The 121,925-nt window shown below is 42.4% G+C and overlaps 6 protein-coding genes across 12 annotated transcripts in view; 2 read left to right on the forward strand and 4 right to left on the reverse strand.

Annotated features, from left to right (window-relative positions):
• LOC107387846 (disks large homolog 5) overlaps nt 1–22,281 on the reverse strand; it is a 95,210-nt gene extending 72,929 nt beyond the window's left edge. For all 3 annotated transcript variants that reach the window (XM_054749219.2, XM_070545657.1, XM_070545656.1), the window contains exons 1-4: nt 21,806–22,281; nt 3,420–3,488; nt 2,573–2,741; nt 163–306 (exon numbers count right to left, since the gene is read on the reverse strand). In XM_054749219.2, the coding sequence (XP_054605194.2) occupies nt 163–306; nt 2,573–2,741; nt 3,420–3,488; nt 21,806–22,103 (680 nt within the window). In that variant the 5' untranslated portion in view covers nt 22,104–22,281. The remainder of the gene's footprint in view (nt 1–162; nt 307–2,572; nt 2,742–3,419; nt 3,489–21,805) is intronic.
• Nucleotides 22,282–26,503: 4,222 nt separating this feature from the next.
• anxa11b (annexin A11b) lies at nt 26,504–35,605 on the reverse strand. 2 transcript variants are annotated; one of them, XM_015963058.3, is made up of 15 exons: nt 35,467–35,605; nt 32,137–32,512; nt 32,026–32,063; nt 31,720–31,863; nt 31,553–31,640; nt 31,337–31,431; nt 31,124–31,237; nt 29,509–29,599; nt 29,276–29,355; nt 29,086–29,142; nt 28,902–28,995; nt 28,663–28,758; nt 28,170–28,228; nt 27,949–28,071; nt 26,504–27,482 (listed from the first exon to the last, which is right to left on the reverse strand). In XM_015963058.3, the coding sequence occupies exons 2-15, from the start codon at nt 32,501–32,503 to the stop codon at nt 27,423–27,425; spliced, it is 1,506 nt and encodes a 501-aa protein (XP_015818544.1). In that variant the 5' UTR covers nt 32,504–32,512; nt 35,467–35,605; the 3' UTR covers nt 26,504–27,422. The 2 variants fall into 2 exon arrangements, with proteins under 2 accessions (XP_015818544.1, XP_015818546.1); XM_015963060.3 differs by lacking the exon at nt 35,467–35,605 and adding an exon at nt 34,478–34,632.
• A 1,767-nt stretch (nt 35,606–37,372) lies between these two features.
• LOC107387844 (zinc finger CCHC domain-containing protein 24) lies at nt 37,373–53,815 on the forward strand. Its single transcript, XM_015963062.3, has 4 exons — nt 37,373–37,719; nt 41,532–41,732; nt 50,812–50,976; nt 53,487–53,815. The coding sequence occupies exons 1-4, from the start codon at nt 37,519–37,521 to the stop codon at nt 53,598–53,600; spliced, it is 681 nt and encodes a 226-aa protein (XP_015818548.3). The 5' UTR covers nt 37,373–37,518; the 3' UTR covers nt 53,601–53,815.
• Nucleotides 53,816–54,526: 711 nt separating this feature from the next.
• ppifb (peptidylprolyl isomerase Fb) lies at nt 54,527–57,880 on the reverse strand. The gene is made up of 6 exons (XM_015963063.3): nt 57,617–57,880; nt 57,444–57,474; nt 56,831–56,919; nt 56,609–56,705; nt 55,451–55,526; nt 54,527–55,193 (listed from the first exon to the last, which is right to left on the reverse strand). Exons 1-6 carry the CDS (start codon nt 57,764–57,766, stop codon nt 55,049–55,051), a joined length of 588 nt encoding a protein of 195 aa, XP_015818549.3. The 5' UTR covers nt 57,767–57,880; the 3' UTR covers nt 54,527–55,048.
• A 10,704-nt stretch (nt 57,881–68,584) lies between these two features.
• Nucleotides 68,585–89,584, reverse strand: LOC107387842 (zinc finger protein ZFP2). 2 transcript variants are annotated; one of them, XM_015963056.3, is made up of 4 exons: nt 89,353–89,584; nt 87,573–87,824; nt 84,198–85,379; nt 68,585–69,799 (listed from the first exon to the last, which is right to left on the reverse strand). In XM_015963056.3, the coding sequence occupies exons 1-4, from the start codon at nt 89,387–89,389 to the stop codon at nt 68,766–68,768; spliced, it is 2,505 nt and encodes an 834-aa protein (XP_015818542.3). In that variant the 5' UTR covers nt 89,390–89,584; the 3' UTR covers nt 68,585–68,765. The 2 variants fall into 2 exon arrangements, with proteins under 2 accessions (XP_015818542.3, XP_015818540.3); XM_015963054.3 differs by lacking the exons at nt 84,198–85,379; nt 87,573–87,824; nt 89,353–89,584 and adding exons at nt 77,382–77,633; nt 79,885–80,070 and having other exon boundaries at nt 68,585–70,312.
• Nucleotides 89,585–92,593: 3,009 nt separating this feature from the next.
• LOC139063531 (zinc finger protein OZF-like) lies at nt 92,594–115,196 on the forward strand. 3 transcript variants are annotated; one of them, XM_070545672.1, is made up of 3 exons: nt 92,594–92,780; nt 92,868–93,063; nt 113,861–115,196. In XM_070545672.1, exons 2-3 carry the CDS (start codon nt 92,868–92,870, stop codon nt 115,048–115,050), a joined length of 1,386 nt encoding a protein of 461 aa, XP_070401773.1. In that variant the 5' UTR covers nt 92,594–92,780; the 3' UTR covers nt 115,051–115,196. The 3 variants fall into 3 exon arrangements, with proteins under 3 accessions (XP_070401773.1, XP_070401772.1, XP_070401774.1); XM_070545673.1 differs by lacking the exon at nt 92,594–92,780 and adding an exon at nt 93,136–93,172 and having other exon boundaries at nt 92,885–93,063; XM_070545671.1 differs by having other exon boundaries at nt 92,663–93,063.
• The last annotated feature ends 6,729 nt before the right edge of the window (nt 115,197–121,925 follow it).

A 121,925-nucleotide genomic window follows, 5' to 3' on the forward strand; every position in this document is an offset into this window, starting at 1 on the left:
AAGCTTCATCTCCTATTACTGTTGCAAAAATAAAATCCGTTTATGCAATCTGCTGTGAACCTCAGATAAAGCCATGTAGACAAAGGATGAATAAACACAGCTCAAGTGCAATGGCTGTTAAAAATTTGACCAAAGCCTACATTTAGTGGAATTTCCACTCACCGATAAAAGTCTGCTTTCTTCACAGCCTCCTCGCACCTCTTCAGGGTGGTGCTATGCTGGTTCTGCAGGGACTGCAGGTCTGCCATTGCCTTCATGCACTGCAGCTTCAGATGCTCATAATCATGACCCGTTTTTGAGTTTAATCTGTTTCAGAAAGAAGGAAAAGGGCAAAAAAATGAATAGAAATTTGTGTTATGCGAAAGCACTAAGGAGACTGACATCAGGACAAAAGCACACAAAAACTTTTGCAAAAAAAGTTATGTTCTTGACATTTAAAAGGATTTTTATGGCCACTCTGAAGTGCGTTTCTGTCTGAAATGTCTCACCAGTTGAAAATAGAGTGCTGAACAGCCTTGGTTTGAAAAACAGATAAGCTCAGCCAAAACAAGGTGGACTACAGTCATCTTTTAGACAGCTCAAGTATCCATTACATCAGTGTTTTAGTAGAAATATTTAAACTTTCTTTTTGAACTCGACAACTTGATGCAACAGAGGTGCTGCTGGTGGAATCTATGCCTGTAAATCACTACTGAATTCAAAGTAAACAATGACAATGCAAATGTAACTGTAGTGAAACGTTTTGTTAAACAGTATAGCATCTGGCTGCACTCCAACAGCCAGTCAAGCCATCCTATACGCTCACTGCCGCTTGAGGAAGTAAATGACTAGAACTACGAGCAACGAGGCTGCTTTTAAACACAATGGTAACATTAACACGTTTCTTATTCGTGTGTCCTGAAAAGGTCATGGTTTTTTAGCAGACAAATGAGAGAAATTATTGTTTATAACAGGTTTTATTTGAACAAGTTTAAGACAATTTTTTTAAAGACAGTGTCAGGATTATGTTCTCTGCTCCCTGGTTCCTAATAAGTCATATTCCTGCTTTTTAATCCAACAGTATAACAGTTTAAGCCTATCTAAATGTTTATGAGCATCTCTGTTTATTCTCAAGAGCAGAACTGGGTTATTTATATTAGGTCTGTAGGCCCGTGAAAACTCACAATACTGCAGGTTAATGCAAAAACATTACTTCAATTAAGTAGGTGGACTTCGCCAAAATATGCATTTAAAGACACTAAGTTGAATGTCTGATAACTCACATAATAAATAAATTAAACAAACCATTGTTTTTGATTTAAGCAGTGTAGAATAGACTTTGTGCTCCCCAAGAGAAAATCTAAAAGTTCTTATGTGAAAATCTACTGACTAATCTGCATCAATAAATTATATACAGTTTAATATGGCCATCCCCATCTTCGTTTCGCTCTGTCACAGTAACTTCCTGCCCACCAAATCGATGGAGCTCTATGAATGGCCCACCAAAATGATAGTACTGTGATTGGCAAGCCACCAGACTGGCCGGAGCTGCGGCGGTTCCAATGAAGCGTGGCTAGACCAACATGCAAAGTTCTTTTGCTTCTGCTACTTTAACCCTGGATTGTCATGTCAGTTCTCTTGTTTGCTCTTCCTTCTTCCATCTCAGGAACATTGCTAAGCTGAGTTCCATTCTGTCCCACTCTGAACTTGTTATCCACACCTTCATCTCCTCACGCTTAGACTACTGTAACGCTCTTTTCACGTGTCTGAGCAAAACCTCCCTGAACCATCTACAGGTGGTTCAGAATGCCTGCGCTTGACTTCAGACCAAGTCCTCCAAACACACCCACATCACCCCGCTTCTCCTCCAGCTTCATTGGCTGCCAGTCAACTTCAGGGTTCATTTCTAGATCCTGGTTCTGGTCTATAGGGCCTTACATGGACAAGCACCATCATACATTGGTGATCTTCTTAGTCCCTACACCCCCAGCAGGTCCTTGAGGTTCAGTGACCAAAGCCTACTGGTTGTGCAGCACACCAGGCTAAAGACCAAAGGTGACAGATCATTTGCTGCTGTGGCCTCCAGACTCTGGACCTCTCTCCCCCGAGATCAGTGGACTCCTTTAAAAAGCAGCTGAAAACTCATCTGTTCAAGCTGGCTTTTGCGTTACCTTCATCACCACCCTCTCCTTATTCTGCTCTGTCTACCTATTCTGCCTTTCCCGGGATCCACCAATTTCCCTCTTTCATTTTCTCTCTCCCTTTCCTTACATTTTAATCACAATTTATTTTTCTCATAGTAAAAATATTTTCAATCATTTTTAGAAATCTTTTATATATTTAAATAAAAAAATTTTGTGAAGATTTTTATCTTGAGAGGCACTTTATAAAAGTTTTTTTTTCTTTCTTTCTTTTAAGTGTAAATGTCTAGGCTACTCTGACTAGCTATGATCTTAGCAGTCCAGTAGGATGCAACCACGTTTCACCAAACTGTGGCTATTCAGAAAGTTAGCTATGAGTAAAGTAATGTTTAATTATACGTTTTTGGCATAAACACACTTCTAATTGACTGGATTGTTCCTTTGGTAAAGACCTGCATTCGTCAAAAGAGGTTCCAGGAGAAGAGAGTGGTAAACGTTTGAGCAGTTCATCTCTTTCACGAGTCACTTGTCTCAGCTGGAACAGCACAGTCTCCATCTTCTCGTTTACCCGGTGGCTGTCCACATTTGCAGGGAGGGGTGAAGAGGCTTGACCAGATGTACCTGAGAAATTCTACATGTTATTGAAGGAAAGGTACAGATGACGGGGCTAATGAGGCTCAGTTTCTTTAAAATAATCATCAAAATGAACTTTTAGGAAATACTTTACACAGAGTTAATATAGCACATACACACAATGGATTTTAAAAACAGCTAAAACATTGAAACGTATAATGCTATAAAAGTAGTTGTTTATATATGTTTTATGGAAGGGGGAAATTCCCTGTTGAATGGATCTTCCTTTGAGCAGAAATTCTCACAAATTCTCCAAACTTAGATGAACTGAAACAAATAAATCCTTTTTAATTTCAAAGCAATAACTTCAATTTCAACTATTCCAATTTATGGTTCATGTATACGTCATTGTTGATTGAAATAATCTCAGCAGGAATGCAAATGTGAGAAAAATAATCCTGCTAATTAAGATTCTGTTAGATTTTTATAATATTATGTGTCAGTTCATTGTTCCTTAGCCTAAATGATTCACGCCTGTGTGTGTGCATGCAACTGAGTGTGTGTTGTTTTCTTCCTAATCACTTGCATGTGGTCAGAATCTGCCACTGGGTGCTTTTTCTTCTGAAACTACAGCACCCTCCTCTCAACATGTGGTGATTTATCATTTTTTGGACTTTCCTTCCTTCAACTTTGAGCCTTGTCCCTCATCACGAGTGCCACACTCACCTAAGCTGCTGAGCGAGCTGCTACTTTCTGAGTCTGATGGCATGGTGGACAAGACGCTGTAAGTGGACCCTGTGAGGGGAACAAAAACATTAAAGTCAGCTCAGAGTATTTGATCGTTTCTGCATTGTATTCGGATCATTATCTCCTGCATTGTGTGGCACATCAAGGTTCTGCAGGTTAGGTTACGTTTGGGATCTTTTAGTTAAAAAAAACAGCTGGGGAAATAAAAGCTGGGACTTTCCCCAACTCTGATGACGAGCCTGTGGGCTGACAGCAGGGTGTAGCTAATTATCAGTTGGGCAGGGAGCTTGAATACTTACTAACCAGGGCCCCAAAGAGACTGCAGTCTTAGAGCTTCTCCTTTCATCTCCTCTGACAACAACACACAGTCCCCCCAGAGAAAGCCCAGTCTTTTATTTCCTACTGGCTTATAATTAACCTTATAGAGAACACCAAACACTGAAGAAGCGTTCATCATCACATCAAAACCACCAATTCGGATTTTGAATGTGTGATAGGCAGCTCTGGTTAAAGCTGCAATGATAAATTTAGAAAACAAATTAGCTTAAAATATTTTTCATGCCTCTTAACATAGTAACATAGCAATAATTATATTATAGTGGAGTTTAAAAAAAGAAAAAAAGATAAAGTGTTCTCTCACATTTGTCTAAAAACCACCATTGACACTTTGCAAACTGAAAGAAACTATTGGGGGAGGGGGGGGGGGGGGGGGTCCACAAAAATAAACAATGATGAACAAGAGTCTGCTTCTAGATCTTCAGAAAGAGAAGAAAAAAAAGACAGAAAGGGACACACAACAATACAACTAGAGCAAGCCATCACTGCATCAACCTGATGAGGACATTTAAAAAAATCAATATCGTTTTGCTGAGCAATCACACGATAACTCACAGTGCATTTAGTGCCAACCACAACCTTAAGACATCTGTTGAAAATGGATACTTATGAGAGCACCATGTGAGCACCTCTGTGCGTTCACACGCTTGTATATGTAAGGTTTCCCTATAGGAGCGTCCAATAGAGTGGCCACAAATCTGCCCCCAAAAGATGTGTAGGACACATGTGTCAGGCACAAGACCGCCCGCGAAGCATTTTTATGTGGCCCGCGAGATAAATATCAAAAATATATTACAACTGACCCGCTGGCCGAATTTACCGCAAAGACTACATTTCCCATGATGCTTTGCGGCGTTAGCGCAGAGCTAAAACGCCTCCTCCTTTGAGTTTTTTCCAGCGTCTGCAGCCAGCGTCTGCAGCCAGTGTTTGCAGCTCCGCTGTCTCAAACAAACTAAACACTCCTCTCACTCAGCGCCGAGTTTACGCAGCTATTTGTTGACGTTTAAGCCCAGAAACTGAGATTTTAACCGCTCAGGTATGTGTTCACGACTGAAAGAGAAAGTTTTATCCTGCCAAAGGAATTTGGTAATTGAGGAGTCCAGACATCTAAACAGTCAGCTGGTGGTTTGTTTGGGATCATTGAAAATAAGTAATTTATTCTGGGTAAGTCCATCATTTTAATTGCAGCAACTCTCCCCATGAGTGATATCGGTAAGGATTTCCATCTTGCAAGATCATCTTCCACTTTCTTTAAAAGTGAGATGTTGTTTAGTTTGGTTAGATCTGCTAGCTTGGGAGAGACATTAATTCCCAGGTATGTGATATTCCCTGACTCTAATTGTGTATTAAGTAAATTGACAAAAGAGACATTAATTGGTAGAACTGTGGATTTTAACCAGTTTATAGTGTAACCTGAAACTTTTGAAAAAGAGTTTATCAGTTCTATTGAATGAGAGAGAGAGGATTGAGAATTCCGGAGAAAGAGTAAAACATCATCTGCATAAAGACTGATCTTGTGTTCTATTTTCTTACACTTTATCCCTTTAATACCTATTGTTTGCCTAATTGCTGCTGCTAGTGGTTCAATAAAGATAGCAAACAGTGAGGGGGAGAGTGGGCATCCCTGCCTGGTCCCCCTCTGAAGACAGAAGTGTCTGTCTTCAGAGGGGGACTCCACGAATTAGCTTAAAAATGCTTCAGAAGACCAAAGACAGAGGAGGACTGGATCTACCCAAACTTTTATTATTATTTCTTAGCCAATAGGCTGCAATATATACTAAGATGGTTGCAAGATAACCCAATAGATGAGTCTCGGTTAGACATAAAACAGACACTTTGCAATACGATAGAGCTTTCAGACTTACCATTTATTAGCTCAAGCATGAGAAAACATGAAGGCTTCAAAAGTATTACCCATTTTTTCCACCGGATCCGTCAGCAGCACGTTACTGCAGCAGCACATCTTACTCGCATGAAGCTGCTGCTTGGCCCTTCCCACGAGATGCGAAGCAGAAGGGGAGCAGCCGTCACCGACAGAGCACGAAGTCACACGAGTGACTTTGTCAGTAAACACAACAACAAGCAGGAGAAAACTACAACATGGCTCCAAAAGGTTTGTGTTATATGGTCTGTCCATTTTATAATCGCCAATACGGACCTGAAAAACAAAGGAGACCGCTAGCTAGGTGATAATTTCTCACGAGGCCGCACAGTTAGTTACTTTTTTAAAGTAAAGCAACCGGAAGGCAGTACGTTTCTTTATTCTGAAAATCTCGGGAAGCTTCGCTCCATTTCCCCATCCGATTTCCTGTCTTTCCTTCCCCAAAAATGTCTAACTTGGCCCGTTTCAGAGGCGTAGCGCGTAGAAAATAGAACCGGCGGGTAAGGGCCGTGACATGCTGCTCCTGAGATGCGGCCGACTCGCACTGCTGACGGCTCTGGTGGAAAAGGTTCTGTTAACCACAGCGGTTCCTATCAGCAGCTATGACGTGCTGCTGCAGTAACGTGCTGCTGACGGCTCCGGTGGAAAGAAGGGGTTAGTATCAGCACCTCTCTGACAGCAAGGTGGGAGTATTTAAAAATGACAGAGTCTTCATTAATACCATGCAGACGCACACCTATCTGGAATAATCCTGATATTTTGCAGAATAGTAAAATGATGAACCTTCCGGACTGGAAAAAGAAAGGAATCCTATACCTGGAACACATATATGAAGGATTGGACTTCATCCCATTTAATAGAATAGTCTCCCAATTTGGAATAGATAAGAATAGCTTTTTAAATACCACCAAATTAAATCTGTATTCAAACAAAAATTTAAGCTCAATAAAATAGAATTACAAACATCACCAAGGGTATTAGACTTCTATAATCTCAAACCCCCCAAACTACTGTCTAAAGTATATAAGACACTGTCCAAAATAGACAATAGAATAGCAATCCCTATTGAAAAATGGGAGGTGGATCTATCAGTCAGCTTCGACCAGAACTTCTGGTCCCAAACTTGTTTAAAAACTTTTAAAATGATCAGACACTCCAATTTACAATTAATTCAGTACAAAATTCTACACAGAGTACACTATACAGGTCATTGGATGTTCAAGATGGGGTTTGTGTCATCTGACACCTGTACACACTGCAAAAACAACATTCCTGACAATTACGTTCATGCACTGTGGTCCTGTCCACCTGTCCAGGAATTTTGGGGTAGAGTGTGTGAAGACCTGTCAAAGTGTCTGAAATGTCATATTCCAACTGCCTCCTCTCTTTGTTTACTGGGAAACCTGGACGATGTCCTGATTGAAACATCTTTGGCTCACGTGGTTCTGACTGCCATATGCATCGCTAAGAAAACTATCCTCTTGAATTGGAAAAATAGAGATACTCTTTGCATCAAACATAATAGAAATCTTTTGTTAGATCCTATTACACTTGATATAGCCTCTGCTTCCACTTCAAATCAATCTCTCTGGGCTCCTTTGATCGGTTCCATCACATAGCGATGACGGGGGACCATTGATATTGTCCTGTGGGATGATGTGGGTGAGGGGTGGAGGGTCTGAGTTTGGAGTATCTGGACGTTCCTTGGAGGTGGGTTCACTGGGGGTGTCTGGGACTGGACGGCCGTTGCCCCCCTCTGGAGGTGCTAGGGTTGCCTCGGGGGGTGGACTACTGGCGGTTGTGAGTGGGGCCCCTTGGAGGTCTTGGCGGTGGCCATGGGTTACTGCCCAGTGGCTGCATTGCCCCTGGGTGGGTCTGGGTGGGGGCCTGGGGGCTCGGGGTGTGGGGGTGGCCGGCCCCGTGGGGGGATCTGGGCATGTCCTGGAGGTCGGGTCCTGACCTGTAAGCTGCCAGGGAGAAGGCAGGAACATGCAGCAGTGCCTGACTCGGGTTCAGGGGCCTCAGGTAGACCTTGGCTCCTCTGCTGTCCCATCACAGGGGAGGGGGAAGTCCAGGAGGGAGAGGTCCCAACCTTACCTGGATGTCCTACATCTTTTATAGTCCGGAAGTTGTGCAAATGCAGGGATGGGCGTAGATATTCTGCTGGGGTGGGGCTGGGTCGGTGCCCTCGGACTCCGTGAGGCTCTGTGATGCTGCTGCTTTGGGCCCTGACAGGATGGGCTTGGGTATCCATGCTGTTTTGACAACAGAGGTGCCTATTGGGGCCAGTGGGGGAGCTGGCTCCCTGGAGGGCTAACCGCCAGTAGTCCACCCCCCCGAGCTAAGCCCAACCAGCCATTCCTCCCCATCCCCACACATTTCTCTCCTCCTGCTCCCTCACATCATCACACAAACATGCACATAGGACCTTGGGGGGTGGACAAGTCAGGGAGTGCAGGTATGGACCCCATTTCCGCATTCCTGTGGCAACCTGCCCCCCAATTTTATCTGCACCTTTAACACTTCCACCAACGACATTCCACGCAAATACACACTTTGGGCCTTGGGAGTGAGCACATCCAACGGCATTTGGCAGGGGGATTTCTCAGCCTCACCCCAAGTGCCAGTGCCCACTTCCAATTTTAAACTGCACTTAGACACTGAGGGCTGTGGGTGCAAGTGGGGTGGTGTGGTGGCATCAGCTGGCATAGGCCAGACGATGCCCACACTGCCCGCTCGCCACAGCCATGGAATACACCTCATCAACACTCACTAACTCCAGATTGGAGCAAGCGGAGGGAGACCAGGGGTCTTGGCACACCTGTTGTCGCTTGGCTTCCTGGGGCTGGAGGCTAGGAGGGAGATCTGGCCGTCTGGTTGGGGTCTTGGGTGGTGGATTGCTGTGCTCAGCATTGGGCGGGGGAGCCTGCTCATTAGCACCCCAGCAGAAAGGGTCGAACTCTTGGAACCGGTAAGTGTTGTACCCCATGTGCAGCAGTACCGGGACCAAAGTGAATAGGGTGTGTATGGGGAGCACGAGTGGGTGTCCGGCATGCATTTTTGTAAGTCTTTGGTTGTATGTGTATGTGTGAACATGAGGGAGGGAGTGTGTGACTGTGTTTGTGTATGACTGTATGTCAGCTGGGGCCTTTGACTCCTCCCTTCTCCTGGGACTTCTTTTGGTGATATAGATCTTCGTCTCCCCTCTCCCTGCCACACCTGGTGTGGAGTGCGGTGCCTTGGTCTGCCTGGGTCGTGGCTCCCGGGTCAGGGAGTTTAGGGTTTTTGGCATCTGCCTGACCAATCCCGGTGGCTGCCTGGTGGGGTCTGGGTCCCTGGGTTCTGCTGGGTCCCCAGCGGGGGTGGTCACCTCTGGGTCCCGGGCTCGACTGGCTAGGGGGTGGGAGGCTGCGGGCAGGCCTGTGGGCTTGCCGCTGATATCTCGCGGGACTCTGCCGGCAGCTGGTTGTATCGTTGGTGTCCCATTTTTTTGTTGTTGCTTTTTTTCTTCTCTCTTTCTGCAAGTCTAGAAGCAGATTCTTGTTCATTATTGTTTAATTTTGTGGATTCACTCTGGTCCCGGTACTGCTGCACAAAGAGTACAACCATCACCGGTTCCCAGAGTTCGCCCCTTTCTGCTGGGGTGATGATGAGCAGGCAGCCCTGCCCAACGCTGAGCAAAGCAACCCACCACCCCAGACCCCAACCAGACGGCCATCTCCCCCTCCAGGTTCACTTGCACAATCAACCGCCCATCTCTTAAAGCAGCAGTAACAACATCAGTCTACAATCACAATACACCCCAACAGATCATTACTATATTTATTTTTTAATTCATGTTTTATGGTGCTTAGCGCTCTCTGGTTTCCTCTGGAAATAAGGGTTTCTGGTCCCAGCAAAAGCATCTCAGGTAGTCTGTGTTCTGTGAGCATGTTTACGATCAAAACCTACCGGTAGCTTGTTTGCAGATTTGCCATAACAGCTTTAAGCAGATACCTAAAGAATGCTTCTAACAGAATTTCTTTACATCCATTTAACTCATAAAATTTCCTTTTAGGTCAAATAAATTCCTCATTAAACAGTGTTACAGGACACTGGAATCTAACTGAAGCTTGAGAGGTTTAAAAAAGCTGTCTTGATCAATCAGCCAGCAGCAAACACCGACGTCCTATTTGGCTGAGGGACGAACAGCTTATAGTTCAGTTAAATCAGCATCGTCCATCCCCAACATGAAAGCATGTAGAGCAGACTGAGCAGGCAGAACCAAGACAAACATTTCTGTTTACCCACATCCCATTACTCTAAATCATTTCCCTGGCTGGCCAAGTTCCCACTAACCAAAGGACACTATGAGTCAAGACTTTGAGGAGCTGAGCTAATAATATAGGTCTTCTCTCTTTTCTCCCACCACAGCACTAAAAGACGAGGGTAAAAAGATGGATGTGCCTCAGGAATCGCAGCATTCCATGGATCAAGCTCTTTGTTCTAACTTGAGTTTCCCATGACTCCAAGGAGAAAGTCTATCAATGAACAAGGTGCCCTATGTTACAGCTCACTCACTTTTTTAAAGTGGAAGTCATATGACTTTCACCAAACAGTGCTGTGACACTCATGACTAACAGGCTTTATTTAGATTTATCCACTTAGTGTTCTTTGGCCATCCTGGCCTACCCACAAGGCTTCACAAACCAAACAAAGCATTGTGCAAACATTAGAGCCACGCCTCCCCTTTAATACTTTAACTGGAAGGAAACAGGCTTCCTTGTCATTTTTAAAGAGGCCAAGAGCAACTGTTATCCAAAATGATTTTTCAAAAACAGGTGAATGATCAGCTGAAGAATGGCACATGTGTCTAGGGATGGGAACCTTTGACATCTGAATCGATACTGTGCCAATTCCCGGTACCTACGAATCAATACCGGTACTTAACGGTACCAATTTTTGATACTTTTGAGTGTTTAATAATTATTTAAATCACCTTTTTTCATTACATATATATTATTTTTCCAATATATAACCATATTTGATAAATATGATAATAACATACAACTGTTTGTATTTTTTCATCGTAGTGGTGTATAAAATTCTTCATTATGAAAACCTTTACAACTGTTTCTAAATTATGCAAAAACAAACCCAGCTCCATGTACTCCTAATCCTCTTCTATGCCCTCTGGAATAACTCTGATGAGGAGACCATTTATTATAAACTACAAATGAAACTAAAGCAAACGTCGATACCGTACAACAGTTTGTATTATAATACTGTGGTGTTCCACAAACTAAACCCAGCTCCATGTACTCTTTTCCTCTCCTTTCTCATCTGGACAAACTGTGATGGTGGGTCCTTGTAGTTTTATAAACTACAAATTACACTGACGCAAACATCTTTGCTGTGAACTAAATTTACTGTGTATCTTCGTTCCTTTTGCCGTTCATTTTCAAACTGTTTATTTTTCCTACTCTGAAGTTGGAATTTCCGAGGAGAAAGTGAACACACCATTAGCCATGTAAAACAAAAACTAAACTGTCCAGCTAATATTATCTTAAACAGTTTCTTTAGCTGCTGGAGCAGATTAAGATGCCTCATCCTCAGATCTTTATTGCTGGTTTCTTCATCACCCATCATAGCCCATTGTATTTAGTGAAGTGGGCCCAAACTTCAGAACGCTTCCTCTCTTTGTTTACAGCTCGCCCACAGCGACTGACGACGTTACGCTCTTGCGCATGGCACAAGTACCGAAACAAGGCACCGTTTCATATGACATGAATCGGTACTCAGTCGGTACTATGGAATTCGGTCGGTGCCTTAAAAAGTACTGAATTCGGTACTCATCCCTACATGAGTCAGAAGTTTGTTAGAATTTTTCTTCCCAGATTTTAAAGGACATACATTAAGACTTTGTGCCGTAAAGTGCCAACTTAACATTTGGGACATTGATCTTTCAGTAGAAGTGAACGTTTGCATGACTAGGCGTGTACATTTTGGTAACCATCTGTCAATAATATATAGATCATATACATTGCGATTAGGGTTGTCACCGTGTGAAAATTTAACCTCACGGTTATTGTGACCAAAATGATCACGGTTTTCGGTATTATCGTGGTATTTTTTTAAACGTGTTACATTTTCAGACAACTAAACCCTGTATATCAGGAAAACATTGTCCTCAGTTTGTGTCTAAATTTTACCTAAAATTTGTTATTTTGTAATTATGTTGTTTATTTGTTTACATTTTTTCCATTTAGTCTTTAAAATACCAATATCTGCCCATAACTTCTTATTTTTTGTCTGTTTGATGTCATCATTTTAAAAATATTAGATCAGATGATACTCAGTACTCAAGTAACCTTCTAATCAGATACTTTTTTTTACCCTTACTTGAGTAATAAACCTTATATGAGGAAAATATTGTCTTCAGTTTGTGTCCTTCCAGTGAGCTTTGCAGATTTGGGAAAATGTCATCAGGCAGTAATCATTGTTAAATTCATAATTATTCTCAGAGAGAGACCAACTCTTATCTGCCCCTGGGAGCCCTGTAATGCATAGCGTCATTTCAACATGGGGGTGTCCGCGACACGGTTTATATGCAGGTGGCGGCGCTGCAGCTACTTTATATAGCGACTCGTTGCACTCTCCCTCAACCCAAATCCTCGGATCACGCATTTTAGCTAAAACGCTAATGTTAACTTGCCTTGCGTTGACTGTAGAGATGTGGGTGATGGTCATGCAGATGTGTCATGAGATTTGAAGCGTTGCTGCCTTTCACAGACACTTTTCCCTGCACATGCTGCAAACAGGATAGCCGTCTTCTATCAACTGTCCCTCGGCATTCTTCAAATATCCAAAAAATACCCACCTCCGCGTTAGCTTTGGGTTAGCTTCAGGTTAGCTTGTAGCTAGTTCGACCGGGTGTCGTCAGTTGATCCCAGCCTTACAGCCCCACCCTCAGCTCCACCTCTCTTCCCTTTTGTGGAATTGTCTGGGCTTGATGGAACCTGTGACACGGTCAAAATGGCGGTGGTGGCCACCTCCCATTTGGCCTCAAAAACGTGTTATTGGAGCCTATGGAAACCCATTGTCCAATATTTATATGTCGATGGGTTTAACCCCCTCAACCCAACCCCTTAAGCCAAGTGTCAAGGAGGGAGACATTGGGTCCCAATTTTGAAGTCTTAGGTATGACCCAACCAGGATTTGAACCCTGATCTCCCAGTCCCAGACACTCTACCACTAAGCCACTGAGCTGTGTGTAAATTTTCAACACAGAAAAAAAAATAAAAAAATAAATGTTGGTTTTAAGTATCGATTCAATGTCGTTAAACAAAATATCACAATATTTCAGTGTATTGATATCAGGGGCGGCGTTAGGCCCGGCTACTTGGGCTCAAGCCCCGAATGTTTCATGAAAAGACTAGTGCGTGTTACGTGCGCACGCGTGTGTTAAGCCCCGGATCTTCTTCAGTCCTAAATCCGCCCCTGATTGATGTTGTTCCACCCTTATTCATGACTGCGATTTTTTCTTGTTCTGATCTAAGATTACAAATCTGTAAAGGCAGAAACAACTCTCCTTTAAGGAGATATTTTAATCCTCAGATTGAGCAACTTCAAGTTATTGATTGTTCCCTTTTGTGCAATATCTCGAATTCTCGTCTGACTATTTTCTGTTATCAGATGACACACAAACTCCCTGCTAGCAAGTTAAAAACAAACAGGGTTTAAGTTGTCTAAAGCAGTTATTTGCACAACCTTTCACCTGCGCAAAATTGATGTTTGTGTTTTGAAGGTAAAAACTGCCGATTAGACTCTAAATAAATGATGTATGAGAGAGAAAAACTACGTTTATTGTAGCAGATAGTTTAGTTTAATTTACACAACTGAACCATAGAGCAATTATTTATTTTTGTTGAACCAAATTTCATAAATAAATAAAAAACTAAAAGGCATGTAGAGGACTGGGTTATTTTTAATTGGCTGGGTTACAGTTACAAATAAGACTTCTGAATAAATTAGAAACCTCTCAGTGAGGTTTTGGTGAGACACATTGCTGTTAAAAAGGAGATGAACAGGCCGTCACTGAAAGAAATGTCTAAATTAATAGATAAATAGCAATTGCATACAAACTGCTATCTATTGAAATAATTTAAAAAAAGTATAACTCACTTGTTTAAAACTGAAAACAATATTGGCAATTATCAAAAAATGTTATTTCTACCGTTACGGAAAGCCAAGTTTAACAGGTTATTGAATGATGACCCACTACTATGTTACACACCCTAATCATCTGCTGCCGCCATGTTATTGTTCCTTAAGAATAGATGAGAACAATGTGTTAACAAAGTGCTTTCGACCTTAAGCCCTAAAGCTACAGTTATATAAAACCAGCGAATCTTTGTTTATTAAAACAAACAGGACCTTGTGGAAGCACACTAAATGCATCATAAACACATGTGACTTTTACACCTCAAACATTTAAATAGTTGATATTTGAACATTTACCAACAAATATGTAGATGTCTCTCACTGAAAAAACATGTTATTTTTAAGAGTTGAGAGCTTTTCAACCAGGCTGAACATGAAATTATTCTCCTACACCTATCTCCTGCATTAGCTTCTGATAGAAAATAGACGGTGAAACGCTAGGATTAGAAAAACCTGACAGACCTACGTCACACTGTTGCTTAACATTCATGGACGCACCCATCTTGACTCGAAATAGGAAAGGCTGTTGTTGGTTTAGCGTCCAGGAAACAGCAGAGAATGTCTTGGCTAGTATAAGCTAACTGTTAGCATTAGCAACTCCACTACACAGCAAAAGCTCCTTCGGGCTTGTGTTATTTGTGGAGATAAAACATCAATGTTGCAGAACAGAGTCAGAAGTAGTATAGCTTTGCTGTTATCCAATCAGAGGTGAGCGAAGACAAATATTTGCTTAGTTAAATCTAGATGAGACTTTTTGGGGGGCCAAGCAGTGCATCTCTATTTGTTTGTAACTTTTGCAACAAGGAGATGCACACCAAACATAACTAGCCACTTAAACTGCCTATTAGAAATCTATTTTAGACATGGTGCAGGAGTATGAAACATAGCACCAAAGAACAAGCTTGCATCTTCCCTTTTTCTAACTACTCACACAATAGGTTTGTAATACCTCAGAGTTCAGTTCACTGAGGGGGACAACGCCTGAACTAAGCATCCAGCAATGCAAATAACTTCTTTAGTGCACAGATGCATTTAAGTTGCTGAGCAAGTGACTTGTAACAATGTGAATTATGCTGCTGCACATGACAAAATGAGGTATAAATCAAAGCATTTTTAGCTTACACCGAGTTTACAGTTGAAACGTAGTAGCACAGGAGAAGCAAAAAACGCATCTATTACCTTAGGAAGCTTCCTTGAAGGAGGAGAAAGGAAACAAAAAAGTTATTTATCCACATTAAAGGCCTTTTGGACAGCAAAAAATCTATTAGAATAGAACAAGGGAATGGTATATATGCTGTCTTATTGCATTGTCTACAAGATGTTTTTGCAATTCTGTTTAGTTTTCTGAAGAAACAAAATCTGTTGGTTCTGAGCAACAAGAGAAAGGCAGATTTATTCATCTGTTGAACAATCACCACAATACAGTTTCTAAACACATCAGTTTTAATACTAATAGACTGCTCAAACTTCTCCACTTCTCATTTTTGGGCTAGCATGGCAAAACAGCTGGCAGCACTGCTGTAAAGCAGCAGGTAAGCATGTTGTGGGTTAGAAACCCAGCTGTGGTAGATTCTCCCAACATGTGCAAGTGTTTTTGTTTTTATTAGGGGGGATACCCCAATTCCTTCCCATATATGTTTAGGATGATTGGTGACACTAGATTGTCATTGAGTGAATAGATATGCAAATAATTGTCTTATTTGTCTCTATTACCCCTTTTCCTAAAGACTTATCTATACTTCTCCGTAAGCTCCGCAACAGAGAGATGCACACGGAGTGTCGGAAAGGTTTTCGCATGCGGACTTCAGCGCGGGCAGTGGAGTGGACAATTCCCCGCTAGGACAACAGAGGACGTAGCGCTGTTCTGTGGTGTCCTGCTACCATAACACTCATGTATCCAGTCCACGATAGTGTATTTACTAATGTGTTTATATTTCAGAGACTTCATAACGTGGACAAACTTGTCCTTCATTCTCACCCACCGCTTCATGTGGTCGCCACCTCTAAACCCACTTTCTAGTCATTTCCGCCCGTTTGCTCCGTATTTTGTACTCCTTCGGTGACGGGTGAATAAACTTTCATATTTTCTGACTTTTTCCACAATGCGTTCTTCAATCTATTGAAAAACACCAGTTGTATCAAACATGCATCAATGCATCCTTCTGCTGACTTAAAGGGACTTTACGGAGTTTTTCATTTTTATGCTCGCGATTGCCCCCTCTGGCCAAAAGCGTAACGGAAGCTTCAATAGGAGGCTCGTGCACGAGGCGTGCATGCTGTACGTGCACACTCCTTAACGAAAATAACAGCTGAGACAAAGCTCTGTGAAGCTGACAGTCCCGTGTGTGTGTTAGGGCCTGCACGACTTTATTTTTTTTTAAAGTCGACAGTCAAGTAATGAAAGTCGAGTCGACTTCGACTAGTCGTTGATGACGTCATACACCGGAAGCGGGGGGGGGGGGGGGGGTGTCGGTAGGTTCGCTGGAGTTTTTGACAATTAAGATTGCGCCCACATTTTTTAAGTTAACACGTCTCTTAACAAAGGCAGTTTCTGCATCCTACTTCAGTCCTCTCCCCCCTCCCCCTGCGCAGCAGCCGCAAACTCACTGATGCGCCTGCAGCCTTTCCTGCTGTTCTAAACATTAAAATAATTATTTCATTTTCTGTTCCTCACTTCTGATTACCTTCAATGGTGTCTGTTTGTTGCAACCAGCAGGTACAAAAACTAGCTTGTTTTTATTTGACTATTTTTCTGTTCTGTCTGTTTATTATCTTCCTGCATCTCCTCTCAATCCTAAAGAAAAACTGCTACCTGGGTTCATATATATTCACCTCATGAGTTACCTTTGAACTGCAGTTCTAAAAGATCTACCGACCGCAAAAAGAGCGGAGTGCCGCTGCTCGCCAGCCGACTACAACGGGACCGTTTTTGCTGCGGAGTTCATGCCGGAGCGGAGCGGAGTGGAGATAGTGGAATCTTGGGGGTGCGTCACCGGAGGACAACAGGTGATGCGCCTCGCTCCGCAGCAGCGAAATGCATCAGGCACAAATAACAGACAGAAAACATGAAAGGAAATGAGCCAACATGAACGATCGCGTGTTTAATTTGTTTTTGAGATGGTGACACCTGATTTCGCGGTGCTCAGGACGCAATGTCTGGAGCGCACGTCAACGATCAGAGATTTGCATGCGCAAACTGGTTAAGATTAGGATGGGGGTGAGGGGAAGGTTAAATTGCAAGAGGGAAAAGGTCACAGTTTGGTTAAATGTCCGTTTTACCGCCGGTGTCAGTACCGCACAGCGCGTCGCCTCCGCTTCGATCCAGACGCGCAGGGGCTCATCACCCGCTGTCTTTTCCGAGGACTGCATCTTGTCAGTCATTATCACGTGACAGCGACTAGTTGATGACAGGCATAAAAAGTCACTACAGAGCCGTGAAGTCGACTAGTCGACTAGTTCGTACAACCCCTAGTGTGTGTGTGTGTGTGTGTGTGTGTGTGTGTGTGTGTGTGTGTGTGTGTGTGTGTGTGTGTGTGTGTGTGTGTGTGTGTGTGTGTGTGTGTGTGTGTGTGTGTGTGTGTGTGTGTGTGTCCCAGAGGACAGCAGGCAGGAGAATGCGCAGCTAATTAATTAAAAAATTTGGTTCTGTACCTTTCTCTTCACCACAGCCGACAAAGGTTTATGATGGGTCAGTCCTCTTGCATGCTCAGATCATGCCCTTCCCTTGCTTGAAAAATTGTTCCAAAATGAAAGTTGAACCCACATCTTTTTATCTGTGAATTCAATGTTGTTCGGCGAGTCTCAAATAAACATTTGGGCATCTTACTGTAAAAAAATATACCATTAAAGTTAAAACTCTTAAAAAAACTGTGTTCTCACCCAGAATCGAACCCGGGTCTCCTGCACAATAGTCCGACGTCTAACTAGATGAGCTAGACTACCACTGACATTTTCAGTATCTGTGATATTTATATCCTTGATTACAGCTAAAACAGCGTTCAAAGAACGGTTCGGAGCGAAAATGGCTATTTTGTTGCTAATTTGCAGGAAATAACTAGAAGAAAGTAGCTAAGAGTCCTCAGAAATGTAGCTAGCTTTGTCACTAGGCGTTAGGAACAGCGACAAAGTCGCTGAGTTGGCACTACTTCACTCTCTGCTGCTAAAGCTACGGATAGCAAACGCTACGGGCGATGCCTGAGCGTGAACGCACATGAAGCAGCCTGCTCGACCCGAGCAGCTCTCTTTTTCTGTGATTTTACAGAAAAACAGGCAATCACAGTAAAAATGTCAGGGCTCATTCTACAAGACAAGGGCATTGCAGGAGAATGTATGAAGAAGAAATGTATTATTTCTATACATGTTTTGGCTGTCAAACTTCCATAATGCCCCTTTAAGCCAGCAAGGTACCCCATAATGCACTGGCTCGTGCACGAGGCGTGCATGCTGTACTGCAAAGCATTTATTATTTGTGTTCTTTATCTTACATTCACTTAATAAACTTCTTAGTGGATTAATAGGCCTTCAACAATTCAAAAGGAATATATTTAATTAAGCCAAAAGAGACTTCAGCTGTATTCCAGTCTCTTTGAATAGTAGCACACATAAATGTACCATAGTCAGGGCCAGATTAACACTTTGTTGTACCCTGGGCAACAATATTCAAGGGCCCCATCATCACGACCCAAGGATCACCACAATATGGTCACATACAGAATATTTTACTGTAATATGCAGTAAATATACTCAATACTTGAATGGCTGACATCACGTAACCCGCTCAGGGTAACCTTTGACCCACCTCGTGTGGACTGACCAATGAGGAGAGGGTCTTAACTTGAGGCTCTCTCTTCAATGGTCAGTCTGCATGAGACTGACTCTCAACTGACGTTCAAAGTCATAGGCAGCGAAGCGTCTCTGTGCAGCGCAAAGGCCTGGGTGGACAGTTTGTTTAATATAGGGTGATCATATTTCCATTTCCAAACAAGAGGACAGGGGATCTGTGCCCATGACGTCACACTATGGCAACGCCACACAAACCCCGTTGGGACCCATTTTTTTGTAAGAACTAAATTAATATCAGATTCTGCCAATAAAAGGGCTCCAAAACAATTCATATGTAAATATTTAGCATATTTATTGCAAAATCTCGTTTTTCTGCTTTAGTGCTGCAACAAGGTTTTATTAATAAGGAATTATTATACCTTTTGTTTTACTACACCATCTGTAAGCTTCCTGTGCACGGATTATTAAGGATGCTTGTTTCAGCTGTGAGATTAGACGATAGGATCAATGAAAAAATAGGTTGTCACACACTCCACGGAAACTTTCAGAGAATCCACAAATAGTGGCTTTCAAATAGTTTTGTCACTTTTTGAAAGTTTAGAAAAGCAGCAGATGAGACAGCATGTCTGATAATTTAGTTTTTCATCTGATAACATGTCAGCGATGTCTGAGGAGCTTTTATAAACACTGTATAACTAATACTCCTGGAGAGGGTATGAATTACACAGAGGCTTCTGGGGAGCCCATTTATGGGGGGTGGGGGTAGGTGGGGTCATTTTGCCTTGGCCCCCAAAATGTCTTGAAACGGCCCTGGGTGTGTGACAGAGTTTTGAAGGTGATCTGAATTATATCAGATGTATAAATATGACATGTGTATAACTTATTGTTTTGCAGGCAAAAACGTGTAGTGGAGATAAATCCACCTACATTTTACTTTGTTTTCTTGTTTTTATTTAACTATTTCCTGTCCTGTCTGTCTCTCATCTTCCTGCATCTCCTCTAAACTCTCCAGAAAAACTGCTGCCTGGATTCTTACTTTTTCACCTCATCAGTTACTTTTGAGCAGATCAAAGGGATCTCCTGACCGCAAAGCGGAGAGCGCGTTTTCGATGCTGCGTCAGTGAGGTGAAATCACGTCAGCACAGGTGATGAGCTCCGCAGTGGCAGAGCGCTTCAGGCGCAAAGACAGAAAATAGAGAACATGTGCGGACGTGTGCTAATTATAGTTTTTTTTTGGTTGCTCCACTTTGAGAATAGACAGTGCGCTGGAAGCAGCTGCCTGGAGCGCTGCGCAACAAAGCACTGTGCCGCTCTCTGCTCAGAAGAGTCCATAAATGATGTAATATCAGTAGAAAACTTTTTTCCGGCTCCCCTGGATGTGTAGGATATCTAACTCCCCCATAATTCGATCCCTGCTCCTGGATGAAAAGCCGGACATTTTCATCAATACAAGAACCCCCAGTCCGGACGCCCGGACAGAGTGACAAGCGGACATGTCCGGGGAAAACCGGACGTACGGTCACCCTAGTTTAATATAAAGCGGGAGATTACAGATAGGCCTACAGTATTTTGCTCATGCCCTTGCTGCCCTGGGCCCTTTAGAGATCATGGGCCCTGGGCAATTGCCCACTTGCCCATATGGTTAATCCGGCCTTGACCATAAGAGGAATTTTTTTTTTTATTATTAAATCTAATTTGATCATTTTATTACTAGGGATGTAAGAAAATATTCTATATGGCTATTTTCTTTTGTTTTGGTGCAATTCAAACGCCGACTGCTAGTTGGCAGCAGTGTGCAATGGGTTTTCTTTCCACCACTGAAATGTAAATCGCTCTGTTATGGTTCAGATACCTCGTGTTAAACATGTTTGGACTGTTTATTAAATTTTCCTATGATAAATTCAGTCTAATAAAAATCAATAATATCGTCTGACTGAATGTATCGCAATATATTGTGACATATTGTCTCCCTTGTATCGTGATACGTATTGCATCGTCATAATTTCACCAATACACATCCCTATTTATTACCATCTTGAAAAACTGTAGTACTACCGCTAAAAACAAGCACAATGAATACAAAGTGACATAGTCTTCAATTAAAGCTGTTTGAATATGTCAAAACTCAAACTTGATTATTTTGATCCAATAATGGTAACGGTGGTAGAGGCCCTTTAACCTGAGGGTTGCAGATTTTAAGATTTTGTTTTGAAGCTTCTTGGAGGGTTGTAGAACCATAGGTGATTATACATGCAATTAACCATTGAAATAGATGGTTAAATTTTTAAATAAATACACATCTCAGACTATTTTTTCTAGGTGTTGACTCTTATTCTTGCTGCATTATGTTAAACCAGTTTTCCTAATGTTTAATTCCAGTTGTTAATTTGATGTATAAACCAACACTCGGCTCCACCTCCTGAGTGCACAGAATGCGGTTCCAAAAAAACAACATGAAAGTGCCCATAAACTGGATATTTCTCTTTACTCTGAATAAAGTGAGTTTAGCAGAAACACTGTATTTTTATACAGGTATAAGGATTTACCCAATTTGCTGCATCTCCATCATTTCTGAAGATTATAATTTCAGTGCATAATTATGGTATGAAAGGTGACAACTTCTTCAAGAAGTACTTGGCCATAACTTGCTTGATTGCAATTATAGTTTTCATCTTTTTAGGATCGGATGGCAGTTTGATCTAGCCTGGCAAGCCAGACTAAATAAATATTACTTTGAAAAGCAAGAATTTGGTCTAGATCACTAGGCTAAGTCTGATCACTTTTTAGTTCTGATATTAAACTTCAAACATCAAGGTGGATTTTATTGTAAAACAAAAAACTAAAGGTTACTCTGGGTGGCAGCAACACTAAACTGCTGTCTTCCATTGGTCACATTTAATTGTGCTCATTCATTTGACTTTCACAGCGGGGCATCGATCACACATGCACACACAAATCCTTCAGGCAGTTGTGCCACTGTATTGATTGTTTGGATCCTTTTAGGTCCATTAAATACTTCCACAAAAGGCAAGCTGCGCTTTTAGTGACATAACAAATGAAGCAATCACAGTAGTGGGAAAAAGATCACGTGACTCATCCCAGAGGATAAGGGTCTAATGTGTGAATTACGGATAAAAACACAAATAAAAAGTTACTTTCTCACCAGTCGTGTGGTCCACTGGTCCGATGCCGTCCAGCAGCAGAGTGAGCAGGTGAGGGTGGGTCTTCTCCAGAGCTGAACACAACTGCGTGAAGTAATCTCTGTCCTTGTTTATCAGTATCTTCAGGAGCAGGTCCACCTTTTCTGAGTTGGAGGAGCAGTTGTGTCCCAGCTCGCATCGCTCGGGCTGACTCAGAGCTCCGCAGTGAGCCAAAAGCTCCACTACTCGGTCCGCGTCTGTTATTGACTCCACTAAGTTCTGGTAACATTTCTCCAGCAACTCTTTATGCTGCAGCTCCATCTTCTCCCTCTCTCTGAACCGAACCGAACCAGGCTACTCGGGCAGGAACCCAGCTTCGTAAACAAATCTTTCTGCTGCTACCCAACCTTCGGACCTCTACTGTCGGGTCTCACCAAAAGTGTTCCGCCTGTCGACCCAGTTGGGACGGGTTTCGACCCGAAATGAAGGATACACAAGAAGTAGCCATATTTGTTGCCTGGGGCTGTTGACTGCGCGAAGATGACAACACATTTTTCCGTCCGTCTGGGAGAGAAAGCCTCCCTGCGTCTGTCTCCGTTTGTTGTGAGGGAGTTTGTCCACGGAAAAGTTATTTCAGCTCGTTAGAAAGTGTAAAAACTCCTCTCGAGTATTGCACGAGACTACAAACTCCGCCATATCTCACCGTACAAGTAGCTGTGGCTCTGTACCAATCATATTTCTGCGCAATGGACATTTAAGGTAAATGTGGGCGGGTCTTCGTTGTTTAAGTACACCTGGCTCCGCGCCGCTTTAATCACTTTAAAAACAACGTATATTTACTTATAATTCATTCTTATCACGAATGTTACTCTTTATGTAAGCTATTTAACAGGGTCTGTGTTTTAAACTAGGTGTTAGCAGAGTCGCTTTCGGGCTGCGCCCTTGTACTAGAATTTGAGTGGTAATAAATGAGAGAATTATACAGTCTTCTTTCATGACGGGGGACTCCACCACTGCACCTCCGCCGCTCATCTGCTTCCGCTTGTGACAGACAGTCCTTTCCACAGTGGGTGGAGCATTACCCGTCCTTTTATTGTGACATGAGTTCATTCATTATAACTAACACCTGTAGACACTCAATCCAACACCCCCACTTGTATACAGGTTAAGAAAAGGCAAGGAAACCGAAATGCGTACCGATTCAATTTCACATTCCAAACATGAATACAGAGAACTTTTCCAACTTGTACTTTGTTACTGGTTTTGTCATCATATCTGCGACCATTGATTCAGTTGGACAAAACTCAATAAGTACTCTTCCTTCATGTACTGCTGACCGTATGAAATGGTACTTTACATCTATATGTTTGCATCTTTGCCTGTTCACTGGATTTTTTGACAAAGCTATTGTCCCCTGATTGTCCTCAAAGATCTTAGGTGTTTCATACTCAAACATATCAATGTCTTCAATCAAATAAGTTAAATACATGCATTCCTGAATTGTTGCCGCTAATGCCATGTATTCAGCTTCACAAGTTGATAGCGCTGTAGTAGTCTGCTTTTTGGATTTCCATGATATTAAAGGGCCATTTCCACTTAGGCTTATACAGTACCCTGTCATACTACGTCTATCAGAAGCACTCAATCCAACATATTAATCACCTTAACCACAGATTTTTAATCACACACACACACGCATATATTTTTTTTTCTTTTTTTGTCGGCTGCTTATCTGAGGTCAGGTCGCGGGGTCAGCAGCCACAGAGAGGCCCAGACTTCCCTCTCCCCAGCCACTTGGTCAGTTCCTCTGAGGGAATCCTAAAACATTCCCTGGCCAGCTGAGAGACAGTCCCTCCGGCGTGTCCTGGGTCTTCCTTTAGGTCTCCTCCCAGCTGGACATGCCCATGAGGCATCCCAAATAGCTGCCTGAGCCACCTCAACCGGGACCTCTTGATGTGAAGGAGCAGCTAATCTACTCCGAGCCCCTCCCAGATGACTAAGCTTCTCACCTTCTCTCTAAGAAAGAGCACAGCCACCCTGCAGAGAAAACTTTTAGAAATATCCTTTAGATAGATGTTTTTTTAATTTAATTGGTTGAATTCAGCTGGTTTGAAAAGGGTCCATTTTTGAGATTCACATGTATTTGTATTTAATGAACTTTATATAACATTGAGCACATAGCACATTGAATTACTTCTGTGCATGAAATGTGCTAAGCTGCCTTTCCTTGGCCTATGATTCTACTGTCCTTCTACTGATCAATAGGACACAATCAATCAAAAGCCTCTATTTTGCATTTGTTGGCCCCTGCATTTTTAAAATAGGAATTTAAGAGGTTTTTAGCAACATGTAAGGCACATTTAATGCATGTGTTTTTGTGCATCACATCACAAACAGCTTCTGTAAGACAAAATAAATCAAAGTATAGTTGTATCAAAAAGGCATGCTGCATTGTTTTTAAAATAGCAAACAAAAAAAAACATCATGCTAAAACTCCTGGATTTCTATTACGGCTTTTGTTTTTGTTTCTTAAGGGGACCAACCACATTAACAGTGGCCCCTCCTCTACCTGTCTCTTCTAAAAACACACCCTTGTTTGTGAAATTCACGATGAGGTGACTAGCACACCTATAACAAAATGTTTATAGAGATATGTTTAGAGGCTCATTGTGCTGTAATGTGGAACTGCTTGGTTTTAAAACCAGTTATCTCTGGTCCCAAAAGGCACAAGGAAATCAGATCTACGGTACTACTAATGGTGCCAATTCTATAAAAATAACACCAGCATCATCCAACCTGATCATAATATTTATAATTTCTTTTTCTATTTTAAAAAATCACTTATAATAGATTGGAGGGTATTTTACATTTGTATTAGTCTAAAATACTGTACTTCTGTCTTGGTCTTCTGCCTCTAAGGAATAGACACTCATGTTTGTTTCCATGTTCTGCAATAATTGAAAATGGTGATTGTGATGAATTAAGTATTTGTGTAAATATTACACCATTAATCATGCATTGGAATTGGATTTGCTTCCAGTCTCATCCGCTAGGCTAGATTAATCAGGAAAAAGGATGCAGCACATGCTGCATTCAGCGTGTCTGCAGAGGCTGATACTTTGTGATAAGGGTAATCCAGTAGCCTTTATTTTATGATCTGATTTCTTTGTGGAACAGATTTATACTGCAGCACCGCCTGTTCCTTCTCCAGATTGTCCTCTGCCACAGCTGCCCCACTATGAGCTTTCTTCTGCCCTACATAATCCACTGAATCCCAGAGGAGCCAAATGTCACATAAAACTCCAAAGCTAAAAGAATATGCATGAAATACAAATGTGTTGTAGCCTCCAAGTAAACACCAGAAGGGGGGGGGGGGGGGGGGTGAAAATCTGTTATTCGATTACCATAATCTGTGGCTAAATGAGGTTTCTGAATATTGTATTTACAAGAATCGTGGCTTTAATTTGGAGTTTGCATACAAGGCCTGGCTTTAGAGCTTAGTACAGTACATACTGAGCCTGTAGAGTCCTATGTTTAAGGTTGAAACTGTTTTAACAATGTAAGTGGTTACATAACATAATTTGCTCTCTGGGAGCCTGGAAAATCCATTTGGAGCTCACTATGCAAACAAGTTAGGTCATCTACGTTTTTCATTCCTCATCTTCAGTAGCTTTTTGTGACATGTTAACCTTTTTTTAATGGATAAAGTTAGGCATTCTTCTACTCCATGATTTATTAAAGGTTCATATGGACCTAAAACCTCCTGGTGTGCAGCTCTGCAGGCGGGTCAGTGATATCCATCTGCTTCTACATCTCATTATATGTCCATCTAATCCTGGGGTTTGTAATTTGCTCATATGCACTCATGAAGTTTAAAGCAGGATTACGTCCTTGGCAACTAAATGTCACTAAGTTGCACATTCCTCATTGGACAGCTGCAGAAAATCCACAGCAAAACTCAACAATTCTGCCAATGCTTACTTTTACTGGTTGTCTGAGATGAGTGTTAACGATAGAGGACAGTGGTGAGGGAACTGTTAATTTTTTTTCCCCATTCTGTGTTTTCGTTAAAAATTAATTTTTCTTTTTTTTTAAACTAAAATGTTTAGTTTTGCAGTTCTATTAAATCTATCGGAGCCAATCTCATCTTCTCTTAGATTTCACCCACACATTCATATTTAAAGAACTTTGTCTAAGTCCAAATCAGCGTGAAGTTCATTCACTTTAGGTAAAAGCACGCGTAACAGCCGGGCCGTGATTTCCATCTGACCTATATTTCAAGAGGTATCAGTGCAGACACTCTCCGCTGAATAAAGTACACACAGACATTAAATATTTATCCCTCTTTGTCGTCAGGCGGGTGGGTTCTTCTTTGAGTGCAAAGTGAAGTCAAGGAAGTGAACCACCAAGTCATTTGACTCAGCAACACATTCCCTCTGAGGCTGCTCTCTGAGGTAAGTAAACACCCAAGATAGAAGATTTTAGGACATCCACTATTTATAGCCTCAAAGAAAAAGCTCCGTTTTGTATAACTTTGAACATTTCCTCACTTTCCGAGATTAAACTGCCCAAAACAATCACGTCAAGTTGTTTAGGCCACATTATTCGCTTTTTAAACACCACACGCTGCTCGTGATGCCAAAAGGAGGTGGCTTCTCGTAATACGATGCAAATGAGCTGGAAACTCACAGCGTTTCCTGCAAAAAGGCACAAAACCCAGATACGCCAAACCCTTTTATTAAAATGAAAAGTGATTAGTTTTGAAATAGAAAAAGTATCTTTCAATATTTCAGCATTGGCAAAACAATGAGCGGTTGGAAATGGCACTTAATGTGAACAAGGAGCCCCCTACTGGCTGTATAACATACAAATCACAAAATAAACTATGTAGGCAAAATAAACAATTTTATCAAACAAACAAATCCTGTAAAATTACATTTTGCAGGCATGCAAATATGAAGATTGTTTATCCCCATCAGTTACAGAAGGCATTAACACGGTCTGTTTAAACTTTGGCTTCTTCTCGAAAAGTGAAAGGCAACATTTTCTATGAATAATAAAGAATAGTGTGATAATAGAAAGCTCTTTGCATAGACTTGCAAGCAGGAATTACCTTCTAATTAGTGAAAGACTTTAAAATGGAAAGGAGACATTTCCCATATTTGTTTCTTATAATCCAAAAAAATACATGAACCTTCAGTCTGGCCCTCTACAAAGTTTGATTGATATAATTTGCATAAATTATGACTCTTTATTAGTAATAACCAACATATAATCAAATGTTTTGTAAAAATGTTAATATTTTAAATATCTTGTATACGAGTATACTTTATTGCATGTAATGCTATCCCTTTAACATAAAAAGTACAAATTAAAGCAAACTATGCATCGATAGTGAATCTTAAATAGTACTCTATTGAACAAGGTGAACATCTGCAAAGTAAGAAATAACATGGCACATGTTTTTTATATTTTTCTAATCAAGCATCTTCTACATTTATAGAATATGATTTGTCATTCGTCAAAAGTCGTGTCACTAAAGAGAATAGTTACTGATTTGCTATAAGGTTTGCAGCATGCAGCAGAAGTGATATAAGGCTTAAGGTGGACGTCGCCACTGTTCTGATGGGGTGCCATCGTTTAGTCATTTCCACCACACAGCTTCAGCAGCAGCTTCTTGTAATCTCCAGAAGTATCACCCTGAGAAACACCATACGTGTCAGATCATTTAACAAATATATGAATTGGTAAAATCATGGAAGTTTTTATCAAAATTATATACTATAATAATATATTTGATAAAATGAGAATATGATGGATAAGTGTTTATTTCAGTAATCCAACTTAGACTGAGAGCCCATCTAAAGGCTCAGGAACCTTTTGCAGGTGTTCTGAATTCATTGGCTGATTAGATTGTAACACTTTGAGTCTAGAACATTACAACTTTTCATAATATTCTAATTGTCTGAGATTTTTAATGTGGGGTTTTCATCAGCTGCAAGCCATAATCATCACAATCATAAACAGATAAAGGCTTGAAATATCTGGCTTTGCATGGAATTAGCCTAGCTCATGCATTAGTTTCACCTTTTATGTTGAATTACTGACATGAACTTTTGCACCATATTCTAATTTTTGAGTTTCACCTATAATTAGAGGGACTTACAGAGATGGTGGTGTACAGAGACTTTCCATAGGCCTTCAGGTACTCCTGTCTGATGTCCAACATGTCCACCTCAGAACGGGACACCATGATACGGATCAGGGTTCTGTCCTTGGTTCCAGCTCCCTGTTTGTATTTAAAAAACAAAATGTCATGAAGTTTATCATAATATGTCCTTCATAATACAAGGAGAGAAATCTATAAAAACAAAGTGCAAAACATGCCTTCATAGACTTTTGAAGCCGTTCTGCAAAGTAGGCTGGGGTGTTCTTGATGCATTTCACTACAGGGAAAAATGTGCACAGTTTGTAAGAACAAATAAAACTACTATTAACAGGATGTTTACGCTGATACGTCAGCCAGAGGTTATAGAATTAGTTAAATTATGTTTTTAAGAGCAAGTTACCCCTAAATCCACTTTGTTTTTGACAAACTGTATAAATAAGTGTCTAATAGTGCTGAATGGTAAGTGACCTGTATTTGATATAGTGCCTTCTAGAGTTCTACATGTATTTCTCTGTCTGAGAAGTGGGGGGTGGAGAGTGCGGGGTGCATTCAGTAACTGCAGGCAAGTCCTCCTTTTGGTGCACTTTCTAACAGGAAGTGGGGTTGGAGTAAGACCCTTGTAGGGTGGCAACTTGCTCTTTAAGATGTATGTATAAATATATATGAATTTTAATGACTTGTGACTTATGATTTAGGGTGAATAGGGCTTACCCACAGCCACCATGCCGGACTCCAAATTTCCTGACATTTCCCTGCAGATACTCTTCTCAATTTCCCTCCCAGTCATCTGCTGGTACTCATGGAAAACTGAGCAGCAAAAATAACAACATTATTTTAAACATTTTAAGTTAAAAATATGATATATTTTTGGACTTTAAAAGAATCAAGATAAAAACTCTTACTAAGATGAGAAGAAACAAAAGGGAATTGCAACTATTTAGGTACCACACCTGCACGAAGGTGAGGCTTGCTGCGAGCACACAGAATGGCATTGAACTGAGACTCATCAGTCCCCACTTTATTTTCACCAGCAGCGTGTAGTTTCTGAAAGGAAACCCAGGGATGAGGTAGAAAAACAGGTTTGAAGACTTCTTTTCAAAATGTTTCAACATTGAACCTGCTTTAAGGCCAAACCTGAGCATCCTGTTTGGCCAGTGAGATGTCAACGGCCTCCCTCTCATCACGATTCCCCTGGTTCAAACAGATAAAAAATAACTTCAGCCAGGCTAAGTGCCCAATGAAAGCTTCACTTTGGATGGGCCAACCTGAAATTTGCAATTGTTTATCATTGTTTATTAGGGGGAAATTTTGCAGAAGGGTTCACCTGACAAAGAGAGACCAGGAGTCTGCGGAAGTGGCCAGAAGTGTCACTGCTGATGGCGTCCTCCAGGGTCTTTCCATACTCTGTAAAGGAAGACAACTGTTAAGGAAAACATTCATTCTCCTACAATTGGAATATTGGTTCATATTTTTAGAATTGATTATGCAGATGTACATTTTCTTTCACTTAAGCTGAACAAAGTTTTGGCTCTAAAAATATATCCCAAAATCACTCACCAGATTTATAGACTCTGTTGATCTCAAGAATCTCCGCATTAGAACGTGATGACAAAATCTCAATCAGGCAAGCTTCGTCGGTTCCTGCACCCTGAAAAAACAAACAAGAAGAAATTTAAAAAAAGCAGGTGTAGCATCCAGCAAGGGTCAGTTTAGGCAACGCCAGACCTTTCACCATCTATTCAACATCTGGTCAGAAAGGAGACACAGCGTTTCATGTGTTCCCTTTAAATGAGTCTGACTTCACACCAGCTGGGATTCACAGACTCTGCAAGTCTGAAAGATAAATAACTTTCTTTCCCAAGGTCCCATCTCTCTGCCTCCACAGAAGGAACAACTCCGGCTCGAATCAGTTGCTAAATTCAAGAATGATTTACTAAATCAATATGAACTTCTTATATGACTTATAATATAGATAATCATTAAATAAACATTTGTTTATTACTACTTATAATAGTTATAGTATAATGAAATGCTTCATTAATCTGTGCTCACTGAATGGATGTTATATTGTGTGTGTCTACTAGATCCTGCCATGTGTTCAACATGTTTTGACGACAAGGTCCTCACACCTGCATCCACACAATTACAAGCACGGTTAAGTTAGACTACAACACATAACTTGCCTTTTTAACCAGTCAGGACATCCGATATCAAAGAGGGTGTGTTTCCGAGTTGTCTTGGTAAAACATCTCCAAACTTGTCAGCCTCTGATTGGCTGTGCAAATCATAACAGCTAAACCTTAAAACTAGATCATTCTGAGAGATTCGACAGTTCTAGAGAATCGCTCAAACCGGCCATCTGTAGCAAAACCTCTTTAACCGTCAAAGACACGTCGTCAAAACCTTTTTGCACCTGCAAAGCGGATGAGCAAACAGTTCCTGCATAAACAAAGCTGATATTGTTAGACTCCTTAAGAGTCCGCCAGACGCACGGTTCCATCCTGACTGTTGTGACCCGAGACATCTCTGGACTGAAGAGTCGGTACCACGGTATTCTACAGCCCTCCGGTGCCAGAGGTCAGCAGACCCCTGCGACTTTCGAATCCACCAAGAGGGTCTCTCCAAAACGGGTGAAGTAGACATGACAGATTGTGTCTGAATGTTCTTCTGATGATAACAACTTTATAGCTTAGAGCAAAGCAAATTCTTTCCACCAGAACTCAGCTTACTTTGAAAAGGAAGCTCTGACTGACATCGCATTCACACATAGGTCACAAATAGGTTCCTTCCTCACGTTTAGTTAAATCCAATCACAGTAAATGCTTAATTAATTAGTCATGTTTTAAATTGTTTGTGAAATAAATTCTTACTTTTATAAACCCGACTCTGTTCTTGAAGTAACACGAAGTGTGGTTGATCACTGAAAAAGCAAAGAACCTAGATCTTCTGAATTAAATCCTAGAATCTTCTGATTAATTACAATAAAGAACCTAGCAGGCTGATATTTTATATTTATATAGAATATTACATCTTCATGGTCAAAACAAATAAGATCATCAATTTGCCTCCGCTACACAGGAAATTTAATTGCACGTCATTTTGTTTCATATTTGCCCTTTGATGCAAACTGAACTAAATTAGAGACTATGCTGTATTAGACTTAGCTTCCAACCTTTATAGCTGCTCTGAGCTCCGATGCATCAAACTGAGATGGGGTCTTCAACATGGCAATAACCAGATCTTCAAAGTCTCCAGTGAGCTCAGACTTCAAGTCTTTCACTAAATCCTTGAATGCATGAAAGCAAATCAAAGAATATAAAAAAGAGACAAGATTAGCTGAAACTTTCATAAATGAACAAAAACCTCATTTGTTTTATTAACACACCTTTCCATATGTGGTCTTATAGGCTGCCACCAACGGAACCCTCTGCTTGATAGTGCGATTGCCCAGAAGTTCAATAATAGCATTTTCATCAGTGCCTGTTCCAAATGTTTTGTCATTAGTACAAATTTACGCCACATAAAACTTAAACGAGGAGATAAACTCTTCAACTATGTAAACGTGTTTCTGACAAATCCAACTAGAAAGACATTAACTCACCAAAACCCTTCATTGCTTTTCTAAGAACCTCAACATCCTTCAGTGGATCAGCCCCAGGAAAGTCTTTGATGGAGCCCCGGTATCCTCTCTATAAAACCATAAAGGTTAGCAAATGCAATTTCTGAAGTTTCACAGAACGTGTTTTAATGAAAACAAGAAAATCCTACAGGAACTTGTGGAGCCTGAGGGTTGGATGGAACTCCTCCTCCATATCCAGGCATCGAGGGTCCAGTGGCAGGGGCTCCGGGGTAATTAGGCATGGGCTGGCCTGGGGCTGGGCCCCCTGGGTATCCTGGCTGAGCTCCTCCTGGCTGCAAACACAGTGCTGTTGTAATTACTCTGTACAGGTGGATACACGTCATACGAAACTCAGATAAAGTCAGTGAATACAAAACTTGTGATCTAGCTTAAGTCTGTCCATATCTTATCAGTGATTTTGCATGAGAGTTGTAAAGAGTGCAAAGTTTATGTACCGGGCCATAGCCACCTGGTGCTGCACCCCAGCCCCCACCTGAAAAACAAACATTGGCACAACAATGAAAATGTTATTCATCTCAAACATATTTGAACGGATGCAACCTCACCTGCAGGAGGCACGGAAGGGAAGCCTCCTGGACCAGGTTGTCCAGGATATCCACCAGCCTGAGGGGGAAAGCCTCCACCTGGGGCAGGGTAGCCACCAGCCTGAGGATAGCCGCCTGCTGCTGGAGGGTAGCCGCCTGCTGCTGGAGGGTAGCCGCCTGCTGCTGGAGGGTAGCCGCCTGCTGCTGGAGGGTAACCGCCAGCCTGGGGAGGGTATCCGCCTCCCTGTGGGGGGTAGCCACCTGCTGGAGGGTAGCCACCTGCTGCTGGAGGGAAGCCGCCCGCTTGTGGTGGGTATCCTCCTTGCTGTGGTGGATAACCACTTCCTGGGTATCCACCAGATTGTGGAGGGTAACCTGGGTAACTCATTTTCAGAATCTGAAAGAATATTTAAAGATGTGGTTAACTCGTTTAATCAATACACTTGCAGTGATCTCTAGTAGCCTTGTAAGCTGTATTCTGGGTACAAAAATCCTTGATGGGCCCGTTTCAGGATCTAAAAGATTGCCAGATCAGAGGAGAGAATTAGACTGCAGGATCTGGAGTTTACTTCCTTATATTTGGACATCTCGCATCTGATTGGATAACAGCAATGTGACTCTACGACTGACTCTGTTTACTTTAGAACGTTGATGTTTAAGCTCCACAAATATCACAAGCATAGAGGAGTTCTGTTGTGTTAATGAGTTGCTAATGCTAACAGTTAGCTTCTACCAGCCAAGACACGCTCTGCCATTTCCTGGACGCTAAAACAACAGCCTTCCTTGCCATGAGTCAGGATGGGCGAGTCCATGGATGTTAAGTGACAGTGTGACGTAGATCCGTCAAGCTTTTTGAGTCCTAGAGTTTCACGGTCTATTTTCTATCAGAAACTGATGCAGGAGATAGGTGTAGGAGACTATTTTCATGTCCAGCCTGCATGTAAAACTCTGAGTGACTGATAAGAAAAAATAATTTAAAAATTGCTTTTCAGTCTTCCACATATTGAAACTCATTTGATCTGATTTGTAAAATAAACTCAACTATTTTTTCCACATCTGAAACAGAACAAAAGTCTGACGTTTTCCTTTAGACTTAAAGAAACATTAAAGTCAGATGATGATGATGATGACAGCGAGGAATGATGCTGCTTCAGTTTTCATGAGAATTTGCTAGAGTGAAGAATGAGTGATGCAAGTTAGGGTGAAACATCAAATCTAGAAACATAGAAGTTGCGCTGGTATTTTTTATTTGTTTTATTACTTATCCGTTTGGGCTGATTGTTACACTTTAAAACACAATTTCTATTAATTTTCTTTCTTCTTTGGGCAGACAACTCAGAAAATTATTTCACAAAAATTGAAAAGTGACATGTTTAACTGTTTTGCACTTTGTGACCTCAGCCTGGTTCCTTCCTAATAATTCCGCAAATTCTAACAAGTTCCCTTTATGTTTTTGAGAATATACTGTATGGTTAAAAGCTGCAGTTGGGTACGGCCATATGCTGCACACTAGTAACAATTAGAAAATGGCTCTCCTTAAAAGCTAGGCTTCAATTTCATTGGTTATTTATTTTCAAATGCATTTATTTGGATTTTCCATCTTATTTAAAACACTTATTGATTCTCTGCATCATACTTGATTCACTGACCTGCTTTCTTTTGTTATTCCCCGGTTTAAAAAAAGAAGCAGGGAAATGTGCTTTTTGTGTTAAAGCTACTCTGGTCTAGAAAAATCTACCCAAAGATTTAAGGTAAATTTCAACATCTGGATTATTTTCCAATTAGATCTATAATATGTTATGCTGAGTGCAGACTTGCAATTGTTTCACCTCCACTGCCTAATAGCATTACCATTCCCTAATTATTGCAATGTCATTTTGCAATGCTTGGCTTCATGTGTATGTGTACAAGTCAAAAAATGTTGTACATGCCACAATAGAATGTTTTCTTTTTTAGTTTGTGACTCGTGTTCTAGATTTGCCTTTTTAATTTACTCTGCTATCTTGCTTTATTTGGTTGTAAGGTAAGAGGACCCGAGATGGCTCATCTCAAGCGGTTTTAATTCTCCTGAAATAAAGTCAATAAATAAATGAATCAAAATAAAATGCCAGCATATGAGGCTCACAGCAACACACTGAGAGTAAAAAGAACAATGAACTAGTTCGTTTTAAGATGTGTGAACTGAACGTTGAACTAGCTCATACATAAATGGATCTCTAAACACTGCAAACTGGTTTCCATAGATTTTCATAAACACAAGCCTACTATGGTAGGGCAACACCCACTATGAGTTGTCTGAATTAACTTCAACGCCTCTGGTCATTCTCTATGAAACGAAATCCTTATATAATAAGTAACTTACTGTAAATTCAATCAGGGAAAGAAATGTTAGTCAGCACAATGAAAAGTCCAAAACGGCGTTTCAGCTGTTGTCTTCAAAGTACGGGTCAGTGGCTTAGATTACAGACTGTTAAGAGGTTTTTTCGTTTACTTTAGGAAAATCTAACGAGGCTTTGCCGAACCCAGCGCGCCAAATACACGCTGAGTCACACATGTTAAGGTAAAGGTGAGTTCTGCGAAAGGCGCTGGGGGCACTCCCTTCTGCTTTTCAACGTTATTTATAAATTCTCTGAAATCACGCGTGAGACTTTTACGTGCCCTCGTAAACTCCATGATTGTTCTCCGCAGACATTTACAGCCAGCAGATGTCTGAGGAGCGTGTGAATAAATAACACTACTACTCATATTTAGCCCTTGCTTTTGTTGTATGACATTGAACTTGGAGTTCATTCTCTAAATTCAATGTCATACAACAAAACGCAAGATGGTGTACTTTTTAGTTTTAATGAAACACCTTTAAAGGGCAAAAATCCATTGACAGCATCACGGGCCTGTTGTTCCTCAACTTGCTAAACAGTTTGGTGCGGTAAAAGTTAAATCCATTGAGTAGCTTTCAGCGTCTACGATTACAATGTACACGCAATGGTCCGTAAAGCTGTTGCCCAATGTGTCCCGAGAACTGCGGGGGAAATAACGAAACAGCGGTTTGCTAACTCTACATAATACCTCCTGGTTGATGTTTAGCATTTAGCGTCGAGTTGTTAAAAAGGAGAGTACAGGTACAAAGTTCAACAGAATCGTTGTGATTTTTAAAAACAATTCCTTCGGCTGCTGCTTCTGCGCCGAGGCCAATTTAATCAGCCAGGCAAGGCTAATTCCCCACATTCCTCAATACGGAAATGGACTACAAATCATCACATCAGCTAAATGCTTTGCTGAAAAGTCCGAAAGCACAACAAATACTTTTTTACTCGATAGTAATATGGAAAATATACAGAAGAGGTAACTTACTTGTCAAATTCGGACGTGAAATCCAGGAAGAACAGAGCTAAGCTGAGCGAAAGGAGACAGCCTGGAGGTGGGTGGGTCCTCCGAGTCTGCATCATCCCAGGAACAACCATTGGTCACAAGGCCGACATAACAGAGGCTGTGGTTTACAGCCCTCTATCTACGGTTTCCATTCGCTCTCATTGCTAATCGGGGACACACCAACATATTCTGTTATTAAAGCGTATGTTTTCCCTACAACATCATGTATGAATGATGACATTTATTCTTTAAACTTAGAACTCGGTTTTTTATTAACTTATTCTCTTAATAGGGCATGAATAGTCCAGGTGAACTAAAGATAGAGGTTTCAGACAGGATGGTGTCTAAAGACCTAAACTAAAAACCTCTTACGTTTTGATCCATGTGAAGCACTTTGTGATTCTATGTCTGATAAGTGCTATATAAATAAAATGTACTTACTTATTCTATTTCACTCAAACTCATCCCCTGTACATTAAAACAACAACCTTGTTTTTTATTATTGATAACTCACTATTTTCTTGAAATCATTATTTCCTACTTGATAGGGCTGTGTGAAAACTTTGATTCAAATAGTTTTTTCCAAACTGTTTGGCAAGAGAAAGATTAAAACTTTCCTAAAATACAATACATTCCGAAATCAGCTTCACTATCAAATATGACCACTAGATGGCAGACGTTTGTTAGAAAGGAGGGGTTTGGGAAAGGCGACATTTTTTAAACAAACTTTACAAACAAGAACAAAGATACAACCATTAGATTCTTTAAAACTTTTCACAAGCTACACGACTCTAAATTTAATACGTTTTGAATATCTTCCCTTGCCACCCCAAATACGCAGAACAATGTTTAGGCATCGACAAACTCTTGAAAGAACTCATGAAGTACCATGAAGTATGTATGTCGATAAGTACCACCTATTTGTGTATAGCAAGCCATTCTAAGATCTAATGAAATCGTCATGGAAATCAAAGATTTTCTAAAATTAAAAACGTTCTGGACAAAATTTTTTTTACATAAACAATTTAAATCTTCAAAAGTTAACATAAATCCTGATTGTCACGTTAAGATTAGGAGGCTTGGACCCAAAATGCAAGAACCAGAAACACACAGGCTGGAGCAGTTGCAAAAATAAGAATCCTTGGTTTTTGGAGGCACGACAAAAATCCTATAAAAAAACCATGAGGCAACAAGAACAACGCTGACAAACGACAATGTTAACAAATACTGAGACGCAAGACTGGGTTATATATATACACGGGCTGGGTGATTAAGGGAATTGGGCACAGGTGAGACTAACTGAACTGAGAGGAGGAGCAGAACGGGGCAGGGGAGGAAACCAGACCTAAATGGGAAAGGAAACACAATAAACTCAAGGGAGATACAACCTAGATAATCTAAACGTAACATGAGGGAACCCTGCGGGGGCTGGGGGCCACAGGGACGCAGAACTTGACAGATTCTTCATGGATTGTCTATTTATTTCATTTTTTTTATTTAGAACATTTTGGGTATATCATTTTGTTTGTCATAAATTTGTTTAGTTTCTCCTGCAGATTTTCATAATTCATCACATCTAGAGTAGATTTCTTTTTTTATTAAGGGAAAAATGCAACAATGTGATATTTTATTTTCATGTGGCTATTAAACGAAAATAATACACATCTGACTAGATATATATCTTTTCCAGTTTATGGTTATTTCGTTTTGTTACTACAGATAATTTGGCATAATTACATATATACAAATTCAGTTAATAAAACTATTAATAAACGTGAAGGTTTACATTTCGGGCATTATGGAGGACCCTGAGGATCCTGATTATATGATAAATCGGCTTACTCCATACGCAACTGACTCCTGATCCGCTTCAGTCTTTCGCATTCATGCTCTGCTTCCAGTGCGCCACCCGTTTCTAGGATCCTGTCGGGCTCCTCTCAGCAGGATCACACCAGTCAGCCGGAGCACAGGGATGACTACAGGACTTCAGGTGGTTCAGAAACTCCAGCGGTGGTGCTCCATACCCGAGACGAGATGATGTCTGCCATAGAGACCGGTGTGTACCATCCTGCCCAGCTGCTCAGCTGGGTCTACATGTCCTTGCAAGACGCGCCGAGTAGCGCTTTTGATTCCTTCAAAGTCGAATCGGACACTTCAGCTCGGGACGTGAATGAGCGAAGCGCAGCTGATTTGGGCTCCAACTATCTGAACAACTTCTTGCAACTTAACAGTGAGGTATCACCAAGCTGCACGCAGTATAGATACAATTACTAAAACAATTACTAAAACTTAACAAAACACAATTTCCTGAATCATCCTAAAAAAGATTCTCAGGATCTGATCGCTATACAGTAACTTCAACCTCACCTGCATGCCTTTCTGGGATCACAGTTTACCGAGTGTGTAGAATATTAATATGTTTCTTGTATCCTGATTTAGTGCCCGAGTGTGTTCTGATGTCAGTGTTCAGCTGGAAGCAGGATGAGAAAGTTATTAAAAATTTTAGAGTTCACCCTGACTCGCCTCTGCATGGTCAAAACTCAAAAGAGCCTGCAGTGTTGATTTAACACTCTCAAGATGAGTAGATTAATGAAAATTAAACATGTTTAAATAAGACATCAAGCATAAAAAGAAGAAGCATGTAAATGATCACATTTCACTTTAAAGCATCTGCAGTGATGCAGTTAACTGACATTTCTAAGCAAACTGGTCTCCATGATTTCCCAGCTGTGCCATAGCGCCCATCTCCTCCACATGTACAATGATGCCGATTATGTCCTGCCAGTGGGACCAGTTAGAGGAATGCGTGACAATGACATTCTGTTCTGATGAGGAAATGGACACCATTGGTTCACACAGCAAACACAGCAGAGCTGAACATCTGCAGAAATCAGATACGCGTCAGTGAGACAAACGGGAGAGTCAGTGATGGACTGATGCATAAAATAGTCTCTTATCGTAGAATTACAACTAGTGCTCCTCAGTTTATTTATTTGGAATTCAGTTTTGATATCAGCTCCAACTGACTAAAAACAATGTCATCAACAACAAAAAGAATTTTGCTTTTCTTTTATCTTTCCTTCAGAATGGTACACACTTTCATACAAACTCATGTGTCTCGCACCATTGTTTCAAAAGTAAGGGAAGTAAAGATGACAGAAGGAACACAAGAACACGGGTGGTGTCAGGTAGCTTCTGTGAGGAGGACTGAGTTACGACAGCAGTTTGTTTGATTGCGGCGTGTGTTACGACCCAAACATGGAGTAGCTAGCACGGAGTAGTTAGCGCCAGGTGTGGCCAACACATGATTAGTATAGGAGAGTCAGGCAGAGATTGAAATGAAACAAGGCTGAGACGATGCTTCAGAGTAAGATACAGTTGACCGGGCTGAAGCTTGATCTTGAGGTTATGTGGTCAGTGAGGAGGAAGGGCGGTGGTCGGAGGTTTGGCAAAGAATTGAGCAAAGTCATGGTACTATAGAGGTATAAGTCTGACGTCCTGAGGTTCCTTGCCCAACGCCCCGGCGGGCGGGGAGGGCTTTGGAGGTGTATAGGTATGGCAGTGGGGTACCCAGTTCAACAGACGGTCTGTAGCCTAGGAGATGTGCAGGTCATTGACTTGGAGCCAAGGGTGGCCCATGATGAGAGGTGTGGAAGGGGCCATGATGAGGAAGAAGCTGAGGGCCTCATGATGTGTTCCCACACTCATTTGGACCTCCGGGGTCTGGTAGTGGACTGGGAAGAGATGGAGTGGTCCTCCATCCACCGAAGTGACAGGAATGGCCTGGTTGAAGCCAGTAGCAAGGAGCTGGAGTTGGGAGGCGAGGTGCTGGTTTATGAAATTGCTTGCGGCTACTGAATCCAGTAAGGCGTCCAGATTGTTGGGACCCTGCTCCCTGGAAGGTGATCTTTATGGTGTTGTGATGGTTGGGAGGAGAAGACAGAGATGCAGGTAAGGTCCCCAAAGCCTTATCTGGGACCTGCGTTTTCCAGTCTCAGAGGGCAGTGAGTTTGGTGGTGGTTGGAGGATGCACAGTAGGCCTTCTCGGTAACGTCGGCTCATCTTCCCAGGAGATAGATGGCCCAACTACATAGGCTCATCATGGGGTGTTCCGTGGTGGTCTCTGAGGTTGGTTGAAGGAGCTGGTTAGGGAGCAGTGTGGACCTGGAAAGACAAACTGAGGCTGAGGTTGTGCCAGGACCTTCCGTTCAATTTGTAGAGCGAGATCAGCCATGTTGTTCAGATTCTTGGGAACCTTGCAACCAACCATCTTGTCCTGGATGTAGGTGACCAAGCCAGCTTTGAGAGCTGCATCGCCTCATTGTAATTTGGCAGCGGCTGTTTGGAACCAAGACACATAGTTGCTGACATCATGGGTTCCCTGTCGTAGCTTCAACAGCTGGGTCTTGGCCCCGACCTCATTGCTGGGTTGCACAAAGACTTTGTGTAGCTCCTTTACAAAGACGGTGTAATAATTGCAGGTCGGTGAATGGTTGTTGTTGAGGGCTGCAGCCCCATCCTGGGCCCGGCCGGTTAGCAGGGCAACCCTGGAGCGGGAGGTGGTGTAGCGGGAGGGCTGGCACTCGAATAACATGTCCAATGCGTCCAACAAGCCATCTGGGCTGCCTTTTCTGCTCTGCTCTGGGAGGCCGATGTGAGGGGCCTCGCTCACTGCTGTGGTGTGACGCTGGAGAGCGACAGATAACTGGAGAACCGTCTCTGTCAGAGACTCAAGCTTGCTGCTTTGTTGGTCCATCAGCATGCGGAGGTGTATTACTTCCTCCTGAAGGCACGCAAACTCTGGTGGGTCACATGTTTGAGACTCAGTCATTCTGTCAGGTAGCTGCTGTGAGGAGAGGACTGAGTGATGACAGCAGAAATTTGATTGTGAGGTGTGTTACGACCCAAACAGGGAATAGCTAGGGCCAGGTGTGGCTGACGCGATTAGTACAGGTGCGTCAGGCAGAGCTTGAAAGGAAATAAGGCTGAGCCAACACTTCAGAGAAAGAGACAGTGACTTACTGGTAGAAGTCTTGATGATCGTGATGAAGAGCAAAAGGCTCTACTAACTCGTGGCTCGGATAAAGGTGATACGATGACTGTGCTGGCAGGAGTGCTGGACTTCTGTATATACTCCATGCAGTGATGTGAAGGCGGACATCTTTTGGGTGGAATGATGGGTAATAGAGCTCTAGCAGGTAGATCAGTGCGCCGGAGGGCACTGGCGGGTGGAGGACGTGACAGGTGGCATCAAAAACACATTTAGATAGTTTTCAATGATATCCTAACATGCTTTGGCAATGTTTTGCTATGTGGTTCAATTTCCAAGCGTAATTAACTCCCTGCTTGGACAGATGACTCCCATAGCAGCTCTTCTCTCCTTTTATAGCAGCTCTGTCAGCCCACATTTTCTTACAAAATAATCCTTATCCTAAAGGTTTATGTATGGGGCAGACAGTTTTATTCAAAGTGACTTACAAAGTAATGATTGGGCCTGATTTTAGGCATTCATACAGTAGTCTAGGTTGACTGGTCTCACAGTTTATTCTCTCATTAAGGTTTAGTCACAGCTGCATGGTTGGTAGCACTGTTGCCTCACAGCAAGTGGGTTGCAGGTTCAGATCCCAGCTGCAGTCTTTCTGCATGGAGTTAGCATGCATGCTGGGTTTTATCTGAGTACTCTGGTTTCCTCCCACAGAAAAAACAACAACATGAATGTTAAGTTAATTGGTGACTATCCCGTGACAGTCCCGTGTGTGTGACTGGTGTCCTCTGTAAGTCCCTGTGATGGACTGCTGAATTGTTCTATAAGAACTTTGTGTCTTTAGAATAAGGCCTGTTGGTGATCGAAATGGAACAGGAAATTTTCCTGTTCTAAATAAAAAATTCACCAATGCATTTTCTCTCTTTTTTAAATAAAATTTTGAAATGTTCCAAGTAGTTTTTGACATCTTAAATTCTAAATCAATAATGTAAAAATAAAGCTCTCTGCCTTCCAGCTATGTAACAGTTTTACCAGTGATGTATCATCTTGTTTCCTCTTCTAGGTCCTGAGCAAAAATTTCTACAAGGGATCTTCTCCCTACGGATCCCTCAGTAACATCGTGGATGGCCTGAATTCTCTGGCAGACCACTTCTCAGATCTGTCCCTGTCACCAGAGACACAGAAACCCAGCAAAAGGCCTCCGCCCAACTACCTGTGCCACCTTTGCTTCAACAAAGGACACTACATCAAAGACTGCCCTCAGGTGAGCTGCTCTGCAATGCTGCACATCAGGCAGGAGCAGATCTATGACTGCTTAATGTGAAACAGCTGTGCGGTGTGTGGGCCATACTTTAAAGTGCTGGGTAGAATGTATGAAGTGCTACAAGTAAAAGAGAAACACATCAAGAGGATTCTGTGACATTTAATTATGAATGAACTCCACATTGAATCCCCAGGCTTCTTCACTTTTGTAGCGATTTGTTCAAGATTTTATTTGACTGATTTCAAACTCTAAAATCTAGTGTAACAGTATAATGTTGGCATTATTTGTTTTTTGTGTGTGTGGCATAGATTCCTCAGCACGTATTTGAATAAATGTAGCAGGGCAGTGCAGTCAGTAATGAGCAGCAGATGCCAGACTGGATCTGGAAGTGGGGCTTTAATGAAAGATGATAGGTTTCTCTTTGGAAATAGGAATGACCTCTACTCCACGCATGAAAGAAACATCAACACAGCTTTACGTGCAGCTGTGCTTCCTCATTGATCATGCTCAGAGAGACAAACCTGAAATTTGTTAGATGTAATGGAAATCATTACATGAACGGTGGACTAGATGGGTGAATAAAAAAAATTTCTCTGCTCTAGTTTCAACTTTAAACATAATAATTTCTCCTGTGGACTCATCTCAGACAGTGCATCGTCTTCTGATTGTTAGCGGCTCCACACAGAGAAAAATGAGAATATCAGTTCAGTTCAAGAACTCAGGGCCTAAGGGTGTGGTTAAAATGCCCACACACACACACACACACACACACACACACACACACACACACACACACACACACACACACACATTTTCACTGGCGCATGAAGGGCATTTAACAGCATTTTATTGGTGGAATTGAGCCCATATCCCCCTTATAGGTGTGGTTGACTGAATTTTTTTTTAATTTTTTATGTTTTTTTCTGATTATAGTCTGTGTTTTTCATGCAGGCTGAACATGAAAATAGTCTCCTACACCTATCTCCTGCTGTGATGTCGCAGACTTGGCCTGCTGAGACAGGTGTTTGTGGGCTTTTTTATGCCCTGAGTACTACCTGCAAGGCATTCATCCCTTCTAGATACCACTGTTAAAGTATTGATTAAATGAGTAATTCACATCTATACAGGCAAATGGGTAAAATAGTAATTATTTTACACAAAATCAGGCTTCAAAATGGCCAAAGGACTCTTTAGTATGTTTATTTTATTAGGAAGACACATGATACCTTTATGAAGGCCTAAAGTGATAAAAAGTGAAAAAAAAAAACAAAGATTCTTGTACATTTTAGTTTGGTTTTACAGGATTTTAAGTGATGAGTTGATGCCATAAGTCATGGCAAACTGGAAGTTGGGAGATTTGCGTCAGAAGGACATTAAGACATCAAAATATGACTCTTTGTTGCAGACACATCTTTCGAAATGTGCTAAATCTGGAAACAATCTCTGTGTTTGTTGCTCAACTTCTCTTATAGAATGCTGTCAGATTTTACCATGTGTTGTTAATATGTCAAATCAAAGGACACAATTGTGGAGCTGCTGTCGTGATGGAGCATCTCTTCACTTGAACGTTCCTTTGAGGCTGCAATTAAAGAACAGTCTGCTTTTTGTTCCTGTTTGCTAGCATTTTCAGACATTTTGAGACAAAACAAGTCTGACTGAGAATCTATTACGTTTGCAAATCTCATATTGCTCTTGCTGTTGTGTCTGTCACATGACCACATGTGCTCAAGCTTCAACAGCTTTTCCAATTAAATGCCTGAACTGGAGGAGATGGAAGAGCATGAGTAGTGACAGTAAGACAGTATGGTGGGAAGGGACTGGAATAAATAAGTAAAGCTTTGTTTCTGTGAAGAGGCCGTAGAACCAAAGGTCAGGAAGTCAGGCTGTATTGTTCGTGCTGCTCTGTTGGCTGGAGTCATCTCCATCTCCGAAGCAGATATCGTAACCCAGAGAGCAGCTGCTCAGACACTGTGTGTTTCTGGAAACACTGGGCAGGACGGGAAGTGGGTGTGTGTCTTTACAGTTACAGTTTAATCATGTTTGAATGGAAGGGAAAGGCCCGCTTCAATAATCACTTTGGACAGGGGAAATTCTAATAATTGCTGGGATAACAGAAGGAATTCCTTGATTTATATTTGGTCTTTGAGAATGAGCAAATCTATTTTTAGCTTTGGCGTGTCTACAGTGTTGTTTGGAAAGTAATTTACAGATAAAAAAGAATGATCACATCTTCTCACACATAATTCAAAATCCCCAGTGTCTGATTCGTGCTTGTAGGATACTTTTTTAATCTTGCACTCCCATCAACAGCGGCTTCAGAGTGATTGATGGCCTATTTGCTTTTGTATATGCCTATTGACAGTGATTTTAATAGTGAACTCATGTCAGTACTTCTAGATGTCCAGGATGATCTGATGGTTGCTGGTTTCATTCTCTTTTGTTGGATTCTCCCCAGTTGTCTCACCAGATGTTGACATGTTTGCTTCCTTTACTTTCTGGTGTTTGCTTCTGACTATTTTTGAGTTTTAGTAATTAAATTATTTTTTAAACCCTACCTGTCAGTCTCTTCGGGTTTTCTTAATCCATCCATATCCTGAGAGCCATGAAGGATTGTATTTTGATAATGTAAAATCAAATTGGAGAAGGTGGCAACTGCAATTTTTGGAAAATATTAAAGGTCACTAAATTGAAAAAACACTGAATCTCTTAGGGTAGAACGCATTCTCCAGGTCAGCAAGGAGGTCCTGCCTCAAATGGAGGAGTTTAAGTACCTCGGGGTCTTGTTCACGAGTAAAAAAAATAATTGATCAGGAGATTGATAGGCGGATTGGTGCTGTGTCTGCAGTGATGTGAGCTTTGTATCGGTCCATCGTGGTGAAGAAAGAACTAAGCTGGAAGGCGAATCTCTCAATTTGCCGATTATCGATCTACGTTCCTACACTCATCAATGGTCATGTTTATGTTTATCTATTTAGCAGATGCTTTTGTCCAAAGCGACTTACAAGTGATAATCGGCATGTTGCCCTTGAGGCTAACAACAACAACAACAACAACCAATTTCCAGTCAGTTGTAGGTGGCAGTGAGGCAGCATGATGAATCATGGAGAGGAGGGAACCAGGAGTGGACAGTAGAGAGGGGGACAGGTGCATGGAGGGTGCTAGTTTAGAAGATGCTCTCTGAAGAGCAGGGACATGACCTTTGGGGTAGTGTATGAGATCACGGATACGAGTGGCCAAAATGAGTTTTCGCCGCAGCGTGTCTGGGCTCTTCCTTAGAGACAGGGTGAGAAGCTTGTCATCTGGGAGGGGCTTGGAGTAGACCTGTTGATCCTCCACATCGAGAGGAACCAGTTGAGGTTTTTTTGGGCATGTCCTATCGGGATAAGACCTAAAGAAGGCCCCAGGACATGCTGGAGGGACTATGTTTCTTGTCTGGACTTGAAACGCCTTGGGATTCCCCCGGAGGAGCTGGCCCAAGTGGCCGGGAGAGCGAAGTCTGGGCCTCTCTGCCTAGGCTGCTGCCCCTGTGACCCGACCCTGGATAATTGGAGGAAAATGTATGGATGAAAATCTGATAACATTTGTTGCTGTACTGTTCTGTCGGTCGCACATTACATTTATCTGCCGCTGGTGCTCTTAGCAAACATTGAAAATGTAAAGTAATCATCATTAACTTGCAAAAGAATAATTAAAGGGTTTATTCTATAGTTTTTCAGTGCAGAAGAAAAAAAAAGAGGTACAGAGCTGAAGCACAGCAGAGAGGGACATGTCCTGTTAATGCTGTCCTTCTGCTTGGTGAACTTCATTTTTCACACACATTAAAATATTTTATAAGGGATATTGCTAAACCTGTAATGAAATTTGTTTAAAAAAATCTTTTTTCTAAACCAGTTTGGAAATCGCCTCCTGTTTTGTGGTGTTCTATGAGTTCATTCACAAACTTCAATATTACTCATTATTTGATTTATTTTTCTAAATCTGTGAAGTGAAAGTAATGCCACATTTTTTCAGTTTCATACTTACAAATATATATTTTATACTTACAGTATATAATGGCTAAAAATAATAAATATTACCATACACTGATTCATTTTGTAAACAGCATGAAAAACCGCACCTTATTATTTTTTTACACAGTAGAAACAAGCTTTGGCCTTGAATTAAATAATAGTTTGAACTTTAATTTCTAATCAATATTAACAGAATCCACATCTTAGACTGGACCTCATATCTCCATAGTGTAAAGCTAAATGTGCAGCTGGAGGACATCCTGCAACACAAACTGATTTCTGTGGCTTTGGTTCTTTTTGTTTTCACTGTCTTATCTCTCAGCTGTACACTACCTGTTTGCTTTAGGCTCAAACATCTGCTGAAGACAAGCAACAAGATAGAGGAAACCCTGGAATGCAGCTTAGAATGCATCCTTTAGACAAACGGTGCCTCAAAATGCTCCTGAGCTAAAACTTTCTGTGCTTGCATCTTTTAAATATGACATCACTTTCTTGGCATCTTAACTGATTTCAAGTTAAAGTTTTTCTTTTTCTTTTTTCTAAGTAAGTGACAGAAAGGAAAAGAGAATCTAACTGCAACTGACAAGTTGACCCATTTTATATTAAAAACATGCATGACATATTTTTATTGTTATTATTTTCTTACTACAGAGGTTTAACCGCTCCATACGTTTATTCTTTCTGTGCTCATAAAGTTGGGAATATTTGTGCTTGTTGATTGTCTGCCAGCCCACCTGACTCTGCCATTCACTCTTTGTGAAACATAATGCTGGTTTACAGCTGTAAATGTCGTCAACCAGACCACAGCTTAGTCAGACTCCGGACTGAGCTCAGCATTGGCAACGAATCCTCCCCCCAATAAAAGCAGCGAAAACTGTGGGAGAAATAAGCCCCAAGAAGCATAATGTGCAGAAGCGTATGTGTGGGAATCAATCTGCTGGTTTGAAACACTCTAAAAGGTAGGCGAGATGGGTTAAAAATCTGGAGCCTTTTCAGCTTTCAAGTGTTTAAATTCAAACATAATTGTTCTGGGACCAAGAGGAAATGGAGAATGGAATATTACTCATATTTCTAGTTAAAATGTATTCTCTGATTGCTTTAAGGGGTTCTTCAGCACCCCCCAAAATGGGTTAGAAACTACTATGGTCACATTGACAATTCATGGACTTGTCAATCTCGGCTCGCGACGGGGAAGGCTGTTGAGGATTTAGCATCCAGGAGAGAACAGAGCACATCTCGGCTAGCAGAAGCTAACAGTTAGCTTTAGCAACTCCACAACAAGGCACAACTCCTTCAGGTTCGTGGTATTTGTGTAGATAACACATTACCATTTCAGAGCAAGCAGTCAGTCATGTTGCAGTTTGCCAAGAAACAAGAAAAAATATTCCAAAGCTTGTCGCGTTCAGCTCAACTTTCCTCTAGTTAACTACTTCCTGAAACAGGATAATCGCAGCTTTATCACCACAGAGATTGACTCACAAGCCATTCATTTATACTAGAGACCATGTGTTGAAAAAAACAAGTGAACTTGGCCTTTAAGATTTTGTAAAATTTACTTCTGTATGTAAACACGCACTAAACAGAACCTTCTGGTTCTGGAAGGCCAAACAGAAAGTGGATTTGTTTCTGTAGATGAAAGGTTATTATGCTGATAGGTGAAAATTTACCCTTTTGGTACATTACAAAATCTAATTCTAGTTCTTTTCAAAAAGAACCCTAGAATCTTCTGATTAATCTTCTGATTAAACATTCAAAGATCAATCAGATTGATATTTCATATTTATATAGAAAATCACATCTTATTGGTCATAATTCATGTGTTTAAATTCCACTACAATTTTTTAAATCTACTGTTTGAATCAAATAGGTTTGATTATTGAATTCGTATTTTAATTTACTTACAAGACTTTGATAAAGCAGGGGTAGGCAGTCCTGGTCCTCGGGTGCCGCTATCCAGCATGTTGCAGTTGTTGCTCCAGCACATCTCAGTGGTTGAATCCTCTGTTCACCAGGTTATCAAGCTCAGCAGAAGAATCTTAAACAACTAATTATTCAAATCAGGTGTGTTGTTCAGGGAAACAGTTAAAATATACTGAAAAACAGAACAGGACCCAGTTTGCCCACCCATGTGCAAAAGAATCAGAACCAGTTATATAATATAACTTTTTTACTTTACGCTTTCCATAAATAAGTAAAAAAAAGATTTCAAATGAAATGAGAAGTAGAAATTATTTTAAAAAATGTAGAACTAGTAAGTAAATGCTTTAGTTTTATGCAACATAAATCCCTTGTGGAAATAAAGTCTTAATTCTGACAACTGTGTTCCTGCAGTAATTTCTGCATTAGCTCATGCTATTAAAACCCCCAATAAATAACATATTTTACACAATTAAATGTATAGGTAACTGGAGTGATAGTAGAAGTCTAGATCACCGTGAAAGGATTCCAGTTTAGGCTTTTAAGCATTGTTTGCTTTGGTAACAGCTGGGTTTCTCTGTGATGCTGTGGGGGTCTGATACAAATTAAACCCAGCGAGAGAGAGTGAGCACTCTGGGTTTGTTAGTGTTGAGTAATTGACCACATGGTATCCAGTGGGATTTTTTCTAACCAGGTTGGGTGTCTCATGAGAGCGCGGGAGTGGAGGAGAGAGTGAAGGAGAAAGGAGGGTTGAAGGGAGGGGGGTGAGGATTTCGAGTGGTCCATTGTTTGTCCTGATGGCTTCCAGATGATGGCAGCCGCCTCCTGGGCCTCTCTCATCAGGCTACAAGGATCTTGTCCAAATGTATCTACTGCAGCTTTAAAATCTGGCATTACATCACTCTGTGTACTCTTGAGCTGAGAATAAAGAATATAGGTGGTGGCAGTTGAGATGATGAGTGAAACTGACATTAATTTGTCTTAAAACAGCAACAATTAGACTGGTATTGGTTTTGTAATGGGACAGATTAATGATCTAATTAGAAAGAAATGTCCAGCCACAAAATCTGAGTCCTTAGTGCTTTTGGAGTTAGATTACTCATTCATAGTCTGAAAGTCACATCAGAATTGATGTTTGTGGGTTTTGCTATATTCTGATTGTTTCTCCTCTGGCTAGTGCTGTCAGGTTGTCACGTCTGTGGTGAACCATAAGTCACAGAGAGTAACTTCTGATCATATTTAGCATGTTCTCCTACTCCTCTCTAGGTTAACATGTAGGTCTGGACCTCTTTACACACAGGTCATTAACAGATGGGCCTCAGCAAATAATAACATTTAGAACAAATGCTAATCTCTACAGGTTATTCACATGCTTGATGTTAGCATATCAGCCTACTAATCAGAACCCAAAGCTATGTGCTAATATAGTTAGCATGACATCTGTCGTTGAAATGGTTCTGTTGGGTTAGCAGAACCCATTGTCGCAATAGCAGCAAAAACTGGTAAACGTTGTTTAAAAAGTTGGTTATGTGAACTGTTCTTTTAAATAACCGAACCTTTCACTGATGGTGGAATGAAAGTTGTGTTTGACACAGAAATGATTCTGTTTAGGGCCTTTTTCATCTGCTATCTCCCGGGAAAGCCTTTACGCCACCTTACTGCTGCAGTCAGATTTGTTCACCATAGCTACTGTCACTTTCTTTGTTCTTATCTAGATAAGACATGATGTAGAAAGACCCCTAATGTGTGAGGTGGCGGTGGTGTGTAATGTACTTGGATGGTTTGAAAACATCTTTCCTCCTGCACCACTCAGTCTTTCCTGCTTTCCACAAGCTGTCCTAAAACTGCCAGGTCAAAAGTGTCACTTGAATTTTGGTGTGACATTGCTCATGGGTTTCCAGTGGAAACTCCAACGTGTGCAATGCCCCCTGATGCCCTGTTGGCTCCGGAGTCTAGGTACAGTTTGTTTTGTTTGTTCTGAAGAGTGAAAGCTGTTTCCTCCCTCAGGAAGATGGTCATCTGTCCGCTCCCCCTGCAGGCGCCTGAGAACGCATGAGCCGCCGTCTGATGTGACCTCCGCGTGGTGGCTGACTGTTGCAAACTCAAGGCTGATAAAAGCTTCATTGTGTCTTTAAACGGCCACTGACTCTGGCGGTTGGTCCCTCAGAAACATTTTGAGCAGATGTTCTCCTGGAAACGGCTAAAATGATCTGTGGGATGTCTAGAACTTGCTGCACACACAAAACAATGCTTGACATGATGCAGAATCAGTTTTAATTTTAATGTGTCCTACTTTACAAACTCGGATGTCGCTAATTGAAAACATTCTGATCAAGATGGTTGCTTTTTTCATTCAGCTTTTTTTTTTGTGGGGAATGAGTTTAGCATTTAGTCATGTTAAAAAAGTGCAGAGTTCGTCTGGGTTTTATTTCCTCCTTGCTCAGATCTTCACGTTGTGATTGGTGAAATGGGGCCAGCTGGGAGGGATGACTGAGGGCCAGAGGTATTTGTCCTATGGCAGAAGGGCCCCTCCTATTGGCGAGGTCCCCTTCACGGCCCCGCGGGAGCACAGCTGGAAGCAAGGAGTTCATTTCAAATGGGGAAGCTGAAACCATTTTTCCTCCAACAAATAAATCACACCAAACGCTACATTTGCATCTGCTCGGGATGAGTTAAAGTGTTTACCATGACTTCATAGCTAACCTGTATGTAGAAAGAGTTTCTACGTAGAATCTAACTCTCATCAGACAGTGTTTTAGGCTTGTATTGAGAAGCTATAAATAATTATTTTATTCTGGAGCAACAGCCGGACTCTCTTGACCACCAACAGGGCTGCTATCACTTCCTGTTGCAATCACGCAGAGCTTTGAATTGGCTCATGGCCAAAGAAACTAAACAGGTCAGTCTTCATACAAAAGTGGTGAAAGGGAAAAGCAAAAATGTTTGCAAAGCTGTTAAAGGATTGCATCTCTCAGCTGGGCTTCACACAAGCCCAATAATGCAGAAATGGTGTTTGATATGGTTATTTTTATAAGCTTCAAGTGGTATTTCTCCTTTAAACAAAGCTGAAGAGAGCTCCAGATTTACAAACGACTTCACAGGAAACACCCATTAAATACTATGACTTTCTTAACACGATTAATCCTTTCCAGGCTCGACCTAAAGGTGAAGGTCTGACTCCGTATCAGGGAAAAAAGAGGTGTTTCGGTGAATATAAGTGCCCCAAATGCAAGAGGAAGTGGATGAGCGGGAATTCCTGGGCCAACATGGGACAAGAATGCATCAAGTGCCACATCAACGTTTACCCTCACAAACAGGTAACCGTGTGTCAGAGCCAAGGGGAACCAGAAAGCAGGTCTTACCCAAATCAGATGTGCTCCATGGGGTTTCCTTGGAGCTTTAATTGGGCCCCTCTCACTGTTTTGGATTATATGTGCTGTCAAATCCTTGCAGGAAAGCTGCGCTTCACCAAACTTAACACACACACTGTGTGGTTTTATGCTGTTACTATATGACTGGTTGTAGTTTGACTCTTGAGGCCATGAGCTATACTTCAATTTTCTGTAACTTTAGAAGAGTTGTGTTTTTCCTGAAAAAGAATGCTTTTATCTTTGGATTAGAAATATTTTCTTTTCTGTGCACCTTAGTCTGTGTGAATGATTTCATGAAACTTGAGGAACAAGATGAAAGTTTCAAAATAAACAACAAGGGTAAATTGATCCTGAGATTTGGAGCCACTTTTCAATGAATTTGATCACCTCAAAATTTGTAGATGGAATTTGAAACATTTGAGGGAAAATCAGATTAGTCACCCTAATTACTAAGGCCAGCTTTGTGGTAGATGAGCAATAGGAAGCCTAAGTCACATCCATCTAATTCCTAACCAAAGGTCCCCTACTGCCCCCATCAAATAAATTAATAAAAAAAGGATAAAAGTTATTTTCTGATTCAATTCAATTCAGTTTATTTATATAACGCCAAATCCCGACAGGAGGCGTCTCAACGCACAACCTAAACATTCCAATACAGTTAATTTCATTAATTCAACCAGTGAAAAGTTAAAGAGCAAGTCACCCCCTATCAGATTCTTACTCAACTCCCACTTCCTGTTTGAAAAATGCAACAAATGCTGTTGCCTAGCAGACCGAGAGGGTGGAGCCGCTAACAAATACACACACTCACGACATTGTGACATTATAATGTACCATCTAACATCATAGTGTACCTCTTAGCCAATAGCGACGGCAGATTTAAATTCAAATGCAGTGCTGAGTTTTTACCTGATGACGGTGCAACACTGACAGTTTTAGGCAGAATATTTAAATTTTAACTAAGAAGCACTAAAGTGCCAAATTATTGACTACACGTGTCTGCAGCACGATCAGACACTCATTTATATAGTTTATCAGCAAAAAAATGTTGATTTGGAGTGGCTTGCTCTTTAAGGAACCCAGCAGAGTCTTTACAGCAATCCTCATACTAAGCAAGCATGTAGCAACAGTGGAAAGGAAAACTCCCTTTCAACAGGAAGAAACCTCAGTACGAGCAGCCATCCACCACGACTCACTGGGGATTGAGCAGACACACGCACACCCCTACACACACGCACAGAAAAACACACTGTATATACCAAGTAGTGTTTCTGTTGCTACATTGTGATTTTAGTAGATATTCTATTTAGTTAGATTAAAAGTTTATTGTCTTTAAGTGAATCTATAATTGTTTATTTTTATTTTATTTAACCCTTATTTAACCAGGGAAATCCTTAGATCAAGTCTCTTTTGCGAAGGTGCCCTGGCCAAGAAGGCCGCCATAAAATTTTCATATGAAAATACAGTTTTTATAAAAAAAAAAACCTGTTCATAAAAACAACAAAAGTAAAAACATAACATTTTGACATTACAAAGGTTCAACCAAAGTTAGTAGATAACATATATGTGTATACATATACAATTACATGCACACACACCCACATGTGTATGTATAATTAATTCAACAGGAGAACTAGTAGTAGCACATTCCATGTTAAAGAAAGTAAAATGTTATCAGGAGAGGGAGAATATTAAGTGGTTGGCAGCAGAGATCCTGTTTGATGTGTGCCATGGATTTAACATATGTCGGTGAATTTTAGAGACACATTTTGATACCAAGAAACTACTTCACAGATTTAATCGTTTACTGAAGGTCAGTCAGTTTAGCACCAAAAACCCCACTCGTGGTTTTCATTATATATGCGTTTCTAATAAAATGCTAACAAAAACACAATCATCATAAATCTTTAAGCATGGGTTATTTGCCCAAATGTTTTTGCATTTACACTGTGTGTGTTTGTTAGCTAACTTTCTCATAATCCACAGGAAGGATTTTAAAGAAACTTGCAAAAATGAGTTATTGGATGCTGATCAACAACTGACTAATCTTTCAAGTCAGTCCAATTCAAGATGGCTGCAGCTAATCAACCTTAGCCAAGAACAAACAGCCATGGCCCAGTCAGTTGTGTAGCTTAATGTTAAAACAGCTTTGATATAAATAAAAAAGTGATGGTGTCGTTATATTTGAAAAGGAAAATATTTTTGTGGTAAGCCAACATCTTCTGTTCTCACAAGGCTAACAACTCTTCGTCTGCTGGCTGCGGACACTGAGGGGACTGGGGTTTGATTGTCAAACATCTTTGTGATTTATTGAGCTATCGATATTGGGACTGTTGATATTTAGAACTTAATCAAATGTTAACTTCTGAATTGGTGACTAAAGCCCTGAAATATTCAGAATGTGTACATGAACTCATCATTGGTGCAAACATTTCTATCTGTTGTTTTTCTTTCAGAGACCTCTGGAGAAACCGGATGGCTTGGACGTCTCAGACCAGAGCAAAGAGCATCCACAACACCTGTGTGAAAAATGCAAAGTCCTCGGCTACTACTGTCGCCGCGTTCAATAGCACCCCGTTACCCCTGGAGCGGCAAGGATTAACGTTCTAAACGTGATGTTTTTGTACTGTAATGAATCTTAACAAACATAATCTTTCCTCAGAATAAAAGGCTCCCTCTGGGTGACGGTCGTACGCTTTTAAGCATCTTGGCGATTTTTAAGTGAAGTCTTTTCTACGAACCAAAAGCTGTGAATGAAATGTTGGTTCTGGTTTTTTTTTTTTTTTTACACTGAACAAATTTTGAAATAAATTTCTTACAAGTCTGTATATTTAAAATAACTCACTGTAAATGTAATCATGCGTTTTCTGTATAAATATGCAAATCTTTACTAAAAACAGCTATGCAGTATTATTATAATTCTGTTCCATGTTGGTATTATCAGTACTGGTTGGTACATTGCTTTTGAATATATCTAAAGCCATATATTTTGTAGAATATTACATGAAAGAAAGGAATATATTAGCCACCTTAGTCCTTATATATTGTTACCATTGTTGTGAACATGTCTGGCAGGTGATTCATGATGACAATGCTTAATTCTTTACCAGATGAAGTCAAATGTCAGTGCACGAGGCCAAACTGATTCACCTTTTGTAGGTGGGGTTTATCTTATGAGGCAAAGGGATGAAAATCTGAAAAAAAGATCAGGAATCAAAAGAAATAAATGGTTTTATGTACTTACTGTTTTTAAGTATTTTTAATTTGTAATAAATCAGTATTAAATAATTATAAACATGTGAAATCCCATTTAATGTGCCTTAGCTTGAATAACAATGAAGATCTTTGTCATTAAAAGTATTCTTGCAGTAAAATGCATTTAAATATGTTTAATGTTTGTGATTTTGTCTTCAAAAGAAATAATATCAGCATTTTTAATGTTGAGGTCAAATGTGTCAGGTCATAAAAGCGCGGTTCAGTCATTAATTCACGCTAGTTAGCCATTGCCTTTGAGTATTTTATTAGGTGTGGTGTAAACTACCGCTGGTACAACATAAAAATATTCTCCAATTAATTTTTTCCTGTTAAAAGTTCAATAGCTTCTCCCCTTTATATTGGACAAATGAAAACATCTTGAGGGGCTGAATGACGACACCGAGCTTGTTCATCAGCTGGTGATAAAAGCCTCCTAAAGCGATGTACACACATGTATACAAATCTTTTCATGACTATTTCAGTCAGTTTAAGAGTAAAACATCTCATGAGAAAAATACATTTTCAAGTCAATGCCACTTTTCTCTTTTTTACAAATGCAGTGAAGTTCACAGTTTTTAGCACAAGAATTAAGTGTGCTCATTATTACCTGAAGAAAATCTAACAGTACTGGAGATCCAACATGAGAACAAAAACATCAAGTTATCTCCATTTCCCTCCACCAAAGAGGTAGCACCCTGCCAAGAACAAAGGAGTTTTCTGTCCAGGCTACAGCGGGAGATGAGAATATGGCTGCACCCTCCACTCACACTGGAGTCTCCACCTCCCCACAGTCTGTGATGGTGATCCTTTTGGCGGGTCGCCCGGACCTTGAACCGTAGGACTCCACTTTCTTGACCACATCCATTCCTTCCTTCACGCAGCCAAACACAACATGCTTGCCGTCCAGCCTAAGTGAACGAGAGGTTTGTTTTAATACTGCTGCGTCAGACAGTGAGATGATCCACGATGACTTGTCTCTTTATGCTGCGCTGAAAATCTGTTCCTGCACCGACTGTCGTTTTAGGACACCGTTTAAGTATTTCTGCTGCTGTTATGTCATAATACACAAGTTTTCTTGTGAGGAAGGCTTCAGGTAAATGATCAAGTTCTTCACAAACCGATTCATTTCACGTGAGCTAAAACCAACATGATCACCAACGCCTACCATTCAGTTTTAGTGGTGCAGATAAAAAACTGGGACCCGTTGGTGTTGGGTCCAGCGTTGGCCATGGACAAGATGCCTAGAAGAAACAAAATAAACTACATTCAGCTAAATCAATGGCAGAAAACATGTGTGATCACATTTTTAACATACATCAAGGTTTGATAGTTTAGCAAAAAACAAAACGTAATAATTCAAGTACTTTCAAGGTGAGTTTAAGATTTTACAGCAAATTAATTTGATGGTTTACTCAAACAGAACTTTTATTCTCAAAATGACTTAACTTTCTAACAATTAAAATGCAACCCGTTTTAAAATCTTTAAAATATCGCAGTAAAATTCAAGGACTTCAAGCACTGTGTTCAGTTCAACAGATTAGCATGAAGCAGCTACCCTTATGAATGAGCTGCTTTTTATCAGTCAGTGGTTTTTCAATTAACAGTTGCACAAATGTGCCACCTAATGGTAAAGCATGGGCATAACAAAACAGCGTTTGACCTAATGCTTATGAAAAGCAACAAAAAATATATATAAAATAAATAGTCTTAAAAAAATTGGTCCATTTCTTTTAACACAGCATAATGTGACCTAGAAAATAACCAACACAAAAGAAACTTATGCAACAGGGTGGTTTTAGTTGGCCGAGAAGCTTTACGACAGGGTGGAGGAGACGACGCTGAGAGAGGCTGTTATGTAGTCTGATAAGTTTGGTTTTAATTTGCCCGAATCTAACCAGATGGAAGAAAGCCCGTAAAGACGAGTCCAGGCTGGGTGGGGTCTATAAAAAAAATAACACCTGGCCTTATTTAGGAAACGGCCAGTTAAGACACAAAGAGGACCTGGTTTCATTTCAGTGACCTGTTCTGCTGTCAAGTCCTTTTTGTTCTCACCGGCGCAGAAGATTAACCACTTTGTAGATAGATCAGATGTACCAGCCATTTAATTTTGGTTGGAGAATATGTAAGAACTGTGATGTCCGTGGCTTCATAACAGCAAACAAGTTGATCTGAAAATGCCAACCCTGCACAATTGAGTTGTTTGTTGTGAAAAGCATTATAGCATTGATTGTTGCATCTTTTGAAAGCCTGGAGGGAAATTTCTCTGTAGAAATTATATTAGTCATTTTCATGTTTGTTTACAAATGTATTCAAGAGTGATTACCAGGCCCAGTGTGCTTAAGTTGGAAGTTTTCATCTGGAAACTTCCATCCGTAGATGGACTTTCCTCCAGTTCCATTGTGGTTGGTGAAGTCGCCACCCTGAAGCCACAAAGCGGATCAATGCAATCCAACTGTAACAACTGGATGGAACATAAACACATGTGGCAAGGTGGAGAAACATTTCTCCACCTTGCCACACCCACACGAAAATGTTAAAAAGCTACCTGACACATAAATTGGGGAATAACTCTGTGGAAGATTGATCCCTTGTATCCAATGCCCTTTTCTCCTGTGCAAAGGGCTCTGAAGTTTTCTACAGAAAAAGAAAAAACAATCTAAATATCAGCAAGTCTCAACAGGCTTAGGATGATTCACCGGCATAATGGTGTGGCTGATTACTGCAGAATTCTTCTTAAACCTCAAATACCTTCATGTAAAAAACATGTAGTGTCTGCAGGTTCAAACACAAAGTGTTTCCACTTCAAATAACAGCTAAGCAGGTTTTACTGCAACCTCAGCATATCAGTTAAAATCACTACATACAAAGCCAGGTATTTCATGCCTTTATTTGTTATAATTATGGTTTACGGCTTATGGAAACCTCACATTCACAATCTCAGACTGTTAAAATATTGTGAAAATGTTCATTATTCTAGACTAAGTGTCACACTCTAATCGGCTAATTAATCCATAACACCGGCAAAGGGTTCCTGCGCCTTTAGATGGTCTCTCAGTCTAAGCTGGATTACTGAAATACATTTTCTTTAGCAACATATTCTCATTTTTTGAGTCTCACCTGTCAGCATCTAGCCATTTAGGACAAAAATAGAACCATACCTGCTGTTTTTGGCACAACATCCGCGTTGAGCTGCAAAATAAAAAAAGCCCAACAGTAAATATTCTCCAAATAAAACTACCTAAATCTATTTCAAATGACTTCTGAATGTGGAGGCTACATGACACGAATTAACCGTCCTGCTTTTACGACCTTGTCTTTTTTTTCTTCTTACCTCAAAGGTTACTCTGCCAAGCGGCTCGTTGTCCGCAGCAATGTCAAAGAAAACCGTTGGGTTTTTAGTAGCCGACGCGGTCCCGTTACCGTACAGACGAAAGGCGGTGGACGCCAGAGAACAAAACTTCATCCGGTTGGACAACATCATTTTTAAAATAAACGTTACCGTTATTCAGATATTAGGATCCAGTCTTCAAAGTTAATGTGACACACACTTATGACAGGAAACAGGAAGCAGAAGATGAGGGTGCTTCTTCTTCGATGGTTTTAAACAGCAAGCGGTGTTGATTGGCTAGAAGGGCTCTCCTACGATAGGCTATTTCATGTTAGAGGAAACAGTTTTCCTTCACTGCTGTGTTTTTAAGTTTACAGCCAGATCTTGAGGACTTTTTTTAAAAAGAAAATGTGAACTCATCGCTATAATAAACATATTTTCTTGTTTTGCAACAAACTTGTTTCCGTTTCTTTCATAAAAGAACCTGAAAAATGTCAAATGTGAACTTGTAATAAATCTTGTTGCATTTTATCACACTGTTAGACCGACTTTTTATATTTATTTAGCTCTATTGGGGTTATCATATTCCTTAATTATTAGGCTATACTATGTCTTCACTTTAATAGGTTGAGGCTATTTACAAGTTAGTGCACATCTCTCATCATCAGACTAAATGTTTGTCATTTAATCAAAAATTACGTTCAAGCTGACTATGATTTAGACCTATTTCTCACCCGTTTTCATTATTCTAGAAACGAAACAGACCTGATGCACACAACTGGGAAGAATAGGGCAGTTTTATTAAATTTCATACCCAGGTAAGGCACATATGTGTATCCTAAGTACTCTAATGCTTGAGAGCCAAGAGATATAAAGTAAGTCCAACTGTTTGATAAAAACAACAGAACAAACTCCTGAAGCAGCTGCATCTCACGTGACACGATGTGACATGATGGATGAGTGCATGTCTGGTCAGAAACACTCCTCTACCACAGTGAATCGTGTGGATTCAGACGGCTCATTCTTTATTGTTCTACAGGTAAACTATAACATGCAGAGCACAAAATGTCTAAACAATTTATACTAAAATTTCCAAGATTTCCATAAAACTGTTTATTGATTGACAAACTACGTTGTTATGGCTAATGTAACACAAAATCATTACATAAAAAAATGTCTATTCTCAGCAGCACAGGTTGACCTACATCCATCCACCAGGGACATGGGGACCCAGTATGAGGAGAGTGATGTGTTGCGGCACCTTTATCATCGCCAGTATCGTCACTTGAGCCCCTAGATGACCAGGATGAGAGCTACGATCCATTTGATGAATCTGAACCCATGTCTGTTGATAACTTCTTATCAGATGATGGATCTTTAGAGGATGAACCAGGCTGGTTGATTAGTGCTTGTTTGGTTTTAAAAATAGAACGCAAATGAAATGTGAAGTATGTTAATGATCTGTTTTCATTCTCAGCCAAAATCCACAGGCAAACAAATACATTGTTTGCCACAGCGAGCTGATGGAGCTGTTCTGCACCTGCATTTGTGGAGAACGAGCAGAGGCCAGTATTGCCAAGAAGTCTGGAACCTTCATAGAAATTCAGCAGGTTGGTCGAATATGTGTTTGTTCAAAAGTAACTATCCGTATTTTCACCCCATTTTTAAATTTACACCCAGTTTCGTTTATTTGTTTATTTGGTTGTGTGTTTATTCCAGAAATGTGATCTGTGTGGTTACAACAGATCCTGGCGAAATCAGCCCATGCTCCACAAAAACATGCTAGCCTGCAACCTTCTCCTTTCTGGGGCCATGCACTTCACATGGTGTATGGTATCTCAGACTTTACGGATGCTGTCGCTAGGAGGTGTACAGACTATTTCAGCGGGAAGTTATTTTAGACATCAAAGGGTGTACTCAATTTCGTCCATCATTTTGGCTTGGGAAGAACAGCAGTCAGCTTTAATGCTACAGCTGAAGGAATACGGTAGTGGTATGATGTTGTCTGGTGACTGCAGATCTGACAGCCCTGGTCACTGTGCAAAATATGGTTCCTACACACTCATAGAGGAGAGACTAAACAAGGCAATTGATGTACAGCTTGTGCAGGTATGCAGACAAATGTATATTTCATCCAAACTTAAGTGGTAGTGAATTTAACCGTTTTGTGTTATGTGTGTTTTTCATCTATTACTTTAGAGTTCTGAGGTTCCAAACAGCTCCTGGTGTGAGCTTGAGAGGCTGAAGAGGAGCATCAGGCTCTTCTCAGATAATGACATTAGTGTCGATGTACTTGTAATGGATCGCAATCGACAGGTTGCAAAGTGGGTCAGAGAACAACTTGGACCCCAAGGAACAAGGCACTTCTATGATGTCTGGCATTGTGGAAAGGGTAATATTTTAATATGTTTCACCATTACAGATGTATGATGCAGAAAATCACCTTTTTTTGTGTTACAGTTTAAATGCTCAGTTAGTTTCTTTTAGGAATGCACAATATTTCTGTATAACTTTTCCAGGTCTGGCCAAGAAACTGGACACTGTCAGCAGAGAGAGCGGTTGTGAGGATTTGGCATCGTGGAAACAGTCCATTGTTAACCACCTCTACTGGACAGCAGCATCCACACCCGACGCAAATCCAGATTTAATGGAAGCTAAGTGGAAGTCACTGGTGAACCATGCACACGACATTCACAAACATGGAACACAAGTGTTTCCATTGTCTCCACCCTCCACTGGTAGGAAAGGACCGGAACAAACAATGGCTAATTCCAGGTAACTGATGGACACACCCTAGGATAAGTTATATAATTATGTGTGATTTATTTCAATGTATCTTTTGGTGACCGACAGGATCAAGTGTAGCAGTTAAACTGGAACAAGTAGCATGCCAGTCGTTGTTTGTGAAAGATGTCAGACAGCTTTCACCATAGCATCAGACATATTCACTCGAAGCATTCCACTCCCTGATCCTGAAATTTGCTCCGAAGCATACGGGGTTCTCGTACCTCGGCATGTACACTAGGCAAACGTTATTTAGCATGTGTGTGTGTGTGTGGACTTGTGACCATGTTTTTTTTTCCTGTTTCTCTATTTCAGATTGCTGCTGGCTGCTCTTCATTATGACAGCAATGGCAACAGAGACATTGCCAGAACCAAGGCTGTTGTGGACAGATATGCAGTGTGCCATCTACGCTTTAAAAAAGGTGGATGGTCTGTGCAGCCAGTCAAAGATAAACCGACTTTGTCATGTTGTGAGCCAGGAGGAGGTTAGGACCCAAAGATGTAGAGACTCCAGATGACACAGGGTAGGTAGAAAAAACGTAAAAATCCTTTATTACAGAGTAAATCCAAAAGAGGCAGGTAGCCAAAAACCCAAATCCAAAAAGTCCTAATAACAAAACCTAAAGAAATCCAAGACTGCAAAAGACCATGAGCGATTCAAATACCTAGAGAGGGGAACGAGACAAGCTGATACAAACAATGACCCAACAACACACTGAGACGCAGACAGGGTTAAATACACTGGGGCAGGATGAGTGGGAGATAAGCTGCAGGTGCGTGGGGAAAGAAACCTAGTGAAAACAATTAACTAATCAGGGAGAGGAGAGAGAGCTGAGGAGGAGAAACTAACATGGCTTAAGAATACAAACAAACCTAAAGACAAGAAGAGCAAGATAAATAACTAATGATCTACGGAGGAAGGAGAACTAAAAAACCGGTGGGGAAAGAAACACACTAAAAGAGACTAATACAAAATACAGAGGGGTGACTAGGGAAGACCAACGGGAGCACAGGACCTGGGGAGGATACCTGGGAGGGAGAACCTGGAGGGGCTGCAGACCAGGGGACACATGAGGAACACAAGGAGACACATAAGGGGATCCTAGAGGGGGATGGAGCACACAAGGAGACGCATGAGGGAGACACAGACGCAGACCATGACAGTAGCCCCACCAATACCAGATGCCCACAAGACCACAGAAAAACAAAAGACAAGGGGGCCAGGGACCAGAGGAGTATGGGGGGCCGGTGACGGGGAACCAGGAACCGGGACCGGGGAAGTCTAGGGGGCCGGCGACAGGGAACCAGGAGCCGGGACCGGGGGAATCTGGGGGGCCGGCAACAGGGAACCAGGAACCGGGACCGGGGGAGTCTGGGGGGCCGGCGACGGGGAACCAGGAGCCGGGACAGGGGGAGTCTGGGGGGCCGGCGACGGGGAACCAGGAGCTGGGACCGGGGGAATCTAGGGATTGACGACTCTGGAGGAGGAAGATGAAGATACGTGGACCCTGGAGGAGGAAGGAGAGGGGACTCTGGAGGAGGACAAGGAAGGGACCCTGGAGGAGGACGAGGACTCTGGAGGGGGACGAGGAAGGGATGAAGACTCTGGAGGAGGACGAGGAAGGGACGCAGACTCTGGAGGACGACGAGGAAGAGACGAGGAGGCCGTATATACTGGAAGGGACTCTGGAGACGGGGACACAGGGAACTCTGGAGGAGGGTGAAGAAGGGACAAAGACTCTGGAGGGGGATGAGGAAGGGACAAAGACTCTGGAGGGGGATGAAGTCTCTGCAGGTGAAGGGGACGAAATCTCTGCAGGCGAAGGGGACTCTGGAGGATGGAGGATCAGCAATCAGCCTTCACCTCGGGCATAATTAAGCAGAGCAATTCAGGGAGACACAGACCGAATCTGGTGATCTCCTTAGCTGTGACTGTTTGAAATTTAGTAATTGGTCTAGATCTTTAGTTTGTTTATAGTTATTGAGCTGTGGGCCCTTGTTTTTTTTTTTTTTTTTTTTTGCTTTAACAGTTTTCATATTTAAAATTAGGTTAGTGTGTTTACACTCCCTCATTTAACATTTTGTATAAACTTGTATATATAAACCTTTTGTAAAGTAAAACATTCATACCATCACTGAACACCTCATTATTTTACACACGCTGTGGGGCAGCAGTAGCTCAACAGGTTGAGCGGGTTGTCCAGTAATCGGAAGGTTGCAGGTTCGATCCCAGCTCCTGACAGAGAATACTGCTGTTGTGTCCTTGACACTTAACCGTTGCCTGCTGGTGGTGGTCGTAGGGACCGGTGGCGCCTGTGCTCGGCAGCCTCGCCTCTGTCAGTGCGCCCCAGGGCAGCTGTGGCTACATCGTAGCTCATCCCCACCAGTGTGTGAATGTGTGTGTGTGTGAATGGATGAATGATACACTGTAGTGTAAAGCGCTTTGGAGTCCTTACTCTGAGAGGCGCTATACAAGTGCGGGTCATTTATCATTTATCATTTAAATGGTTAGCAACAGTGTTCAAGCCGATGGCCCGCTACATGAGGGCACCACAGCTCAGCAGAACATCACTGTAGCTTCTTCTGGGGAGAAAAACACTCAGAGAAAAATCAAGTTAACAGCTGAAATTGCAGGAAATAATACAGTTAAAGAGCAGATTGTAGAAGAAAGTAGTGGAGTGTGGAAAGTGGTCAGTGTGTCCTCCAGCAGTCAAAGCCTATTGTAGCGACATGAATGGCCTCATATTTGTGACCCAAAGGTCACACTTCCCCAGCTGGGTCAAGCTGTAACTTTTGTTCCACAGATTATCCATCAGGAGCCGTGCAGTCTGTTAAACATCATCTTTTATCTGTCTGCTGTTCCGTCCCAAGATGAAGGACACTTCAAGATTTTAAAATAATAATTTTAATAAACTGTTTTTACTGTTTATTACAGTCATATGATAATCATCATAAATAATCATCATGGTTCAGTATAAATGGATTTAATTACTGAAATGACTTATTTTCTTTGGATTAATAATAATTATTATTGATGATAATCAGTAATGTGTGATCAGTAACCAGAAGGTCATTCGCACATGTACACATCATGCAGAACTGAATCCAGGGTAAAGTTGACTTGCTCTCACATGTCTTTGCTCCATAACAACAAGCTTTCTGACGCTGAGAGGGCATGTTCTGAGGTTTTGTTAAAACTAAAATCTCCGCAGCTCAAGTTCAGTTCTTGAACCAACCAGAGGACGAGGGTCGGCTGCCTGAGCCTCAACTAAGCTGTTCTGTCACGCCGATAGAATTGCTCCGAATAAACGCACCTGTAACCAACTGACGCAAAACTCCGTCAGAGTTATTGATTTTGAGACGCAAATAGTTTCATCAGTCATTGTGACCCGGAGACATCTCAGGACCGATTTGAGTCGCACTAAGGTCCTTCTACCAACCTCGTGCTCAGAGGAAACCATCTCCACCTGACATCTCGGATCCACAGAGGGTCTCCTGAACTGGGTGAGGCAGACACTTTCCGACAGATGGCGTCTGATGCTGTTCTCTCTAAGAAACCACTCAGTTAGCTGCAAAACAATATTTTTCACCCAGAACGTGTTTCTCTCTCTGAAAGAAATCATCCTTGTCGTCTTCCTCCGCTTATCTGGGTCTGGGTCGCGGGGGCAGCATCCCAACTAGGGAGCTCCAGACCGTCCTCTCCCTGGCCTTCTCCACCAGCCTTTTTCACCAGCTCCTCCGGCAGGACCCCAAGGTGTTCCCGGACCAGAATGGAGATGTAACCTCTCCAACGTGTCCTGGGTCGATCCGGGGGCCTCCTGCCGGCAGGACATGCCAGAAACACCTCCCCGGGGAGGCGTCCAGGAGGCATCCTGACCAGATGCCCAAACCACCTCAACTGGCTCCTTTCGATCCGGAGGAGCAGCGGTTCTACTCCGAGTCCCTCCGGAATGTCCTTGCTCCTCACCCTATCTCTAAGGCTGAGCCCAGCCACCCTACGGAGGAAACTCATTTTGGTCGCTTGGATCCGCAATCTTGTTCTTTCTGTCATTACCCAAAGCTCATGACCATAGGTGAGGATTGGGACGTAGATCGACCGGTAAATCGAGGGCCTGGCTTTCTGGCTCAGCTCCCTCTTCACCACGACAGATCGGCTCAGCATCCGCATCACTGCAGATACTGAACCAATCCGCCTGTCGATCTCCAGATCCCTCCTACCCTCACTCGTGAACAAGAACCTGAGATACTTAAACTCCTCCACTTGAGGTAGGACCTCTCCCCCGACCCGGAGTAGGCAAGCCACCCTTTTCCGGTCGAGAACCATGGTCTCATATTTGGAGGTGCTGATCCTCATCCCAGCCACTTCACACTCGGCCGCAAACCTACCCAGCAAGAGCTGAAGGTCAGAGCTGGATGAAGCTAGGAGGACCACATCATCCGCAAAAAGCAGAGACGAGATTCTCCTGCCACCAAACTCGACACACTCCACACCACGGCTGCGCCTAGAAATTTTGTCTATAAAGGTAATGAACAGAACCGGAATCCAGCCCTCACTGGGAACAGGTCCGACTTACTACCGGCTATGCAGACCAAACTCACGCTCCTCTGATAAAGGGACTGAATGGCCCTTAACAGAAAGCCACCCACCCCATACTCCTGGAGCGTCCCCCACAGGGTGCCCCTGGGGACACGGTCATAAGCCTTCTCCAAATCCACAAAACATGTGTTGGGCAAACTCCCATGCCCCCTCCATCACCCTTGCAAGGGTATAGAGCTGGTTCACAGTTCCACGGCCAGGACGAAAACCACATTGCTCCTCCTCAATCTGAGATTCAACTGTCGATCGGACCCTCCTCTCCAGTACCTTGGAGTAGACCTTTCCAGGGAGGCTGAGAAGTGTGATCCCCCTATAGTTGGAACACACCCTCAGGTCACCCTTCTAAAAGATGGGGATCACCACCCCGGTCTGCCACTCCACAGGAACTGCCCCCGATAACCACGCAATGTTGCAGAGACGTGTCAACCATGACAGCCCTACAACATCCATAGCCTTGAGATACCCAGGACAAACCTCATCCGCCCCTGGGGCTCCGCTGCTGTGTAGTTGTTTGACTACCTCAGCAGCTTCTGTCCCCGAGATTGGACAGTCCATCCCCAGGTCTCCCGGCTCTGGTTCCTCCTCAGAATGCACATAGGTGGGATTGAGGAGCACAGACCGGCCACGCCCTGTAGGCCTCCTTCTTCAGCCTGACGGCTCCCCTTACCTCTGGTGTCCACCAGCGGGTACGGGGTTTGCCACCACGACTGGCACCGGCCACCTTGCGACCACAGCTAGCAACAGCCACCTCAACAATCAACCAGGTGGTGATCAGTTGACAGCTCCGCTCCTCTCTTCACTTGGGTGTCCAAAACAGATGATACGACCACAAAGTCTATCATCGACCTGCGACCTAGGCTGCCCTGGTACCAAGTGTACCGATGGGCATCCTTATGTTTGAACATGGTGTTCGTTATGGCCTAACTGCGGCTTGCACAGAAGTCCAATAACGAAACACCACTTGAGTTCAGATTAGGCAGGCTGTTCCTCCCAATCACACCACTCCAGGTCAAGCTGTCATTGCCCACATGAGCATTGAAGTCCCCCAGCAGGACAATGGAGTCCCCTGATGGAGCACTATCTAGCACTTGTCCCAGGGACTCCAAAAAGGGTGGGTACTCTGAACTCATATTTGGCCCATAAGCACAAACAACAGTCACGACCCGTTCCCCGACCCGAAGGCGCAGGGAAGCTACCCTCTCATCCCCCAGGGTAAACCCCAACACACAGGCAGAGAGTCTTGGGGCTAACAAAAAGCCAACCCCAGCCCTCCGCCTCTCACCAGGAGCAACTCCAGCAAAGGAGAGTGTCCAACCCCTCTCAAGGGCTTGGGTTCCAGCGCTAATGCTATGTGTCGAGGTGAGTCCGACTATATCAAGCCAGTACCACTCAATCTCTGCCACAAGCTCCTGCTCCTTCCCCGCCAGCGAGGTGATGTTCCATGTCCCAAAAACCAGTTTTCTTGTCCGGGGATCGGACCGCCAAGGCTCCTGCCTTGGTCTGCCACCCGATCCACATTGCACCGGAGCCTTCCTTTTCCTCCTGCGGGTGGTGGGTCCACAGTTGGATGAGTCCATGTATACGGTTCGGGCTGGGCCCGGCCGGGCCCCATGGGTGAAAGCCCGGCCACCAGGCGTTCGCTCACGGGCCCAAACCCCAGGCCTGGCTCCAGGGTGGGACCCTGGTAACCCTCCGGGCCGGGTACAGTGATCCCTCGTTTATCGCGGTAGATGCGTTCCAGACCTGGCCGCGATAGGTGAAAATCCGCGAAGTAGGGACACCGTATTTACAGTATTTATTTAACAGGTAAGTATTCAGTATTCAGACTTTTAAAACCCTCCCTTTACATAGAAAAATATTTTTACTTAGTTTTTTTTATAGTTTTATTACAAAAAGTGCATTTTGATGAAATTGATGAAAAAAAAAACAGGAATTTCTTGATATTTTGCATAGAAAAATAACGCGAATCGGTGAAAAATTCCGCAAATCGGCAAATTTCCCTTGAATAAGGCTCCAAAGAAAAAATCTGCGAAGTTGTGAATCCGCGATAAATGAACCACGAAGTAGCGAGGGATCACTGTACTCGGACTCTTTGAATTTACTTCCATGAAAGATCCTGTGAAAGAAATCTTCTGAGATATCATCCACGCATTTCATTTTAGCTTTTCATTCAGACACAGGTTTGCTTTTAATACCTGAGGCTTTGTCCCCGGTCCAGCCTGCAGAGGCTTTGTCCCCGGTCCAGCCTGCAGAGACTTTGTCCCCGTCCAGCCTGCAGAGTCTTTGTCCCCGGTCCAGCCTACAGAGCTCCTCTGCCGTAAACGCCAGCCTCCAAGAGCCCGTCGCCTCCTCCTCTGCCGCAGACGCAGGCCTCCAAGGGCCCGTCGCCTCCTCCTCTGCCTCAGACCTCCAAGTGCCCGTCGTCTCCTCCTCCTCTGCCCCCGGCGCAGGACCCCGGACTCCGCTGGTCCCTGCCTCCTCTCCATTGGTCCCTCGGTTCCTCTTGGCCCTCTCTCTGGGTCCCCCTCCTCCCGCCCTGCTCCTTGTTCCTGTGGGCGTCTGGGATCCGCCCTTTTTTTCGGGGGGGGGGGGGGGGGGGGGGCTGTCACACCCTGTCCTGTCACCCCGTTTTGTTCAGCCTTGTGTCTCCGTTAATTGCTCCCACCTGCCTCTCGTTTCCCAATCACCTTAGCTCTCGGCCCTCGTGTATTTAAACCCCTTCTGTTCTGTGTCTTGTGTCGGATCATTGTTTCATTGTCCAGCGTGTCTCATATTAAATAAGTGTAAGAATTCCTACCTGTCTGCCTGTTTCCTCCCCGGTCTGGATCCTCGCCTCACCTCGGCTTCATTCACCGGAACGTGTGACACATTTCTCAGATATCCCACCATCCTTCAGCTACTTAGAGACTCTTTGTGTGAATGAGAATGTTTTAAAAAACTTACGTGAAGTAAACATTAATAATTATCTTATTATGATGTGTATGAGTATATTGATAGATTAACTTTTGTTAAATCAAACACATACTGATCTGGTGTAGATAAGATCTGAAATGGATCACTGTAGGAACAATAATCACTTTAAAGCCATCACTGATTAAAGCACAGATTATTCAAACATTTGATTTAAACATCATGTTCATTCAACACATATGATTATTTCAATTTATAAGCTGTAAAGTTATTTATAATTCGAGATGACTTTTCCTCAGAGTGAAAATGCAGGAGTCTACATGAAGCCTTGAGTGAGAATGCATTGTCTTCTTGCAGTGGCAAGAACTGGGGCAGAGTATTGCTTTGGATTTGGGGCCAAACAAACGTTGGGCTTTTGTCTGCAAATGAAAGGTTACTTTCTAATCAATTTGAAGGTGACAATTTGACCACTTGGTATGGTACACCATCTATGCCCCAGCACATTTTACTGCTATCCGCTGATCTGGGTTTACTGGTTGCCCACAGACAAAACATAAACCAGGAGTGGTGGGGACTTTTTAGTTGGACCGAGGCTATGGAACCAATTGCCATTTGAGGTGAGACATGCATAGACTCGAGGCTTTTAAAATAAAACTAAAGACTCATTTTATTCCTTTATTTATTTTCGCCTTTTTATTTATTATATTTAAATTATGTTGTGTACAGCACTTTGGGAATCAGTCTTATGTAGGAAATCCTCTAATGATTAAAGGCTTATGATGAGGATGATGATGATGATTACTCAGAGAAACACAAGTCTCACATGAATATTGCTTCTCACCCTTGTGAGTCCTAATGTCATCAGTCAAGCGACCACTCTGAGAGAAACTTTTTAGTTCTCATGTGTTTAGTCAAGTCGCTTTTATCAGTGAAACATTTACCACAGGCTTCACATGAATATGGCTTCTTAACTGTGTGAATTACCATGTGCCTAGTCAAGCCTTTTTTAGAAGATAAACATTTACCACAAGTTTCACAAGAATAAGGCTTCTCACCTGTGTGAGTTCTCATGTGAGTAGTCAAGTCAAATTTATCCAAGTAAAATTTACCACAAGTTTCACATGAATATGGATTCTCACCTCTGTGAGTTCTCATGTGAACCGCCAACATATTTCTCTGAGAGAAAACTTTACCACAAGTTTCACATGAAAACGGATTCTCACCTGTGTGAGTTCTCATGTGATTGGTCAAGGTACTGCTGAGAGAGCAACGATAACCACAAGTTTCACATGAATATGGTTTCTCGTCTGTGTGAATGATCATGTGATTAGTCAAGGAATTACTGTGAGTGCAACAATAACCACAAATTTCACATGAATATGGCTTCTCACCTGTGTGAGTCCTCATGTGAACAACCAAGTTTATTCTCTGAGAGAAACATTTACCACAAGTTTCACATGAAAATGGCTTCTCACCTGTGTGAGTTCTCATGTGTTTAGTTAAGGTTCCTCTCAGAGAGAAACACTTACCACATGTTTCACATGTGAACGGCTTCTCACCTGTATGAGTTCTCATGTGATGAGTCAATTGACCACTTTGACAGAAACGTTCACCACAAGTTTTACAGGAATGTGGCTTTTCACCTGTATGAGTTCTCATGTGATGAATCAAGTTACTACTCTGAGAGAAACATTTACCACATGTTTCACATGTGAACGGCTTCTCACCTGTGTGAGTTCTCATGTGTTTAGTCAGTTGACTACTCTGACAGAAGCATTTACCACAAGTTTTACAGGAATATGGCTTCTCGCCAGTGTGGGTCCTCCGGTGATCATTCAAGTTTATTCTCTGAGAGAAACGTTTACCACAAGTTTCACATGAATATGGCTTCTCACCTGCATGAGTTCGCATGTGTTTAGTCAAGGTACTACCGAGAGAGAAACATTTACCACAAGTTTCACATGAATATGTCTTTGCACCTGTGTGAGTTCCCTTGAGTCTTTCTAGCTTGGGACCATCTACACTGTCTCCGTGATCTATAGTTTGTCTTTGTCTTTTATTTTGTATCAGTTCATTATCACTGTTGTTTGATTCTGAGTTTTCACTCCAGCATCCATCAAGATCTTGGTTCTCAACTTCAGCAGAACTCTGACACAAGTGTTGGTGTCTGTCTGGTTCTGGTTTACACCAGTCAGTTTCTTCAGAAGAAGCAGTCACCATGGAGGGAACATTTTCCTGTTTCAGACTGAACGGCCCTTCATGCTGATTGATGCAGAGTTCCTGCTGTTCCTCTTTCATCAGTAGATGTTCTGGTTCCTTGTGGTCCAAACTGTAGGTGGTACCCTGCTTACAGAGCTGCTGGTCAGTCATAACCTTCTCATCTTTCCTGACATGATGCAGTGGGAGTTCTGGACAGAAAAATAGACAACAGATGAAGAATGTGGCATTAAGAATGACCTCTTCACTTTAATAGTCCGATGCATCTAAACATGACAAAACCTTAAATTGACAAATTTTCACTCATACTTCAGAAATGAAAGCAAACAGACATGCTGTCTGAATGACAGCAATAAGATTTAATGATTACAATTCTAATTTAATTCAGGGAGTGGCCATACAGGTACTTTTCTTTTACAGAAAAAAACATTCAGATCATCTTAAAATGCATCATATGACAGCTGATGTCTAAATACAAATCAGATCGACAAAAACTATCCTAAACATGTCTCTGATTGTAAACAGGGTATATGTCTGATCTCAAAATTAAACTTAAGCATAGGTTAGGGGAGGGTAGCTTTATTTATCATTGCACCAGCATCCTGATACAATGAAATAGTTTCAGTACAACCATTCCAAGATCCAACATGCAGCCCATGAAACACGTAGACAGGAAAACGGTTTTACTGTGGGCATGCAGCCATTATAGCGCTCCCATTATGCAGATAAATGAAAATGGGTAACACAAGGGCGGGGAACAATAAGAGTGAAAAACAAATATGCTCTCTACAAGGAACAGCGCTGGCTTACAGGAAAAAAAAATCACCTCTGACATGAAAGCACATATTCAGACAGTAACAACATCATCGAGAGTGAAGTGGGTGAGAATTCCCATGCATCCGAGGGAGACCAGCAGCTATTCATTAGCGTGGACTTCAACCTCCATTGCCCAGGAATTGGGAGGAGTGTATCAATACGTGCGGACAGGCAAGTTAAAAAACTCGGAGTGTGTGTGTCAGTTATGTGAGCACGTGCATGCATGTGTGCTAGAGGTGCTTGAAAAAAAATCATTCAGTCAAATCGTGATTCCAAATGATAAAGATTCTGAATTTATCCTGTCCGAACTCTGACTTTATTACTGTTTATTATAATCATCATAAATAATCACTTGGTTCAGTATAAATGTATTTTAATTACGCTTTGGGTATAATAATGATTACTATGATTATGGTTGATAATGTTTGTTCAGCAAATCAGAAGGTCAACTTCCACTTATCCATCCAACACAGAACTGATCCAGAGTAAAGGTTAACTGCCATCACATGTTTTTTGACTCATGACCAAAGCTTTCTTGCTCTGAGAGTGGGCGTGTTCTGAGGACTTTGTTAAACTAACTTCCAGCAGCTTTCACTTCAGTTCGTGAACCACCACCAACCTGAGGAAAGGGGAATGGCCGCCCTGATCCTCTGCCAAGCTGTTCTGTCACGCCGATAATAGCTACAAATAAACGTAACTGTAATCAGCTGACGCAAATCTCCTCGGAGTTATTGATTTGAGAGTCAAGACGAGAAACTCCTTCAGAGTTACGCCGGGGACACACCGGCCGCGGAAGCACCGCGAAGCGCCGAGAAGCGAATCGCTCACGAAATTCGGCCGCTGCTCGCCGCTCCTCAGTTCAGATCAGACGCGCCCCAGTCGAGGCGCGCCTCGGCTCAGCTGTAGTTTTTCTTTTAGACACTTGGTGTCCTCCATTTCCTCTCTGCCTTTTCTCAGCTCTTTTCCTCTACGTTTGAGTGTTTGTGCGCGCGTGCGCGCGTACGTGTGTGTGTGAAATAATATTATAAATAAATATTTTCCTTGAACGTGGACACACCTTGTGTGTGTGTGTGTGTGTGTGTGTGTGTGTGTGTGTGTGTGTGTGTGTGTGTGTGTGTGTGTGTGTGTGTGTGTGTGTGTGTGTGTGTGTGAACCTATGTTTCTGCCAGTTGAATCTCTTGGAACCCGCTCCAATTCTGCAGCTGTATCCTAGCAGTTTCTTCAGAAATGGGTACGTAAATAACCATGTTTTTCGGGGGTCGTACAGCTCCTTGTGTTTCTCAACTTCCATAATTAATTTAAAGTCATCCATCTTAACTGCTTGCCTCAGACTTTCTGCCTCTCTGTCCTGTTTGCTCCGTGAAGACACCCAAAACCACACACCCCTTCACGCGGTCACACACGCACACAAGTTCGATGTGTGTGTATGTGTTTGTTCGTGTGGTTTTTCTGCAGTGTCTGATTATGAACACATTTGATTGCGTAATTTTATTTTGAAATGCTTTATTTTGTTAACTTTACCGACCTGCCTCTTATGTCTAGGTTTGACTTCCTGCCAGAATTGACGCGATTCACCCGCGGCTCGCGAAAAAAATAGAGCCGACGCCGAAATGATCGCTGCACGGCGCGAGCTGGAGCGCCGGCGCGAGGCGATTCGCGGCGCTTCGGCGGCCCATGTGGTCTATAGAATAGCTTAACAAGGGCGCCGAATGAAGGCGGTCCCATTTTCATGGCGCTTCCGCGGCCAGTGTGTCCCCGGCGTTAAGCCAGACGCTCGACACTGTGTACCCGGCGACATCTTCGGACCAGAGAGTCGGTTCCTTGAGTCTCCTCTACCGGACCGAGTACCTGGAGGCTGACACCATCCTCCCTTGACCTACGGATCCTCACGAAGAGTCGTCCTTCTGATACTGTTTTCTCTAAGTAACAACAGTTAGCTGAAAAACCATCATGTGAACCCAGAACGCACTTCTCTCTCTGAAAGAAACCTTCTGAGAATCCATCCACGCATCCAAATTCGTATTTTCAATTTAGCTTTCATTCAGCCACAGGTTTGCCTTTAAAACAAGTTTTAATATCAAAGCTGGTCAATTGTCATTCATGAATTGTCATTTTTAATTGCCATTAAAATTGTCGTTCTGAATCGTCAAATTTAAAATTGTTAGTAATAAATTCTTCATTTTTAAACCTTGCCTCATTCTTTGAAATGGAACAAAGAAAGGTATAAATATTTCTGGTAATTGAAAAAGCAAAGATTCCTAACTTCTGATTCAAAAATAAACTTTTGCTATTAAATTTAATTATCTTAAATTAAACATTAATCTTTGGATTAAAAATAGACCAAGTAAATTGGTGTATGAACTTCTATCGACATATAAGTATCTTAGAAATTTATACATGATATAGGCTCATATGCTAATGTGCTTGATCATTCTCAGAATTAACAACTGATAGCAAACAATGTTGATTCTAGTATGTAGTATTACCCTACAGCATTGTGTTGATGTTCCAGTATTTATGGACCTGACTGTAAATACATCCGATAATTCTTACCTTTAGCGGAATTTTGCATAAAAATAAGAAAGCTAGTTACTTTACAGATTTCGCCTTTTGCGGGTTATTGTTTAGAACATGACTCCTGTGAACAACGATGGACCACTGTGCACTACTGTCATGGTCTGCATCTGTGTCTCCCCTCGTGTGTCTCCTTGTGTTCTCCATCCCTCTCTAGGTTCTCCTTTTGTGTCTCCTACCCCCCTCATGTGTTCTTGTTCTGCGTCTTCCTCATGTGTCTCCTGGTGTTCCCCATTTGCCCCCAGATCTTCAGCCCTCTAGAGCCCTTTTCAGACAGACATTCTGGAACATTTGCGGACAGTTCAATCCGGTTTTTAACCGGAACTGTGTTTTCAGACACACCACTTTTGTACCGGAACTTGTCCTTTCGGCTGCGTTCACACAGCAGGGAAAAGTTCCAGATGTCTGACAGCGGCGGGGGTGGGGAGAGAATCAGACTCATGTTAAGAAGAAGAAGAAGAAAATATCATTTCTATAGCGCCTCTCAAGATAAAAATCACGAGGCGCTTAAGCATAATTCTGCGCACAAGAAGACGCATAAGAGACCTGGATGATGAAGCTCAATGGTTAAAGGAATCACTGAAGCGGTGTGAAGCGCTCCGTCGCGCGTCTAGACGGTACCGTAGGAGGCGAGCTGCCGTGGTTCGCCGCATGCTACAGCAGCGAGTTATATAGGTGCGCACAGCGTCCCCCGGTCCCCTCCTCCTCCCCCTCCCCCTTGTCCGGAACTTTACCTCACCAGTCTGAAGCAGCCACCCTGTCCGTAACAAGTCCGGACCTGTTACTAGGGGCTTTGTCCGGATAAATTCCGGAACACGTTATCCGGATGTTTGTATTCAGACAGAAAGGTCTTACGGACAGATTCCGGAACATTTCCGTTTTTCATGGCCTGTCTGAAGGGGGCACAGGTTTCCCTATTCAGGCATCCTACTCCCAGGTCCTGTGCTCTCTTGCCCCCCTTTTAGTCACGCCCCTGTAGTTTTTCTTTCTGTAGTGTTTTCCTCTAGTTTCAGCTTCCCCCTTAGAATATTAGTCAAATTTGTTGCCCTTCAGGTCTTTAGGTTTTATTCTTAGGTCATTTTCCTTAGTTACAGCTGTTCATGTTATTAGTCTCTCTAGTGTGTTTTTTCCTTAGATTATTAGTTATGTTCCTGCTCTTCTTGTCTTTAGTTTTTATTCTTAGGTCATGTTTATTTCCTCCCTAATTAGTAATTCATTTCACCTGGTCTCTCTCCTCACACACCTGCAGGTCATCTCCCTCTCATCCTCCCCAGTGTATAAAGCCCTGTCTGTGTCTTAATATCTTGTCGGTCCATTGTTTGGTGTCAGCGTTGTTTCGTGCTTCGCCTCTAGGTTTTGTGCTCTATGTGAGCTTTCGTTCTCCTGGTGTTCAGGACTTTGGTTTTTGACTTCCTGCCCTTTTGGATTTTTTGGTTCCTCGTCCTAATAAAAGGATTTTAATTTTAGACCGCTCCTGCCTCGAGTCATCTGGTGTTTTCTGCATCTTGGGTCCTAACCTCCTCCTCTCAATGTGACAACTACTGCCAAATACAAACTAAGATCTGCAATAAGTAGAGCAAAATCCAAATATAATACCAAACTACGAGAACAAATTACTATCAATGACACACGTTTTATCTGAAAAAATAATAAAAATAATAAATTAATTAATTAATTAAACTCCAGAATATGACTACTTATAAAAGTGCTGCTGGTCCACCTTAGTGCAAGTGGTAAACCACACTAAAATTCCATATGTTATTGTCACGAGAGCGGGGCGAAGTAGAGGTGAGTGGTTGAGGTGAGGATCTAAAATGCAGGGGGAAAAGGCAGGCAGGCAGGAATATTACAAAAATGGGATTTTAATGGAAAGCGCATTAGTAAAGATGCAGGACTGAACAGAGGCTGGGGAGACAGGACAGATTGTGACAGTTAGAACGTTAATGATGGCACAGTTGTAAAAATCCGCCATCAGAGGTCAGGGAATGTGACTGTTCTTCAGCTTCCTTAGATAGCATTGCTGGGCCTTCCCCACAGCTGAGGCAACATGAGTGTCCCAGGATAGGTCCTCTGCCACAATCACCCCCAAGGATTTAAAACTGCTCACTCTTTCCACCTAAACCCCATGAGGTGAGATGCGTCCACTGCACTATTAACATCAGGAAGGCACCTGGACCAGATGAAGTGCTAGGCCGGGTGCTCAAAAATGTGCTTCAGAGAGCTAGCGAATGTCTTCACCTAAATCTACCATAATTCACACATCATGGGTTCCAGCCTGCTTCAACGCCACCACAATTGGCTCTAAACAGTCTATTGTCACACGTCTGAAAGACTGTAGACCTGTGACGCTCATTTCCATTCTGGCAAAATGCCTGGAGAGACTGGTCATTAAACATATTACTATCACACAATCCATGTCAGTTTGCCTACAGGGAGAGCTCAATGAAGGATGCCAATGCTTTCGTGCTCCACACACTACTGGAGCATCTGGAGGACAAAAACACTTATGCTTCTCTTTGTGGATGGTAGTTCGGCTTTTAATACCATTTGGCCATACTGTCTATGTTTCAAACTCCCCCAACCAGACCGCAGCAACACCCTGTGAACCTGGATCATGGACTTATTAACAAATCGCACACAGTGTGTTAGAGTGGATAATTACACCTTCTCCACCATTGACATCAACACTGGGGCTATCCAGGGGTGTGTGCTGAGTTCCCTGCTCTACACCGTTTTCAGCTGTGACTACTCTACCTCTTTCTCCAACCTCATTGTCAAGTTCACCAATGACACTACAGTTCTTGGACTCATCACCAACAAAATTGAGACAGATTATAGGAACAAGGTCCAATGTCTGGCATCATAGCTTGCCAACAGTAACCTAGTCTTTAACATTAAAACCAAGGAAATCATTGTGAACTTCCGCAGGGAGTATGAACAACCATAAACCTCTCTCCATTGACAGTTGGCTGAAGATGCTCACTTCTTATAGTCTGTAATGGCCTTGGTACCCTACCAGACCTGCCTGGGATCCCATTTCCAGAACGGGTTCATCCCAATTGCTATAAAAATGCTTTAAGGTGTTGAACGCTTGTTTAGTAAATGTATTTGCAGTGGTTCCTAGTAGGAATGAATGCCTTGTAAGTCATACTCATGGGACAAAAAAGCTCAGATGTGCACATCTTATTTCCTGACATTTTTAGACATCTTGTCACAGACTGGATAACGGCAATACGACTTTACCACTGACCCTGTTTGCTCTCTAACACTGACCACAAATAACGCTAACCTGGAGGAGTTATGCTATGTGGTGGAGTTGCTAATATTAATAGTTAGCTTCTACTAGCCGAGACATTCTATCCTGTTTTCTGGACGCTAAACAAACAATAGCCTTCCCCATCGCGTGTCAAGATAGGTGAGTCCATGAATGTTAAGAGACAGTGTGATTACATTTTTTTTTTCAGTGTTCCACATCTTTAACCTTAGGAGATGATTAGCTTGGCACTACATGTTGTTCAGCTGTAATCTGCTTGTCTGTATTTTCAGTGTGTTATGTTGGAACCCTATCTTCTAAGATGCTGAAATGGAAACAAATTCCACCAGCCTGGTTGTGTGGTCGTTAAAGAATCAATCAATCTCTAAATCTCATCTTTTACCCATTTCCCCTGTGGCACAGTCTTCAGGCCAACAGCAAAACTGATGTATCTCATGGCTCCACCAGTGTCCCAGATACCGTTTGAAAGAACAAAAGGAGACACCTACCTGTCCGTCCTCATTTAAAGAGTCAAGTTACTAATCTAAGAGACACATTTACCAAGTTTCACATGGGTATAGCTTCTCACCTGTGTGTCAAGTGTTTAGTCTAGTTACCTTTCAGAGGTTCTGGTTTACAGCAGTCCATTTCTTCAGGAGGTGCAGTCACCATGAAAGGAACATGTTCCTGCTTCGGAATGGGCTGCCCTTCATGCTGACTGATGCAAAGTTCCTGCTGTTCCTCTTTCATCAGTAGAGGTTCTGTTTCTTTCTGGTCCAAACTGGAGGTGGTCTCCTGGTTACTGAACTGCTGGCCAATCACAACCTCCTCCTTTTTCCAGACATGATCCTGTGGGACTTCTGGACATGCTAAATGACAAAAGAAAATGATGTGGCCAGATGGCATGTGAAGAAAGCACGATTCACTTTAATCATTAGATACAACTAAAGATAATTGTAAAACTAATCCTCCCGCTGTCTTATGGATAACCCCTTCAGGACAGGGGATGGCTGAGCAGGGTTGATGGTTTCTCCTTTGGGGTCCACATAGTAGGGGGTGAGGTGGTGCTCACTCCTCAAAAATAAAAACATGTGGGGTCCATTGGACGTGACAGAGAGGGAATTCCATGCATCCTCCTCCCCCCTTTCTTCTAGGGATCACAGTGGACAGGAAATCCTCCAGCTGGTGGCATATTCACTGTTTGCTCTTTTCCTGAGCGGTGAGTCTGTGTGTGTGTATGTGTGTGTTCGTGTAACTATGTGCTTGTTAATGTCTCGTTTTTCCAACTGAGAAACTCAGAGTGCATGCATGACACGGGGCTGCTGTCAATCACTGCCTCAGTGATGCTATCTTGGTCCGCCAGGTGATGCCTTCTTTAGGCGCATTTTTCTAACAGGAAGTGTGGGTGAAGTTAGTCTCCACCCATGGTGTAACTCACTCTTTAAAATATTAAACAAGAGGCTGTGACTCATGTTGCTTTTGGAGACTCTACTGCTTCCTACTCTCTCATTGAGACTGCTGTGTGCTCCTCACAGCAGTGTCCCCGGGCTGCCGTGGCTGGAGCGGTGGTTCCATGCTACAGTTTGAGTAGATGTTTACCCCACTGCATCCAGACTGATAAATGACTTGTGTATGCAGGAAGCCGCCGCTGGTTGTCTCTACCCACAAATAAAGAGGTTCCCTCTAGTAGTTAGGTGTGAACCTCAGCTGGTATTCTGACTATCCGTGCTTCCTCGTCGAATATTCCTACCACAGCGTGTTACTACAGTTTCGCTCTTGTTTACAGTATAGTAACACGCTAATTAAGTATGGTTTATTTTAAATAGGTGATTTTACTCATAAATACAGAACTGTAGTATAATTATTAGCAAAAATATACAGTGTTTGTCGTGATTTATTTATGAAAAAGGCCATGTTTGTCATGATTCAGTGAATGACAGTAAACAATGGGAGAAATTTCTTGTTTACAGTATAATAGATATTTTACAAGCCATTTACAAGCTAAATGTCAAGTAAACATACAACAAGCAGCGATTTAACAACTTCCAGAGGTAGCAAGTCTCTTCAGGTAGACAGGAAAAATTGTGTCACCTCCATACAAAGCGGACTGCCTGGGAGCAGGTTAGAAATTAGAAAAATCTGGTACGGGAAATGCACAGATTACCCAGATGTGAACACATTTAACCCACTAGGGCTTGGCTGGGCCCACCTAGATGTGAAAAGCCTATGACCAATAAAGTCTGTGACCCACTGTGGCAACTCAAGGCTGCCACAGGAAGTGCCTTTTCAGGCTGCCACTGCCATGATTTGAGCCTGTTATCTCTCCAGGAGACTGTGGTCTTTCAACATCTGCATGAAGCTCCTGGGGATAACCAGTCTGAAGTAGCCTGTGTAATCAGTGGTGTGCTGGGGGAGCAACACCAGGCTGGAGAAACTGATTAGGAGAGCTGGACTCGTGATCGGGACTAAAGTAGACTCCCAAGAAAAATTGGCTGAGAGAACACTTAAAAAAACTGCTGTCCACAAACCAGACATCCACTGCATCACAAATAACCAGAGGAGCCTGTTCAGTGACAAGCTGCTGCTCCCAAAGTCAAGGACCAGCAGATACAGGAACTCCTTCATCCTACATGCTATCACTGGGGGGTGGGAAAGACTGAGGGTGGAGCATAACATGCAATGATTTTTGTGCAATTCTACAATTTGCAAGCATTGCAATAAATATAGCTAAATACTATGGCTGAAATGACATGTGAATTTTTGCATGAGATACTTTTAACAGATGCCTATATGGTGTGAAATACCGCTATTATACGAGACAATAATGAAATATAATAATAGTTTTACAGACACTCCGTTAGTCTGTTTGAAACTGATTTATAGGAGCTCCTGAAAATAAAAATCTGACTTTAAAATGGGCCAAATACCTCAAATGTTACGTTTTATTTATCTAAAGTAGAAACACCAAAATGAGAACAAATTTTACCGACTGAGTTAACCTCAGTAGTGTCAAAACGCTTCACAAATGAAACATTTAATTCACATGCAAACGGAGTCCAACAAGATGTTACTGAGAATATGTCCTCAGTAAAACCAACGAGTCCTGCTGCTGTTTCATACCGATTCTGTAGCTCATCTGTGGTTTCCAGCTCATATCCAGCTGTCTTTTTCAGACTTTATGAATATTTCTTTAGCAGCTAGTTGCTTACTGACAAAGTTAATTAGCGTTGATAAACATTTCTAAAGAAAGGAGTCTAGCATTTACCTCAAAAACCAAAACAAGCTAATCTAGCTAACAGTCTTCTTCCTGGTTTATGTTAGCGGTGAAGTCAAACAATAACGTGGTGCATTACCGCCACCTACTGGTATGAAGGAAGAACGTTAAAGGATTAGAGAAGAGGACTGTTTAAGATAGTAAATTATTGCCATAGATTTAGTTACCTACTAGTAAATTAATTAAATCTAGATTTGGTTGAAGTCTTTTAAGGTTTAGAATCAGTTGTCTTTTTTCCCTCTTACATATCTGACTGTGTAACATTCATTTAGTATTTCCATTGTGGTGTCACAAAGCCGATAATTACGTTGCCTGACATATTGGTACTGTTATTGCATCTCATTTCCCCACATTTTAAAAGCTCTATTGTTTTGATTGCTTTAACACATTTGTAGTGTAGTGAGATTGGGGGGTTTAATTATGACCAATAAGATGTGATGATTCTATATAAATATAGAATATCAACCTGATTGATCTTTACACATAGTATCACATTACTATCAGAATCAGAAGGGTTTGTGTTTGAGAATCACAACATTGGGAAATTGCTGCAGTACTTTGTGCTAAAAAAGAGATAAGTAGAATTAAGAAATAAACACAATAAAATTAATAATGTAGAGAGGCAATAATTAGATAAACAGCTAATATGTATACAAGACAGTGTAGGTACCGGTCAGAGCGGAACAGTCAGGTGCAAACACAACACAGGGTCGGGTGACTGAAACAAAGCAACTGGAGTGGGCATTCCTAGGATTGTTATGCATGATTCCAACAGCAGAGGGGAAGAAGCTGTTCTAGTGGTGAGAGATTCTGGTCCAAATGGATCGGAGCCTCCTGCCAGATGAGAGCAGGTCGAAAACATTGTCCAGGGTGAGACAGGTCTGCTGTGATCCAACCTGCATGCTCAAATGTCTTGGAGGTGTTCAGGTCCTGTATAGAGGGACGTTTGCAGCCAACGACCTTCTCAGCAGAGCGTACAACACGCTGCAGCCTCTTCTTGTCCCTGATGGTAGCTCAACCAGTAGACTTTGGTCACTGGACCTCAGGGACCTGCTGGTGGTGTAGGGACTGAGAAGATCACCAATGTATGATAGTGCTTGTCCATTTAAATGAACCCTGAGGTTGACTGGCAGCCAGTGAAGATGGACAAGTTAAAGATGTCTGAGTCTCTGTCCACGGATCAGACATGGAAAAGGCTTCTCACTTGTGTGTCTCCCAATTAGCATGTGTGCACCTGCAGCACATTACAACAGCAACGTGATTTTATTCCATGTAGTTGGAAAATCACAAGAGAAGAGGCCGTATGCTTTAAAATCACTTTTTTTACATGTTAAGTTTTTAAACTTACATTCACTTCCATAATTGTTGATATTTTGGCACATGCCATCTCATTTTTGGTGTTGTCTTTGTAAAATGACCATGTAGTGTCATATATATTGTTGTGATTCTCCTCCAACAGGATGAAAATGTTGCCCATGCTAAAAAACACATTGTTTCTCTCCTCAAAAGATGCAGGGAGGAAATAAGCCATTTGGTCACCGATAAAGACGTAATGTTTTAAGGGATTATAACTCTGCAATAGTCTATTGTTTAAAATTTACTAGACGCTTTACACTGATACCATGTCTGATTTCCTGTCCAGCCTTATTATAACTACAAAGCTTGATGCATCCCAGAAGCGTGTTGTGGCCAAAATAGAATCCAGTCCTATGCACCAAGTCACACCAAGAGCATCATGTTACGTCAGCGGAACATCTTTACGTCAAATGGAAGTCCTCATAGTCTATGGTTAGATTCACACCAGTCTGAAATGTTTCAGATTCATCCCAGAATCTTCTCATCAAACTGCTGTAGATAGGATCGGGTTCTCTTTTTGCTAAAAGCTCCTGGGAGGTGTCGATCTCCATAGTTAACATAGGGATGGACAGGAAATCACACACAGCATCAATGTAAAGCATCTGGAAAATTACAACAACAACAAACAAACACTACGGCAGAGTGGTGATTCCGTAAATATGTAAACATTATATCTTTACTGGCAACCAAATGGCTTATTTGCTTCCTAAATCTTTTGAGGAGAGATGGGTTTAATTTGATGGAGCCCTGCAAGTCACAAGGGGATTGTGCATTCTTTGTGTTGGCTCCGAGGCTATGGAATGGACTGCCTCTAACCGTGCTTCAGTCACCTTCCTTGCTGGTTTTTAAGTCTCATTTGATGATGCATTTTTATGTCATGGCTTTCCAACAACAGATGTTGTAGCGTGGCTTCATTGTCCTATATATAATGTGGTCTTTTTTATTAGGGTTTATGATTTATTCTGTTTAACTTGTACTTGTTGATTGTCCAGCACCTTGGGCATCCGATAAGGTCGTGGAAGGGCCTTTACAAATAAAGTGAAATAAAATTAAATGAAAAATGGCCCCAATGTCCACGCAATACTGCAGCACCACAACATCCAGAGCCTTAAGGAACTCTGGGCGGATCACATCCACCTCCAGTGTCTTGCCACCAGGGAGCTTTTTGACCACCAGTGACCTCAGCACCAGAGATTGGAGAACCCAAACCAAAGTCCCCAGACTCTGCTTCCTCACTAAAAGACATGCCAGTGGGATTGAGGAGGTCTTTGAAGCACTACGCCCACCAATCCTCTATGTCCCGAGTCAAGGTCAGCAGCACACCATTCCCACTATAAATTGGGTTGGTATGGTAGCACACTGCTTTTCCCTCCTGAGGCGCAAGATGGTTGACCAGAATCTCCTCAAAGCCGTACAGAAGTCTTGCTTCATGGTCTCACCGAACTCCTCCCACACCCGAGTTTTTGCTTCCGCGACAATCCGAGCCGCATTCTGCTTAAACTGCCAGTACCCATAGTTACACAGACCAAAAAGACCCAATAGTACTCTTTCTTTAGCTTGACAGCCTCCCTAATCACTTGTGTCCACCAGCAGGTTTGGGGGTTGCCACAACAGTCACCGCTCGGTGACCCTGCGGCCACAGCTCTGGTCGGCTGTCTTGATGATAGAAGCATGGAACATGGCCCACTCAGACTCAATGTCCCCTGCCCTCTCCCAGATGTTCAAAATTTTGTCGGAGGTTGGAATTGAAACTCCCTCTGACAGGAGGCTGCCAGACATTCCCAGCAGACCCTCACAATACGTTTAGGCCTGCCAAGTCTGACCGGTATGCTCCTCCACCATCAAAGCCAACTCCCCACCAGGTAGTGGTCAGTTGACAGTTCTGCTCCTCTCTTTGTCTGAGAGTCTAAAAAATGTGGCCACATATCAGATAACATGACAACAAAATTGATCATATGGACACCTTTATGCCTGAACATCGTGTTCATTATGGACAATCCATGAGAAGCACAGAGGTCCAAAAACAAAACACCTCACAGATTTAGATCAGGCAGGCCATTCCCCCCAACTGCTCCTCTCCAGGTCTCCCTGTCATTGCCCACAATGAAACCTGGACTTCATTCTCATGGGAAATTTCAATGTTAAAGTTCACACTGGTTTTTAAGTCCCTGTATGGCACTACCTCTTTTTCTTGTTTGAGCTCTTGCACTTCTATGCCCCAGTACATTTTCTGCGGTCTGCTGATATGGGTTCATTGGTTGTTCCACAGACAAATGTAAGACCTGGAGTAATGGGGCAGAGGCAATGGAACCAATTGCCACTTGTGGTCGGACAATCAAACCCTCTTGAGACTTTTAAAATAAAACTAAAAATGCTTTTTCATTCCTTTATTTTATTCATTTTTGCCTTTTGATTTGATTGCATTTACATGTTGTTGTGTACAGCATGTGTCAGCAGTGAACCAACAGCCTAACGGCTGGAAAACTAGTTCTGTTGTCGCGATACGACCTCTGAACACCAGTTTGCCAGAGTGCTTGTGTTCAATATTCAACCATTATCCACAAGTTTTGCACGAATATTGCTTCTCACCCTTGTGAGTCCTAATGTCATCAGTCAAGCGACCACTCTGAGAGAAACTTTTTAGTTCTCATGTGTTTAGTCAAGTCACTTTTATCAGTGAAACATTTACCACAGGCTTCACATGAATATGGCTTCTTAACTGTGTGAATTATCATGTGTTTAGTCAAGCCTTTTTTAGAAGATAAACATTTACCACAAGTTTCACAAGAATAAGGCTTCTCACCTGTGTGAGTTCTCATGTGAGTAGTCAAGTCAAATTCATCAAAGTAAAATTTACCACAAGTTTCACATGAATATGGATTCTCACCTCTGTGAGTTCTCATGTGAACCGCCAACATATTTCTCTGAGAGAAAACTTTACCACAAGTTTCACATGAAAACGGATTCTCACCTGTGTGAGTTCTCATGTGATTGGTCAAGGTACTGCTGAGAGAGCAACGATAACCACAAGTTTCACATGAATATGGTTTCTCGTCTGTGTGAATTTTCATGTGATTAGTCAAGGAATTACTGTGAGAGCAACAATAACCACAAATTTCACATGAATATGGCTTCTCACCTGTGTGAGTCCTCATGTGAACAACCAAGCTATTTCTCTGAGAGAAACATTTACCACAAGTTTCACATGAAAATGGCTTCTCACCTGTGTGAGTTGCCATGTGTTTAGTTAAGTTACCTCTCAGAGAGAAACACTTACCACACGTTTCACATGTGAACGGCTTCTCACCTGTGTGAGTTCTCATGTGATGGGTCAAGTTACTACTGTGAGAGAAACAATCACCACAAGTTTCACATGTGAACGGCTTCTCGCCTGTGTGAGTTCTCATGTGATGGGTCAGCTGACTACTCTGACAGAAACATTTACCACAAGCTTCACAATGATATGGCTTATCGCCAGTGTGGGTCTTTCGGTGAACAGTCAAGATTTTTCTCTCAGAGAAGCATTTACCACACGTTTCACATGTGAATGGCCTATCACCTGTGTGAGTTCCTTTGAGCCTTTTGGGACTATCTACACATTCTCTGTGTGTATCTTTAGTTTGTCTTTGTCTTTTATTTTGTATCAGTTCATTATCACTGTTGTTTGATTCTGAGTTTTCACTCCAGCATCCATCCTGATCTTGGTTCTCAGCTTCAGCAGAACTCTGACACAAGGGTTGGTTCCTGTCTGGTCCTGGTTTACACCAGTCTGTTTCTTCAGAAGGAGCAGTCACCATGGAGGGAACACGTTCCTGTTTCAGACTGAACGGCCCTTCATGCTGATTGATGCAGAGTTCCTGCTGTTCCTCTTTCATTAGAAGAGGTTTTGGTTCCTTCTGGTCCAAACTAGAGGTGGTCTCCGGCTCACAGAGCTGCAGGTCAGTCACAACCTTTTCCTTTTTGCAGACATGATGCAGTGGGACTTCTGGACAAAAACACAGACCAAACAAAATGCTGATTAACGTGGCAATATAAAAAGAAAGCTTTACTTTTATCATCTGTTGCATCTAACGATGTTTTGGGAAATAACAACCAAGCCATGGTTTATGTGAAGGAAAATATCCCCACCAGGTAGAACAACTGAACACTTCGGTGTAAAGGCTGTATTGTGACACCCTGCTGTAGTTTTGGACGCCTGTGATGGCTTGTTCTGTGTGGTGTTCCCACTGGTTGCCAGGGTCAGGGTGGCTTGTTTTATTTTGACATGGTTGATAGACTAATTTTGTGTTTTATTTTTCTCTCCTTTCTTTGCTGCTGGATGGCGTTGGGACTATCACTGTGTTACCTTTATATTTAGTTGTGTACGTTTTGGGGACTAGCCCTATGTTACGGCTACCAGCCTGGCCATTGGGATGCAGGAGCCAGGACCACCCAGCCCTGGTGATCAGCCCAACACCGCCCCTCCTCCTCCTCTCCTCCAGGCTGCTGAGGAGCACAGCTGAGCTGAATCCTCCTGATGACCCACACCTGGGATAAAAAGTCTGTGCCTTCAGCAGTCTGAGGCAGCAGTACAGGGGTCCTGCTGTCCTCCAGGCCTCAGTTTGTTTTCAACCCCTTTGTTTGTGATGAGTTTTTACTTTTTAAGTTTAAACTCTGAGTGATGAGCTTTTAAGAGGGTAAAGCTTTGAGTGATCCAGAGGGATTGTTTTGAAGGTTAACTTGGATGCAATTTTATTGACTCTGGTTTTAAACACCTTCTGTTTTGGTAAAACTTTTAACATGAGTTTTAACCAGGTGTTTTATATAGTTGATAAGTTGTCCTTTAACTGTTAACCTTATAGTGAATTTTTCGTTTTGCATTATTTTAATAATGCTCGCCATCTGTTTGCACTTGTTTTTAGAACCTTTTACAACAATAAAACCCATTTTAAATCCACTGTTGCAATTCTTATGTTACCCCCTCCTTCACATTTTAAAACCTGTCGGGGAAGTAACACCCTAGTAGTTGTTTTAGGACTTGGTTTCTCTGTACAAACAGATGTGTGGATTTTTTGTTTGGAGGGAATATTATCTCCAGGTTCTGTTGGGAGAAAGAGGTGGGACTATACTTGATCTGTTTGACACTGGGTTGTTTAGTTTGGGATTCATGTGTAATGTTAAAACTGGTTCAGCCAGGAGGAAGAGAAGCAACATTTTAAAACCATATGTAAGAAAAGGTTAAATGTCAGAAACATTTGTTTAGTAATAGTCTGTTTTGATTACTTTTCCATCCATTCATTATCATCCACTTATCCAGGGTCAGGTCATGGGGGCAGCAGCCTATGCAGAGACGCCCAGACATCCCTCTCCCCAGCCACTTCGGCCAGCTCCTCTGGGGGAATCCCAAGGCATTCCCTGGCCTGCTTAGAGACAGAATCCCTCCAACGTGTCCTGGGTCTACCTTTAGGCCTCCTCCTGGTTGGACATCAATCAATACTTAAACCTAACCAACACAGACCCAAGCGAGCTCCATCACCAAGCCCTCCCCTCTCAAACCCATACAGCAGTGTGGCGATACTGTCATTCTTACAATTCTGACAAAAAACAACAGTCGTTTGCAAATTTGCATGATCCTCTGGAGGTTTCTTCTCCACTGTCGCTGCATGCTTGCTTAGTATGAGGGTTGCTGTAAAGACACCGACACCAGTCAGGGACTCGATGCAACCTGCTGGGTTCCTTATATAGGAAACTTTTTACTGATTGGCTTAATGAACTGACCTGTATTGGAATGTTTACTGTGTGAAATGCCTTGAGACGACTCTTGTCGTGATTTGTCGCTATATAAATAAACTGAAATGAATTGTTATTGCTGGTACACCATGACGCCAGATGTTGGACCTTGTTTTTTTATCTGTCTTATTATCAATGGTGATGAGTCAGAGCACTGTAGTGTCATCGGTGAACTTGACTATGACATTGGAGGGGAAAGAGGAGGAGCAGTTACGGGTGAACAAGGGTGCAGAGCAGGAGAGTCAGCACACACCCCTTGTCCCAGATACTGTTTGAAAGAAGAAGAGAGAGACCTACCTGTGTGAGTCCTCATTTAATGAGTCAAGTTACTAATCTGAAACACTTACCACATGATTCACATGAATATGGATTATCACCTGTGTGAATGTGAACTGTTTAGTCTAGTTACCTTTCAGAGGTTCTGGTTTACAGCAGTCCGTTTCTTCAGGAGGAGCAGTCACCATGAAAGGAACATTTTCCTGCTTCAGAATTAACAGCCCTTCATGTTGACTGATGCAAACTTCCTGCTGTTCCTCTTTCATCAGTAGAGGTTCTGGTTCCTTGTGGTCCAAACTGGAGGAGGTCCCCTGCTTACAGCGCTGCTGGCCAGTCACGACCTCCTCCTTGTCCCAGACATGATCCTGTGGGACTTCTGGACACGCTAAAAGACCAAAGAAAATGATGTGGCCAGATGGCATGTGAAGAAAGCACGCTTCACTTTAATCATTAGATACAACTAAAGAAGTTTTATTATTATTATTATTATTATTATTAATAATAATAATAATAATAAATAAATTTAATGTAAAATGCCATTTACAAGTGAAGATCTCAAAGGACCACTGGTGAATAATAAAACATGTAAGGATTATAAAAACCACGTAGTTGAATTAAGGGCTGACCATAAAAAAGAAATGTTAAAGAAAAGCTAAAATTTGAACTAAGAAACTAGGAATTAAAGTTTTTGCTAAAACAAATTGTTTTTACAATTTTTTTTAAACAAACAATGAGTTGTGGAGCCCTTACGCAATGTAAATTTTATGGTTGAATATGGAACACGGACACTCTGGCGAACTCTGGTGTTCAGGAGGGGGTATCGCAACAGCAGAACTGCTGACATGTTACAGCACCATGTTCAGTGACAAATCATAAAGAATAAGGACTCATTTCTACTAATAAGTTTATTTTACAACAGTATTTACCGTTAGAACATCTTGTGGATTCAGAATCAGAATATAGCTTTTTATTAGAATGTTCCATATTACTTTAGTCCATTGGTGGGCCGTGTACAGTGGTGTCCAGTAAGCCTTAAACAAGGTTATCTTTACTTTTATCAGAACAAGACCCAAACTTAAGAGCGGGTGTATTTCCCTGAACATTAAACATACAGCACTGCCCATGTCATCATCTCTCATGTCCTCTGTGATGATATGATCAAGATATTTGACTTTCTTGGTGATAATCGTGACATTTGACAGATAAAAATATCCTCCTTGGCCAGCAAATCAAAAGCACACTTTATACAGAATGCTGTGTTCTACTCCATAGTCAGAGCAGATATCTACTAACTGCTGTAGACTGAACTGTGTGCCACAGCACATTTAACAATGAAAGACTGTGATAGTTTTTTGTTTGTTTGTTTGTTTGTTATTGTTTCACTAGCTGCGTTTACATGTGCCAAATTTCCTCAATCTGATTGAAATCTTGGTTGATCGGAATTTCCGAATCTCTGTTCACATGGACACGAACTGAAATGATCCATGATCATGCCATGCGTACATATGGACCAAGCATTTAATCCGATTAAATATGCGCATGTAAACGTGGCTACTGATAAACAAAGGGGCGGAGATTAAGAAGTTTCTATTCTTTCTGCTCCCTTTCATTCTTGGTTGTATATATCTGCAGCTTCAGGTTTTATGTTTTTTTCTATAATTAAATGAAATGAAAAACATATATTCATAAATAAGCACACATAGTTCTACTAAAGAACTGAAAGCAGGCAGATGTGTAGTCTGATCAGCTACAGAGCTAGACACAGTTTCAGTAAGATTTAATGATTCAAAATCTTATTTACTTCGTGGATGGGACATATGGGTACTGCAGGTTTGTTGTTTACAGACACAAACATTCAGACCTTCTTAAGATTTTCTCAGTAAAACCACACGAGTGCCGCTGGTGTTTCATACCTATTCTGTAGGAGTTGATCTGTGGTTTCCAGCTCATATCCCACTGTCTGCGATGACGATCGATCCCTTCGTGGACGGTGGCTTTTTCAGACTTTGTGAATATTTGCTCAACACCTAGTCGCTTGCTGATAAACTTAATCAGCGTTGATAAACATTTCTAGAGCAGAAACGAAAATGTTGACCTCACAAGCCCAAAGAACAAGCAGCTAACATGGCTAACAGTCAGTCGTCTCCTTCTTGGTTTTTGTATTCAGTTAGCAAAACAATGAAGTGGTGCATTACCGCCACCTACTGGTATAAAGTGTGAGCAAGAATGTTATGAAGAATTAAAAAAAGAAAATAAAATTATCTTTTCTAAAGTGCCTCCCAAAAAAACACGAGGCGCTAAAATTGTAAGGAAAGGGAAAGAGAAAATGAATAGGAAAGAGGGAAATCAGTGTATCCTGGGAAAGGCAGAACTAATAGAATGAGCAGAACAAGGAGAGGTTGGTGATGAAGGTCACACAAAAGCAAGCTTGAACCAGTGAGTTTTCAGCTGCTTTTTGAAGACCACTGAGTCCACTGACCTCAGGCATAGAGGGAGAGCATTCCAAAGTCTGGGGGCCACAGCAGCAAATGATCTGTCACCTTTGGTCTTTAGCCTGGTGCTGCACAACCAGTAGGCTTTGGTCACTGGATATTGGTCATGGCATGGGCATGACCAATATCTGCAGCCAGATACGCCTGTACAAGCATGGTGCTGGAAGTGTCATGGCCCATGACACTTCCAGCACCATGCTTCACTGATGAGGTGGTATGCTTAGGGTCATGAGCAGTTCCTTAAGATGTTGTTTGGCAAACTCTAATCTGGCCTTCCTGTTTTGGGGGCTCACCAATGGTTTACATCTTGTGGTGAACCCTCTGTATTCACACTGGTGGAGTCTTCTCTTGATTGTTGACTTTGACACAGATACACCTCCCTCCTGGAAAGTGTTTTTGGTCTGGCCAACTGTTGTGAAGGGTGTTTTCTTCACCACCAGGGAGAGGATTCTTCGGTCATCCACCACAGTTGTTTTCCGTGGTCTTCCGGGTCTTTTGGTGTTGCTGAGCTCACCAGTGCGTTTATTCTTTTCCAAAAGTTCCAAACTGTTGTTTTGGCCACGCCTAATGTTTTTGCTGTCTCTCTGATAGGTTTCTTTTGTTTTTTCAGCCTAATGATGGCTTGCTTCACTGATAGTGACAGCTCTTTGGATCTCAACTTGACAGTTGACAGCAACAGATTCCAAATGTAAATGGCACACTTGAAATGAACTCTGGACCTTTTATCTGCTCATTGTAATTGGGATAATGAGGGAATAACACACACCTGGCCATGGAACAGCTGAGAAGCCAATTGTCCCATTACTTTTGGTCCGTTAACAAGTGGGAGGCATATATGCAAACTGTTGTAATTCCTACACCGTTCACCTGATTTGGATGTACATACCCTCAAATACAAGCTGACAGTCTGCAGTTAAAGCACATCTCGTTTGTTTCATTTGATATCCATTGTGGTGGTGTATAGAGCCAAACATGTTAGCATTGTGTCAATGTCCCAATATTTATGGACCTGACTGTACATACGTAACGAGCCTTTTACTTTTTAAATTGTGTGTGTATATATTGTGAATTTAAATTTGTAATTGAGTTGCTACCCACTAGCCACCAAAGCTGCAACTACTAAGCAACTAACCAACCATGGATAACTGTTTGGATAAAAAAACATTTTTAGATATCAGCCTGATTAGTTGAGTTACATTTAAACTAGAAATGTTTCTGCAAAGTAGCTGCTGGCTCCTGATCTGCTGTCCTTTTGAAAATAGTGCAGTGTATCCAGAGAAATTTCCAGGCTACAAGGCACCTTTCGTGTATCCTTGCACAGCTAGCTAAACGGCTAACAAACAGAGAACAGACGCGTCAGTAGAACATGAACATTGGAACATGCTTGGCGGTTTCTGATGATGTATCTCCTAGGCAACCAGGGTGGGACCAAGACATCAAGGCAAGGTTCCTTGACATTGAGAAACACCCTGCCCTGGAGGTTGTGCTCCCAGGGATTTTTGACCCTAATGGGCCTCCATCGGTAAGGTCTTACTCCAAAACAAAAATACAGTTTGCTTGCAATGCAGAAAAACTACAAGAACTGTCTCAATACTTCGAGTAGAGATGGGGTGGGTGGGGGGTGGGGTCACAATGTGTGGGGACTGTTGATGGTTCACTTATTCCTATTTTAGCACCCCAGGAGTACCACACTGAGATTTTCAACCGAAAGGGATGTATCCTAATATTTCAAAGGCAGTTGTTGACAGAAGAGGTTTGTTTTGGAATGTATACACAGGGCAACCTGGAAGCTTATATGATGCCAGAGTTTTATTTGTCAGGACTGGGAGGAGAGAGGGTGTTTTCACAGCATTACAGGAGCATCGAAAGACAAGATGTTGACTACATCATCGGAGACGTTGCTTATCCTCTGACAAGCTTACTCGTGAAGCCCTTTCCAGACAATGATGACCTCACAAACCAACATATGTTCAACTTAAAAATAAGCAAAGCAAGAGTGGTGGTTGAAAATGCTTTCGGCAGACATAAAGGAAGATGGCGATGTCTTCATAAATGCAACAACTGCAGCCATGAGAGAGTTTAGTCCATGTTGATCACATGCTGTGTGCTCTCTGTGAGAATTATAGAGGAGATAGAAGTGAAAATGACCAACATCTGCAGCCAGATACGCCTGTACAACCACCATGCTGCAGTGCATGCAGCTTTGGTGCGTAACCTTGTGCCCTCCAACTGATGACATTATGCCTTTTCATTATCACATTTTGGAAATTTGACATAAAAGAACATGCAAGAATGTAGTCAAAGTTAAAATGGTCTTATTCAAACTGTCATACTTTGTTCAAAGTGATATTTTTATTTTTGCAAAATAAATATCCCATTTCCTCCCTCTTAAGTTGTGTGTAAAGTCATTAGAAAATCAGCAGCAAGCTTCTAAGGTCAAGGAGCAGTCACTGAGGGTGTTATCTGTGACTGATGGTTTAGAAACAGGACGAGACTTTCAAAAATGAACAAAATGTGAGGGTTAATCTGGGTTGTTGTTTATTCCTGACGTTCCATATCACTCCTCGCCAGTAGATGGCGGTAATGCACCACTGCATTGTTTTGCCGACTGCCAACAAAAAACAAGAAGAGAGGACACTTAGGCAAGTTAGCTCGTTGATGTTTTGGTTTGTGAGGTGAACATTTGAATCTCTGCTTTAGAAGTCTCTATCAACGCTGACAGAGTTTGTCAGTAAGCGACTAGCTGCTAAAGAAATATTCACAAAATCAGAATAAGCCGCTAGTAAGTTCAACGAAGGGATCGTCAGCGCAGACAACCGGATAAGAGCTGGAAACCACAGATGAACTGAGTAAAAGCTCCTTGAATGAGAACTGTCACGTAATCAAGAAGCGAAATAAGGCCAGTTGCCTTTATTTAAACCCTTTTGGATTCACAGATGAACTCCTACGGAATCGGAACCACCTCCAGTTTGGACCACAAGGAACCAGAACCTCTACTGATGAAAGAGGAACAGCAGGAAGTTTGCATCAGTCAACATGAAGGGCCGTTCATTCTGAAGCAGGAAAATGTTCCTTTCATGGTGACTGCTCCTCCTGTAGAAACGGACTGCTGTAAACCAGAACCTCTGAAAGGTAACTAGACTAAACAGTTCACATTCACACAGGTGATAATCCATATTCATGTGAAACATGTGTTTCTCTCAGATTAGTAACTTGACTCATTAAATGAGGACTCACACAGGTAGGTCTCTCTCTTCTTCTTTCAAATAGTATCTGGGACAAGGGGGGTGTGCTGACTCTCCTGCTCTGCACCCTTGTTCACCCGTAACTGCTCCTCCTCTTTCCCCTCCAATCTCACAGTCAAGTTCACCGATGACACTACAGTGCTCTGACTCATCACCATTGATAATGAGACAGATTAAAAAAACAAGGTCCAACATCTGGCGTCATGGTGTACCAACAATAACAATTCATTTCAGTTTATTTATATAGCGACAAATCACGACAAGAGTCGTCTCAAGGCACTTCACACAGTAAACATTCCAATACAGGTCAGTTCATTAAGCCAATCAGTAAAACGTTTCCTATATAAGGAACCCAGCAGGTTGCATTGAGTCCCTGACTGGTGTCAGTGTCTTTACAGCAACCCTCATACTAAGCAAGCATGCAGCGACAGTGGAGGGGAAAACTCCACTTTAACAGGAAGAGACCTCCAGAGGATTGTGCAAATTTGCAAACTGCTGTTGTTTTTTGTCAGAATTGTAAGAATGACAGTATCGCCACACTGCTGTTTGTTTGGGTTTGAGAGGGGAGGGCTTGGTGAGGGAGCACGCTTGGGTCTGTCTTGGTTAGGTTTAAGTATTGATTCTAATATGGAGCTACAGGATAGGCTATAATGGAAAAAGGAAACTTTTTATTGAAGTTTTTATTGGTCCAATTTTAGCACCAGATGTCTATTGATCGATAAACATTGTTGTTGAATTATTGTCCAGCCTTACTCACCAAGCAAATACTTTTCAGATCGTCACAATTAATTTTAGACATAAATCATTCAACCGTTACCGCTAGCTTGTTTAAACAGCGTCCGTCTCCTGACCCTGATTGGTTCTTTTCTCGTCTAGTCCAGCCCGTTTCATTTGCTGGTTTGTTCTTTTGTCTGTTCCTTTGTTCTAGTTTTTGATTCGTTTTTGTTGCTGTCAATTTTTTTTCGTCTTTTATTGGTCGATGAAAATGTTGATCAATATTTGTCATAATTTAGTTTTTATAGAAGTAATCATTTTTAATTTTAGTTTCATTTTCATCTGCAGAAATTCATTAGTCCCATAGAAAAAACAAAATATTTTGCCAATAAAATTAACACTGAAGCACATTTCTTTTCAATGAGTGATGATTTTTGGCAGCTAAACTGAGGAAATGACATGAATACAGAAAGTTAGAAATACAGTGGGATGTGAAAGTCTGGACAGCATCGTTAATCTTTAGCTTTGTTGCCGTCTACTTTCACAAGATGCAGCCAAAACTTTTGCGAATTCGGGAGATGTTTTGGAAACAAAGTTTGTGAGTGAGAGAGCAGCTTGGTACACCTGCTCTAGTCCTGTCTTGATTTTAGTATTAAAGTAGCTTTCTGGAGTTTTCCCCTTTCAGAAACTATGTATGATTTATCAGAAATCTGTAAAAGTGATTATCTTATCTTGTACTGTGATATAATCTAAGCAGTGCGTCTTTTATTTTATTTATTTGCTAAGCACGCCCCCTGCCCCGCAGAGCTCCATGCAATAGGAAACTGAGCGCCGACCAGAACTAATCAAAAGCGGTAGGTTACCGCTTACGCGATTCAAATTTAAGGACGTGCCTCGGCTGATGATGAGTTGATGTACTTTTCATGGACAAGTAATTGTTTAAAATATAAATACATGAAAACACAAAATAACATGAGAATACTTGTAAAATAGAGTGTATTAGCTCTGTTTGTCAGCTACAGAAGCATATTCATAAATAAGAAACGTGAAGTCGCCATCTTAAGAAAACTAGGGATGCACCGATCAGGTTTTTTGCTGCCGATCACCGATACCGATATCAAAGAATGCTGATCACCGATACCGATCACCGATACCGATCACGTGGATTGGCCAGAAATTTTCTACAACATTATAATGAGTGCTACAAACTACATAATCTGGGAATAAAGGAAATGTAACCTAATCTAAAATGGTCTGTATTAGGGTTGTCACGGTGTGAAAATTTAACCTCACGGTTATTGTGACCAAAATTACCACGGTTTTCGGTATTATCGCGGTATTTTTTTTAAACGTGCTACATTTTCACACAATTAAATAAACCCTGTATGTCAGGAAATATCATCCTCAGTTTGTGTCTAAATTTTGTCTAAAATGTGTTATTTTGTAATTATGTTGTTTATTTGTTTACATTTTTCCCCTTTAGTCTTTAAAATACCAATATTTGCCCATAACTTCGTATTTTATGTCTGTATGATGTCATCATTTAAAAATATTAGATCAGATGATACTCAGTACTCAAGTAGCCTTCTAATCAGATACTTTTTTTTACCCTTACTTGAGCAATCCGTATATCAGGAAAATATTGTCCTCGGTTTATGTCCTTCCAGTGAGCTTTGCAGATGTGGGAAAATGTCATCAGGCAGTAATCATTGTTGAATTCATAATTATTCTCAGAGAGAGACCAACTCTTATCTGCCCCTGGGAGCCCCGTAATGCATAGCGTCATTTCAACATGGCGGTGTCTGTGACAAAGTTTATATGCAGGTAGCGGCGCTGCGGCTGCTTTATATAGCGACTCATTGCATTCTCCCTCAACCCAAATCCTCGGATCACGCATTTGAGCTAAAACGCTAATGTTAACTTGCCTTGCGTTGACTGTAGAGTTGTGGGTGATGGTCACGCAGATGTGTCATGAGATTTGAAGCGTTGCTGCCTTTCACAGACACTTTTTCTGCTCGTGCTGCAAACAGGATAGCCGCCCGTCTTCTATAAACTCCCTCGGCATTCTTCAAATATCTAAAATATGCCCGTACTTCCGACTTTGTCTTCTTTGAGGGATAATAAATGTCCTCCTGAGCGCTGCCGTCTCCTCCTTTGACCATTATTTCAGCTTTAGCTTCAAGAAAGTTTTGTTGTAAACAAAGCGTGTATGTGCCGCCGGCAACTTCTGCAGATGATACGGTGGCTGGTAAGGGTCACCGCGCCTACACCGCAGCCACGGTAAACCCACCAAGATAATATAGTTTTTTAAAAACAAGACGGTTATTATTGTCAACTTTTTTTTTTTTTTTACCGGGGTTTAGCGCTACACTGGTTACCGTGACAACCCTACCTGATCGGTTTGCTTTGATCTATTTTGAAAATTCCGATCAAAACCGATAGAGGCGCTATCGGCTGATTACGATCAAATGCCGATCCATCGGTGCATCCCTAAAGAAAACTGATCGACTGACTATTTGTGTGATGTGCCTGTCAGCCACTAGATGGTGCCATCGGATAAAAGGAATACTCAGGAATGATACTTTAATTTTATCGCAGAAGGACCCACTGGATCCCAGTCCCAATGCAGGTCTCTGGCACACGACTAGCAGAACCAGCTTAATGCTTAAAGTAGGTCTGCTTCATAGCGATGCCAGAGGACGCCACTGGTCCAGTGGCTGGTCCCTTTATTAGTTGGAGCCAGCTGTTCACACACTGGTGTTAAAGAAAGGAGCTGACCCTCTCGAGCGGCAGCGAGGTTGTCTGAACCGTGTTTATTAAAGGCTAAATGATCGCTCTCTAGTTTTTGACGTTAATAAAATAACAAATTGAGTTTTTTCATCAAACTACTCTGGTTGATCTTAGATTAACAAGCATGTTCTTACTACAGAAATCAAGCACATTATTGAAATTCAAGCATTTTTAATGATTTCAAGCACCTGTACAAACTCTAAATTATTCTATTGGAGTGTGGGACCAAGAAGTTTTCTAACATTATATTAATACAATCCCAATAACACATCCAGCATTGCATTTACTGCAGTAAAAATGTCTTCAGGTCAGTTTCTGATAGTTTGTCAGTTGCTGCTTATGTTTGAAAAATGTCATTGTCCAGTTCAAGGAAGGGGACGATCATCAACACAGATTACTGGATATGAGCTGGAAACCACAGATCAATTTACACATGTAGCACCCCCTTACCCAGTCTAGTAACTGCACTAGAATCTAAAACAGGTGGGGTGTCTTCTTGGGTTCGTTGATTTCTGGTAGAAACCTAGCCGTTCACCTAAGGTAAAGTAATCTTTTCCTTCTGCTCTCAAACCCTTACATTAGCATTATCACTTAACCCAGAATAAGCCCAGACAACTTTCTAAATGAAAAAAAAAATCTTTAATAAAGAACTCACTTAGAATGAAGGAACTGTTCAGTTAACATGAAAGCAATCAAATTACCAAAATTGTAAATGTCTTTGAATCAAATAACCAAATCAGTTAGTTTTTTCAGTGAACATATCTAATATGGGTCATTAACCGACCTCCATACATTTCTCAAAAAAATATAAATAAAAAACAATACCAAGTTCAATCTAAATCCACCCGTGGGCCCACACTCACTCACACCCACACACACACACACACACACCAAGTTCGGTACCGTAGCGTTTTTTTTCCGTTGCAGGCCTGTGCGGTGATTTTGTGTCATGCGAAACCTTTCCTTCAGATGCCCTGACAGATTCGCAGAGCAGGCATCCTGAACACAGACACGAAACCCGATGTCCTCAGCGATCCGACGGGTGTCTGTATCCTCCGTCCGAAACCCGATGTCCTCAGCGATCCGACGGGTGTCTGTATCCTCCGTCCGAAACCCGAATCCAGATGTCCTCAGCGAACTTCCCCACACCACTCCTCCGACTCTCCTTGCGTCTCCTGCTCCAACCAGCTCCCTGTCTCTGCCCCTTCTTATCCCAGGTAGAAGCTTTATGGCTCGTTAAAGCCACCAGCACCGTTGAAATCATTTAACGGCTCCTCAACTGCAACGTCCCCACTCCTCCAAGCCGGCCAGGTTTTTTTTTTAACCGTTCTTCAGTCTTTAGGTCCGATGTAGTTTCTGTTACTGAACTCAAAAGTAGTTCACAGCTACGGCTCTGAAGTTTCGGTGGTCTCTCCGGGCTTCTTCCACTGCTGTCTTCCGCTCTCCTCTCACCCGCTTCTCCGTCCCAACGTCTCAACCCCCCGCCGTCTCTCTCTCTCCTTCCCGCTCTCTCCCTCTTCTCGAACTTTCCCCAAAGCTCCCCCTAGTGTTCATAACTTGCTATTGCTCCTACACAGCTTTCATTTTTTTTAAATTATGTCCAACATCCTTAGACTAAACAATCAACAAAACAATAATACACACATAAATGGAAACAAACATTTCTCATCTGAGGCCTGTTCTCAACTGAAAAATACTCAATGTAAACTGCATAACTTAAGTGGCAACGTTACAGTTAACATTATACATGCACCTCACTGTTCATGTGGATACAAAGTAATGTCAAACCTGGTTTACTCCATTGAAGGGTTTTAGGTAAACTGTGTAACCCAGGGGGCTACACCCTCCCCCTTCTAAAACATTTGATGTCCCCATCAAATAATGAGGTTATATGACCCAAATAAGAGTAGTAGGCCCAGCTAAGTCTAACCCAACACAGTTACGACATAATGCCATAGGGTGGCACCATAGAGTAGGACAAGACAACTTTCTTGAGTCCTGGTAAGTTACACTGCCAACTAGAACTCCACAACTGAAAGCTTTTACAGGCTGGTCTGATGGCTGTCCCAGTTCATCGTAACTCAGCCTAATGACCGGTTTTATCACTTGCCTAGAACGCTCTGCAGGGACCTCATCGGCTCTGCAAACTACATCCCCACTGCTTCCTTCTTCCCCTTCTAAATCTAGATCTGGACAGGGTAGGGGATCCCTTAGAGGTAAACCTGGACTTACTTCAGCATTGTCCAAGTCCTTGGGGAGTGAGGAAACCCGAGTTCTCTCATGGACTAAAGACTTTTCTCTAGTCCTCAACCCTGATGGCCCCAGAATGTCTCTTAGATTCACTTGTCTTGAAGCTGGCATGGGTACCACCTCAAACTCTGAATCAGATGACACAACAATATCTGCATAACAAGAAGGTTTGACAGGCTCCAACTGCTGTCGTCTACTCCTGGTGACAGGTCTCTGCACCTGTTCGAGCTCAACATCCCCAGCTGTAAACCTGACAAGATGGCCAATGGGCAACAAATGATTTCGATGTACTGTTTTTTCTCCTCCAGGCCCCCTTTCAGGTTTTACCCGGTAAACAGGCAAGTTAGGCATCTTGTCCATTACAACGTATGGCACTGTCCTCCACCTCTCTCTCAACTTGTGTCTACCAGTGACCCCAAAGTTCCTTAGAAGCACCCAATCTCCAGCTTCTAAGACTTGCTCTGTCACATGTTTGTCATGTGCCTTTTTGTTTCTTTGATGATTCTTGTCAGCTGCGTCTTTAGCTAGACGATAAGCTTGTTCCAGATTCCTCCTTAGCTTTGAGACATACTGGGGGTAACTTACTGCTTTCCCGCTTTCCTCTGATACTCCAAAACAAATGTCCACCGGCAGGCGGGCCTCCCTCCCGAACATCAGGAGGTAAGGTGAGTATCCAGTCGCATCGTTTTGGGTGCAATTATAGGCATGCACCAACTGACTGATGTTTTGACTCCATTGCTGTTTCTGTTTTGGGTCAAGAGTCCCCAGCATGGACAACAATGTTCGGTTAAATCTTTCATTCAGGCTGAGGATCTCCCTGAGGATGATAAGGGGATGTTCTCGACTTTCGGATCCCCAACATCCTCAGAAGATCATGGATGAGCTTGCTTTCAAAATCACGTCCTTGATCGGAATGTATCCGTGCGGGAAGACCATAATGAATGAAGAAACGCTCACATAGAATCTTGGCAACGGTGGTTGCCTGTTGGTCTTTGGCAGGAAATGCCTGGGCATACCTTGTAAAATGATCAGTCACTACAAGGATATTTGCATACCCTTGAGAATCAGGTTCTAAAGACAAAAAGTCAATACACACTAAATCTAATGGCCCGCTGCTGGTAATCTGATGTAACGGAGCTGCTCGCTGGGGCAGTGCTTTACGTGTGATACATCGGCCACAAGTTTTCACATACTGTTCGACCTCTGACCCCATCTTAGGCCAGTAAAATCGATTGCGAATCAGCTCAACAGTCTTTTCCACTCCAAGGTGGCCTGATTCATCATGGAGAGATTTAAGCACCATGGGAACATGTTCTCTTGGCAGAACAAACTGAAACACTTCTGTCCCCGCTGGTTTTTCAACCTGTCTATAGAGCAATCCCTCCCTCATGACTAGCTTATTTGCCTCTCTATGCAGGAGAAGTGACCCCCTGTCAGCACACTTCTCAGGTGAAAATACAGTTTCACCACTCAATGCCTTCTTAACAGGTGCAATCATGGGATCTTGGTCTTGAGCTTTGCGGAGATCTGATCTGCTCAGTTGAATCAAGCAGCCCAGATCTAGACGGGTTGGAAAAGCATAGCATTCTGGTATGCCAGTGGGGGAAACCCCCAGAGCTTCTGCATAGCTAAGGGACTCAGTAGACTCATCTCTGGCTACTTGCTTACAGAGGGCTTTAACACTGTCAGGGGGAAGACTCCTAAACTCAGTTTCATCATCAGAAATAGGGTGGCGTGACAATGCATCAGCATCAATGTTGCTAGAGCCTGGTCGATACTGCAAGGTAAAGTTATAAGTGGAAAGGGCTGCCAGCCAGCGGTGACCTGTGGCATTCAGTTTAGCGGTAGTAAGGATGTATGTTAAAGGGTTGTTGTCTGTTCTCACAACAAATTCGGCTCCATACAGATAGTCGTGGAATTTATCCACGACGGCCCACTTGAGTGCCAGGAACTCTAACTGGTGTACTGGATAGTTCTTCTCAGACGCACTGAGCTTTCTACTGCCAAAAGCGACTGGTCTTAATCCCTCAGGATGCTCCTGGTTGAGTACCGCCCCCAAGCCATGCAAACTTGCATCAACATGTAACACGTAGGGTTTTGAAGGGTCGGCAAAAGCCAAAACAGGGGCATTGGTGAGGCATTTAAGGATCTGACGGAAAGTCTCAGTGCAACTCTGGTCCCACCTATCTCCAAACGTTTCAGTTACTTTGTAGTAGGGTTTTGATGAAGTCTTTCCTGCCTTACATTTCTTTTGGGTTGGCGGATATCCTTTACACAGCTCTGTAAGTGGTCTAACAATGATTGAATAGTTTTTTATGAAGCGTCGATAATACCCACAAAATCCTAAAAAGGACTGCAGTGATCGGAGATCAGTGGGTTGTTTCCAGTTAGCGACTGCCTTCACTTTGCTTGGATCGGTAGCAATGCCTTCTTCAGAAATCACATGTCCAACATATTTCACCTGGGGTCTGCAAAACTGGCATTTATCAAGTGACAGTTTTAGTCCTGTTTCTCCTAATCGGTCAATGACTTTGAGAAGTCGCTTTTCATGCTCCTCTAAGGTGCTCCCAAAAACAATCAGGTCATCCAAATATACAATCACTTCTAGCATATTCATATCCCCAACTGCCCTTTCCATGAGGCGTTGGAATGTTGAAGGAGCACCAGTGATCCCCTGAGGCATCCTCTCAAACTGAAAAAACCCCAATGGACATATGAATGCGGTTTTCTCTTTATCCTCCTCTGCCATTGGGATCTGGTAATATCCACTTCTTAAATCTAAAACCGAGAACCACTTGCTTCCAGACAAACATTCCAGAGCATCATCAATGCGGGGAACTGTATACTGATCTGGAATAGTTCTGCGGTTGAGTGTCCGGTAGTCAATGCACATTCGTAGCTGTCCACTTTTCTTTCGTGCCAAGACAATGGGTGACGCATAAGGACTTCTGGATTCTTTGATTATCCCTGCAGCAAGGAGTCCCTGAAGATGACGACGAAGGTCCTCAACATCTGCTGGTGCTATGCGCCTTGACCGCTCTCTGAACGGGGTGTCGTTGGTGAGTCGAATGTGGTGTTCCACTCCATAGGCTAACCCCACGTCCCACTCCACTGTTGAAAACACATGGGATCGCTCCAACAGTTTTTCTTTCAGTCTCTGCTTCCACTCAAAAGGGATTGGAGAGTCTCCAAAATCAAATAGGGATGGATCAAGTTTTTTGTGACTGTGTGTCTTTATATTTGGGATCTCAGTCACTGTGTCAGCTACATGAAGATGTGCTACTACTGTGCCGATGGGAATGGCAGTGTCTTTTAGTGACTCATTTCGCAATAAAACCAGAAATCTCTCTCTGTCCAACATATTGGAGAATAACACTGTTGGCTGCACAAACAAACTTGGTGGAAGAGCATATGAGGCCGCACGCTCGGAGATGAGAATGCTGTCTCCTAGTCTCTTTTGTTCTAAGACTTTGCAAACCGCTATATGCTCACCGCCAGCGGGAATAATCAGGGGCCCAGGCCCTGTCCATTTAACATCAGCCACTGCACTGCTGCTGTGAACTGAGTTTTTAGGCTTGGGATCTACATTAAGTTCCTGATCTGTCACACCCACTCGTGCAGCATAGACATTGTCGGAGGTGGCTGCCTTTCGGTTCAAAGGGAGGGACCAGACTTTGTTAACATTAGTACCAATGAGGATTGGCATTGTGTCTGAGCAACGAGGATCAGGGCATACTAAGGCAAGAACCGGAACAGATTTCACCTTATTTTGTGTCTCCTCTGAGAACTCTACAGGTGCTGGCCAGTAAATTAGAATATCATCAAAAGGTTGAAAATATTTCAGTAATTCCATTCAAAACGTGAAACTTGTACATTATATTCATGCAATGCACACAGACCAATGTATTTCCAATGTTCATTACATTTAAATTTGATATTCATAAGTGACAACTAATGAAAACTCCAAATTTGGTATCTCAAAAAATTAGAATATTCTGAAAAGGCTGAATATAGAAGACACCTGCTGCCACTCTAATCAGCTGATTTACTCAAAACACCTGCAAAGGCCTTTAAAAGGTCCCTCAGTCTTGTTTTGAAGGCACCACAATCATGGGGAAGACTTCTGACTTAACAGCTGTCCAAAAGACAATCATTGACACCTTGCACAAGGAGGGCAAGACACAAAAGGTGATTGCTAAAGAAGCTGGCTGTTCGCAGAGCTCTGTGTCCAAGCACATTAACAGACAGGCGAAGGGACGGAAAAAATGTGGTAGAAAAAAGTGTACAAGCTCTAGGGATAACCGCACCCTGCAGAGAATTGTGACGACAAACCCATTCAAAAATGTGGGGGAGATCCACAAAGAGTGGACTGCAGCTGGAGTCAGCGCTTCAAGAACCACCACGAGGAGACTCATGAAAGACATGGGATTCAGGTGTCGCATTCCGTGTGTCAAGCCACTCTTGAACAAGAAACAGCGCAAGAAGCGTCTCGCCTGGGCCAAGGACAAAAAGGACTGGACTGATGCTGAGTGGTCCAAAGTTATGTTTTCTGATGAAAGCAAGTTCTGCATTTCCTTTGGAAATCAAGGACCCAGAGTCTGGAGGAAGAGCGGAGAAGCACAGAATCCACGTTGCATGAGGTCCAGTGTAAAGTTTCCACCGTCAGTGATGGTGTGGGGTGCCATGTCATCTGCCGGTGTTGGCCCACTCTGTTTCCTGAGGTCCAGGGTCAATGCAGCCGTCTACCAGGAAGTTTTAGAGCACTTCATGCTTCCTGCTGCTGACCAACTTTATGGGGATGCAGACTTCACCTTTCAACAGGACTTGGCACCTGCACACAGTGCCAAAACCACCAGCACCTGGTTCAAGGACCATGGTATCCCTGTCCTTGATTGGCCAGCAAACTCGCCTGACCTTAACCCCATAGAAAATCTATGGGGTATTGTGAAGCGGAGGATGCAATACGCTAGACCCAACAATGCAGAGGAGCTGAAGACGACTATCAGAGCAACCTGGGCTCTCATAACACCTGAGCAGTGCCACAGACTGATCGAGTCCATGCCACGCCGCATTACTGCAGTTATTGAGGCAAAAGGAGCCCCGACTAAGTATTGAGTGCTATACATGCACATTCTTTTCATGTTCATTCTTTTCAGTTGGCCAACATTAGAGAAACAAACATTTTTTCATTGGCCTTTAGAATATTCTAATTTTCTGAGATACCAGATTTGATGTTTTCATTGGTTGTCACCTACAGGTGCTGGCCAGTAAATTAGAATATCATCAAAAGGTTGAAAATATTTCAGTAATTCCATTCAAAACGTGAAACTTGTACATTATATTCATGCAATGCACACAGACCAATGTATTTCCAATGTTCATTACATTTAAATTTGATATTCATAAGTGACAACTAATGAAAACTCCAAATTTGGTATCTCAAAAAATTAGAATATTCTGAAAAGGCTGAATATAGAAGACACCTGCTGCCACTCTAATCAGCTGATTTACTCAAAACACCTGCAAAGGCCTTTAAAAGGTCCCTCAGTCTTGTTTTGAAGGCACCACAATCATGGGGAAGACTTCTGACTTAACAGCTGTCCAAAAGACAATCATTGACACCTTGCACAAGGAGGGCAAGACACAAAAGGTGATTGCTAAAGAAGCTGGCTGTTCGCAGAGCTCTGTGTCCAAGCACATTAACAGACAGGCGAAGGGACGGAAAAAATGTGGTAGAAAAAAGTGTACAAGCTCTAGGGATAACCGCACCCTGCAGAGAATTGTGACGACAAACCCATTCAAAAATGTGGGGGAGATCCACAAAGAGTGGACTGCAGCTGGAGTCAGCGCTTCAAGAACCACCACGAGGAGACTCATGAAAGACATGGGATTCAGGTGTCGCATTCCGTGTGTCAAGCCACTCTTGAACATGAAACAGCGCAAGAAGCGTCTCGCCTGGGCCAAGGACAAAAAGGACTGGACTGATGCTGAGTGGTCCAAAGTTATGTTTTCTGATGAAAGCAAGTTCTGCATTTCCTTTGGAAATCAAGGACCCAGAGTCTGGAGGAAGAGCGGAGAAGCACAGAATCCACGTTGCATGAGGTCCAGTGTAAAGTTTCCACCGTCAGTGATGGTGTGGGGTGCCATGTCATCTGCCGGTGTTGGCCCACTCTGTTTCCTGAGGTCCAGGGTCAATGCAGCCGTCTACCAGGAAGTTTTAGAGCACTTCATGCTTCCTGCTGCTGACCAACTTTATGGGGATGCAGACTTCACCTTTCAACAGGACTTGGCACCTGCACACAGTGCCAAAACCACCAGCACCTGGTTCAAGGACCATGGTATCCCTGTCCTTGATTGGCCAGCAAACTCGCCTGACCTTAACCCCATAGAAAATCTATGGGGTATTGTGAAGCGGAGGATGCAATACGCTAGACCCAACAATGCAGAGGAGCTGAAGACGACTATCAGAGCAACCTGGGCTCTCATAACACCTGAGCAGTGCCACAGACTGATCGAGTCCATGCCACGCCGCATTACTGCAGTTATTGAGGCAAAAGGAGCCCCGACTAAGTATTGAGTGCTATACATGCACATTCTTTTCATGTTCATTCTTTTCAGTTGGCCAACATTAGAGAAACAAACATTTTTTCATTGGCCTTTAGAATATTCTAATTTTCTGAGATACCAGATTTGATGTTTTCATTGGTTGTCACCTATAAATATCAAAATTAAACGTAATAAACATCGGAAATACATTGGTCTGTGTGCATTGCATGAATATAATGTACAAGTTTCACGTTTTGAATGGAATTACTGAAATATTTTCAACCTTTTGATGATATTCTAATTTACTGGCCAGCACCTGTATAAATATCAAAATTAAACGTAATAAACATCGGGAATACATTGGTCTGTGTGCATTGCATGAATATAATGTACAAGTTTCACGTTTTGAATGGAATTACTGAAATATTTTCAACCTTTTGATGATATTCTAATTTACTGGCCAGCACCTGTAAGTCTACTTCAATATAACCTTTATATGGGTAACTGCTTTCAGACTCACTTAGACCCCAGATAGCTAATCCTGACACTGGATTTAAAGGAACATGTGATAAATGTTCTGTGTACCAGCTGTCAAAAACAATCGTCACCTGAGAGCCACTGTCTAGAAGAGCCGTGCAGGGTTTTCCCTCTACTTTGACATGAGCAGTCGAGGGCGGTCCTACCAAACCTTTAGGCAGATTATCGGCATGTAGCTTCACAGCACTCCTTTTCACATTGGCGTTAACATTTTTTCCATCTGTGCATCCTGGGCCTGCTCTACCCCTCCTCTGGGCCTGAATCAACTTCTGAATAACTTTCGGATAATTTTCGGGTGAGGTACATTTAGTGGAAATGTGCCCAACCTCCCCACAACGGTAGCAAAAAATGTCTTTGGGGTCTCGGGGCATGGATGCCCTCGGCGCCCCAGGAGTTGGAGAGGTATCTTTGAGAGGTAAAAGCTCTTGGGGTGCTGCAGTAGACTTGACTGACATTGCTGAGACTTGTTTTCTAAGTTTTACAACCTCTCTTTTAAAAGCTTGTAGGCTCCCGTCCTCTTCAGAGTTAACTGTCTCTGCTTGAATTGCAGGTGGAGGTGCAGAAGAAGCACGCTGGGACTGGGCTAAAGCTTGGAGCTCAATCACTTGTGATCTCAGCCGTTCAACCTCCACCCCAAGATCTGTTGCCTCAATCTCTGTAGCTGCAGCAGTACGTTTGACGTGCACAGATTTAGGGGGATTCAGCCTACGTCTGGAGGCCTCATGCTCCTCCTCCACTCGTATCTCATTCAAGAGCTGCAGGAATGTTGGCGGGGCAATTTTTCTCTCTCTTAGTCTCAAGCTTAAAATCATCATGTCAGATCTGATGGCACCTTTAATGAGTTGGTCAATGCGTGCCTTGTCTTTGGAGGCAAGTGGTAAACCCCCTTTTTGAACTACTTTATTTAATATTCTTTCCATTCTTCTCAGAAACTCTGATAGCTTCTCAGTTGGATGCTGGCACATCATTCTGAAAGCGAAGTATAGCTCTTCTCCCGTCTCTGTTGTGCCAAACGTGTTTTCAATAACATCTAGGTATTCTGTGGGAGTTGTGTCTGGATTATTAAATCTCACCGCCTGAAGAATCTCCATGGCAGGACCTTTTACACTCTCCATTATTCTCATTTTCTTTTCTTTGTCGGGTTTGTCTGACTCTTCAATCATTAGTCTTGCTTGCTCTAGCCAGTTATCCAAAGGTTCCTCTCCCAGCGGTGTGGGAAGCACCCCCGAAAATGTTCGGAGTCGTCTGTAACTGCTACTGTCACTAGTTGGTTTAGAGGTGAGCTGTAAGATGTCACCTACTGCTCTAATTATGGCCTCTGGACTGGATGATTGGAAAAACGAATTTTGGCTCGTGTCTGGGTCTGGTGTTTGTGAAGGAGCTTCTCCGTGCTGAAGGCTCTCTTTTTCAACTTCAACTGGACTAATGATTCGCCAAGGGGAATCACTGCCTTCAGGCATAACATCAGCAGGAATGGCTTCAGTCTTTGCGGCTTCCCTGCACTCACAAAGAACTGTTAAACTTTGAGACACAGGATCATATGTTCTTCCTCTGACTCTAACACGTCCAAGAGCTTTAATGGTCTGCACGGTGCCCCATATTACACTAACTTCTGTGTCTTCAGGGACACCCTTAAGCAAAACAGCATGTGAGGGGTTAATACCCTCTCCTTTACACCAGTTAAGTAACTGACTCATATTGTCATTTCACAAGAATAACAAACAATAAACCACAAAAGTGTCTTCTGTAATGTTCAGGAACAAAACTAATTAAACTTCAGTAACTTCTGTAACAGTCACCCAAAGTGGCACTAGGTACTGATCGTCTGGGCATAAGGCTATTTTATGCAAATATATATATATATATAATAATAATTTTATCCCAGCGGTGCCTCCATTTTTTATGTAGCACCCCCTTACCCAGTCTAGTAACTGCACTAGAATCTAAAACAGGTGGGGTGTCTTCTTGGGTTCGTTGATTTCTGGTAGAAACCTAGCCGTTCACCTAAAGTAATCTTTTCCTTCTGCTCTCAAACCCTTACATTAGCATTATCACTTAACCCAGAATAAGCCCAGACAACTTTCTAAATGAAAAAAAAAAAAAATCTTTAATAAAGAACTCACTTAGAATGAACTGTTCAGTTAACATGAAAGCAATCAAATTACCAAAATTGTAAATGTCTTTGAATCAAATAACCAAATCAGTTAGTTTTTTCAGTGAACATATCTAATATGGGTCATTAACCGACCTCCATACATTTCTCAAAAAAATATAAATAAAAAACAATACCAAGTTCAATCTAAATCCACCCGTGGGCCCACACTCACTCACACCCACACACACACACACACACACACACACACACACACCAAGTTCGGTACCGTAGCGTTTTTTTTCCGTTGCAGGCCTGTGCGGTGATTTTGTGTCATGCGAAACCTTTCCTTCAGATGCCCTGACAGATTCGCAGAGCAGGCATCCTGAACACAGACACGAAACCCGATGTCCTCAGCGATCCGACGGGTGTCTGTATCCTCCGTCCGAAACCCGATGTCCTCAGCGATCCGACGGGTGTCTGTATCCTCCGTCCGAAACCCGAATCCAGACGTCCTCAGCGAACTTCCCCACACCACTCCTCCGACTCTCCTTGCGTCTCCTGCTCCAACCAGCTCCCTGTCTCTGCCCCTTCTTATCCCAGGTAGAAGCTTTATGGCTCGTTAAAGCCGCCAGCACCGTTGAAATCATTTAACGGCTCCTCAACTGCAACGTCCCCACTCCTCCAAGCCGGCCAGGTTTTTTTTAACCGTTCTTCAGTCTTTAGGTCCGATGTAGTTTCTGTTACTGAACTCAAAAGTAGTTCACAGCTACGGCTCTGAAGTTTCGGTGGTCTCTCCGGGCTTCTTCCACTGCTGTCTTCCGCTCTCCTCTCACCCGCTTCTCCGTCCCAACCAAGAGCATCTGGCTGCAGACATCAGCTGGCGTCCTTGCCGTGACAGGAAATGACGCATCCGGAAAAACAAGTGTCATTACCTTCACCGGAAGTCATTACCTTTGCCGGAAGTAGTTTTTTTTCGGGTCATTACCTTTGCCGGAAGTAGTTTTTTTTTCTTGAATACGCTTTATTGACAAAGCACAAAAGTAGTTTGGATTTGTCAAAACCATACCGTGTCGTTTTTCTCTTCGATTTGTACACATTTAAGAGAAAAATTACACAGTGGGTCATTACCTTAACCAGAAGTCATTACTTTCACTGGAAGTAGTTTTTTAAAAAACAAAACTTACCGGATAAAGCTTTTTATTTCGGATTTTTTTTTTCTCTTCAGATCTGGACCGGCAAACTTAAGTAACGTTACCTGCGTTGCATGAAAATTGAATATTAAATCCCTTTGTTCTTCAGACAGGGAATTTTTTATGACAGTAGCACATACATACATATACATATATATATATACACACACACACACATATATATATATATACACAGTCACAATAAAAGGCTGTAAAGTGAATTAAAAAACATATGGATAAAATGAGAACACGTTAAACTAAGACTTTTCAAAATGTGCAAACAAAATAGTACTGGCTAAATATTCAGTTTTATTGTTAAGCCCAAGATGAACTTTTGACCTACACCAATTGCTAAAGTACAGAACTCCCAGAAGCAGTGAAAAACATTTCAGCAACACTCCTCTCTCACCAGCAACAAAAATTAGTTATTAAATATCCATAACACTGTCCTATTGTGTATCACAGCAGCTCATTGCAACAGAATTTAACTACTACAGCTGATAACTATTTAGCTAGTTGGTATTTATTTTGAGTGAAAGACAATAAAACCAAAGAAACACTTGATTTCACAACCATTTTATTTTGGGTAAAAATGAATTTGCTGAAGCATGGCTTTCTCAGCTGCATATCGATTCATCCCCTCCCATTTTTCCAACACTTTTATTGTTACCTGAAAAACATGCAGGATTACTTCAACGTCGTCGTCTTCCTCCGCTTGTCCGGGTCCAGGTCGTGGGGGCAGCATCCCAACTAGGGAGCTCTAGACCGTCCTCTCCCCGGCCACCTCCACCAGCTCCTCCGGCAGGACCCCAAGGCGTTCCCGGACCAGATTGGAGATGTAACCTCTCCAACGTGTCCTGGGTCGACCCGGGGGCCTCCTGCCGGCAGGACATGCCCAAAACACCTCCCTGGGGAGGCGTCCAGGAGGCATCCTGACCAGATGCCCAAACCACCTCAACTGGCTCCTTTCGATCCAGAGGAGCAGCGGTTCTACTCCGAGTCCCTCCCGAATGTCCGAGCTCCTCACCCTATCTCTAAGGCTGAGCCCGGCCACCCTACGGAGGAAACTCATTTCGGCCGCTTGTATCCGCAATCTCGTTCTTTCGGTCATTACCCAAAGCTCATGACCATAGGTGAGGATTGGGACGTAGATCGACCGGTAAATCGAGAGCCTGGCTTTCTGGCTCAGCTCCCTCTTCACCACGACAGATCGGTTCAGCGTCCGCATCACTGCAGACGCTGAACCAATCCGCCTGTCGATCTCCCGATCCTTCCTACCCTCACTCGTGAACAAGACCCCGAGATACTTAAACTCCTCCACTTGAGGTAGGACCTCTCCCCCGACCCGGAGTTGGCAAGCCACCCTTTTCCGGTCGAGAACCATGGATTTGGAGGTGCTGACCCTCATCCCAGCTGCTTCACACTCGGCCGCGAACCTATCCAGCAAGAGCTGAAGGTCAGAGCTGGGTGAAGCTAGGAGGACCACATCATCCGCAAAAAGCAGAGACGAGATTCTCCTGCCACCAAACTCTGTTAAGGATTACTTCATACACTGTCAAATGTCGAAAAGTAACTTTTATACCAACAACTGCTGAAGACTGCGTTGTACCTCTGGAACAAGGACATCAAACACCAAGTCCAGAAACTGGAACTCTCTCTTCTTTATTAGTTTATCTATTCCTGAGCATGAACCAATCCGCTGTCAGCTCGTCAACGTATAAAACACATTAACATAATAATGAACAAAACGTTCCTCTCAGCATTAGACAACGGACCCAGGTGGCCCACTGACCATGCATCCACATAAATAAATGTGATGCAGCTTATTGTAAGTCAGTATACATTTACCTGTGCATCAGCAAAGTGGAACATCAGTGGCTTTAGTCTTTGCTTTAATTTAAGCGAGACACCTGGATTGTGCCAGATACATGAGGCCAGACTTCACTCTACCGCTGCAGAGATCCTTATACAGAGTCTGAGTAGAGACAAGAGTTAAAAATAAGCAACATTACCACAGAAAACAAGGGATTACATTATCCTATGTCCAATTTTAGAGTCTTAATTTATTATAATTAAACATTACCTTGATTTCCCCATCTGAAATCACTGCCTGGGTTCCATTTTTCAAAGCCTCGATTGTCCTGTAATTTAGATAAAAATACATCTTATTAGCAAATGAAGAATACAAGCACATGTAAGGAGTTTTGTCAGTGTCACTTGAAGAAGTCCGATATTCATTTTAGATCTATATTTAAGGCCTGCAACTCCTGAATGATTTGCAGCTAAATGTGCTTAAATCCGGTAATATTAATATAAACCAAACCCGATGAAAGCAGTCAGTCGACAAAAATATCTATTTTTTATAAGGATAGGATTATTCTGAAACAGAATCAGAAGGAGGGCGGCATTAATTAGAGAAGCGGCTACTATTTCAAAGTTATTGTACCTGTTGCAGGACACCTGATTTGTGCAACCACAGTAGAATGACCCAGCACACCACACACAATAACTGAAAAATATTTAGAGAGATTGAAAGCTAAGCTTGTCCAGAAAATACATTTTATTTCTGGGTGCACAGGACCAGTTCCAGTGTGGGCCAGATGCTGAAAAATAAATTGATAAATCTGTCTTTTTTGAAGTTTCACAAACCAGAGGAAGGTTTCACAAATCACAAACTATGTTTTATGCATTCCTACAAGCCCAGAATAATCTAAAATAGGTTTGAAGAGTGTATGTATTGTAGGTTTTGAGCTAGAGCAGAATAAAAATGGTCAGAGTAGAGAAAAATTGGGTGTATTAGCCCTTTAGCCATTTCCCGAATCGGAAGCTAACTTTAGCCTCGTATGAAAACTAGTGATTGAAACCACTTACAAATCTCTGAAAATCTACGCTTTTTAATTAAAAAAGGGTATTAATAACGTTTCAGTCAAGTCAGTATTAGAAATCGTGGTCTTTATATCATATCTAAATTATATATAAAGTTAATATTATTACTTTAACTGTTTTAACAAACAGGGAGACCAGAAAAATCAAATAGCTAAGTTAAAGCTAAGCTACAATTGCTGATAGCTTTATTTATGTATCTTTTGTGTTAGCTAGCTTGTGATCTCCCTGCATTCGTTTTAAGACTGCGTGTTAATATTGATACAATTAGCTATGAAACACGGTGCCTTTGCAGTAATTCTCTGGTAAAGCTTTAAAAGCTACAGTGCCTACATTTAAGAACTAAGAACGATTGCAACAATTAGTTAATTTCATCCTTATCCTTCTTTCTTTATCTATCATCCTTACCCTTACCTTTCCTCAACTGAAACCCGCCGAGTATGGTTGAAACAAAAACAACGTAGCGGCCGCCAAAAAAAGACCAACTTCCTGCCGAGGTCTTTCGCTCGTCGATTTTCCGGTAAAAGTAATGACACGCCATCTTGTTCTCGACACACCAGCTGATGTCTGCAGCCAGGTCCTACTCGTCCCAACGTCTCAACCCCCCGCCGTCTCTCTCTCTCCTTCCCGCTCTCTCCCTCTTCTCGAACTTTCCCCAAAGCTCCCCCTAGTGTTCATAACTTGCTATTGCTCCTACACAGCTTTCATTTTTTTTAAATTCAGTCCAACATCCTTACACTAAACAATCAACAAAACAATAATACACACATAAATGGAAACAAACATTTCTCATCTGAGGCCTGTTCTCAACTGAAAAATACTCAATGTAAACTGCATAACTTAAGTGGCAACGTTACAGTTAACATTATACATGCACCTCACTGTTCATGTGGATACAAAGTAATGTCAAACCTGGTTTACTCCATTGAAGGGTTTTAGGTAAACTGTGTAACCCAGGGGGCTACACACAGAATAAGTATTAACACCTGCAGGGCTCATTTAGTTTTACTGATAAAAGATTCACAGGAAAGTCTTGTTGGACTCTGTTTGCATTTTAAATGTTTCATTTCTGCAGCTTTTTGACCCAACTGAGGTGAAATCAGTCGACAAACTTTGTTCCTACTTTAGTGTTTCTGCTTTACATAAATAAACAATTCAGGGCTTTAAGCTGTTTTCAAAATCACATTTTTCATTTTCACATACTCCCACAAATCAATTTAAAAGAGACAAACTGAGTTTGTGTAAAACTTTAAATATTTCATAAACATTTTCAGTTATTGTTCTACAATCAGAGACTTGTTTAGAATAGTTTGTTATTCTGATATGTGTTTGTGTAAAGGTAAAGCTGTAATTAATTTCAAAGACGGATGGCCCTCAGTCCTATTTTAGTAAGAGACTGATGCATGTAAACATCTGAATGTTTGTTTGTGTAAAAGTACCTGTATGGTCCCTCCTCGCAGTCAATGAGAATTGAAATCATTGAGTCTTATTGAAACTGTCCAGCTCTACAGCTGGTCAAGCAGACAACATATCTGCCTGCTTTCATTTCTGAATTAGAACTATGTGTGCTTATTTGTCAATTTAAGGGTTTATGATTTTTCCAAAACAACTTGAAGTGATGATTATCTTTCTTATTCTCACATGAACCAGCATTATGTTTGGTCTATTTTTCTGTCTAGAAGTCCCACTGCATCATATCCAGAAAGATGGGAAGGTCGTGACTGGCCAGCAGCTCTGTAAGCAGGGGGACCAGAAGGAACCAGAACCTCTACTAATGAAAGAGGAACAGCAGGAACTCTGCATCAATCAGCATGAAGGGCCATTCATTCTGAAACAGGAGCATGTTCCCTCCATGGTGTCTGCCCCTTCTGAAGAAACAGACTGGTGTAAACCAGAACCAGACAGACGCCAACACTTGTGTCAGAGTTCTGCTGATGGTGACAACCAAGATCTTGATGGATGCTGGAGTGAAAACTCAGAATCAAACAACAATGATGACAAATTAATAGAAAATAAAAGACAAATGATATATCATAGAGACAGTGTAGATGGTCCCAAACTAGAAGAACCCAAGAAAGCTCAAACAGGTGAGAAGCAGTTCACATGTGAATCTTGTGGTAAATGTTTCTCTCACAATAGTACCTTGGCTCGTCACATGAGATCTCACAGAGGTGAAAAGCCATATTCATGTCAAACTTGTGGTAAATGTTTCTCTTCGAGAGGCATCTTAATTAAACACATGAGATCTCACACAGGTGAAAAGCTATTCACATGTGAAACTTGTGGTAAATGTTTTTCACAGAGTAGTACCTTGACTATTCATATGAGAAGTCACACAGGTGAGAAGCCATATTCATGTAAAACTTGTGGTAAAGGTTTCGCTCAGTGTAGTCACTTAACTCTTCACATGAGAACTCACACAGGTGAGAAACCATATCCATGTAATAATTGTGGTAAACGTTTCTCTCTGAGAGGTAATTTAACTAAACATATGACAACGCACACAGGTGAGAAACCATATTCATGTGAAACTTGTGGTAGAGGTTTCTCTCAGCGTGGTAACTTGACTCTTCACTTAAGAAGTCACACAGGTGAGAAGCCATATTCATGTCAAACTTGCGGTCATTGTTGTTCTAAAAGTAGTGACTTGACTAAACACATGAGAACTCACACAGGTAACAAGCCTTATTCATGTGAAACTTGTGGTTATTGTTGTTCTCAAAGTAGTGACTTGAATAGACACGTGTGTACTCGTACAGTTAAGAAGCCATATTCATGTGAAGCCTGTGGTAAATGTTTCACTGATAAAAGGGACTTGACTAAACACATGAGAACTAAAATGTTTCTCTCAGAGTGGTCGCTTGACTGATGACATTAGAACTCACAATTATGAGAACCAATATTCATGTGAGAGTAATTATTGTCAGCTTTTATTTACAGAGCCCTTTCCTATATCAAATGAATGTCCGTAGTGCTGTTTTCAACAAATTGTAACCACAATTTAATCTAATGGGAAAAATCAATAAAAATTAAATAATGAAAATTTCTTTTTTGATTTTAAAAGCCCCCAAGAGTTTGTTCTTGACTGACCTCAAGTTGCAATTGGTTCCACAGCCTCAACCTAAGAAGCAAAAAGGCCCCATCACCCCTTTTTTGGTGTTGTTTTGTCTTTGGGACAACTAATAAATACAGATCAGAAGAACATAGAGGGGCAGTGCCATACAGAGACTGAGACGGCAGCCTAAGAACCTTATTAAAATGACCAAAACTGGAAGCCAATAAATGAAGTTGGATCGCATGATCAGCTGTTTTACTGTCTAACGCAGAAGATGGGTGTAGGGAACCATTTTCATGTTCAGCCTGCATGAAACATTTGGAGTAACCAATTATAATAATAATTAAAAAAAATTGAATTAACAACTGTTAACTGATTTTAACCAGGGCCCCCCTCTGGAGCCAGGCCTGGAGTTGGGGCTTGTAGGCGAGCGGCTGGTGGCCAGGCTTTTACCCATGAAGCTGGCTGGGCACAGCCCGAAGAGGGAGACGTGGGTCCCCCTTTCCATGAGCTCACCACTTGTGGGAGGGTCACTTGGGTGCATTGTGTGTCGAGTGGTAGCAGATGGCAGGGACCACGGCGGTCTGATCCTCGACTACAAAAGCTAGCTCTCAGTACGTGGAATGTCACCTCTCTGGTGGGGAAAGAGCCTGAGTTGGTGGGTGAGGTTGAGAGGTTCCGGCTAGATATACAGTGGGGCAAAAAAGTATTTAGTCAGCCACCGATTGTGCAAGTTCTCCCACTTAAAATGATGACAGAGGTCAGTAATTTACATCATAGGTACACTTCAACTGTGAGAGACAGAATGTGAAAAAAAATCCATGAATTCACATGGCAGGATTTTTAAAGAATTTATTTGTAAATCAGGGTGGAAAATAAGTATTTGGTCACTTCAAACAAGGAAAATCTCTGGCTCTCACAGACCTGTAACGTCTTCTTTAAGAAGCTTTTCTGTCCTCCACTCGTTACCTGTATTAATGGCACCTGTTTGAACTCATTATCTGTATAAGACACCTGTCCACAGCCTCAAACAGTCAGACTCCAAACTCCACTATGGCCAAAGCCAAAGAGCTTTCGAAGGACACCAGAAAAAGAATTGTAGACCTGCAGCAGACTGGGAAGAGTGAATCTACAATAGGCAAGCAGCTTGGTGTGAAAAAATCAACTGTGGGAGCAATTATCAGAAAATGGAAGACATACAAGACCACTGATAATCTCCCTCGATCTGGGGCTCCACGCAAGATCTCATCCCGTGGGGTCAAAATGATCATAAGAACGGTGAGCAAGAATCCCAGAACCACACGGGGGGACCTGGTGAATGACCTGCAGAGAGCTGGGACCACAGTAACAAAGGTCACCATCAGTAACACACTACAACGGCAGGGAATCAAATCCTGCAGTGCCAGACGTGTTCCGCTGCTGAAGCCAGTGCATGTCCAGGCCCGTCTGAAGTTTGCCAGAGAGCACATGGATGATACAGCAGAGGATTGGGAGAATGTCATGTGGTCAGATGAAACCAAAGTAGAACTTTTTGGTATAAACTCAACTTGTCGTGTTTGGAGAAAGAAGAATACTGAGTTGCATCCCAAGAACACCATACCTACTGTGAAGCGTGGGGGTGGGAACATCATGCTTTGGGGCTGTTTTTCTGCTAAGGGGACAGGATGACTGATCCGTGTTAAGGAAAAAATCAATGGGGCCATGTATCTTGAGATTCTGAGCCAAAACCTCCTTCCATCAGTGAAAGCTTTGAAGATGAAACGTGGCTGGGTCTTCCAACACGACAATGATCCCAAACTCACCGCCCGGGCAACAAAGGAGTGGCTCCGTAAGAAGCATTTGAAAATCCTGGAGTGGCCTAGCCAGTCTCCAGACCTCAACCCCATAGAAAATCTGTGGAGGGAGTTGAAAGTCTGTGTTGCTCGGCGACAGCCCCAAAACATCACTGCTCTCGAGAAGATCTGCATGGAAGAATGGGCCAAAATACCAGCTGCTGTGTGTGCAAACCTGGTAAAGACCTATAGTAATCGTTTGACCTCTGTTATTGCCAACAAAGGTTATGTTACAAAGTATTGAGTTGAATTTTTGTTATTGACCAAATACTTATTTTCCACCCTGATTTACAAATAAATTCTTTAAAAATCCTGCCATGTGAATTCATGGATTTTTTTTCACATTCTGTCTCTCACAGTTGAAGTGTACCTATGATGAAAATTACTGACCTCTGTCATCACTTTAAGTGGGAGATCTTGCAAAATCGGTGGCTGACTAAATACTTTTTTTGCCACACTGTAATTGGACTTACCTCAATGCATGGCTATGGAACCTGTTTCCTCGAGAGAAGTTGGACTTTTTACCAGTCTGGAATTCCTCCCACTGAGAGGTGCAAGAAGGGGTGGGCATACTTGTTGCACCCCATTTTGGTGCCTGTATGTGGGGGTTTTCCCCAGTGAACAAGAGTGTAGTCTCCCTCCGCCTTCGTGTGGGGGGACTTTAACGCTCATGTGGGCAATGACAGTGAGACTTGGAGAGATGTGGTTGGGAGGAATGGCCCCCCTGATCTGAATCTGAGCTGTGTTTTTGTCACTGGACCTCTGTGCATATCATGGATTGTCCATAACGAACACCATCTTCAAGCATAAAGGTGTCCATATATGTGCTTGGCACCAGGATATCTTAGGCCGCAGTTCAATGATTGACTTTGTAGTCTTTTCATCTGATCTGCGGCTTCATGTCTTATACACTCAATTGAAGAGAGGGGCAGAGCTGTCAACTGACCACTACCTGGTGATAAGTTTGCTTTGATGGTGGGAGAGGAAGTCCGGTCAGACCCGGCAGGCCCAAACGAATAGTGAGGGTCTGCTGGGAATGTCTGGTGAATTCTTCTGTCAGAAGGAGCTACAATTCCCACCTCCGACAGATTTTTGATCACATTCCGAGGGAAGCGGGGGACACCGAGTCCGAGTGGGCCATGCGCTGTGCTTGTGTTGCTGATGCAGCTGACCAGAGCAGGGTTGTCTGTGCCTGTCCTGGTGGCAACTCCCAAACTTGCTGGTGGACACTGTTGGTTAGGGATGCTGTCAAGCTGAAGAAAGAGTCCTATCAGGACTTTTTGGCCTATGGGACTCCAGAGGCAGTTGATGGGTACTGGCAGCCCAAGCTGAATGCAGTTCAGGTGGTCACAGAGGCAAAAACTCGGACATGGGAGGAGTTGAGACCTTCGACCAAGACTGACTTTTGGCTTAGAGGAGATTCTGGTCCACCATCTGGCATCTCAGGAAGGGAAAGCAGTGTGTGAACAACACTGTTTACAGTGGTGACAGTGTGCTGCTGACCTCTACTCAGGACTTTGTGGATCGGTGGGCGCCAACTCCTTAGTTTCCCCCTCCCCTCAGGTCAAGAATCTGGGTGTCATCCTCGACTCCTCACTATCCTTCCAGTCCCACATAAACAATATTACCCGGTCTGCCTACTTCCATCTACATAACATTAACCGCCTACGCCCCTCCCTCACTACTCACTCGGTCGCCATTCTTGTCCACAGCCTCATCACTTCCCGTATTGACTACTGCAACGCTCTTCTCTTCGGTCTTCCTCACAAATCCCTCCATAAACTCCAACTTCTCCAGAACTCGGCAGCCCACATCATTTCCAGAACTCCCTCCTTCCACCACATCACCCCTGTTCTTCAGCAGCTCCACTGGCTCCCAGTCTCTTCCAGAATCCAATTCAAAATTCTGCTATATACATTCAAAGCCATCCATAACCTAGCTCCACCGTACCTCTCAGACCTCCTTCATCCTTCAACCTCCACCCGTTCCCTCAGGTCCTCCTCCTCCATCCACCTCTCAGTCCCACCTTTCCGTCTGGTCACTATGGGGAGCAGGGCCTTCAGCCGCTCTGCTCCCCAGCTCTGGAACTCACTTCCTCCTGACCTCCGTAACATTGATTCCCTCACTCTCTTTAAAACCAGACTCAAAACTCACCTGTTCCGTCTAGCATTCAAATAATTACTCTCGTTGCTCCAATCTGTCTGTTTGTTTTATGCTGTTTTATCTTTTATTGTTGTGTATTTTATCTCTGTAAAGTGTCCTTGAGTGTTCAGAAAGGCGCTGTTGAAATAAAATGTATTATTATTATTATTAATGCTTCAAAGACCTCCTCAATCTCACTGGCACATCTTCCAGTGAAGAAGCAGAGTCTGAGGCCTGGGGTTGGGATCTCTAAATCTCTGGGACTGAGTTCATTGAGGTGGTCAAAAAGCTATTCAGTGGCAAGGGCCCGGAGGTGGAACAGATCCGCCCAGAGTTCCTTAAAGCTCTGGATGTTGTGGGGCTCTGCTGGTTGACACAGCTCTGCAGTATTGCGTGGACATCGGAGACAGTTCCACTGACTTGGCAGACTGGGGTGGTGATCTCCCTATTCAAAAAGGGGTATCACAGAGTGTGTTCCAACTACAGAGGGATCACACTCCTGAGCCTCCTTGGTAAGTTCTATTCAGGGGTTCTGGAGAGGAGGGTCCGGCGGATTGTCAAACCTCTGATTCAGGAGGAATAATGTGGTTTTCATCCTGGCCGTGGAACACTGGACTAATTCAATACCCTTAGGGGGGTCCTGGAGGGTGCGTGGGAGTTCACCCAACCAATCTACAATGCTCAGCATAAATGAGTACACCCCACTACATTCACAGTACTTCACAGTACTACATAGATCATGCCAACAATGCCAAATGTGGCTAGGTGGAGAAATAAGGGCCCGGGTGGGATTCAATCTCCAGGCTCCCGGGTGAGTCACGCGCGGTAACCAGTCAGCCAAAGATACATCCCTGTTGCCAAATAGCCAGGGGCATGATCAGTCGGGATACAGTGACAGGACACTCACCCGTCACAATTTTTAATTTGCGTGCAAAAAAGTGATTTTCCTAACAAATCTGTTCATGCCCATGTTGCAAAAATTACTACATCCCAATATTTTTAGGAAAAAAGCCACAATTAAGACTACAGAATTCAAATTTACAGGCATTCAACCACAGGTGAGTGTGGTTCATTTAAGAGGTGTCCAGCAGACAGATGACTATAAAAGGGCATTACTTAACAAAGAAAAGCCCTTCTCATTTCATGCCATCAGCAATGGCTCCATATGGAAGAGAAATCATTTCTGTACACAAAAAACGTGAGGGCTACAAGAAGATCAGCAACATCTTACATATCAAACTACTGTAGCAAAAGTGATCCAAAAATTTAAGAAAGATGGAAGTGCAATCATCTTATAGAGACGTCCAGGCCATCCACGGAAGTTAACATCTCGACAAGAGCATCTTCTGATGAGAAGGGTAGAAGAAGATCACCTTGCTAGTACACTGCAGTTAGCTAAAGCAGTAGAAAGCCAAACTGGAGTGACTGTTTCCTGTGACACCATACGGTGCACACTGTCTGCATAGGAATGGCATGCATGGGTGTCATCCATGAAGGAAGCCTCTCCTAAAGCCCATGCACAAAAAAGCACATCAAAGATTTGCTGGGCCCATGCTGAAAGAGATGAAGACTATTGGGACTCTAGACTCTGGAGTGATGAGACAAAGATAACTGTTTTTGGACCTAATCGTTTCAAAACTGCGTGGCATTGTAAAGGTGAGGATTTTAAAGAGAAATGCTTGGTGCCTACAGTGAAGCATGGTGGTGGCGGTGTCCTGATGTGGGACTGCATGAGTGCTGCTGGTGTTGGGGAGCTGCATTTCATTGAAGGTATCATGAACTTAACAATGTACTGCTCTATACTGAAGGAGCAGATGCTGCCATTACTCCGTGCACTTGGCCGTCGTGCACTTTTCCAACACGACAATGATCCAAAACACACATCTAAAGCTACTGTTGCATTTATGAAGAACAGGGTGAAGGTGACTGAATGGCCAAGTATGTCTCCTGATCTGAACCCAATCGAACACCTGTGGGGAATTCTGAAGCAGCAAGTTGAGCATCACTCTCCATCCACTATCCAGACTCTAAAATTCCTGAAGAACTGAAAAAGCTAGATGTTGCAATATGTCGCCAACTTGTTCATTCCATGCCTAGAATACTTGGTGCTGTCCTTGAAAATCATAGTGGCCATACAAAATACTAGATGTAGTAGTTTTTTGTTGTGGGGCGACGGTGGCACAGGAGTTAAGTGCTCGCCCCGTAAGCAGAAGGTTGCAGGTTCGAGCCCCGCTCAGTCTGTCGCTGTCGTTGTGTCCTTGGGCAAGACACTTAACCCACATTGCCTGCTGGTGGTGGTCAGAGGGACTGGTGGCGCCAGTACTCGGCAGCCTCGCCTCTGTCAGTGCGCCCCAGGGCAGCTGTGGCTACATTGTAGCTCATCACCACCAGTGTGTGAATGTGTGTGTGAATGGGTGAATGACTGATTGTGTTGTAAAGCACCTTGGGGGGTTCCAGGACTCTAGAAGGCGCTATATCAATACAGGCCATTTACCATTTATATTATTAACCTTAATTTCATGTTATGGAGTTAAACAAGGGTTCATTAAAACCAGCCTTGTGAAAATTCTGGAGATTGTTATTTTGTTAATTGAGCTACTGTTTAAATTTGTACTTTTTAAAGGAGGTGTACAAATTTATGCTGAGCACTGTAGGTGCTGATGCATAATACATGTTTTTTCCTGGGAAGAAGACGCTGCTTGACCCTAAACTGGA

This window comes from Nothobranchius furzeri, chromosome 16 (assembly GCF_043380555.1).
Source record: "Nothobranchius furzeri strain GRZ-AD chromosome 16, NfurGRZ-RIMD1, whole genome shotgun sequence".
Taxonomy (NCBI): Eukaryota; Metazoa; Chordata; class Actinopteri; order Cyprinodontiformes; family Nothobranchiidae; genus Nothobranchius; species Nothobranchius furzeri.

What these genes read in the sequence shown, in the direction of transcription:
- anxa11b (XM_015963058.3), bottom strand. Translation starts at nt 32,503, where the DNA reads ATGAGTTACCCAGGTTACCCTCCACAATCTGGTGGATACCCAGGAAGT. An exon ending in CACCAGGTGGCTATGGCCCG is followed by an intron (nt 31,864 to 32,025) that starts GTACATAAACTT and finishes CTGTGTTTGCAG; the next exon opens with CCAGGAGGAGCTCAGCCAGG. An exon ending in CAAGCCTCACCTTCGTGCAG is followed by an intron (nt 28,759 to 28,901) that starts GTGTGGTACCTA and finishes TTTGCTGCTCAG; the next exon opens with TTTTCCATGAGTACCAGCAG.
- LOC107387844 (XM_015963062.3), top strand. Translation starts at nt 37,519, where the DNA reads ATGATGTCTGCCATAGAGACCGGTGTGTACCATCCTGCCCAGCTGCTC. An exon ending in TCTTGCAACTTAACAGTGAG is followed by an intron (nt 37,720 to 41,531) that starts GTATCACCAAGC and finishes TTCCTCTTCTAG; the next exon opens with GTCCTGAGCAAAAATTTCTA. An exon ending in ACGTTTACCCTCACAAACAG is followed by an intron (nt 50,977 to 53,486) that starts GTAACCGTGTGT and finishes TTTTTCTTTCAG; the next exon opens with AGACCTCTGGAGAAACCGGA.
- ppifb (XM_015963063.3), bottom strand. Translation starts at nt 57,766, where the DNA reads ATGATGTTGTCCAACCGGATGAAGTTTTGTTCTCTGGCGTCCACCGCC. An exon ending in TTGGCAGAGTAACCTTTGAG is followed by an intron (nt 57,475 to 57,616) that starts GTAAGAAGAAAA and finishes TTTATTTTGCAG; the next exon opens with CTCAACGCGGATGTTGTGCC. An exon ending in ACTTAAGCACACTGGGCCTG is followed by an intron (nt 55,527 to 56,608) that starts GTAATCACTCTT and finishes TGTTTCTTCTAG; the next exon opens with GCATCTTGTCCATGGCCAAC.
- LOC107387842 (XM_015963056.3), bottom strand. Translation starts at nt 89,389, where the DNA reads ATGAGCTGGAAACCACAGATCAACTCCTACAGAATAG. An exon ending in GATCAACTCCTACAGAATAG is followed by an intron (nt 87,825 to 89,352) that starts GTATGAAACACC and finishes TTGGTCTTTTAG; the next exon opens with CGTGTCCAGAAGTCCCACAG. An exon ending in TCACATGAGAACTCACACAG is followed by an intron (nt 69,800 to 84,197) that starts GTGAGAAGCCTT and finishes GAACTCATGCAG; the next exon opens with GTGAGAAGCCATATTCATGT.
- LOC139063531 (XM_070545672.1), top strand. Translation starts at nt 92,868, where the DNA reads ATGAACTCCTACGGAATCGGAACCACCTCCAGTTTGGACCACAAGGAA. An exon ending in TAAACCAGAACCTCTGAAAG is followed by an intron (nt 93,064 to 113,860) that starts GTAACTAGACTA and finishes TTTTCTGTCTAG; the next exon opens with AAGTCCCACTGCATCATATC.